The 121,896-nt window shown below is 37.1% G+C and overlaps 12 protein-coding genes, 6 long non-coding RNA genes, 1 other non-coding gene and 3 pseudogenes across 34 annotated transcripts in view; 8 read left to right on the top strand and 14 right to left on the bottom strand.

Moving 5' to 3' along the window:
• Positions 1 to 1,154: 1,154 nt before the first annotated feature.
• LOC103446651 (G-type lectin S-receptor-like serine/threonine-protein kinase At1g11410) lies at positions 1,155 to 4,522 on the bottom strand. The gene is made up of 7 exons (XM_008385782.3): positions 3,193 to 4,522; positions 2,962 to 3,099; positions 2,633 to 2,838; positions 2,220 to 2,430; positions 1,897 to 2,134; positions 1,672 to 1,819; positions 1,155 to 1,586 (listed from the first exon to the last, which is right to left on the bottom strand). Exons 1-7 carry the CDS (start codon positions 4,481 to 4,483, stop codon positions 1,290 to 1,292), a joined length of 2,529 nt encoding a protein of 842 aa, XP_008384004.3. The 5' UTR covers positions 4,484 to 4,522; the 3' UTR covers positions 1,155 to 1,289.
• A 1,397-nt stretch (positions 4,523 to 5,919) lies between these two features.
• Positions 5,920 to 6,428, top strand: LOC114827790 (uncharacterized). Its single transcript, XR_003777072.2, has 2 exons — positions 5,920 to 6,044; positions 6,201 to 6,428. It is a non-coding gene; the product is annotated as an uncharacterized lncRNA (long non-coding RNA).
• Positions 6,429 to 20,588: 14,160 nt separating this feature from the next.
• On the top strand, positions 20,589 to 23,961 carry LOC139187500 (G-type lectin S-receptor-like serine/threonine-protein kinase RKS1). 2 transcript variants are annotated; one of them, XM_070807343.1, is made up of 7 exons: positions 20,589 to 22,060; positions 22,147 to 22,284; positions 22,382 to 22,524; positions 22,643 to 22,853; positions 22,943 to 23,180; positions 23,302 to 23,452; positions 23,526 to 23,961. In XM_070807343.1, the coding sequence occupies exons 1-7, from the start codon at positions 20,806 to 20,808 to the stop codon at positions 23,826 to 23,828; spliced, it is 2,439 nt and encodes an 812-aa protein (XP_070663444.1). In that variant the 5' UTR covers positions 20,589 to 20,805; the 3' UTR covers positions 23,829 to 23,961. The 2 variants fall into 2 exon arrangements, with proteins under 2 accessions (XP_070663444.1, XP_070663443.1); XM_070807342.1 differs by having other exon boundaries at positions 20,665 to 22,060; positions 22,649 to 22,853.
• On the bottom strand, positions 22,805 to 23,371 carry LOC114827791 (uncharacterized). Its single transcript, XR_003777073.2, has 2 exons — positions 23,235 to 23,371; positions 22,805 to 23,145 (listed from the first exon to the last, which is right to left on the bottom strand). It is a non-coding gene; the product is annotated as an uncharacterized lncRNA (long non-coding RNA).
• Positions 23,962 to 27,273: 3,312 nt separating the features above from the next.
• Positions 27,274 to 33,037, bottom strand: LOC139189080 (uncharacterized). Its single transcript, XR_011572583.1, has 2 exons — positions 32,699 to 33,037; positions 27,274 to 27,667 (listed from the first exon to the last, which is right to left on the bottom strand). It is a non-coding gene; the product is annotated as an uncharacterized lncRNA (long non-coding RNA).
• A 2,946-nt stretch (positions 33,038 to 35,983) lies between these two features.
• Positions 35,984 to 39,650, top strand: LOC103446652 (G-type lectin S-receptor-like serine/threonine-protein kinase At1g11410). Its single transcript, XM_008360509.4, has 7 exons — positions 35,984 to 37,290; positions 37,402 to 37,539; positions 37,788 to 37,915; positions 38,086 to 38,299; positions 38,435 to 38,672; positions 38,780 to 38,930; positions 39,022 to 39,650. The coding sequence occupies exons 1-7, from the start codon at positions 36,057 to 36,059 to the stop codon at positions 39,322 to 39,324; spliced, it is 2,406 nt and encodes an 801-aa protein (XP_008358731.2). The 5' UTR covers positions 35,984 to 36,056; the 3' UTR covers positions 39,325 to 39,650.
• Positions 39,651 to 40,092: 442 nt separating this feature from the next.
• Positions 40,093 to 43,616, bottom strand: LOC103422443 (G-type lectin S-receptor-like serine/threonine-protein kinase At1g61490). Its single transcript, XM_017328714.3, has 7 exons — positions 42,165 to 43,616; positions 41,963 to 42,070; positions 41,644 to 41,855; positions 41,335 to 41,545; positions 40,964 to 41,201; positions 40,694 to 40,844; positions 40,093 to 40,615 (listed from the first exon to the last, which is right to left on the bottom strand). The coding sequence occupies exons 1-7, from the start codon at positions 43,486 to 43,488 to the stop codon at positions 40,316 to 40,318; spliced, it is 2,544 nt and encodes an 847-aa protein (XP_017184203.2). The 5' UTR covers positions 43,489 to 43,616; the 3' UTR covers positions 40,093 to 40,315.
• Positions 43,617 to 45,293: 1,677 nt separating this feature from the next.
• LOC108171926 (G-type lectin S-receptor-like serine/threonine-protein kinase SD1-13) lies at positions 45,294 to 46,671 on the bottom strand (annotated as a pseudogene).
• Positions 46,672 to 46,774: 103 nt separating this feature from the next.
• On the bottom strand, positions 46,775 to 48,014 carry LOC103412508 (G-type lectin S-receptor-like serine/threonine-protein kinase At1g61480; annotated as a pseudogene).
• A 159-nt stretch (positions 48,015 to 48,173) lies between these two features.
• On the bottom strand, positions 48,174 to 54,207 carry LOC139188365 (uncharacterized). The gene is made up of 3 exons (XR_011571762.1): positions 54,069 to 54,207; positions 53,603 to 53,706; positions 48,174 to 48,309 (listed from the first exon to the last, which is right to left on the bottom strand). It is a non-coding gene; the product is annotated as an uncharacterized lncRNA (long non-coding RNA).
• A 379-nt stretch (positions 54,208 to 54,586) lies between these two features.
• LOC103427741 (glutamate dehydrogenase 1-like) lies at positions 54,587 to 64,773 on the bottom strand (annotated as a pseudogene).
• An 821-nt stretch (positions 64,774 to 65,594) lies between these two features.
• LOC103422445 (G-type lectin S-receptor-like serine/threonine-protein kinase At1g61480) lies at positions 65,595 to 74,027 on the bottom strand. The gene is made up of 8 exons (XM_029110422.2): positions 72,638 to 74,027; positions 72,439 to 72,546; positions 72,070 to 72,272; positions 71,764 to 71,974; positions 71,399 to 71,636; positions 71,168 to 71,318; positions 70,942 to 71,056; positions 65,595 to 65,950 (listed from the first exon to the last, which is right to left on the bottom strand). Exons 1-8 carry the CDS (start codon positions 73,953 to 73,955, stop codon positions 65,775 to 65,777), a joined length of 2,520 nt encoding a protein of 839 aa, XP_028966255.1. The 5' UTR covers positions 73,956 to 74,027; the 3' UTR covers positions 65,595 to 65,774.
• Positions 74,028 to 76,616: 2,589 nt separating this feature from the next.
• On the bottom strand, positions 76,617 to 80,106 carry LOC103446654 (G-type lectin S-receptor-like serine/threonine-protein kinase At1g61550). Of its 2 annotated transcripts, none has more exons than XR_003777063.2 (7): positions 78,672 to 80,064; positions 78,479 to 78,586; positions 78,183 to 78,358; positions 77,840 to 78,050; positions 77,463 to 77,686; positions 77,193 to 77,343; positions 76,617 to 77,108 (listed from the first exon to the last, which is right to left on the bottom strand). XR_003777063.2 is itself a non-coding variant. In XM_029110419.2 (7 exons), the coding sequence occupies exons 1-7, from the start codon at positions 80,062 to 80,064 to the stop codon at positions 76,818 to 76,820; spliced, it is 2,568 nt and encodes an 855-aa protein (XP_028966252.1). In that variant the 5' UTR covers positions 80,065 to 80,106; the 3' UTR covers positions 76,617 to 76,817. The 2 variants fall into 2 exon arrangements, 1 of the variants encoding a protein (XP_028966252.1); XM_029110419.2 differs by having other exon boundaries at positions 77,449 to 77,686; positions 78,672 to 80,106.
• Positions 80,099 to 83,839, bottom strand: LOC103426937 (G-type lectin S-receptor-like serine/threonine-protein kinase At1g61550). 2 transcript variants are annotated; one of them, XM_029110421.2, is made up of 7 exons: positions 82,221 to 83,839; positions 82,028 to 82,135; positions 81,752 to 81,927; positions 81,415 to 81,625; positions 81,072 to 81,309; positions 80,818 to 80,968; positions 80,099 to 80,722 (listed from the first exon to the last, which is right to left on the bottom strand). In XM_029110421.2, the coding sequence occupies exons 1-7, from the start codon at positions 83,554 to 83,556 to the stop codon at positions 80,426 to 80,428; spliced, it is 2,517 nt and encodes an 838-aa protein (XP_028966254.1). In that variant the 5' UTR covers positions 83,557 to 83,839; the 3' UTR covers positions 80,099 to 80,425. The 2 variants fall into 2 exon arrangements, with proteins under 2 accessions (XP_028966254.1, XP_028966253.1); XM_029110420.2 differs by having other exon boundaries at positions 80,099 to 80,731; positions 82,221 to 83,762.
• Positions 83,840 to 84,141: 302 nt separating this feature from the next.
• On the top strand, positions 84,142 to 86,241 carry LOC139188366 (uncharacterized). Its single transcript, XR_011571763.1, has 4 exons — positions 84,142 to 84,272; positions 84,374 to 84,442; positions 85,206 to 85,750; positions 86,031 to 86,241. It is a non-coding gene; the product is annotated as an uncharacterized lncRNA (long non-coding RNA).
• Positions 86,242 to 87,300: 1,059 nt separating this feature from the next.
• LOC103408069 (G-type lectin S-receptor-like serine/threonine-protein kinase B120) lies at positions 87,301 to 91,594 on the bottom strand. Its single transcript, XM_008346936.4, has 6 exons — positions 89,959 to 91,594; positions 89,189 to 89,299; positions 88,601 to 89,050; positions 88,266 to 88,503; positions 88,031 to 88,178; positions 87,301 to 87,928 (listed from the first exon to the last, which is right to left on the bottom strand). The coding sequence occupies exons 1-6, from the start codon at positions 91,301 to 91,303 to the stop codon at positions 87,614 to 87,616; spliced, it is 2,607 nt and encodes an 868-aa protein (XP_008345158.3). The 5' UTR covers positions 91,304 to 91,594; the 3' UTR covers positions 87,301 to 87,613.
• A 3,635-nt stretch (positions 91,595 to 95,229) lies between these two features.
• Positions 95,230 to 96,184, bottom strand: LOC139188364 (uncharacterized). Its single transcript, XR_011571761.1, has 3 exons — positions 96,142 to 96,184; positions 95,827 to 95,873; positions 95,230 to 95,476 (listed from the first exon to the last, which is right to left on the bottom strand). It is a non-coding gene; the product is annotated as an uncharacterized lncRNA (long non-coding RNA).
• Positions 96,185 to 96,283: 99 nt separating this feature from the next.
• Positions 96,284 to 99,061, bottom strand: LOC139188727 (uncharacterized). Its single transcript, XM_070806415.1, has 6 exons — positions 99,012 to 99,061; positions 98,175 to 98,393; positions 97,784 to 97,847; positions 97,403 to 97,434; positions 97,250 to 97,312; positions 96,284 to 96,610 (listed from the first exon to the last, which is right to left on the bottom strand). The coding sequence occupies exons 1-6, from the start codon at positions 99,059 to 99,061 to the stop codon at positions 96,595 to 96,597; spliced, it is 444 nt and encodes a 147-aa protein (XP_070662516.1). The 3' UTR covers positions 96,284 to 96,594.
• A 4,894-nt stretch (positions 99,062 to 103,955) lies between these two features.
• On the top strand, positions 103,956 to 113,745 carry LOC103446608 (MADS-box protein AGL24-like). 13 transcript variants are annotated; one of them, XR_011572045.1, is made up of 12 exons: positions 103,956 to 104,211; positions 104,521 to 104,611; positions 104,804 to 104,874; positions 105,133 to 105,231; positions 105,371 to 105,447; positions 105,638 to 105,924; positions 106,002 to 106,064; positions 106,536 to 106,739; positions 106,947 to 107,048; positions 107,413 to 107,505; positions 107,593 to 107,660; positions 107,753 to 107,863. XR_011572045.1 is itself a non-coding variant. In XM_070806529.1 (11 exons), exons 8-10 carry the CDS (start codon positions 106,558 to 106,560, stop codon positions 107,654 to 107,656), a joined length of 348 nt encoding a protein of 115 aa, XP_070662630.1. In that variant the 5' UTR covers positions 103,956 to 104,211; positions 104,521 to 104,611; positions 104,804 to 104,874; positions 105,133 to 105,231; positions 105,371 to 105,447; positions 105,801 to 105,924; positions 106,002 to 106,064; positions 106,536 to 106,557; the 3' UTR covers positions 107,657 to 107,660; positions 107,741 to 108,097. The 13 variants fall into 13 exon arrangements, 9 of the variants coding, with proteins under 9 accessions (XP_070662630.1, XP_070662629.1, XP_070662628.1 ...); XR_011572044.1 differs by having other exon boundaries at positions 107,741 to 107,863; XM_070806529.1 differs by lacking the exon at positions 107,413 to 107,505 and having other exon boundaries at positions 105,801 to 105,924; positions 107,741 to 108,097.
• Positions 108,480 to 108,782, top strand: MIR11019 (microRNA MIR11019). Its single transcript, NR_161639.1, has one exon. It is a non-coding gene; the product is annotated as a microRNA MIR11019 (primary transcript).
• A 1,447-nt stretch (positions 113,746 to 115,192) lies between the features above and the next one.
• Positions 115,193 to 115,777, top strand: LOC103446610 (calcium-binding protein PBP1-like). Its single transcript, XM_017335076.3, has one exon. The coding sequence runs from the start codon at positions 115,329 to 115,331 to the stop codon at positions 115,665 to 115,667; it is 339 nt and encodes a 112-aa protein (XP_017190565.1). The 5' UTR covers positions 115,193 to 115,328; the 3' UTR covers positions 115,668 to 115,777.
• A 5,345-nt stretch (positions 115,778 to 121,122) lies between these two features.
• Positions 121,123 to 121,896, top strand: part of LOC103412509 (zinc finger protein CONSTANS-like) — a 944-nt gene continuing 170 nt past the window's right edge. Inside the window, exon 1 of the mRNA XM_008351056.4 lies at positions 121,123 to 121,896. This exon is cut by the window's right edge and continues 170 nt beyond it. Coding sequence (XP_008349278.2) covers positions 121,344 to 121,880 — 537 coding nt within the window. The 5' untranslated portion in view covers positions 121,123 to 121,343 and the 3' untranslated portion in view covers positions 121,881 to 121,896.

Genomic DNA, 121,896 nt, shown 5'->3' with positions numbered 1-121,896 from the left:
TTAATCAATTTGGTAACCACCAATTTATTCCTTTAGGGTTAATTAGCCAATAAATTGGCTAATTAAACCAAAATTTCAACCTAAAAATCCCCATTAAGGCCGGCCATTTCTTCTCAAAAAATGGACAAGCCTAACCCTATAAATAGGTTCCTATTTTCACCAAAAACTCATTCCAACACTTCAGCAAAAATCCCAAAATTCTCTAAACACTCTTTCTCTCTAAATTCTAACTTTGGCATCAGAGGTTCTTCGGCCAAAGCCCCCCCCCCTTCATCGTGGGCGCGTGAGAATCTTGGCCTTAACCTAAGGTGTTAATTGTTTTGTAGGTGCAAAATTGTCCAAGATCAAGGAGGAAGAAATTTGCATCCACAATATTCACATATGCAGCTCTACCATCTCGGGCATATCATTACGGTTGATGATTTTGAGGTTGGATTGCAATGTATGTTTTGTGACATAGAATTGATGGATACGAAAGGAGAGCAAAAATAAATGAATCCGAAAACTGAAAAATGAAATTGAGTTAGAGTGATTTCAAAATGGCTCGATTTTAGATTTTTTTTTAATAAGAATTAAAATTGGTTACCAAAAATTTTTAGTTTCAGTTTTTGAAAAAAGTTAAAATTAAACTAAAACTTGTTACTAGCTTAGCAAGTCTTCATGTTTACAAGTAAGAATTTCAATCTTTCTAATGGATCTTATCAGGTGCCTTAGCGTTTATCGGTTGATTGGGCAAATTGTTGTACCATCCTATCTTCCATGCATATTCGGTTTTCTTACATTTATCGCGAAGGAAATAAGGGGCAGATTGTTTGGCAAACTATGATGTTGATCATGCCGGGGTTCATTTGTGGGATTCTTGTCCGCTGTGTGCAGTTGCGGCTTTTGTTCATAATCCTTCGGAGCTTCTAATTTTTCGTTTCTATTACAAGTTCTTTTAATTGATTTTTTGTTTCTAATAATTTTCTACTTCTTGTTAGGGTTTGGCTTTATGTCCCTCTATATTTTTATATCTTTACTTTTGTTCTTCAATATATATTCACAATAATGTCTTTTTCCATGCAATGTTGGAGGATATGACATTATTGTTTTAATTAAAAAAAAACTGAGAATTTCAATTTGTTACTTTGCTTACCACGTCTTCATGGTTGATCTAAAATTTAAACATTTAGGCCCGTTTAGATTCTAGGATTTGAATTTGAATCTTCATGTACAAAGAAATCTCGATTTGAGTAGAAAGACTTAAGAACGTAATGCAAAATCTCTACAAGGACCTGAAAAATGCAAACTCAACGAGCTTCAATAACTGTGACTGTTACATCATTTACAGAAGAAGCTCCCCTAGAAGTTGAACAATCCGGACAGCTGTTTTTGAAGCTAAACGCTGCCTTTTTGGGATGTGGAAGAGTCGTTTCGTTCCCTAGCATGAACACAACATCTAACATGGTCGGTCGGTCTGTTGCGTATTCTTGCACGCACAAGAGCCCAATCTGAATGCATCTCATAACTTCATGAGTCGAATATGACTCGTTCAGTGATAAATCAACTATGTCCAAGACTTTTCCTTCTGTCCACAAGTCCCATATCTGAAACCATTTGGGCTTAAATGTTTAGATGGATGGACTATTGAAAAGTTAAATTCATCATCCAAGATATTATCTATTTACTTACTTGTCCAACCAAATTCAGAGAGGGGTTTTCAAATTGGAAATTGTTCTTCCTGCCGCTAATGATCTCTAGTGCCAAGACTCCGAAGCTAAACACATCAGATTTTGTGGAATATAGCCCATCCATAGCATACTCCGGTGACATGTAACCACTGCAATGACACAATATGAGTACAAAAAAAATATCGGCTCTACTTGAGTTTTATTTCAAGGGAGAGAAGAGAATTACTAGGTGCCAACAACTCTATTCGTGTTGGCTTCAATCTGGTCATCCCCGAACATTCTTGCCATGCCAAAATCTGATATTTTTGGGTTCATTGAACCATCCAGTAAAACATTGCTTGCTTTCAAATCCCTGTGAATTATTTTTAGTCTCGAATCTTGATGAAGATATAGGACGCCTCGAGCAATCCCAATGATAATTTGAAATCGCTTTCTCCAGTCTAACGACGACTTTCTGTTTTTATCTGAACACAACACATAAAAGCGCCTATTAGTTAGATACAAGTTAAGTGACGAAAGTATTTATTAGCGTATGTAGAGATCGCATACCAAAAATGAATAAGTCCAAGCTGCGATTCGGCATGTATTCGTAGATTAACATCCTCTCTTCTTTATCTATGCAGCAACCCAAAAGCCTCACAAGGTTTCTATGCTGGAGTTTTGCTATAAGCATGACTTCATTCTTGAATTCGTCTACACCTTGTCCTGAATTTCTCGATAATCTTTTGACAGCTATTTCCTGTCCATCAGCTAGATTTCCCTGAAATGGTGATGCAGACTCAAAAATCTTAACGACAAACTTCAGATCAATATAAAGTTTACATACAATTCTATCTTATCCGCCTCAACGTCACAGAGCTTATGTATTGGTATGTTCGTAAACAAAGTACAAGATGCGTACTTCACATTTTATTTTTAAGTCACACAATGCTGAGTTACACAGAATGGTTCTGGGAAAGTACCTTATATACCATGCCGAAGCCACCATGTCCAAGCATATTAGCAAAAGAGAAATTTTCTGTGGCTGCAACCACGGTGGTTAAATCGAAAAAAGGTAAATCTGTTTTTCCTCTGTGTTCATCAACCTCTTTTCTTATTGGCAAATCTTCATAGCTTCGTGAACCAAAAGCAGCGGGATCATTCAGCAGTTCAGGTTGTCCTCCTCTTTCTGTTTCCATTCCATTGAAATTTCAGGTTATAAAAATTTCAAGACGAACAAAATGAAACTTAAGCTGAAATAAAGCTGTAAAACAAAATTACGAAACGAAAGAAGGGGAAATTTTTCGCATACCTTTCCTGCTTCTTTTCCTGAACCAACATAAAACTGCGAGGATGAGCAATGAGGCGACAGAAATTGACGCTCCTAATATAATAGCCAGTCGCCTTTTTCCGGAAGAAAACCCTGCTCCTGACTTCTTTTTATACTGAGCTGGAAAAAAGAAGAAAAAATATATTCACTAGTGCCATCAATGGTATGAAGTTGAGACATGTAGCTGACGCAATTTCTTGAAAGATAAGGTACCAAAAACTACTGCATCTGCGCGAATGTACAAATCTTGCCCGCCTTCTGTGAACTGCTTAGTATCCATCAAATCTTTATACCATGTCATGCATCCAGTACCTCCATTCCTCACATCTGCACTCGCATACGCTAAGCACGAGCAGTTCCTCAAGCACTCCACCTCGCACGCTTCCAAGCTCAAATTCGTCTCCAATTTTATGGAGGACGTGTCTGGAACCTTTACATTTTTCATCTTCACAAATCCCTCGCCGTTCCTGCACATGGACGGCGACCCCTTCTGCCTCTTGCACCCACCTGTTCCGTCTCTCAAATCCCAATCCTGCGGTGAGGTTGGTTCATACCCGGGGTAGCATGTGCAGTTGAACCCACTGTTAGTGTAGGGATTGCAATTGCCAAACTGACCACACTTGCCATAGCTGTCACAGGCATCCAATGGCGCTGACCAAAGCGAAACCCACTGGTGCTGTTGCCCCTGCCATGCTAGCTGGTTGAGTGTTCCCATCCCATCTATTGTGATCACCGAGTAAATTGAAGGGTCGAGAACAGTCCACTGCACAGCAATTTCATCTTTGTTGTTCACAAAATTGATCTTAAACACAACGTTCCGCTGCACGGCAGGTATGCCGCCCCATTGAATCCCGTTCCAATGTCCTGACCTCCACCACTTAGCCTCATTCTTGTACAAGATCAACTGAGGCGATCCATTCAGGTCCATTCTCAACGAAACATTCCCTGTCCCTGGATCATTGTCCGATTTCCAACACATGAGGAACCGGTTGATGCCACTTCTCCTGTCCAACCCGATTTTCATATTTGAAAGAAGAATATGTGTAGGGTGATCAGTGCTCTGCCAAAAAACATCCTGGCTGCCTTGTTGAGCCAAAACAAGGCTTCCCGAATCAAGGATTTGGGCAAAAATATTATCGTTGCGTGCTGATGATATCAAAACATTCGTTGACCACAGACGAACAAGGCCTTGGCTAGTATTGGCTAGCAGCACTAGGTTTCCATCAGAACCCATTGAGAGAACTCCTGAGCTGCCATTGATGGGATTATCTCTGTTGGCCACCCACACAACCCTGTCTTCTGAAAACTTGTACCAAATTCCAACATAGCGGTTGGTAGATGTCCCGGGACTAAAGAACCCCAAGACAAAGGTCTCATTCTTGGACACCAAGAAATCACCGTCTCCAACAGGTTGATCAAATTTTATGGTGTCCAAGGAAGAGCAGAGCCGGACAAGGAGGAGATGAAGAACTAAAACATTTAGCAGACGTTTCACCAACTGCATTATTGCAGAACAAAGGTTTGCCAAAAGCACGACTGAATGCTTGCTCAAGTAGTCTTTGAATTATTATTAATATTTTGTTTTATCCACAAATTTATGTAAAGAATAATTTTTTGCCCCACCACGAAACGTACTCATGGAAGAAATTTTTGATACAGACGGACTCTACATGGATTGCAACACCTTTTGGACTTTGAACAACTTGGTGGGATTTGAAGGGTGAAGGGAGGATGGTGAAAAAAAAGTTTGTTTAACTCTTATCATTCACCATCCTCCCTTCACCTTTCGTTTACAAGTCTTATTTTTTTATATTTATTATAAATAAAAAAGAAAATGTATGTGAAAGAAATGAGAAATGAAGAGTGAAGGGGAGGATAGTGAATGATTAACTAAATAAAATTAAAACAAAAAATGAAGAGCAATTTTTTTCTCACATTCAAGTTTTTATTTTCATGTAATCTCTTTTATTCATTCCTCTTCCTTCCTACCACCTCTCTTTCTCTCTTATATATATATATATATATTTTTATTTTTATTTTTATTTTTATTTTTTTCTATCTCACACAAAAAAAAAACAAAAAAAAGAAATGAAGTAGTTATCATGACAAATCCTAATTAGATTATTTTCTAATTGTCATAAAATTTTCAATCTCACACATAAAAAAACAAAATAATTATCAGATGAATCTGAAATAGATTATTTTCTAGAAGCCATAAAATTTTGTGTTGGATAAAATTTCGGTTTTAATTACTACCATTTGGTACGAATTTTCTGTTGAAGAGACAAAATGTCACTTTCAGGAAAGAAAAATGACTGCGTTTCTAGAAATGTTGGACAATGAGAAGGGCATGAGTATTGACCATTTCATAAAGTTCAAGACAAAATTTTTGAAGAAATTGATACCATGGCCCCATCACTCACTAGGTCACAGCCACAAAAATCCACTTTGGAACTTTCCCAAAAGAAATTTAAAATGTTCCAACCACTCTCGCACTAATTACTAATTAGACAATTGCTAAATGCATGTTGTCACTCAATAAGCTAAAATACTTAATTAAAAAAATATACATTTTATTGCTAGTGGCTGGTGGTCGGCGTGGATCTTATAAAATATTTCATGTAGGACACTTAGGGTGTGTTTGTTTCCCTTCACTAGCCCTCACTGGACTGGACTAGACTAACAGTTAGTCCAATCTCGTGTTTGATAGCAACCAGGACTACGTTTAATGGAATTAACCGGGACTCGCGTCGACTAAAACCTTCGCTAGAAGGTCTTGGCAAAGAACCCCCAGAACGAGCGGACTGCTAGTCCCGCCCTCTCCCTTCTCCTTCGCACCTTTCGCCCTTTCACCCTTTCATCTTCTTCCTCGTCGCACCATCGCCCTTTCATCTTCTTCCTCGTCGCACCATCGCCCTCTCTTCTTCTGCTCCTTTGTCAGTTTCCAACCGCGTACTCTGCGTTCGCCACCAAAGGCCTCCTCAAGTGGGTGGATAAGCACTGCGTTCGCATCCAAAGGCCCCCCGCACCGACCGATTCTCCAACCCCAACAGCCTATTAATTAGGTTTGTGTTAATGGGGTTTGATGAATTTATGTTAATTTGGGTTAAATTTTGTTAATTTGGATAAATCTCGTTAATGGGTTTGATAAATTTATGTTAGTTTGGATAAATCTTATTGGATATTAAAATTCAATTATTGTTCTTTTTTTTTGTCTGCAGATTCTTGAAGCAGCAGAGAAAAAAATGGGAGTTTCAATTGTTTTGGAATCATTGGTTTTGGCATTGGAAGTCTGAAGGGATTCTTGGTGGGTTTCCATGTTTTCGTCAATTCAAAGCATGAGGAAGTGAATGTAAATTTTTATTATCTGAAGCTTTTGATTTCTAGGTTTTTGAGATGGTGCAAGAATCTTTCAGTGGAAATTATTATCCCTGTGTTTTTTGTTGTTATTCATGGTGTTTGCTCAATCGATTGGGTATTTTGTGTTTAGAGATTTTGGATTAAGCAAATTGGTTGAACTTGTCAGTCTTGCATGTATTTGATTGCATTTAGTATCACTTGCATCTCATGAATCACTGAATTTTGCAGGGACATTGTTCTATAGCTCTATGAGAGGTACAATTGCTCGTGTATGATTTCTTAGAATTGATTTAAATTCCAATGATGTAGTTAGATGTACGTAGTTGAAGGGCATTGAAGAATATGTGAAGGAACTCAAGTTTAAGCACAAGTAGTCGCAACTTGTAAATGTATTGATAGCTGATGGTGAAAAATATTTGTAGACTTTCATGTAAAGCAAAATCCTTTCCCCATTTTGTTTATGAGATGAATAATACTTTCAATAAAGCATCTTTTATATCTTAAAAAAAAAATTAGACAAGAAAGTGGAAGTTTTCATAATTAAATATAAAAAAATAAAAAATAAAAATTTAGTCCTAGCTAGTCCGGCACTGCACCAAACACTTCACAATTCTAGTACTGCTTAATCCAGGCCAAGCCAATCCAGCTTAGTCCCTGAAGCTAGTCCAGCCTAAGACAGTCCGGTGCAACAAACGCACCCTTACTGTATTCTAAACTCGGGAAGAGTTGGCGCTGTAGCTTTGGTTATAGTGCAATTGAGGGGGAATTTAGTTTTAATTACGAAATAGACATTTTTAATTTTTTTAATGTAAATATGGGCTATTGTGTGGGTTTATGGATTTGGGCCTTACATGAGTTGTGGTGGGAATTTGTGAGTTTGACCTTGCAGTGTTATTTGGCTAGATTGATTTCTTTGCTCATTTATGCTCGTATTAGGCCTAACATAATTAGTTATGGTTCATTTAAACGTATCTGGTTTTGTTTTAGAATTAACGGTTTCATTAGTGATGTAAGTTCATTTTCATCAATAGATAGTGGGTTGAATGCCATAATACGCACACTTAGTTGTCTTTTGGTCTTGGTTGGCTCCAGTTTGCGACTTGTGATGGCTCGTGATTTTGGAATTTTAGCGCAATAGGTCTGCAACAATTTTTGGTTGCTCAGCTGCAACAAGGCAACTTGGAACGGTGCTTTTTTAGGTTTTGCAACCAAGGTTCTAAAAGACATTAGGCGCTAGTCAGGCGATGGGTTGGGGCCTAGCGGCTAGATGGGGCCTAGGCGGACTAGGCGGATTTAAATAAATCTGTTATATTTCATATAAACAAGTGTATGTTTATACTTAAATATATATAATTATATTATAAATTACAAAATAGAATGACATAAAAATTATGAAGTACTGAAACATAATGAAAACATGGGGAACAAGTATATAATTTGTGTTCATTTTAGTATTCAACAAGTTTCTTATAATTTATTTTAAAAAATAATACAAAATAAAAGTTATCTATTTTTTGTCTAAGTGAGTCGCAACTTAGATGGGTGTCTAAGGATATCTGGGCTGGTTAGGCGGTCCAGGCAGATGCCTTAGCAGGTCTAAATGCCCGTTCTAAATTTTTAAACATCTAGGCATTAATTGAGATAATGGCCAACCGCCTAGCGCCTAGGCAACGCTAAGCGGAGATTTTTAGAACAATGTCAGTGTCTGCAACTATGATAAGTCTGCACCTACAGATTTGCTACGCCTACACTGTACCAACCACTTTTGGCTTGGAGAGGACTTTCAAATTTCTGCACCTACAGGTCCCACACACTTTCAACAGGGAAAGGGATCATCTCTAGATCCTTTCCTCTTAATCCAACAAATCAGGGAATCCGTGCCATTGAAAATTGATCCAACGGCTGAAGTTATTATAACTTTTAAAGTTGACCCTTGTTTGTAGCCGTTGGATCAAATTTCAACGGCACAGATACCCTGATTTGATGGATTAGGAGGAAGGGATCCGAAAAGGATCCATTTCCTTTGAACAAGTTAAATTTCAATTTTAAATTACTTAATTTTTTATGTATAATTTTGGAATGAGTTTTGTTTTAGGTTGATTGATTTTGGCTTTATTGGACTAGTCACCCATTGCCCTATGCCTATGGGGCTTCCTTGACTTCTCTGTTACTACGTTCAAATTGAATATTGTCACTGGTCAACAATCTCCAAAAGCACGGATCTTTGCTTCCATTGTCACAAAGGGTGCAGAAAGTTCAATTTATATAAGCCAACTTCCTACTCCTACTATTCAGGAAGATGTGACTTATGCCAAGATTAGTAAGGACCTTAATCAAGACTCATTACGCTCATGCCGAACGAACCTCATGGGTAGACTTTTGTTAAAAAAGGGAATGATGCCGATGAAGATTGAGTTTCTCAAGAGTGCTTTGGCATCTTTATGGAAGCTTCACAATTATTGGAAATTGGTACCTCCAAGTAGGGAATACATTTTGATCTTCACTTTTCCACCGAAAAAGATATGAGAAGAGTGGGGTGGTGGAACCTGTACACTTCAATTTGGTCTTTCTAGGTTGTCTCACTGACAACGAGATTTCAAGCCTGGTGTGAAATCACATCTTCGTATTTTACTATTTAATTCTATGTATTTTGTATTTTTGTATTTCAATGGCAACCATATTTCTTTTGTATTTTATATTTTTTTGATGAACCACGTTCATTTTATTTTGGTGTTTGAATTGAATATAGCAAAAGATAGTTTACGAAAAGTTTTAAGTAGGGATGTGCAGAATGAAAGGTAATGAAACAAAAATTCTTGTATAAATAAATACTCTTAACCATTTGAATTACAAGTCTTGTAGCCTAACACTTATCACCTAATATTCAAGGTTTATTAATCTCAAATACCTAAAATTGATCGAACGGGGATTAACTAGAGATTAGCCCATTTTGGTAGTCGAGGAGTGGGGAAATTGCTTGGCGACCGATTGCAGAGGAGTGGGGGTGGGGGTTGAGAACTCTTGAAGATGGAGAGGATTCGCCAGGGAGCAGATGCATGAAACCGAAGAGTAGAAGTGACCGTGTTTTTTGTTAGCACCCCCGACTAATAATACCGAGCATTTGGGTTGTATTAATATCCGGTGTCAACCGTATTGAATTTGATGGATTGTATAATTAAGCAGGCATTTAGTACGATAGTGCACCAACCAACTGCTACCATATTATTAATCCTATCCGGTGCAAACGAGGCCTTAGTACCACTGTCTATTGAGCCAAACTATTTTTCTTGTATAGTTATCAAAGTCCTATTCTTTTATTTCCCTTATAATTGAGTCTGTTGTTATACTCTTGGCATGTTACGATTTAGGTAATTGTCAACAATACCAACAATATCAATTTATAGGTGCCAAAGTCGCATGGAAAATAATTAAAATCCATTTCAGACACTGAGATGCCCCGAAAATCTTTATGAAAGTGTGGCTTGTGGTTTTCCTCTTCCTATTTTGCACATCCAGGGACACCCTCAACATCTGAATTATGTTGATTGTTGACCTTTTCTTCTCCAAAAAACAGAATCATACTTGGATTCACACATTCATGAATAAATCACCATATCGTCACCTTTCGCATTCTTTTTACTATTCTTTAGCCAGTAATTTGGTTCTATTTTGTTCATATGCAATGGATACATGTCACCAAATTATGCAGTGTTTAGGAGGCCGTTCAACGGCATCGGATGTCTTTAGTTAGGGGGGATCATGTTGTTGGAGATTGTGAGTGGCAAGAAACATGATGGCTTTTATCAGGAGGGCCATTCCATGAACTTGATAACACATGAAATTTATACAAACTTTGCGAACAATATACCTTTGCTACTTGCTACTTACGTTTATCCCTTTTTATAAATGTACTTTCAACTGCTGGTTTGGCAGCCGTGGAGAGAAGACAGAGCCTTAGAATCATGGATCCGTCTCTGGAGTTGTATCAGTCCAGTGAATTCATGTGACTCGTTCAAGTCTGATTCTAGTAACGACTTGACAATAACTGAATTCGAAGAGCGATAATGGTGCAGATTCTTGCTTGAACAGTTGTCAAAGTTCCATAATATCTTTGGCAGCTGACAAGTTTTGAATATCATCAGTAGTCATTTTGGAAGTAAAAATAGGCAACTATAAGTCAATTCAACCTTTAGATACGTCGTTGTTGAGTAGCTCAGACCAATTGACCAAAATTGCCAAAATTCAAAGAAGCCGCCAATTAGTCAAACCAAAAGTGTCAATTTATCCCCACATTCGTTGTATTTTGTCAACAAATTGTGATGCTTGTTCTGGCGTGCCACAATGGGACTCGGAGCCTTAGTATTCTATCTAAGGGATTCAACATAAATAAGTAAATGTTAAGAGCAGCGATTCTTTTACCTGCGCTCCTTATACTGGCTCCTTGCTTTTACCGTGAATTCAATACGACTTCTAGAATGATTTTCAACTTGTGCTTCCACCCAGATAAGAGGCTTCACCTGAGATCATTGAAGGACAAGTGGTTTTTTTCCGCTTTATATTTTGAGCAAATGTAAACGTACATATTAAATAGGGGTTGGAGCTCCGCCAATTGATTAATTTACGCTCCCTTTAGTTACCAAAAAGTTAACAAGGCTTTATAAACATGGCGGAAATAAGTAAATTATTAGCCGTGAAAAAAAATGTACCTGAGTACTGAGCCTGTATGTCATCAGATCAAATAACTCAACATATTTACACATTACGAGTTCATTCTTGAGTGCCATTATCCGAATTCTCACTGTAAGCTATGGTTAGCATGTCAAGACAAGTCATGACTTGTCACGACATGTAACATGTTATTGCATACCGTGCCACGATGCGAGGGTTAACGTGTCAAAATGTTTGAAAAATGCATTGCATGACACGCTAACCCTCGCATCGTGGCATGCCAAAACATTGTTGTTGACCTTGACATGACAAGCGTCGCGAATTGTCGATAGAATGCATGTCATGCCACACCATGCATTCTGGCAACAATTTGCGACACTTGTTATGGCGTGCCACGATAGGAGGGTTAGCATGTCAGGACAAGTCATGGCTTGTCAAGACATGTCATGCCCTGTATTCTGCCGACAACTCACGAGGCTTGTTATGACATGCCTTTTTCTAACAATTTGCCTACTATTTAGGAATAATTATAAAAAAAAAAACAAAAAGGATATAGGAAAGAGTAGACCTTGAGGCCTAATGTTATTTTTTTAGAAATTAGTACAAAACATGATGGTAATCATATATGAACGTGTTTTTACCGGCAAGTAAGAACACGTTCATTAGTAGCTAGAACTGAAAATTTACACGTGTTCTTACCAGTAAGAAATGTTCATTATGTGAGTTGAATATTTACAAGTGTTCGTACTGTTGGATTTATCCAATATAAATCAACCTTAAGTGGTCTACTACATGTAATAGGAATGTAATATTGGAGAATAATGTTAATTGTGATTTAATCTCTTAAAGATATTAATTCTATATAAGGTGTCTTATATTGGAAATAGGATTGATGGAATTCTTAATAATATATGATTATGATATTTTACTTGAGAGCCAAGAAAGAAGAGTTTTAGTTTTCCCTTATGGACGGAATCTAAGACTTTTTGGCTAGTATATAAACACCGGTCCCTGCTAACCCTAGAGACGACAACTAAGGCTTTCCATAGAGCATTGTCATAAAGCTAGGAGTTTACAGAAGAGTTGGTGTTTCTGTTTGTCACGGCAAACATAAAGATTGGAGTTTTATCGATCACGTCTTGCTTGCATGGCTACTGCATCTTCGGTAACTACCATTGGAATCAGGTCAGTCACTCTTCGTTTGTGTTTTAATTGTATAACCTTATAAGGCTAACAATTGGTATCAGAGCCATTGGTTATATGATTAAAACCTATTAGGTTTTAGGTTGGACTATATAATATTTTTATGAGTTGCGTTTTTAATCCAAGTTATGATTGCATATACTTGGCAACACCACCATGTTTCAATCGGTACAATTGATGATTGTTTATATGTTATATAACCATTCGGTTTTAGTCAAGAATTTTACTAATTTTATGGCACGAATGCAAATCGTGGTATCAATTCTTATATATAAATCATGGTATCATAACTATTTTACAATGGAAACCATGGGAGATTTTTCTATTTCAAATATAGTTTAAAGTGATTCCCTTTGACCAGCCATATTAAGCCATTGAAAATAGCTTGCGTTAGAAACACATGAAGTCACAAGTATAAAACCACGAACCAGGCACTGAGAAGAATAACAGTTTCGTTCTATTTCAATTTTCATGCTAATGTTTTGGTTGGAATGATTTACCATGTGCCACTGATGATCTCAATTTTTGTAAGCATGCTATATTTGTTCTGACCTTACTGAAGAGGCCCCTCCAATTAGCAAGAACGAAGTCATCCACCATAGCAAAACGGTTTGTATCATTGACTTTGATTTCCATGATGGTTTATGATATTTTGGCTGATATATATTTGGGTTGATCCCTGAAAGCTTAAATTGGTAATAAGATAATATGTACTTGCATGAGTGATGTGCTAAGTATTGTAGAGCATGTACATACATTGAATACCATGTTTCAGTTAAGTATGTCATGAATATGGATCCAATTATTTTATGTTTGGCAACGGTATAAAAATAGGCACATGATTTATGTGTTTGACTAAGAATTGACATTATCAATTTTTAATCTGGTATATGTTAATATACTTCTTTTCGATCAGGAAGAGCAATGATAAATTTAAGGTTTTGCAATTTATTTGAATTATTACTCCAGTAAATTAAGGTACCGTTATGATATATTTTGGTTGCCATAAATTTCTATTACACATTCACTGATTTGTTCTCTACAAAATGGCTTGAGGTGATACTCCAATTTAACAAGAAATAATTGCATAAGTGTCGGCAAATGGGATATGCAAACATGCCAAGAAGTATGTAAAAGTCAAATCTATCTTGTTTGTTCGCGGCTAATTTTTGTTAGTGCCACATAAGAGCGAGCTTGCTGGAATCAAAAGCTCCAGCCGCAAGTTTAAGGGGGTTTTACTGCCACATGCGAGAACACCTGTGTGAGGTGCGTCCTGGGTGGACAGGCGACAAGGGGACACTAACGACCCTTCGAATGCCTCACGGATTATTGCAGGTTCTGTTTTCCTTTTGCATTACATGATTATGTGTAGGAAATATATATAGACTGAATTAAATAGCCATGTCATTGGTTGCTGTCGGAAATATCTAATATGGATTCAATTTTAAGTATGCAAGCATGGAGCAAAATTGACATAAGCCGTGTTTTATTAAAGGGATTGGGTTGTCCTATATTGCTTTAAGCTTGAGATGATCTTATGTAAAGACACAAATGTGTTGATTAGTAATGCAGTATGCTAGTACTTAAGTATGATTGGAGATTTAATTCAAGTACGGTTTATAATGATATTAACTCCATAAGAAATTTGCTTGACTAATCAAATTAGTTTTGTCTACAATTTTGCTTTCCTATCTCAGTATAGTCATTCAATTATACGTGACTAGTTAACTATGAAATTGATGCATAACTTGTGGATTGACTGAGAGTGACAGAAAGCATTCGGTGGCAAGAACAAGTACAATATACAGATGAATGAGGTTTGTAGTAATTATGTGACACTTCTCATTTGTATTCTATTTATTCTTATATGAGAATTATGGTGGTCATGTGATTATATATGTTTATAAAGAAGTACTGAACATATGAAGGCATGAGGTATGTATTTCATTCAAAGTATGTGGCTTAACTAATAAGCATGAATTTTCAAACATGTATTATTGTTTGTGGTTATTCCTATGCTTGAAGAATTTTAAACAGTATTTTGATTAGTCAATTTTTATGTGCCATAAGGGGAGAAGAAAAGAAACTTATACAAGGATAATGTATGACATGTATTGGAGATGTTTCTTTTGAAAGAAAAGAATTTTGGTAATTCCTTTATTTAATTTGGTATTTACAAGGCTAATGCACAATTTTGATGCTAATGTTTTAGGAGCCTTGTACTACGGAAAGAAATGTACAAAAGAAAAGGAACCTGTTTGACTTAAGAAAACATTTGAGCAATTTAGTTTTTAAATTAAAGGAATGTATTGTTCTTTTGCATTACATAAAGTATTTCTATTTCAAGCAATTGACTCTGTAATGATAAGTATTGACATTCTTGTGGTGGAATAAAACTTGTTCTATATGTGATTAATCTCTTTCAAGTATGTTGTCAAGTTTCTTGAGATTAATTTATTGTCAAAGGGAGTCATGAAGGAATTAGTGCCATTTGTTGGCAGGACTCGACGCTTGAATCAGGTTATCATAATTTTGTCACTTACAGTTAATTAATCCATGTGACTTTTGCATTGTTTCAGGACGGAGTTGATAAATGTCTTTTCAACTAAAGGAAGCCGCAACGGCTCAGTTGATGATGAGACTGTATTTTTGAGTTACTTCGGTCAACTTTGCATCTTAATTAGAATAAAAGGGATAATCTTCTTGCCTACAGGTGTGGATTACTTCTTTTAGTTTAATTAAGATGGCATAGTATGAGTTTTATTTCACAGAAGTTGTGAAAACCTTCATCTTGCCTACAGGTGTTGAAGTTTTTCCTGAAGGAACTTTTGTGATATAAAATCTAGTACTAGAAACTAGTTAATTTTCTTGCCTACATGTGTAAATTAATTTAGTTTCATGAAGTTTATTGGGATAAAGTTCCATGCCATTAGTGACAAATATTTCCACAATGAGCCCCATAAAAGGTTGTGGTTTGAAGGCATGGAAATCGGTTGCATCATGACGAATTTTGTGTCTCTTCATGAGACTTGTTGATGCAAAGTATTGGACCCATGAAGGTTAATCAAGGATTGCTAAGGTACGCATTGTTTAAGTCTTTATGCTTGAAAATCTTTTCAATTTGAACTATGATGTCGGTTTAGAGGATGAAATTTGACTATTAAAGTTTCCTTTGGACATCGAAATTGAAATGATATGAAATTGAATTTGTTATGGATGCATAAATTCATGATAGAAGCACATAATTGTTTCTGGCAGATTACGTGTCTTGATTTAAATCGGGTGAATGACGTGTCTAATGGTCACCAAATGACCTGAATTTTGGATATGTTTAACATATAGATGTCTAATATGTGTCTGCAAATTTTCGTAATTTTCTGCCATGTATGTTAATTATGGTGAATTTACTAGTAACCCATGCTCGTATAGACAGTTTTTACTGGCAGATTGTGATGTTTTTTGAGATGTGACTTTAGACTACTATTTTGACCCAAAATGGCTCTGTATTTCTATTTTATGAAGATCAGTATGTCTATTTTGATCAGTATAAATTTGGTAGCAATCAAGCTTGTAAATTAATTATGATAAATTCTAAAGTAAGTGTAACTCGTTACTGAAATTCTGTTTGACAACTTTGTGTTGGTTGTAATGTCTATTTTATTATGTCTAAAATATAAAGCAATTTTCTTTAGGAACATCTTTGAAAGAATATATTAACGAGTGTTTGCCCTAGTGGGAGAATTAGTGAACGAAAATTGGGCTTCACACTCATTAACTTATTTGCAAGTATAAACTCTGAAAACTTAGTGGGAGTTATTCTAAAATTGTGAGCATTAAGTGGACTTGCATGAATCTATTAAAGCGTTATTCTATCTTCCATGAATTTGCGCTACTCGAATGTCTATAATATGTTTAAGTTGCACGAATGTATACTTGGTATATGCGTGCCTTTTTCTGTTACTGCCAATCATTTGGATTTCTCGATTGATCATTTGTTTTGGGGCTCATAAGGACTTAGCATAAATGTGGACTTATTAATACATATACAATGGTTGTTGGATGCACGGTTTTTGTGTAAACAACAGTGAATGCTTTCATGCTTAGTTGTACCTTTCATTGAGGTAATATGCAGTCATTGACTAAGTAAGGCTATTCCCAAAGGCATATTTTCAAAAGTATGATTTAAGCATTGATTTGCAAATTAAGTAATGATGTTGCAGATCAGTGGAAGTTTGAGTTTCGGGTTAGTAATGCCTTACATTTGCAGATGACCTATAAAGTATGTATAGAATCCATGTATTCATATTAATCTCCAGTTGGATTCAATAAGTCACATTTTTCGTATGCTAGTCAATTATTTGATGAAATATATATATATATATATATATATCAGATATCAAGTTGTTATCAAATTGCATATTAAATGGCATGACATGGTTTGTGCACTACCTCAGTTGTGAGGATTTCCATCTTGCCCGCAGGTGTTGGAAATCACTATGAAAGTAACTGGTATGGTGCATAGATTAGTGTCAAAAACATATTAATTCATCTTGCTCACAAGTGTTGAATTAATTTGTTTTATGAAGTTTTGGGATATTTTACTTGGACATGTGCCTATTTGGTATTTTCAGTTGTGTCTGTTGGCTACAAACATTGTTTGTATTATTGTTGATCTAATGAAAGTGATGCATGATTGTTTTGGAGATGTATTCACACCTTCAGGTTATGGTGGTTTCATTAGATGAAGGATATCTGCATTGGTAGATTTAAGGCTTCGAAAAAGCATAAAGTGTAACTTGTGAGTTACAATAAGGTGGACCTGAGATGATATAAAGTAAGACATTTTAGTTAATTTAAAGTTTATTTAAAGTTTCATCTCTTGATCATAATTTGTGTTTCATGTGAATGAGGATCTTAGCATGTGTGATTATGAAGGTTCTGGATTGTGTCAATCCTACAACCTTGTTAGTTCCATGTTAAGAAATGCATTTGACAGAAGCTGTATTAAGGACGAGATGTAATCACTGTTACATGGCCACTAAAGTGATATTAGTCTCCAATCTCAAGTATAAACGTGAATATTACATTTTGTAGACCAAGTGGGAGAATGTTGGATTTATCCAATATAAATCAACCTTAAGTGGTCTACTACATGTAATAGGAATGTAATATTGGAGAATAATGTTAATTGTGATTTAATCTCTTAAAGATATTAATTCTATATAAGGTGTCTTATATTGGAAATAGGATTGATGGAATTCTTAATAATATATGATTATGATATTTTACTTGAGAGCCAAGAAAGAAGAGTTTTAGTTTTCCCTTATGGACGGAATCTAAGACTTTTTGGCTAGTATATAAACACCGGTCCCTGCTAACCCTAGAGACGACAACTAAGGCTTTCCATAGAGCATTGTCATAAAGCTAGGAGTTTACAGAAGAGTTGGTGTTTCTGTTTGTCACGGCAAACATAAAGATTGGAGTTTTATCGATCACGTCTTGCTTGCATGGCTACTGCATCTTCGGTAACTACCATTGGAATCAGGTCAGTCACTCTTCGTTTGTGTTTTAATTGTATAACCTTATAAGGCTAACACGTACTAGTAATAACCTTTGTAAATAAGTGAAAAGGCCCAAAAAATGTTGAATGAAAGCTTTGCTTCTTGTGTTCTTCCTCCTCTTCCCATTTTGCACATCCGTTGACACCATAGCAACGGAAATATCTTCGAACTAGGGTTCTTCAGCCCCGGGAACTCCAGGTCCAGATATGTCGGAATTTGGTAATGCTCAAAAAGATAAAAAAAAAGCAGTGGTTTGGGTTGCAAACAGAGATAACCCCATCAAGGATACCTCTGAAATCCTTACTATAGACAGGCATGGAAGACTGCTTCTTTATGCTTACGATATGTATATTAGCCATAATCTTGCGGCTAATATGCATTATCTGGTATTCAAACCATGAAAGTAGCCAAATCGTCAATTGAGAAGTTGTTGAGGATCGAACTAGTTACAATTGCATGATTATGTTACACCTTTAGTAGAAAACAAATCATGCATGAAAGACGCCTGCATGACATAGCCAAACCATGAAATACACTAAATACATATTCTTTCAACAGCTTTGGCTAGAAGAAAATATGTTAAAAATATTTTATGATTTACAATATTCTATTTTACAGTTGATTGAGTGGTTCCAAAAATTCCCTTTGGAATAAAAGTACTCACAACATATAAATTAGAATTATGATTTCCAAAATAGTCATTTAGAACAATATCAAGTAATTCATTTTGGTGGAATATTAATTTAATGATTCTTAGAGACAGATATAAGAACATGTTGCTTGTGATATGGAACAACAAAGCTCTCAAGAGATAGAAACACGGTTATTCAGTTGTTCAATAATGATAATAAAAAGATCACTTACTATACTAATGCTACTTTCCAATTTTGTCTTGAAAAAAATGATCCTCATAATCAAAATTGATAACCAAACAAAACCATTGGTTTGAACAAAATAAACCAATAGTTATTTTCAAAAAAAAATTTGCTAATTCTGTAAATTATGTGACATGTACTATGGTGGAAGCTTGATCCTTAACAGCCTTGGATTTGAAATGTAATCCCTCCACTACGTTCACATAAATTAGAGTTTAAGAATGAGAGGTTTGTGGTTTGTGGTAATCCAACTTCAGCATACCATAGGAAGCAGGTAAGGCTTTTTAACTAGGTTTTGGCTGCTGGGGATTCATGTACAGGAGAGAAGATGTTGATCTGTGATGCTTCGCTTGCCATATAAACAAATCCTATGACTTTTCAAATTGATTACCTTTTATTCCATCTTATCATGGATCGCTTTTATCATAATGTCCACTACTAATCATACTTGGTGTGAGATTTTTTGGTTCGCTAAATTCGTACGTACTTGGCCCCATTCAAGCCAATTTAGCTCTGCCATTCTTTCGCATATGCACAGAAACGTTAATAAGAATTGTCTTTATCAACCCACTGGATGCAACTGGGCTGTGGTCAGAATTAAAGAAGTGGAACTTTGTAGCTATATCAGTTTGAGGGGATTGTTTTGTCTTGTCGACATATACGACTGGAAGTCGCGGGTAAGCTCACGATGAATCAACGACTGGAAGTGGTGGTTAACTTAACGTTGCACCAACGGCTAGAAGTCGTGGGTGAGTTTACCGTTGCATTAACGACTGGAAGTCGAGTCGCCCATGCCCTTTAGCATTATTCAATCCCAAGAAGATTAGGAGATGTATTTAATTGAGAATTTGAAAGACTTTAATGGATTTATAAATCCATGAATTTTTGTGGACTTTAATTGATTTATAGAGATTTCATATAAAATTTTGATTCAATTTCCGCAAAATCTCATAGGAAGAGGTGAGATCTGTAAATGTTTAAAATACACTACGAAATCTCTCTAATTCCCTCTAATTTCTCAATTTTCTCAGATTCTTTAAAATCAATTTCTAATTGAATACACCTGGAATGTTATAAACTTCTTTAAAATCCTAATTGAATACACTTGGATTTCTAAAGATTTTAATAAACTATCTTAAAATTCTAATTGAATACACCTTGAATTTCAGAGAATCACTTAAAATCTTGATTGAATGCCCCTAGATTCATTAAAGGAATTAAAATCTATCAAAATCCCAATTGAATACACCTCCAGTGTAATTTATCAAATGTGAGAGGTTTTTCTAAATAAATGAAAAACACAATAAACCTCAAGGAATAAGTGTAATTAACCCTCTTAAATAAAATTATTACCTAATGAAATACAAGTTTGACTAAAAGCAAATGTCCATTTTGGAAGTCTTGGCTTTGAATTTTAACCCCATTAATTAACAGAGAAATTGACTCTGTTAATGAAAATTCAATCTCAATTGCTAAGTAAATTAGCAAGTGGTGTGGATTGTCTCTGTGAATATGGCGTCCCATGTTCAAATCGTTTATCTTCCCGTTAATGTAATTTAGAGTAATAATATCACTTATTAAACAATGATATTATCTATACTAAAGAGGAGGGGACGAACTTAGCCTCACAATGAACTAGCAATAATGTGGTTTAAATTCATATTTGACGATAATTAAACTTAAAACCTTTCACTTATAAGAAAATAGGAATATCACTAACTCGTAGTATTATCTGACAATATATAATATCACTTCTGGACTTGTAAAAAAAGTTTTCCTAGACCGGTCAAAATCAAATACGAACCACGTATTGAAAAACTGAATTATTTCTGTAAGTGGGGATTCCGCTAAGTTTGAAAAATTGTACTTTCGGCCAAGTCAATGATTCGATATTGTTCACCGCCTTTTCTTTTTTTTTGGTAAACTATTCACAACCTTTTTTGGTTGAGTTGTAATTTGCTTTCCCCTCGTGGAGTTTCGGTGTTCCTCTTGGCTTTTGCTCTTGTTATGAAAATTCCCAGTTCACCAAAAAAAAAAAAAAAAAATCGATATTATTGAGTTGAGCCCAGAATGGCGCCCTTAGAACTTGCCACGCAAAAACTTCAACGAAAACATCTAACATTGTCAATGATCCGACAGAAAAATAAGTAAAACACCAAATGCCCAGAAAAATGGTTTTCAAACTACTTTTGCATGTTGTCTTCCTTCTCCTCATCGTCCTCTTCCCATTCTGCACATCCATAGACACCATAGCATTCAACCAACAGGTCAAAGATGGTGACTTCATAGTGTCGAAAGAAGGCAACGTTGAACTGGGATTCTTCAGCCCCGGCAACTCCAGCTCCCGCTACGTCGGAATTTGGTTTGCTCAAAAATATGAAAAGGGGCAGAAGGTAGTGGTTTGGGTTGCAAACAGAAACAACCCCATCAATGATACCTCTGGTGTGCTCACAATTGACAGGCATGGAAATTTAGTTCTTTATGCTCTTGAGAATATTTCTATTTGGTCTGCTTACGTGTCGGTTCAAACCAGAAGCACTTCTGTGGCTCAGCTTTTGGATTCGGGAAACTTAGTGCTTTTCCAGGACAATAGAAGTGATAGCTTTATATGGCAGAGTTTTGATTATCCAACTGACACTTTACTTCCAGGAATGAAAGTTGGGTTGAATTGGAAAAAAGGGTTGGAATGGATCTTAACATCTTGGAAATCAGAAGATGACCCTTCAACCGGGGACTATAGTTATCGGCTTTTTTCGAATCAGACTGCCATTCCACATTATTTTGTGTACAAGGGTTTAGCTAAGTATTGGAGATCTAATCCCGGGCCATGGCCTAATTATGTGAGCAATAGCGAAGAGAAGTATTATTTCCTTGTAAATGATAACACATCTGTAATTAGAACTGTGTTGAGGCACTATGGTTCATATCAACAACTGAGATGGAATGATGGTGATGATGAATGGGAGGAACTCTGGGAGGTGCCAAAATATCGGTGTGACAAGTATGGACAGTGTGGTCCTAACAGCAGATGTAGCCCTGAAAATATTTTGTTTGAGTGTGAGTGTCTTCCAGGGTATGAACCAAAATCTGTGAATAATTGGAACCGGAGAGATGGGTCGGATGGGTGCGTGAGTAAGCGAATTGGGGTGTCAAAGTGTGGGAATGGAGATGAGTTTGTAAAGGTGGTGCGTGTTAAAGATCCAGACACGTCGAGAGCAGCACAGTTGTTAACAAATATCAGTGCAAATGAGTGTGAGCAAGTGTGCTTGAGCAATTGTTCCTGCACAGCATATCTGAGAGCAGAATGGGAAGGGCGGAGTGATTGCTTGTTTTGGTATGGTGATTTGATGGACATCTTAGTGCGGACAGAGTTGGGACGAGATATATATGTTCGTGTGGACAAAGTCGAATTAGGTACTCATTTTTCTTGTCTGGTTTTGGTGTCTAAATATGTTCTCCTTTCATGATTTTTTAATCCTTTATGGCACTCTTATTTGTAGATCAGAATACTAGAAAATCGAAAGGTTTTCTGAGACGGAGGGGTTTGCTTGCTATTCCAATTGTTTTTGTTCTTATGGCATTTGTACTAATCATTGTGTTTGCCTGCTGGAAGCTTAAGAAAAAGAGGAAGACAGAAGGTATGAGAAGTGCTAATCCATTCTGAATTGTTGAACGTAAATAAAAGCAATTTGATTTCATCTAACTGAATTTCTATTGGTTTTTGTGATAGCACAGACTTCGTGGGGGCAGATGAACTTGAAGCAACTAGGAGACACCCCGAGTTGCAACTTTTCGATCTGAGCACTATAATAGCAGCCACAGACAACTTTTCGCCCACCAGTGAACTTGGCCGAGGTGGTTTTGGGACTGTTTATAAGGTAAGTCCTAATCTTTTTATGATGGAATGATTTCTTCTACGCAGTTTTGTTTGGGTCTCTGACTGTTTTTTCTTTTATCATGTGAAAGGCTAATAGTAAAACTGATTCTTTAATTTAGGGTCAGTTACCAAATGATCAGATTATTGCTATAAAAAGATTGTCAAGAACGTCAGGACAAGGGGTTGAAGAATTCAAAAATGAAGTTGCGCTGATAGCGAGACTTCAGCACAGGAATCTCGTGAAACTTTTAGGCTGTTGTATAAAGGGAGAAGAAAGGATGTTAGTCCTCGAACACTTGCCAAACAAAAGCTTGGACTCCTTTCTTTTTGGTATGTCTAACTCAAACTATGGAGTATATATTTGCAAGTTTCATGCTAAAACGTGCTACATATAATTACACAAATACCGATCAATGCAGATCACAGAAAAAGGTCCTTGTTGGATTGGAAAAAACGCTTTGAAATCATCAACGGGGTTGCTCGTGGAATTTTGTATCTTCATCAGGACTCAAGACTTAGAATTATCCATAGGGATCTAAAAACCAGCAACATTCTTCTAGATTCTGAGATGAACCCAAAAATTTCAGATTTCGGTATGGCAAGAATCTTCCATGGAGACCAACTGCAAGACAAAACCAACAGAGTTGTTGGAACATAGTAAGAAACATACTAGCTCTCACACATTGATGGAATAAATCACAATAAAGTCACCTTTCATTAGCTTTCCTTCTCATTTTACTATTCTTCGGCTGTAACATATTGTTCTATTCATATGCAGTGGCTATATGTCACCCGAGTACGTAGTGTTTGGGAGATTTTCAACCAAATCCGATGTTTTTAGTTTTGGGATCATATTATTGGAGATTATAAGCAGCAAGAAAAACAACGGTGTTTATCAGGATGATCATTCCATAAACTTGATAGGAAATGTAAGTAACAGAATTTCTGCTAAAAATCTACCCTTTTTTACTTCCCCTGTTTAAAATGATACTGTTACTACAGGTTTGGCAGCTGTGGAGAGAAGGCAGACCCTTAGAAATTGTGGATTCGTCACTAGAGTCATTTCCGTCGGATGAAGTAATGCGATGCATTCAAGTTGGGCTCTTGTGCGTGGAAGAAGATTCGAAGGACCGACCATCAATGTCAACCGTTGTTTTCATGTTGAGTGGTGAAACATCTCCACCATCTCCTAAACAGCCTGCATTTGTCTTCAGAAAAAGTTCTTGTGATGATGCTGATCCATTAATTCCGAAAGGATCAGATTCTATGAACGGCTTGACAATAACTGCATTTGAAGCTCGTTAGTTGTTAATGATGCAGGCTCTTGATTCTGTAATTACCAAAATTGTTTGATCATTTCGTTTCCCTTCCTTATTACTTGTATTAACCAAGAACTCATTTTCTAGCCTTTTAACTTCAATCCAATAATTTCACAACATAGACATATAGTTAAGATTACTTAATTCCATGTTTAGTTAAGATCAATGCACAGTTACCTGACGATTAACAAGGTCCATTTGGCAGTTGAGAAGTTTGAATGAAACTTAATCAGTAAGGGTAGTGATTTTCACACTCCCAGTTTCTCCTTCTGATACCTCCCTTTACTTTTATTCTCTGTTCTATAAAACGAGGGTGGTGAAAATCACTTCGCAATCGGTAATCAAGGTGAAAGTAAAAATAGGCAACTGAATTACTGTCACTGAGTCAGTCAAATACCAGTTGAACAAAAATACCACATCCAAATAAATACCAAATCAACAAGATCCAATGACACGCCTGATCCTAATATTCCCCAGACATCAGGGTAGGCACGTGCTGGCCGACACTCGAAGGTGACGAAGCTATACTAGAATGCATGAGAACAAGAAATAAATAAGACTTGTAAATTTAAATATAATTAATATGCAAATGAGGAACGTGTTCAGAGCATACAACTAACTAAAATACTAAAAAAATATATAAAATTGAATGAGTAAATGTAAAGAATAGAGCAAAAATATGATTTGCGGAAGTATTTTTCTTCTATTGAAACAAGGAGATTTATACAAAGAAGAATACTTGACTTGGAAGTAAATTACCCTACTTTCTAGGTATACAACAGGAAACTAAACTTTATACAAATCAATTACAAAAATGTTTCCTAAACTAAGCCAAGATATCAGGAATGATATCATTGACTTCTCTACACTCCCCCTCAAGTTGGAGAGTGGATGTCAAGAACTCCCAACTTGTGTATAATGGACAAGAAAGATTCCTTTCCCAATGCCTTCGTGAACACATCTGCAAGTTGTTGTGAAGAAGGAACAAATCGCGTAACAATAGAACCATCTTGTATTTTATCTCGAACAAAATGGCAATCCATCTCTATATGTCTAGTCCGCTCATGGAAAACTGGATTGGCAGCAATATGAAGAGCTGCTTTGTTGTCACAATGTAATAAGGCCGGTTTTGGATGCAACAATCCCAAGTCCTTTAGAAGATATCGAAGCCATGATAGTTCACAACAAGTTCCAGTCATGGCTCTATACTCGGCCTCAGCTGATGATAAAGATACGGTTTTTTGTCTCTTTGATCTCCAAGAAACCAATGAAGAACCCAAAAACACGCAATACCCTGTGGTTGATCTTTGTGTCATAGAACATCCTGCCCAATCTGAATCACAGTATGCATTCAAGGTCAAGTCATTTTTAGAAGAGAAAAATAAACCTTGTCCAGGAGTAATCTTTATGTATTTCAAAACTCGGAGAGCTACTTCCATGTGTGGACGGCGAGGTTCATGCATAAACCTACTTAGCACATGCACCGAATATGTGATATCCGGCCTAGTAATTGTTAAATAGATCAATCGACCCACCAACCTCCTATACTGTGCCGGATCTTTAAGTAACTCACCATTGTCAGAAAGTTTAAGATTCAGCTCCATAGGAAACTCGATTGGACGAGTTCCCAAAAGACCACCATCCTTCAGAATCTCTAAAGCATACTTACGTTGAGAAATGAAAATCCCATTCTTTGATCGTGACACTTCGATGCCTAGAAAGTATTTCAAGTCACCAAGGTCCTTGATTTTGAAACGACTATTGAGAAAATTTTTGAGATCCCTAATGGCATTAGGATAATTTCCAGTGATCAGAATATCATCAACATAAATTAAAAGAGCTATAAAAGACTTGCCTTGCTGCCTTGTGAACAAAGAGTAATCAGCCTTTGATTGAACATAACCAGCACAGTGAATAGACTCAGAAAACTTGGCAAACCATTACCGGGATGCTTGCTTCAGTCCATATAAGGATTTGTTAAGGCGACATACCAAATTCTCCCCTATCGCCGAAGACCGGGAGGAGGAAGCATATAGATTTCTTCATGAAGATCACCATGAAGAAACGTATTGTTGACATCAAGTTGATGAAGAGACCAGGAACAGGAAGCAGCAAGAGCTAAGAGGCAGCGAACAGTTGTCATCTTAGCAGTGGGAGAGAAAGTATCATGAAAGTCAATCCCTTCAAGTTGTGTGTAACCCTTGGCAACCAAACGAGCTTTATAATGCTCAATGGATCCATCAGAATGAAGCTTGATTTTATAGACTCATTGACAACCAATGGGAGATTTACCAGTCGGAAGAGAAGTGAGAGTCCATGTGTGATTAGCTTCGAGAGCCTGTAGTTCAGAAGTCATGGCAACCTGCCAATGAGAGGAAGCAGCAGCCTCGGCATAAGTCTGGGGCTTAACCTGTTGAGTGATAGTTGCAAGAAAAGATTGTTGTGCAAGTGAGAAACGATGATAAGTGAGATAATTAGCAAGTGGATAACGCGTACTATTAGCATGACCAGACAATGAAGACGATGGAGGATCAGGTTGGGTAAGCTTAAGAGTGGGGCAGTCATAATCTCGCAACCTTGGAGGCGGTGAGGAGTGGCGGCTAGATCGGCGAAGCATCGGTGCAGGTGGTGCAGGAGGCAGGGAGGCAGCAGGCTCGAGAGAAGATGCATCAGGGTGTAGGTCAGAATCAGTTGAAATCTCGGGCGAAAAAAAAGTGGTAGGAGTATCAGTAGACACGGGTGAGGTAGAAGGTGTAGTAGCTTGAGGCTCAGGTAAAGAGGGTGTAGGGTGAGGAAAGACGATAGGTAGTGGCGTAGGGTTAGGTGAAGTAGAGGATGGAGAAGAATGGTAAGGAAAAATATGTTCATGAAAAACAACATCCCTGCTAGTAAAAAAAGTATGAGTGGTAAAGTTGTAAAGTTTGTACGCTTTTTAACCAACGTGTAGCCAAGGAAGACAAATTTGTGGGCTCGGGGAGCAAACTTGTGAGAGATATGGGTGTTGGTGGCATAAGCAAGACAACCGAAGACTTTAAGGTGGGAAAATGAAGGTGGTTTTAAGTACAATTGTTCAAAAGGAGTATTTTTGGAAAGAATGAGGGTAGGAAGACGATTAATAATATGGACAGCCGTAAGGACACATTCCCCCCAAAAAGTAATAGGAAGGTTAGCTTGGAAACGCAAAGCACGAGCAATTTCAAGTATGTGACGATGCTTGCGCTCGACGACCCCATTTTGTTGGGGTGTATAGACACAAGAGCGTTGATAAAGGACCCCATGATCTTGGAAGAAACCATGAAGAGAAAAAAATTATCTACCATTGTCCACTCGTATTTGGCGAATGGATGTATTAAACTGAGTTTGAACAAAAGAGAAAAAACCCTTGAGGATGTGCTGTGTTTCTGATTTGTGTTGCATAAAAAATATCCATGTGAAACGAGAATAATCATCCACAATAGTTAAGAAATACTTGGCTCCAGAAGTTGATGCAACTGCGTAAGGACCCCAAATATCACAATGGATCAAATCAAAAGGTTTTGTGGTTGTAATGGAACTGATACTAAAAGGTAAACGACTTTGCTTGGCTAAAGGACAAACATTACAAGCATTATTGGATTGAAAAGGAAAATGCAACAGGTGTTTTGACATGAAATCGAGCCTAGAAGGAGATAAATGACCCAAACGCCGATGCCACAACTCTGTAGGTGAGAGAACAAGGTTGCAAACTTGGCGAGAGCTACCAGAGACGGTGGGAATCAACGTTACCAAGTAGTAAAGTCCTCCACGTTGCTTACCTAAACCAATCACCTTCTTCGTCGTCAAGTCCTGCATAAGACACCATGAAGGGAAAAAAGGTTACAGAACAATGCAATCCACTTGTAATTCGACTCACAGACATCAAATATACTTGAAAAGAGGGCACACACAACACATCTCGTAACAAAAAAGTGGAACTCAAAAGAATTGTCCCAGTGGAGACTATGCGAGCTTGCTCTCCACTTGGTAATAAAACTGGTGACAAATTGGTGTTTTTGACACCATCAGTAAGCAAATCAGGTGAGGAGGTTATATGATCTGTTGCACCATTGTCAATTATCCATCGACGTAAATGCAAAAAAGATTTCGACAAACCTGTCTTTATGGCAGTGGCATTAGCTTTTGGAGGAACGGAGACATCAACTCCTTTATTATTCATGATGTCAAGGATTTGCTGGAATTGAGTGTCAGATAACCTGGACATCACCGACCTCATCTCTTCCAAAGTTGCACCTGTTGAAACTTGATTTGCAGACGAAGAAGAATTGCCTTCCTTTTTAGAAGACTTGCTTCTTTTTTGAGGCTTGACTTTGTGAAGACGATGCCCCAGTGGATACCCGTGAAGTTGGTAACAAGTATCAATGGTGTGATAGTCATGATCACAATGAGTACAATGCAAGGGCTTACGACTTGAAGATCCAGATCACCGTGAACCACCTTATCGAACAGCCATAGCTGCTGTCTTGGTGACTCCACGTGAAGCAGTAAGAGATCTTTGCTTCTTTTCCTAGGAAATTGAAGCATGGGCCTGACGAACAGTTGGTAAAGGGTTCATCAACAAGACTTGCCCTCGAATGGCACTATAGGACTCGTTGAGACCCATAAGGAACTGTATTAATTTATTTCTTTCATTTTGCGCTCCACATGTGCAGGAAGTGGAGTCATTGTATGACGCCAGTTCATCCCATAATTTCTTCAGCTTAGTGTAGTACGCAGCAACTGAAAGTTGGTCTTAAGTAAGAGAAGCAATGTCCCGTTGTAATTGGAAAATCCGAGGAACATTGCTTTGAGAATAACGCTCACGCAACTCCTCCCAGATTGCATGAGCATCAGTCATGTAAAGAATATTGTCTGAAATTTCTGAATCAATGGAGTTGATAATCCATACAACGATCATGTCATTGCATCTCTGCCATGTAGCATGATCAGCAGGTTTGGTTTTCTCGGAAGGCTGTGTAACAGTACCATCAATAAAACCTAGCTTGTTTTTGGCACTAAGGGAGATTCTCATTGCACGAGACCAGGTAGAGTAGTTGTCCCCATTAAGGGGCTTCGAAACCAGCATCATAGATGAGTGATCTGAATGATGAATAAACAAAGGATTTGAAACATCAGTTTTGACGTCAGCCGCAAAACCTTTGGGAATTTCGTCAGTGGCCATGATGGTTGACGGAAGATGGCTATTGAAAAATAGAAAGAAAGGGTAGCGGCAAAAACTAGGGTTTCGACCCAGCTCTTGATACCATGTAAAGAATAGAGCAAAAATATGATTTGCGGAAGTATTTTTCTTCTTTTGAAACAAGGAGATTTATACAAAGAAGAATACTTGACTTAGAAGTAAATTACCCTACTTTCTAGGTATACAACAGGAAACTAAACTTTATACAAATCAATTACAAAAATGTTACCTAAACTAAGCCAAGATATCAGGAATGATATCATTGACTTCTCTACAGTAAAGAAATGGGTTGTACACCGAGAGGACTCGAAAATGGCGATGTGGAAGTGCTTCGACGCCGGGATTGTACACCTCAATTCTAAGTCCTAAAGGGGGCGCAAAACAAAACATGAGTGGACCAAGTTGATATATATATATATATATACTACTGAAACAGCTATTCAACGTACTAACCCCCAAAGTTTTATGAAAACTAATAACATAATATGTGATAGGTTTTCCGAAAACCCTAGCATGCCATAAAATCTTTCCAAGTCACATATCTCGTATATAGTGTGCTAAATAATGGTATCAAATATCAATAACTCTCGGTCTCATGCCAGCTTCCTTGTCTCTACGCCCGAAGCCAGAGATTATTTCTCCAGGCCCTATGCTTGCTCCATGTCTCTCAGCCCGAAGCTAAAGATTATTTCTTCCGAGCCGCAGCCAACAACCATAATCCTTGCCCGTGGAGGTATAGTGACCACTAGATACACACAAAACATTGAACATAATCTTTCCAAACGTAGGTATATATATAAATCTCAAAACATCTTCATAGTATAAAGTCATCCATTATCTATACTATAAAGAAGTGTGTAAAAGCATGTTCTAAATAGTATATAGTCATCCATCATATATACTACAAAGAACATCAGTTCGATAAAATATGATAATTCAAACTATTCTCAGTAAGCATAATATATCATAAAACACAGTCATTAAATCATGCTTTTCATGTATGCAATTCTACTATTAAAACATGCATTTTAGAAGGGGTCCACTCACAGATACTTCACCAACGAAGAGCCATATGAAGTAGGAAGAACGGAATCGCCGCTAATAAACGCACCTAAGCACATAAAGTGTCAAGCCCTGATCCCGACATACGTCCAAGATAGACACGTGACGTCCCTAAATGCCCGTAACTCAACATACATCGCCTTTTTGATATGTACAAAATATAATTCAAGATCCAGATGCATAATAATTTTGCATATACTTTATGGCTCCATCTAATCTCTTCGTTAAACTGCCTACGTACCCTCAATAAGGATCAACCCATTCATAGTTCAACTTTTCATTACATTGGGACGTTTATCACAGTACATTCAAATCGAAAAGTATAGTATTCCTCAATCAATTATTAGAACTTAACAAGCATGAATTACTAGATTCTTGGCTACAAAACAAACCCACATGACATTCAAGGTTTCTATTTCATCCATCATATAAATCATTATGCTTCAACATAAAATCGCTATTCATATCATGTAATATATCAAAGAATCAACATAGCACAATAGTATCCTCTAGTCGCATTAATCACTAATCTAATCATGTTAATAACTTCAACATCCTTCCATAATCATCTCAAGTAACCCATTCCATGATATCAAGGAGGCACGATATTAACATTTAATTATGCTAATCAGTCAATCAGATCACACCTCAATGCACAAAAATTAATAAAGAACTTCTACATAATTCCCTGCCTGAATTTCAAGTAATAACTTGATAATTCTAATTTATATTCATAAGATCTATTGTGGGTAAATCTCATTCACTCGAATCCAGGGAACAAATCTAACTTATGGAAATGAGCAAGAGTAGGGATTCCGGACTACTCAACGGACTCCAAATCAAGATATGATTACAGACCATCACTCAACGGAATCACGGAGTATGAGGGATTTCGGATCATCTCTCAACGGAATCCGAGTGGATACGATTCCGGACCATCACTCAACGGAATCGCTGAGCACAATGCACAACCACCACTAAGTGAAACCCAAGTTAGATACGATTCCGGAACATCACTCAACGAAATCGTAGAGTAGAAGGGATTCCAGACCATCTCTCAACGAAATCCGGAGTAAAAGGAATTCTAGACCATCACTCAACGGAATCCAAGCAAGCATATGGTACCTACTAAATGTACCAGGTATATCTAAACCTCATCATCTCCATAAAGGTATGTCGTATTTCACTTACATGGATTCCTAAGCATTGCTCTTAGTTACTAACACAAGGATCCACCATCGTGGCCAAATTCTGTTTCACAAATGCAAGATACTACTATATGCATGACTTGAATTTTAATCCTAATGACAGTACTTTGGATTACTAATGTAACAGTATCCAAATTCAATGCCCTATTTGGTTCATCCAAAATAAATCTTTGTAAATACACATGAAGGAATAATTCTGGACCATTAGTAATGATGTGTTTCAATAGGTATAAAAATGCACCAACACAATAAAGTAATTGAGCTTACAATCATATCACAGCTTTACTCAGATTTATCTTATAAGCCAAGGGATGGAATCATATAATACACACCTATATAATATTCATTGTTTCTGACTTTAAAGAAATGCTTTGATCGGTAAAGTTGGAACTACCCAACAGCCATAGCAACATATGAAAAAGAATTGCGAACGTAAAGGTTATTTTGGTGTAGTTCAAGAACTTGCATGCTTATGCATGAATATACAAATATGTGTATACGCAACCTGAATAGGTAAAGAATACATAAATACGTTGGCACATAATTATATAAGAAAGTGGTTCTTTTGGAACCCAATACGTAACCTTATCAAGTGGTTTTAGCACAAACTCAAAATAGATAAGTAAATTAGAATTAAGTTGTAAGAAGAAATGATATTGCAAAAGCAACAGCCTCATCTCCACAAAAGTTGCAAAAAAACAGTCTTAGTCAATCAAGATTAAGCTCGATTTGAACACCCATAACTACACCAAATGATGTAAACTTACATGAGATTCGAAGCTTGTTTTGAGTACATTAAAAACATCTAAGATTTGTAAGAAATGGGGTTCCGATTTGAAAGTTATGCAAGATACATAATAGAACCACGAAACTGGAAATCCAGTATTTGCTGCTGTCTGGCAGCTTTGTGACTCAAATTTGTACATGGTTTTGACATATCAAAACTCAACAGAATTATGTGAAATCAGATGGGCTTTGATCATTGACATGTCTAGTTTCAAAACACATAATAATGGATCAAAAGGAATCCATTAGGACATAGAAATCAAGAGCCAAAGTAAGCTACTGAAACATAGCTTTTCTCTGCAGACACATAAGTTCCTGCAACTTAGAACCAAATTCTTCTAATCCAAAACGTAACTTCAAAATACTTTTATACAATTCAATCATATTTATAACTTTAATTTCAATTATGTCAACAATAAACAAGAATTGACCATTTTTCCCAAACCCTTAAACATGATAATTTGATCAACACACCCAATGTATAAAATTGAAAGTAATAAGAAGATTGATACAAAGCAATTATGGAAAGAACAAAGAGAGCTAGGAGTTTTTACCAATGTTGCGGGTCGACAAAAGGAATCATACCTTTGTTATGATTCTCTTTGCTTCTTCAGACATCGTCTTCTACACTTCCTTCTATACTTCCTTCGACCTCTCTCAAAAGACGGGGTACAGTTTCTCTCTTTGTTCCCCCCTTCTTTCCCGTTCTTCTTTCCTCCTTATCCCGGTTCATAGTTTCGGGGCAGTGGGATTCCTTGTAATCGCCCTCTTGGCCAACGCCATCTCCCCTTTTCTTTTTCTTTCTTTTGACCCGTCTCTCCCCCTTGTAATTTTCTGATTTGTCCTCATTTCCCCCCAATTTCCTCTTCTTTCCCACATCTCTTCTTTTCTTCCTCTCCCCTGCTGCCATCCTCCCGCTTCTAGAGTTCTCCCCCTCTAATTGGTCCATTCCCCTTTTTAAACTAACTTCCTTTAACCCACATGTGAGAATTAAATAATTCCCACAATCTATAGTTCACAACTTCAAACGTCTGTAACTTTACCGTTATAATTCGGACTCGCAAACGGCTTTCGCCTAGGCATTTGTGGGTTCGAGATCTATTTAAAACCACTAGTTAAAACTTCAAAAAAATCAACGAAAGATAAAGATTGATTTCGAAAATTCAAACCCGATAACTATTCGATTTAATTCCCAAAATTTACAGAATTAAAATTAAGTAATCAAAATAATGTAAACGTGAAATACGAACTTAAATTTTAAGATACATAATGAATAGTGAAATCCGGGGACGAGATTTCACATAAAGGGTCCAATTAATAAAACTACACTCAAATGATTGAATTTGGAAAAACAGATGTCAGAAACGGATTCAGGATGTCGAAATTAGCCTAGAAGGGGTCTTGGGCAAACCCGATAAAGTCAACAAAAAGTCAATGTTGACCGATTAAAGTTAACGATCAGCGTTGATCGGGTCAACAGTCAGACCGAGTCAAAGTTAGCCGGGTCAGGTCAATGGGTCTGGATCAACCAGGTTTGGGCTTGGGTTGGATCCGGTTAGAGTTTTGGGCCAAAAGGTTTGGGGTTAATAGATTTGGGCTTGGATAATGGACTGGGCCTTAGGTTTATAGAAATGGGGCTTGGGTTAGTAGGTTAGTGTATTGGGCTTTGGGTTTGAGCCGGTTACAAAGATGGGTTTGGGCTAGTTACATGGGTTGCGGGTCGGGTTGACCCAATCACCTAAAACCCACCGAAAACTGGGTTTTTGGTCAGATTTTAGGGTAACATTCAAAGCTCCATAACTTCTTCAATACACAATCAAGTGATTCAAAAACCAAAGTTGTAGTACTCAACGAGATGAAGAGAATGGTACTTTGTACGATGGCTAACTCGTCATGGTTTGGCCGGAAAACTGGGTAAACTTCAAACGTTCATAACTTCTTCAATACTCAACAAAATCAAGTGATTCAAAAATAAAAATCATACTTCTCGATAAGACGAAGAGAATGGTACCTTTTCAATGGCTAGCTCGTTGTGGTTTGGCTGAAAAAATGGCCTGAAAGGTCGCGACCCAACTTGTGTTTTGATCCCGACGATCTGGAAGGAAGTTCGAGGTGAGTTTGGGTGTTCTAGGCTCATGAGGACGATGGTGGTTGTGCCATCGTTGTTCGTTGTGTGTGTGTGTGTGTTGCCCTCAGGGAGGGTGAGGAGAGATAGAGGGAATATGAGAGAAAGAAAGAAAGTGAGGGAGAGAAGAGAGAGGGAACCGAGGACCAAAAGTGAGGGTAGGCCCCCTTGGGCACACCATTTAACACCAAAAACAATATTTTAAACAAATATACCACAACCCAAATGAAATTACCAAAAATACCCTTCTGTTCCGTAAAATTTGGGACGGGTTGTCACATCCAAGGATCGACCAACCATGTCAGCCATTGTTTCATGTTGAGCCGCGAAGCATCTCCACCATCTCCTTAGCAGCCTACATTTGTCTTGTGAAAAAATTCATGTAGCGATGCAGATCCATCAGTTTTAAAAAAATCATGTTCTGCCGCTTAGCACTACTGTCTAGTGGTATTCCTCTTCACTTGTAAGTGAGAGGTGTTAGGTTCAAATCTCGTCAAAGATAAATTTGAACCACATTATTGCTAACTCATTGTGAGGCTAAGTCCACCCCTCTTTTTAGTGTAGATAATATTGTTTGTTAAAAAAAAAAAAATCATGTTCTAAATGACTTGACAATAACTAAATTCAAAGCTCGTGTGCACTTGATTTGTTGTATGATTATGAGCCCTTGTGATATCTTTAACCCGCATTAATTCTTGCTGCCATTTTGGCAAATTATACAGAATCAAAAGATGTATGGTTGGGAGCTGTCACGCATCTCACATCTATAAATTACAGGACTAACTCCTTGGTGTGGTGTGACTTACACCGGCACATGTTACATAAGCAAAAATAAAAGGAAAACTCGATGGATACAACTGAACTGATGGCTAAAATTAAAACCAAAACGAAATGACCACAATACTGACAATAGTATAGTTCATGTGAGAAATGCAAATTACTGTACAACAATTTTTTTTAACAAATGATATTAGTTACACCAAGTGAGTGAGGGAGTGGGCTAAGCCTTATCATGGACTATCAATAATATGGTTCAAATTCGTTTTTAACAAAAATCAAACTTAAAACCTCTTACTTCCAAGTGATTAGTATCATTATACGTTGTACATTTTTACCTTTTATTGCGGTTTTTTTTTAATGGAGGCCTGCAGCCCAAATACTTATAAACTTACACATTCGAAAAGTCGGCCCATAGTTAACATGGCTGTCAGCTGCTCAAGTTTCGGCCCAATAACTCGAAGACCTTATATTCAGATTTTTTCGGAAAGGAAAATGAAAATTCCTTAAGAAAAGTCTCAATCTCTAATTTATTTATTTTTTTTTTATTTTATGAACCATGTTCGGTTTATTTTGGAGTTTGAATTGAATATAGCAAACGAGAGTTCAAGAAAAAATTTAAGTAGGGGTATGCAGAATGAAAGGTAATGAAACAGAAATTTTCGTGTAAATAAATGCTCTTAACCACTTGAGTTACAAGTCTTGCATCTTAACAATTATCACCTATATCCAAGGTTTATTAATCTAAAATGGTGCAGGTCCTTGCTTGAACAGTTGTCAAAGTTCCATAATATCTTCGGCAGTTGACAAGTTTTGAATATCATCAGTAGCCATGGTGGAAGCAAAAATAGGCAACTATAAGTCAATTCAAACTTTAGAGACGTCGTTGTTGAGTAGGTCATACCAACTGACCAAAATTGCCAAAATTGCCAAAATTCAAAGAAGCCGCCAACTTGTCAAACCAAAAGTGTCAATTTATGGCCACAACTCAGAAAAATAAGTGAAGGGCCACTGGTTGATGGATGGAAATGCCCAAGAAAAATGTTAATGAAAGCTTTGCTTCTTGTGTTCTTCCTCCTCTTCCCATTTGGCACGTCCGTTGACACCATAGCAACGGACCAACATGTCAAGGACGGTGATTTGCTGGTGTCTAAAGATAATATCTTCGAACTAGGGTTCTTCAGCCCCGGGAACTCCAGGTACAGATATGTCGGAATTTGGTTTGCTCGAAAAGATCAAAAAGCAGTGGTTTGGGTTGCAAACAGAAACAACCCCATCAATGACACCTCTGGAATCCTTACTATAGACAGGTACGGAAGACTGCTTCTTTATGCTTACAATATGCAGGGTATTCCTATATGGTCTACAAATGTGACGGTCCAAACCGCAAACACTAGTTGCAGGGCTCAGCTGTTAGATTCTGGAAATCTAGTTCTTTTCCAAGATAACAAAAGTGAAAGTTTTATGTGGCAGAGTTTTGATCATCCTACAGATACTCTCCTTCAGGGTATGAAACTCGGCATCAATTGGAAAACAGGGATACAGTGGGTCTTAACATCTTGGAAGTCACAAGATGACCCTGGAACTGGGGACTACACTGTTAGGCTCCGTTCCAATCAACGTTTCAAACCCCAATATTTTGTTACTTATAAAGGTTTGACTCCATATTGGCGAAGTGATACACTGGAAGACCCTAGTTTTGTCATTAATCAGGACGAAATGTATTACTTAATTCAAAGCGATAGCACTCCAATAAGGGTGGTCTTGAATGATTCTGGGTTACTGCAACACCTGAGGTGGAACAATGCAGATAGCAAATGGAAGGAACTCTGGTCTGCGCCAAAATATCGGTGTGACCAGTATGGACAGTGTGGCGCCAACAGCAAATGTAGCCCTGACAATATCAATTTATTCGAGTGTGAGTGCCTGCCAGGGTATGAACCAAAGTCTGTCAATGATTGGAATAGGAGAGATGGGTCAGGTGGCTGTGTGAGTAAACGAGTTGCGGTGTCAAAGTGTGGGAACGGAGAGGGGTTCGTCAAAGTGGCACGAGTTAAAGATCCAGACACAATGAAAGTAGCACGGTTTGAAAACAGTACGAGTCACAAAGAGTGCGAGCAGGTGTGCTTAAGAAATTGTTCTTGCTCTGCATATATGATCATAGAAGCTGAAGGGCGCATTGATTGCTTGACATGGTATGGTGAGTTGCTGGACATTTTAGTGCACACACAGGTAGGGCGAGATCTGCATGTTCGTGTGGACAAAATCGAATTAGGTACCATTTCTTGCCATGGAAAAGTTGAGTTTCAGATTTTCAGAATATATGATACTTACTGTACTACTGGTTTTGATGTTTTCTAATCCTTTGTCCCACTCTTATGTGTAGCTGAAAATTCAAGAAACTCTAAAGGTTTTCTTAAAAGGAGGGGTATGCTGGCTGTTCTGATGTTGTCTGTTCTTCTGGCATTGATACTAATCCTTGCGTTGTCCTGTTGGTGGCTTAAGAAAAAGAGGAAGACAAAAGGTAAGAAGTAGTCAGTTCTTTAACCGTGTCATCTAAATTCTTTAACCGTGTCAACTAAACAGAAAGCATTCTACTCATTGAAGTACGGCGTTGGTCATAACACTTCTGCAGTTTGTAAACCACATCAAAGCTCTCTACTTCCGATGTCATTTTTTCAAGGAAAATTATTTTCTTTTGCAAAGCTCTCTCCTCACTGCAGTAGTGAGGAGAAAATGACATCGACAATGATTTTCTTTTATTAATTGCAGATGAACTTGAAGAAACCAGAAGACACCCTGAATTGCAATTTTTCAATCTGAGCACGATAATAGCAGCTACAGACAACTTCTCTTGCGTCAATAAACTTGGCCAAGGTGGTTTTGGTACGGTTTATAAGGTTGGTCGAAATTTAGAAGCCATAGATATCTTATAATAGAATGATTTCTTCTCAGCATTAGAGAGTACTCTGTTTCTTTACTATTCTTCTTTAGCTTATCACAAGTAAATATATCGTTAAAAGTGGCAATTACGTCAAAGCTTAATGATAATACCCAATAAAAACTTCAGGGTCAGTTACCAAATGATGATCGGATTATTGCTGTAAAAAGATTGTCCAGAACTTCAGGACAAGGGGTTGAAGAATTCAAAAACGAAGTTGCGTTGATAGCAAAACTTCAACACAGGAACCTCGTGAAACTTTTAGGCTGTTGTATTAGGGGAGAAGAAAGGATGTTGATCCTGGAACACTTGCCGAACAAGAGCTTGGACTACTTTCTTTTTGGTATGTCTGGAGGAAAGATTCATTTGTTCATAATGTTTCTAAAACTATGTACAATATATGTGTGTATGTGTGTGTGTGTTAAGCTTATTACAAAGAAAAATATGACATTTACATAGAAACCATATCATTTTGTAGATCATACAAGAAGGTCCTTGCTGGATTGGAAAAAACGTTTTGAAATCGTCAACGGGGTTGCTCGTGGGATTTTGTATCTCCATCAGGACTCAAGACTTAGGATTATCCACAGGGATCTAAAAACCAGTAATGTTCTTCTAGATGCTGAGTTGAACCCAAAAATCTCAGATTTCGGCATGGCAAGGATATTCCATGGGGACCAACTGCAGGATAAGACCAACAGAGTTGTCGGAACATAGTAAGAATCATACCACATTCACGCATGCATGAAATAAATCACACCATACTGTCATATTTATATTCAACAGAGTTGTCTGTAATATGGTGTTATCTGTTCATATGTAGTGGATATATGTCACCAGAATATGCAGTGTTTGGAAGGTATTCAACGAAATCAGATGTATTTAGTTTTGGGATCATCTTATTGGAGATTGTAAGCGGAAGTAAAAACAATGGTTCGTACCAGGAGGATCATTCCGTGAACTTGATAGGACATGTAAGTCACACAAAATCCGATAACAATCCATCCTTACTACTAATTACTACTTACATTCATCCCTTTCTCAAAATGTTACTTTCAACTGCAGGTTTGGCAGCTGTGGAGAGAAGACAGAGCCTTAGAAATCGTGGATTCTTCATTGGACTCGTATCAGTCAGATGAAGTCATGCGATGCATTCAAGTCGGGCTCTTGTGCGTTCAAGAAGATTCAAAGGATCGACCGACTATGTCAGCAGTTGTATTCATGTTGAGTGGCGAAGCATCTCTACCATCTCCTCAGCAGCCTGCATTTGTCTTCAGAAAGAGTTCATGCAGTGTTGCTGGTCCATCAATTCCGAACGGATTATATTCTGGTGACGATTTCACAATAACTAGAGTTGAAGCTCGATAATGATTCAGCCTCTTGCTTGACTATAATTCCTAGATGATCTGTACAGTATACTGTGAAATGTAATCGTATAGTGTATTCTAGATAAGTTCACGAGCGCCATTCGGACTCGGTAGCACGGTGCCAAAAATATCGAGAAATTTCAGTTCCTTCCTGCCGAATGATGAACAAATCCGGTAGCTAGGTCTCTGACGAAATTTGGTCAACGCTTCGGTTGGTTTGGCCTAACGGCTTTGACTAGAAGCTCCCTATGGAAATGACCAACCCAACATCTCTCTTGTATTCTTATTGAGTTAGAAATTCAAAAATCATAATTTTCTGTATCAAAATGTGTTTTTCATATTTTCCTCATGAGGAAAATGTTAAAATAATTAAAAGTAAATAAAAAGAAATTATCCCACCACTTCTTGGCGCACCGAGAAACTATGAAAAACTTATACAAGCACAAGGAAAAGTCACACTGCAACTCTACGATGTATGAAGACGGTTTAAGAAAGGACGATGATGCTTGCATCCACTCTATGGGAAGCGCTGACTTATCTTGTGAAATTACTGGGATTGCTTTTTGCATGAAACCTGTGACTATAACTCAGTATTCACGTTTGCTAGCTATGCCTTAAAGAGTATACATGTACATTGTAGCTTCAAAGCTAGATGAACACTTCACGGAATATTGAATGGATGAATAATCATGTCTTCGTTTTCATACGGACCGTTCGATCCTTGATTCGGTAGCTTTTAATTCGTGTGAGAAACTACCATGAAAAGTAAGGAAATGTTGCAGAAAAGGCATGGCTGCTTTGAATGTTATATGGATTTGTTTCAATCTCTGATAGGAAGAATAATGATCTTTCACAATAACAGTAACAATGTAAATAAAGTATATTCGGTCCAATCTAATCTCTACTTCTTGGGAAAATCTTCATGTATCCCAAAAACTCCAATAGGTGTAGGAACACTTCAGAATGACAAAATCCTTCATGTACAGTGAAGATTACCGTCCTTCAATGGTTGTTATGGTATCAACATTGGCGGAGTATATACTGTCCTTTTGCGATTGAGGATTCGATACAGACTTTTGGAAAGTAAATATTGGTCGCTGAGGTTGTGGACGATCTGTCTCGCTACTTAACATCAAAACTACATCTGGCATGGTTGGCCTGTCTGTAGCATTGTCCTGTATGCAAAGAAGCCCAATATGCACGCACCTCATAGCTTGGGACGAGGGATATGAATCCCCCAAGACTTCATCTACTAAGTCCAATCCCCTGCCTTCGTTCCATAAGTGCCATGACTGAAAATTTTATAGAGATTGTTTAAGCTATGAGAAACAGAATTTCCTCACGTTAGTATTTTTAGGATGTGAACTTACATATGCTAGGAAGCCGAGCTGTTTTTCATGGTAATAAAAGCTGGTATTCTTTGTCCCGCTAACAATCTCCAACAGCAAGACGCCAAAGCTATAGACATCAGATTTTTCAGAAAGTATACCGCCCATGGCATACTCCGGAGCCATATAGCCACTGCACATGCAACTCATTAGTATTTAACAGACAAAAATTCAGCTTGTGTATAGAATGATAATATGCTAATGTGAGTCTTGTGAGAGCAATTCGGAGAAATGGAAAAGAATGGTGCTTACAGTGTTCCCACAACCTTCTGAGTATTCTCTAGCTTCTGTGTCCCTTGAACAATACGGGCCAATCCAAAATCTGATATTTTCGGGTTCATATTCTCATCCAAGAGAATGTTACTGACCTTCAAATCTCTATGTATTACCTTCAAACGCGAATCGTGGTGGAGATAAAGAAGCCCTCTAGCAACACCCTGAATAACATTGAAGCGGCGGGCCCAATCAAGCTCTGCTCGGCGATTTGGATCTAATCAATGCACCCATTCAATGTGTAAGCTCTAGTGTCACTCAGACATCATTACGCAAATTCAGTTAACAAAAGAACAAGACTAGTAACAGAGAGAAATCGGAGCCATGAATAAAGTACAAGTGAAACTAACTGAATAGAATAGTGTCCAAGCTTCCGTTTGGCATGAACTCGTAAACTAGTAACTTCTCATCATCTTTCACACAGCATCCCATGATCCTAACAAGATTTTTATGTTGGAGTTTGGAGATCAACAGCACCTCATTCTTGAACTCTTCTACGCCTTGCCCTGAGTTACTTGATAGTCTCTTTACTGCTATTTCCTTCCCTTCTTTTAGCTTACCCTGCAACGAGTCCACAAATTAATCGTTCAATTCATGTCTGTATTGTGCAGCTAATTCTGTAACTTTCTTTAGAAGAAAGAGAATGAATACACACTCACCTTGTAAACAGGGCCAAATCCTCCTTCCCCGAGTTTGTTTGTGATGCTGAAATTGTTCGTAGCAATTGATACGCTGTCAAACCTATAAATGAATAGATCCGACTGCTCATGTTCTCGTATATATTCTTGAAGAGTGCTGTCACTTGAATTCTCATTTGGATCAGTCAGTTCAACGAACTTTTTTGTTACTTTGATGTTTCCTGATTTGGTAACTAGAACAATCAAATAAACAAATATTCAGAGGTTAAGAGCTAATATTGGCTTGCAACTAGTAAATATGCTTAACTGCTATTCCTCTGTATCTTTATCTCTCTCTTACCCCTTCGGTTAGCTTGCAATCTGCAAAAAGCGAACACTATGGCAACCAAGACACCGATAAAACATATAGCCGAGAGGCTGGCAATTAACCTTGTTCGCTTTCCTTCACCTGAAGTAAATGAATTTTGTAGTACAAAAAGCATGAGACAGAAGCTGAAGATAGTGCATATTTAAGTTGTTGTGTAAGCAATATTATGACTTACCAGATTTTGTGTGTCGGAGGCGAATAAAAAGATCTTCTCCACCAGACGAAAACTCCTGAATATCAATTAGGTCTTTGGGCCAGACCAAACACCCGATGTTGTTAACATATGCATAAGCCAGGCAAGAACAATTATTTAGGCACTGTATCTTGCACTTTTCTGCATCCAAAGACGAAATAAATTCATGGAAATCTGGTAGTTTTACACTTGACATCTTCGTAAACCCGTCTCCATTTCCTCTTGAAGCAACTGACTGACTTGTGTTACTCTCACAAAATAGTTTGGTTTGCCTCACACACCCTCCTGCCCTGTTTCCTCTGCTCCATTCCTCACGTGACTTCGGTACAAATCCTTTCAAACACTTGCAGATTGGAGATCCAGAAGCTTTGCAAACCCCGAAAGGTCCACATGCTCCATAATTGTCACATGGATTCTTTGCTGCTGGTGCTTCCCAGAATGTATTCCAGTTCTCACCATGTTTCGAATAGATGAGCCTTAATACACCTTCCGAAGAGATGTCCATAAATGCTGCAATAGTTTTAGCAAACAAATCAAAAGAGAAGTACTTTGTTCCCTGCTGCTTATTATCCTCGAGATTAAATCCACTTCGATACTGATCATCCATTTCTGGCACGCCGATGAACTTTGATTTATCCCATGGCCCGCTTCTCCAGTAGGGAGTCGACCCATTGATCCAAACTACCAACTGTGATGGCTCCTCGTGTGACAGTCCAGCCAAGAACATCCCAGTTGACGGATCATTCTCACTTTTCCAAGAAGTCAACGAATTCCTCGTTCCAGATACACTATCGAATCCCATAAGCATTTGCGGTTGAAGCGTGTCACTAGGATAATCAAAGCTCTCCCACAAGTACTGATCAGCTGCAACTCCTACATTAAATTTGACAACAAAGTTTCCATCGTCTAAAAGAACTGCAACTGCTGCTGAACCATTATTCAAACTAGATGCTGTCCCGGAAAAATTGGTTGACCAAACAGAATTCTGTTTGCCATCGACAATCTCCAAACTCCCATTGCTGCTGATTGTCAAACCAGCCGAGGTGTCTGTAGCTGCAATAGGCTTCTCTCTGTTGGCAACCCACACAACTTTTCGAGGAAGTATATCTTTGTGCCATATCCCCACGTACTTATTAGCGGAATTATTGAAGAATCCCAACTCGAAAACGTTGCCTGCCGAGATAAGAGTTTGTCCCTGCGCTAACGGTCGCGACGGAGTTATGTCGTAAATTTCTTCGGCGCAAGAAATCAGTGACAGAAGAAGCAAAGTGAAAAAAACACAAAAACTTTGAGCGTCAAGAACCATTTGTATCCAAATAACTTAGTGCTCAATGTTCATTAAAACAAAGAATGATGACACTTTAGTACTGAATTCTGAGCAAATACGGTGTTATCTACTTGTCGTCCGAAACCTTAATGACGATAATTATGTGGTGTTTAAATGTAATCAATCATTGTTAAGCCTTTTTTTGGATCAAGTTTATTTTCTCTGGTAGACTGGTAGAGATGGTCAACTTTGTCAACTTCCTAATTTCAGTAGTTTGATAGTCCATTATTATGCCCGCCGACTTGCGTATATTCTATTGGGGTTGGTACTTTTGGGTCCCTTTCTTTGACCACATTTTCTGGCATCCAGCCCTTTTATTCGAATCATAACTTTGAAAAGTATTTGGGCAACTTGGAGATGCTATGATAAAATATTAAATCAACAATACTATGAAATGAAAGTATTGCTGATATAAAAGGAGAAATTTGCCAGCATGCCAGAAACATGGTCGTACATCAATTTGTCATAATATAAATGGTTGAGATATATTTTTTAAGTATCTAACAATTTGTATTGTGAAGGTGTACTAGATCGTATTCCAGCATTGTGAAAAACTGCTCTTCTAAAATTAGTAGTGAGGAATGCAATGATATTTCTTCACCCATTGTAATAAAATGCCGTGAGCCAACGAGAAATTTTTTATGGTAACGTGAATACGAGTGGTACACCACGTGTTTTTATATAAGTGGTGAGAAATTTTATTTTTTTAAGGTATTAAATTTTTAACACACACATCCCACAATTTGTATAAGGGGAAACTTGATATAACTCCAATTTTTTGAACCAATAGTAGGAATGATCCAATTTATTAAAATAAGTCCAATTCTTTAAATTTAATTATTTTATTATCAATAATTATCTCTTAAAAGAAAAAACTTATTGTAAAAATCAAATTTCTTCCCAATTATCTCTTTGATTATTTCTTTTTATATTTATTTTTTTTTGTTATTTCTTGTTCTTCCTCCTACTTTAACCCATTTATAGATTTTTTTTTAATTTTTATAATCAACCTATATCACAGGTTAATTGTATTTATTTACCTATATGACAGATTCTTTTTCATAGTCAACCTGTCACAGATTAATGTGTCTTGCTTGTAGGTATATTATGTTTTTTTTCTACCTTTTAGTTAGGTTTCATATCTCACTTATAGGTATAATATACATTCATATATTTGCTACTTGAGTTAGGGTAGAATGTTTTGCAGATAGATTTATGTTATTATATTATTTTTTTTTTTGTTTATAAGATATTAATTAGATATTTTGGAGTTGAAAAATGCATAATATTAAAAGATTTTAATTGATTTTTAATATTTTTAGAAAATATAAAAGGAGTAGAAAAGAAATAAAAACATATAATTAGATAACTGGAGTCACTCCTAAAAACACTCTATGTTTTTGGACTTGGATCTAAAAGCCCCTTTGTATAATGATACGTGGTGTACCATCTTGTGTTCCAGTCACACTGAAAAATTTCTCATGAGCCGACATTGGTTTTGCGAATTTCTACAAAAATTATTATAGAATATTTTCTCAAAAACGTTAAAAGATATTTTCTCGTGTCATTCTCGCTGCACAGGAAGTTTCGTAAAGTTCATGTTTGACATTGAGAAGACTATCCAGATCCCAGAAATTATTCTGTGGCCTAGAATATCTTCATGTAGAACTTGAAGTTAAAACTCTTAATGCTATAAAATATATTTTATGGCCGTAAAAACTTTACAAAACCAATTAATTAAAAACTATGAGGTATAATTCCCTACTTTCAGTCAATTTTGGGAGTTAAAAAAAAACAATAAAAATTGCCACCAAAAACTTGTTAAGGTGCTCACATAAAAACATAGTTTACACTAAAACATTGGCCCTGACATAACTTTTTTTGTCCATCCAGATATGTACAGCTTTGGATCCATTTGTATGTATGGCGTAAAATGCAATTCATGTTTGGAAGGCAGTGGAGGATGGTGGTAACATTGCACTGTGATATAACATTTGGCTTCCGCCTATCGTCCGGTGGCTTCATTGGCGGAGCAAGTATTGTCATACCTCGACCGAGGATCAGAAACTGGGTTTTCGAAAGTGAATAAAGGCCGCTTAGGTTGTGGAAGATCTGTCTCGCTACTTGGCATGAAAACCACCTCGGGCATGGTTGGCCTATCTGCAGCATTGTCTTGCACGCAAAGAAGCCCAATATGCAAGCATCTCGTCACTTCTAATGCGAAACACATCCAATACTTCATCTACTAAGTACAATCCCTTGCCTTCACTCCAGATGTGCCATACCTGACAACATTCATAATGTTACATAAATGAAAGAGACTCATCATGAAATCACAATGTGACATTAAGATTGAGAGTTTGAACATACATAAGGTATGAAGGATGGCTCTTTTTCATGGTCATAGAAGCTGGTGTTCTTCCAGCCGCTAATAATCTCCAATACCACGACCCCGAAGCTATACACTTCAGATTTTTCAGAGATTATCCCACGCATGGCATATTCTGGAGACATATAGCCACTGCCCAAGAAAATTATTAGTACTTAACTAACAATTATCCACTAGAATTCTAAGAATAGAAAGAAGGGTGAAATGATCGATGCTTACAGAGTTCCCACAACCTTCTGAGTGTTTGCTAAATTCTGTGTCCATTCAAAGATACGTGCCGGCCCAAAATCGGAAATTTTGGGGTTCATGTTTTCGTCCAAGAGAATATTACTTGCCTTCAAATCCCGATGTATTACCTTCAAACAGGAATCATGGTGGAGATAAAGAAGCCCTCTAGCAACACCCTGAATAATATTGAAGCGTCTAGCCCAACCAAGCTCCTTTCTCCACATAGGATCTAATTATTGCACACATTACAGTGAAAACATTTTCCAGAAGATACAGAACAGTTGTATGAACAATAGTGAAAAAGAAGGGTAACAATGAGAAACCGGAGGCAAACATAAAAGGCCGGCGAAACAAACCAAATAAAAGAGTATCCAAGCTTTTGTTTGGCATGAATTCGTAAATTATTAACTTATCATCTTTTATGCAGCAGCCCATCAGCCTTACAAGGTTCCTGTGTTGAAGTTTGGAGACCAACAACATCTCATTCTTGAACTCTTCGAGGCCTGGCCCCGAGCTGCTAGATAGTCTTTTTACTGCTATTTCCTTACCCTATACGAGGTCGAAAAATTAACATTACATTCCTGTCTGTATACCTATATAGTTTCTTTGAAATTAAAGAAAACACAAATAAACTATGCCAAATCCTCCTCGTCCGAGCTTGTTTGTGATACTGAAATTGCTTGTAGCAATTACTATGCTATCGAAATCATATTCATAGACTAATAGCTCTGATGGATCATGTGTTCTAATATATTCTTGAAGACTTTCTCTTGATGTATCACGTGTATCAGTCAATCTAATTTCCTTTCTTGCCTTTGATGATTCCTGATTTTGCTTGCAACCTGTGCAAACCGAACACCAGGGCAGCTATACTGATAGAACAGATCGCCACAAGGCTGACAATTAACTTTATCTGATTTCCTTCTTCACCTGAGAAGAATTTTGCCTAAAATATGAGACAGAAAAGATTGCTAAGTGAAGTTGTTCAAGCAATATTATGACATACCGAATTCTGCGTTCACTAAGCGAATAAAAAGATCTGCTTCACCACTGGAAAACTCCTGAATATCAATAAGGTCTTTGGACCAGACCAAACACCCTATAGCGTTAACGTATGCATAAGCTAGGCACGAACAATTATCTAGGCAAAATATCCTGCAGTCTTCATAATCCAAAGGGGAATATTCATGATAATCCGGTACTTTTACACTTGACATCTTCCAAAACCCATCTTCTTTTCGTGCTTGAAGCGACTGACTGACTTGTGTTACGCTCACAAAACAATTTGGTTTGGCTCGCGCAACCTCTTGTCCTGTTTCCTCTGCCCCATTCATCAAGTGACTTGGGTATAAACCCTTTCAAGCACTTGCAGGTTGGAATTGTTGAAGATTCGGAAGGTTCGCAAACCCCAAAGGGTCCACATGTCCCATAGATGTCACATGGATTCTGTGGACCTTCCCAGTTTAAATTCCAGTTCTCTTCATGTTTTGAATACATAAGCTTTAGTATACCTTCTGAAGAGAGTTCCAGATACGCCACTAGATTAAATAAATTATAAGAGAAATACTTTGTTCCCTGTTGCACATTGTCATCCAGACGATATCTACTTTGGTATTGATCACCCATCTCTGGTATGCCGATGAACTTTGAATTATCCCATGGACCGGTTCTCCAAAAAGGAGTCCATCCATTAATCCAAACGAAACTCTGTGCCGGGTTCTGTGGTGCCAATCCAGACATGAATACCCCGGTTCATGGATCATTCTCACTTTTCCAGGCAGTCAAGAACTGACTCTTTCCAGATTTACTATCGAACCCCACCAACATGCTCGGTAGTAGTGATTCGCTAGGATAATCAAGGCTCTCCCACAATTGAACAGCTGCTCTTATATTGTCTTTGACAACAAAATTTCCGTTGTCTAAAAGAAGTGCAGCTGCTGAACCGTTAGATGACACCGAAATATTCGTTGACCATACTGAATTCCGCTTCCCATTGCTGGTGATTGTCAAACTAGCCAATGTGTCTGTGACTGCAAGATGGTTGTCTCTGTTCGCCACCCATAACACTTTCCGCGGAAATATACTCTTGTGTCATAATCCGACGTAATTGTTAGCAGAACTGTTAGGACTGAAGAATCCCAATTCAAAAATGTGGCCGGAGGAGACGAGAGTCTGTCCATGTGCTAATGGTTGCAAAGAAGTTATGTTATAAACTTGAAGAAGAACATGAAATTACAAAAACTTTGGGAGTTCATAATATTACCCGTATGTTTTGTTCAAGAAAAAAAAATCAAATTAATGATGAAACTTCAATGGCCTAAACTCAATTGCTAACTTTAAAATGACCATAATGAATGATAAAAGAAATCTCATTAAATTTATCAGAACTAACAGCGGATAAAAAATTAGACATTTACCTGAGCCGCTATCTAATTGTCATCCGAAACCTTGATGATGAGTATTTAGGTGCTGGTTTTGGCTAATTAATTATCATAAAGCTTACTTAATCAACTTTATTTGCCCTCTTCTCACTCTTTTTTTTATTGTAGTGACTGTTTTAGCTCAAACTAGACCAAGAAATAGAGACATAGATGATGATGGAGGTGGTGGCGGTGGATGAGAGAGCGCCACCTCACCACCAAAACGAAAACGAATGAGAGTAGCAATGGCGAGGGGGAGGAGCATGAATTGTGTGCGGCTATAAGCAGTAGAGCAGGAGATGCTCCAGGTGGTGCCGCCGGCCAAAGAAATGGGCGGAGACGTGGGCCAAGGAGAAGATCCGGAGCCTGATAGGGTTTAGGTGAGATGTGGACTTGGAGGAGGCCATTGATGGAGAGAGATGTGGGAAGGAGAGAGAGAGAGATAGAAAAATGGAGTGGGTCGAGTCAAAGAGGGAGGGGGAAGGGTTGGTGCAGAGGAGAGAAGGGAAGGGGGTCGGAAGAGGTGAGGGAGAAGATGCCCAAATTTTTTTTATTTAATTTTTTTAGTTTTTATTATTTTATTAATTACATTTTTTTATTTTTTAATATCCACGTGGCACCCAGTCATTGTCCATGTGGATGCCACGTCATCAATTAATGGTAAACTTAACAACAACCTTAATGGATGTATGAAAGTGTCCCAAAATTATAACTTTATGTACCATTCTAGGATGAAAAAAACTTCATGTACCAAATGTTGAAAACCAAGAAACTTTGGGGTAGTGAATTGAGATTAACCCATATATATGAAGATTTATATGTCTAGATTAATCATCAATATAAAGAAAGGGATCTCTATTTTACTTTTAAAATGAGGATTAGTAGTGGGATTCACACCACATCAAACTTCAAAGATTCTAATGGTCTATCTTTCAAGTTGCACCTCTTAGATCATCTTTGCAAAATATTAACAAAATTGATATTTAAGGCATTTAATTGAGTTCAAATAAATTGATGAACACTTTGTTCTATAAGAAGCAAGGAAATTTCTTTGTGATAATATAATAGGTAAATAGTTTTGGATTGAATTGAATTTTGTTAAGGATAATCTATGAATCAAGACTTACAGAGAATAAATTGTTTGGATCGTTGAAGTTCGATGTAGAGTGGATCCCACAACTAATTCCCATTTTTTGAAAAAAATGGAAATCTCTCTTCTTAAAGGGTATGTATATTTATATCATACACAATTATCAATAACATAGCGCTTATATATTAATATATAACTAATGTCTACGAATAATAAAATATAGTGGCTTGATGGATTTTTTTTTTTAACAAACGATATTATCTATACTAAGTGGTAGGGGTGGGTTTAGCCTCACAATGTGCTAGCAGTAATGTGGTTCAAATTCTTCTTTGGTGAGAATCGAACCTAAGACCTCTTACTTACAAGTGAATAGAAATACCACTAAATCATTGTATTATGTGGCAAGACCGTAGTACTAAGTAGCGGCTGCATGGAATTTTATTAAAAACATGAAAACCACCATACTTGTGGAGTTGGTCAATTAAAGCAATAAGAGTAATGGATGCAGTGCACAAGCTAGCAGGCATGACGAGCTTCCACCATATCAAATTATCAAAGTGAGGAACAAGGGTGAGACAGATACACAGTGGGACGATAACTGTGGATGCAAATTTTCGCCTTCTTCTTCTTGGACAAAATTGTACCTACAAAACAATTAACACCTTTGGTCAAGGCCAAGTGCCTCACGCGCCCATGATGAATTGGGGGGGAGCTTTGACCCAAGAACCTTCGATGCCAAAGTTAGAATTTGGAGATTTTTTGGGAGTTTTTGCAAGAGTTTTAGACTTAGCTTTTTAGAAGAAATAAGGTCATATATATAGGGAATGGGGTGTGTTTTGGGGTGTTATTTGGTGATTCAATTAGCAATTAATATATTAATTAGGTATAAATATATTAATTGGCTAATTATCATAATAAAAGAAATGTTTTGGGAAGTTTTTGGAGGTTATGGAATGAGGATGGATGAGACCAATTTGAACTTGTTACCTATTTTGGGTACTCCTGATTTGGTTGATGGATAATTCTCCACTGCTCGTGTGTAGGAGACCCGGTATGCCTCGAGGGTAAATTTGTCATCTTCACCTAAAAATCCACGTGTCGCTTTGTGATTATTTTTGGCTCCATAAATGCCTCCACACCTGCTGGGCTGTTCATAGGAAAGTGCAGCAGGTGTAGAGATCTTCTTGCTATAGGAAGCTTAGGACTGCTTCCTATTTTGATGTAGATTCCCTCTTTAATATGAAATCAGATTCTTCTAGGAAAGGGAAATAAATTTCTCTCAAAGCCTATTTAAGCCCACCTTAAGTGGGTTGTTAAATCAACTTTGGAGAGCGATTTATTCTACCCTACAAGATAGAGAAAGCTTAGAGGATATTTGTTCCCCCTCCCTTAGCAATCTTCTACACTTGCCCGTGCAAATGACCGTCTTTCGTTGCTTTCTTCGTCTTCTTCGCGCCGCACCGATGTAAGGAAAACTTAATTCTCATTGTCTTCTTCTTGGGAGGTGCTGCCACGGGGCAGCTGTCAGGGTGGTGCGGCACGTCAACTGGCAGGGGTAAAAAGTTGACTTGTCATGGGCCAATGAGGTGGTGTGGCAGGGGCCATTGCTTGTTCTGCTCGGCTTGATTGAAGCCAAGGATTAGCTCGGCATGGGCCGAGGAAGTGGTGTGGCATGGGCAACGGTTTGGGCTGCCATGTCTGGGCTGCTTACCAAAAATGAGGAAACTGCTTGAGCTTAATTTCTCAGCTGCCATAGATGGAGCAGTCAAGGATAAAGCTGCCAAGATCGGAGCTGCTGAAAATGAAGTGTCGGATGAGTGAACTGTTAAGTGCAAAAGTGGCTGCTGCCCCTTGACCATTTGCTACCTAGTTGATTTTCAAGCATTCGATCTTTTAAGCTAAGTGACCTTCTCGCACTGGAGAGCTTACCCATATGGGTGTCGAGGAATTAGTTTACCCTCTCGCACTAGAGAGCAATTAGTTTATCCTCTCACACTGGAGAGTAATTAGTTTATCTTCTCGCATTGGAGAGTCGACCCATATGGGTGTCGGGGAAATGGTTTACCCTCTCACACTGGAGAGCAATTAGTTTACCCTCTCGCACTAGAGAGCAATTAGTTTATCCTCTCGCATTGAAGAGTAGACCCATATGGGTGTCGGGGAATTAGTTTACTCTCTCGCATTGGAGAGCAATTAGTTTATCCTCTCGCACTGGAGAACATACCCATATGGGTGTCGGGGAATTGGTTTACCCTTTTGCACTGGAGAACCATTAGTTTATCCTCTCGTACTGGAGAGCAGACCCATACGGGTGTCGGGGAATTGGTTTACCCTCTCGCATTACAAAGCAATTAGTTTATCCTTTCACACTAGAGAGTAGACCCATACGGGTGTCGGGGAATTGGTTTACCCTTTCGCACTGGAGAGCAATTAGTTTATTCTCTCGCATTGGAGAGCATGAAAGTAGTTGTCGTGAGTGCAGCTGAGGAAAGCTGGACTGCTGGACAACTGAAATAATCATCATGCTGCAAGGTCTTGTTTGGCGAATTGCTTGAGACTTCGAACTAATTGTGGAACCCACGTAAGGGTGTAAGCACAGTGAGCTGCTCTCTGAATTATTGCGCCATCATTAGGTGTTTCATCTTATGCCCTTTTGAGGCTTGGTTGGCCCGAGAAATTGTGCAATTGCTTGGTCAGGAACCTTTCTACTTCTTCCTGAATTTTCTTTTGTTGGGGTGGCAGAGCTCTCGACTGCCCCCGATCGTGTTGTGCTGGTCTAAGCTGTTCTTCCATATTTTCGGCTCGTCTATGCCGCAACTGCGGTGGGTGTGGTATGTTCCTAGCAGGCAAGCATGTAACTCACAGGCTGCTGGTTGAACTTGAGCTGGATTAAGTGACTGCTTCTTTCCGTCTGTTGTGCTGCCTGCTCCGATGTGATGTGAATGATACTTCTTACGGGTCTAGCCGCGAATGAATACTTCACTTGGAAGGCTACTCATGTTAATTATCGGAGTGCGTCCTCAACCGTGAGTGTATGCTCGTTCGTGGGCCTAGTCGATAGTGCACGCTCCTCCGTGCGCTAAGACGAGAGTATACGTTATCTCGAGGGCCCAATCGGAAGTGTACGCTGCCCAAACGCTCAGTTCGTGGATGGTCGAGTGGTTGCTTGCCGGGATACTACTGGAAAGGTTTTTTATCTGCCCTTGTCCTACTTTGGGACACCTCGTTTGGGGCACATTGCATCTTGGTGCGCCGCAAAAGCTGGTTCACCAAGGTTATCTGTTGTGCAAGGACGCTCGTCAACTCTATGACTTGTCGAGACAAGTGTTGTTCGCCATTTAGATTGGAAGAGCTTTGAAGGAATGTGCCTCTTTAAGTAATGGAAGTGTGGTAGGCTCTGGGCGCGAGATTTAAGTTGGGAAATGTCAAATCCACGGAGAAATGTGGTGAAAATGCCCTCGACTTGATGGTAGGTCCAGAAGGTTGAGATAGTCATGAGCTGACTTAGGCTGTTTGGGAGGCCACGGGGGCAGGCTGGGCTGCGGGAGTAAGCTGGGCCACTGGAGTGGGCTGCCCGGTGAGAGCAGGCTAGGCCACGGGAGTAGGTTAGGCCACGGGAGTGGGTTGATCGGCAGGGACCAGGCTGGGTTGCGAGAGCAGGCTGCTCAATGCGTGGTGCATGCGAATGCGAGGCTTGGGCTTGGGCCCGTGCAAGCTTGGATGGCATGGCTTGGGCCATGGTGGAATCTTGTAGTGGTGGTGTCACTCTGCTTACGACCGCATTTTGCCTCATGGATCTTCGCGATCCCATTTCTTGAGTATTGGAATTTTCACTTATGAAATTTTCTAAATTTGTAGCCATTATATTTTTCTTATACGTTTTATCAAAGAACATTTGCAAATAAAAAATTCTAATAATAAGAACGTATGAAAAATATTCAAACTGACTAGAAAATAAAGAAAAACCTTTTTATGCGAGAGTCTTCTACGAGTATGGATTTCAACTCTCAATGAAATCACCATTTTGTGGATGTAAATTTCTGCCTTCTTCTTCTTAGACAAAATTGCACCTACAAAACAATTAACACCTTAGGTCAAGGCCAAGAGCCTCACGCGCCCACGATGAATTGGGGGGGGGGAGCTTTGGCTCAAGAACCTCCGATGCCAAAGTTAGAATTTAGAGAGAAAAATATTTGAAGAGTTTTTGGGAGTTTTTGCAAGAGTTTTAGACTTAGCTTTTTAGAAGAAATAGGGTCATATATATAGGGAATGGGGTGTGTTTTGGGGTGTTATTTGGTAATTCAATTAGCAATTAATATATTAATTAGGTATAAATATATTAATTGGCTAATTATCATAATAAAAGAAATGTTTTGGGAAGTTTTTGGAGGTTTTGGAATGAGGATGGATGAGACTAATTTGAACTTGTTACCTATTTTGAGTACTCCTGATTTGGTTGTGGATGATTCTCCACTGCTCTCATGTAGGAAACCCGGTATGCCTTGAGGGTAAATTTGTCATCTTCACTCAAAATCCACGTGTCACTTTGTGATTATTTTTTGCTCCACAATAACATATCCTTATATTTTGCCACCTTCTAAAATATTAAAGTGATCATCCAGGGACAAGGACACATGTGGTTGTCAATCAAGAAAAATCCACAAAAATGGTCTCAATTTTATTTAGCGATTATTATTAATAATATTATCCTTTTTAATTTCAGTTGGCGAAAAAGAAAATTTAGATAAGACTAGAAAATAAGCCCGCGCTATGCTGCGGGAAATCAGTGTACTAATCGTAATTGGATGAATAAGAAACATTTATCTAAATAAATTCAACATAATAATGAAGGACAAAAGGATATATAAAGTGAGTAGAGAGTGTGCACCACCAATTTGTTTCGGTTTGGGCCCTTACCATAAACACGCAAACTGAACCTTGTTTTTTCTATTTTCACTGATTTCTTTGTACTGGGTCCTGGGGCAGTATCGAAATATTTCACTATCGTTCCTTCATTCTTTTCATCGTTTCGAGCCTTAAATCAGTTCCCTTAAAAAAAATTTACCAAATCGCCTTCTAGAATTTGTTGTTCGCTTCGATCAATCTCTTTCACCATTTTATTAACCCTGAATAACAAATTAAATACAACGTTAATATTTATGTATTTAGAAAGAAAAATGTGTTTAGCTTGTAGATCTTAAAATAACTGTGTCAAAAAATTTTAAAACTCAAATATAGAAGCTGTGAGTTTTTTGGAAATAACTTAGGTTTGTTCGGAGAGCATAGTTATTAACAGCACTTATTAATGTACTTTGGGAAGGATGAGATTGTTGACTCTTAGGAAAACCTAACGAAAACACCAACCACACCAACCAAGCAAAGTAACTAACGTCTGAAGAATGGTTTGGAAATTGAAAATGCAACAAAGAAAGAAAGCAATTGACAAAAAAATAATATAAAATGACTAACAACATTCGACTAAGAATTAGGAACAGCTAGTTAAAGCAAAATCACAGATGACACCAATGCACCTATGAACAATAATAGAATGGTTGAGACCAAGTTAAAACCAACAAAAACAAAGAAACCAATGAACTTGTTAAGTATCAAAAGATTACAGAGATAATCAAGAATGAGAAACAAAGCAGGTAGCAAAAGAATGACATAAGCTGATAAAACCAAACAATCGACTGAAACATGATAAATTTGCATTAACTCCAAACGGAAAGCACAGGGAAACAATGTATATTAGTTTAGGTGACATACCAAAGCCTTGATTCAAATGCAATAGGTGCGGATTCCTAGATAAAGGCAGCAAGAAGAGCAGATCACAACGTTGCAATAAGATCTTGATCTAAACTACAACAAATCAGTGAGATTGAGAGTTAGAATTCGAAGCGCAAACAAATGGATACAAGAATAGTAACACAATTTGAAACAATGCAATGGGCTTTAACTGGGACAGTTCAATGGACTTAATGTACGACAAATTTATATTTAACGAAATAAAAGCTGCTAACAACGGGAATGCATCTTCTGTCACCATATTAATTTAAAGGCCTAAAGTAAGGATGAGGTATCGCAGGCGGTTCTTAATTAGTACATGGGTTAGAGTGTGAGAACGTTGGTTTTAGAAGGAATAGGCTAAATAGAGTAAATAATGGTTTACTGTGGAGTACGTTTAATGAAAATCAGTGAGATTGTTCATTTTTTGAAGAGGATGGTTTTGAGTTAGAATAGAACATTTGGACTGCATTTAACAACCAGCATTTATGGTTCTATGAAAATAAGTATAAACTAAGTTGGAATGACAACAGCAAACAGCAACAAAAATGAAGGAATGCAGAACTAAGGATTGTCAAATGGCTCAACATTTAACAACCACCATTCATGGTTCTATAAAAATGGGTATATACTAAGTTGGAATCACTACAGCAAATAGCAAAAGAAAAACAGAGAATGCAGCATTTTCTCATATTTTCGAATCAATTATAAACCCTGAAATCATTACGCCTAGACCTTTTATTCACACCTCAGTCGTTGTTGTATCCCTACATCTATGAATCCAATTTCATTCAAGAAACAATGCAGAGGAGAAAATCGAAAAAGAAGTATGTCCCCATGATTAGTTTTCTCGTCTATTCTTCACAAACTAATCACATATCTAAAGTCTAAGACTAATCACATATCTAAAATCTAAGTACAAAAGCTTTGCAAAGGTAATAAAAAAAAAGGAACTTTAACGAAAAGCACCCGGTACTGTTCACTTTAACGAAAAACCACATTTTTACACTAAAAAGTCAATCCTGGTACTATTCACTTTACCCTTTATTTTGTCCTTATCATTAAAACTCAAAGTTTTCAAGCCCTTTTCATTAGTTTTCCTATAAAAAAATGGTGTATAACTAATTAGGCTTTGAACATATAATCAATGTGCAGAATTGTATACCTAAAGAAGGCAATGAAGCGTATTGTTCCTCCCAGAATCAGGATTCCTGAAATTTCCAAAGAATGTAAATCTGTTAGGAAATCCGAGAAATTGGAGGACCAAATCTCATTAAATTTGAGTTAAATGAGTTAACGTACACGAATTAAATGAGAGAGTAAATAGATTTCAAATCTATGAAATGTAATGGTTGAAATCCAACCAAACCTAATCCTTAAACCTATTTTCTCGGATACCCCATACTAAAGAGAATGCATGTGAAGTTTAGTTTATAAAATTGCACGCTGTTTTCTCTCTTTGTGCCGTTTAACAATTCACCAGTAAGATCATGTAAAAAATACTTATATTAGGAAATCTAATGGCGAACAATGTGAAACCGAAGATGGTTACATCCTTGGTCTTCCCAAATTTTCCTTAGAACTATAATGTTGTTTCAAGTTTTAAAAATTGATCACTGCAAGCAACAGAGCAGATAGTATTAAGATCGAAAATGCATTCTGGAAACTGTAAAAGTAAAAAAAACTGTGATGGTGGAACGGATTAAATTTGCAAAAGTGTAACACACAAAGGGTAAATCTCATAAGGGTTTAACTGACGACCAGTCATTTATACTTGATAATGTTCTGAATTATCAGCCGGATAAAGCTGTTAAAATGTGTTTTGGAATCAGTCGTCTGACAGCATGTTTATCCACGCTGTTGGGATCAAAATCTTGGATGTTGGGGTCAAAATTTTGTGTCCGCCTAAGGATATTTGAGACTAAAAACTTAACTCTACTCAGTTTAGCTTCTAAGTTTTTTTATTTTTCAGTCTTTAGATTTCAACTAAATGTTTAAAATTCCATAGTGTAGCTTCAACTTAAACTTTACCGTGAGAGCTTGTATACTGGATTTACTTCTTTAGCCCTTTGTATGCAATTTAAATTACATGACTCAAAATACAACCCAAATAGAACACAAATGGCCCATAGAAAAAAATGCGAAATATTTATCAATTACTATTCACAGTTTCTTCTGTCACACTTTAGTTCAATCATACGTACCAGACCCCACCAAACCACATGCTAATTAAACTAATTAACAAAGTAAAACCATCTTTAGTCTTTAATATCCAAAGCCCGAAAAATGTTGCCCTCCCTTTGCAAACCAAATACAGAGAGAATATAACACATTTTCTATCAAAATATTATACAAATATGTACTAACTAAACCAAATTTCGAGAGGATTTAGCCGACGCTAGCCAAATGAATACACTTAGAACCATAATGTTGTTTGAATTTTAAAAAAGGAAAACTAATGAAAAGTCCAAAAAAACTTCTCTTTTAATGAAAAATCATTTTTAAAGGTATAGTGAATAGTGTCAGCTAAAGGTAAAAAAGTGTTTTTTCGTTAAAAATGAACAGTACCATGAGTGTTTTGTTAAAACTCCCGTTTTAAAAACTGTTAACTGATTGAAAAACCACACCATTTAAAGAACCAGTGGAGATCAGAATAAGTATGAAATACTACAGAGGTAAATGAACAGCCATTAATATAATTTTTTTTCTCAGCATGGCAACAACAATCATAAAAAGAAAAGGAGAAATTCTATGGGATAAATTTAAAGTCTATTTGAAATATTCAATATATATTTGTTTGTCAACCTCTAATAAAACTTCACACTCATGCTTTCCAAAAAGAAAAGAAAACAAAAAACTTAAATCATTGACAATTGCAAGCAATATAGCAGCTATTATTAAGATCCAAAATGAATTGTGGAAAGTATGGGGACCAAACACTATTAGAAGTTGGAAAGATATGCCGATGCAGCAGTTTGAGAACACAGTTTGGGAAACTTTAGGTAGGAAATATGCTCGCAAGGAAAACCGACAATGGGAGTATGACTCTCAAAGATGGTTTATGTTTAATTTACTAAATTACCATAATCGTTGTTGGTTCGTTTTCACTGATGGTCTACTTTGTATTCAAGTTTTTGTAAAGAAAATTGGTCTTTTAACATGCTCTTTTCTAAATTTTAAAAAGGATCGTAATTTTGTAAATAAATTCAATTCCCAAATTGAAATTGCAAAGAAAGTAGATCCGTTAGATGCTCATGTCTTTCTTGGTACATATACTCATATTGTGCTTAATTAGCATCACACATCATGATATTAAAGTTCTAATCATGTTAGACCTATGCCATGTAGCATATGCATTCAACTCAATACCCTAACATTACAGCCAAAATTAATTGATATTATCAAGAAGTTGAGACTTTACCAAAGCAGCAAAGTAGCGGTTGCAAAATTCAGTCAAAAGCTTTCACTTTGTTTTGATCTGCAAAATACCAAAAAGACATTTACGATCGAGGAAAGAAAACACATTTGATTAAAGAATGCACTTCAGCCATTATCAAATTGTCAACCGAGCGAAATGTATAAAACTACACACATTTACACAGCCAAACTCTATACTTTTTATCAGCGAAAAAAAAACAGCAATTTACCTAACAATTAACATAAAATTACATACTCAAATTGATTCAACAGTTTTTAAAGATTCAAAAAATGAACAGACATTTTTTCGAATATCTAACTCATTGTGTCATCTGAATTCACTTGTATACATAAGCTACTAACGCAATCACTCTGCTACCACATGTGGTAAGCTATTAATAGCAGACGAAAAAAAAATTACAGAACAAACTCGCAACCAAAATGAGTTAAGATCTGAAATAAGAGCATAACGATCAAACTATCCGATAAGAAACGATGAATCAAAGCGATTTTCTATCAAACAACTAAAGACCTAAATTGTAATGGCTATAGGGTAACCTGCACTTAAAAGAATAAACCATGCCAAAAGCACGGTATAAATGAACTAAATTACGAACTCGACAAATAAAAAGCGTAAACGTTAAACAATTTAAAAGAAAAGAAAACAGCCCTTACTTCGGCTCTTGTTTCCTTCCCCTTTTCTTTTCCCAGATACTTCCTAGTGGGAAATATAAACCTTTAATTACGTGAAATGTCAGCCAAAAAATTGACAGGATTAGAGCAAAATAAAGCAACTAAAAGGTCTAACTTATGTGGTTGAGCACTATGGGTTAACAAATACCCATCTAACCACAAACCTTTTTCCCCCATCCAAATTTTAATGTTAACCAAGAGATATAAGACAAAATCGCAATAGAGAAAATAGGTGAATTAGATCATCAAACGCTGTATCAATAACTGAGATTGAATAGAATGGGGTGTCATTGTTGTGCTCAACTTGGACACCGGTATATACATGCTTTGACAGTTGGTACATACATATTTCCAAAGATATAAGCAAGTTTATTGGAATACACATACACATACACATACACATACGCACACACATACGTATACATATACATATACATACATATGTACATATATATATATACACACACACGGTGGTTACTAAATAAGAAAACAATTCCATCGGTTTCAGAGCTTATATGTATACATAAGCATTCGTTAAACTTCAGACATATGCAGAAGTTTTGATAATGTTAAACCAATGAGACCTTAAATAGATATTCAAAAGATTGAACAATTTCCATATCTGCTTACAACATTAATGTCCATAAGCCAAATTATTCATATGTGAACATTTTTTTTTTTTTGAAAAGAATTCATATGTGAACATAGGCATCTGTAAAGTTTGAAAAACATTGGCTTGTTCATGACTTACAATCAAATACGGCACGAAAGTAATAAGAAATGTAAATCTACACTAACAACATGCCTAAGTCCTCTTCTACACGAACCTCAATTAAATGACAGAAATAATATTTAGCAAATAGTAATTGTACAGCTTCAGTCTTATGACAATGCAATCATGATGATCTCTAATTGAAGGTCTAATAGCCATGCATCTTTGCAAATATACAATTATAAACCATCAGAAAAGAACATGAAAGGTTGTTCAAACTTGAAACAACAAAAAAAAATCAAGGAATGCAGAACTAAGGATTGTCAAATGGCTCAACATTTAACAACCACCATTCATGGTTCTATAAAATTCGGTATATACTAAGTTGGAATCACTACAGCAAACAGCAAAAAAGAACAGAGAATGCAGCATTTTCTCGTATTTTCGAATCAATTCTAAACCCTGAAATCGTTACGCCTAGACCTTTTATTCACACCTCAGTCGTTGCTGTATCCCTACATCCATGAATCCAATTTCATTCAAGAAACAATGCAGAGGAGAAAATCGAAAAAGAAGTATGTCCCCATGATTAGTTTTCTCGTTTATTCTTCACAAACTAATCACATATTTAAATCCAAGTACAAAAGCTTTACAAAAGTAATAAAAAATTGGTGTACAATTAATTAGGCTTTGAACATGTAATCAGTGTGCAGAATTGTATACCTAAAGATGGCAATGAAGCGTATTCTTCCTCCCATAATCAGGGTTCCTGAAATTTCCAAAGAAAGTAAATCTGTTAGGAAATCAGAGAAATTGGAGTACCAAATCTCATTAAATTTGAGTTAAATGAGCTAACGTACACCAATTAATGAGATAGTAAACAGATTTCAAATGTATGAAATGTAATGGTTGAAACAGAGCCACAGTGAAAAGGGGAGCAACCAAAATTGTTTAACCATCTTTCTAATAAAACAAACTCCAATTGTTTAACCATCTTCAATGAAAGGCCAACTTTAATTTTTCATTCCCCCAATTAAACCGCTAAACTCACAGAACCTGGGTTTTAAACCAACCTAAGCACATATTGAAACCATTATGCAAAAACAGCAAGCAATGCAAACCATTAAGCGTATATGCAATACCTACTTGCACATTATTATGAATGTCCATTGCGTGGTTTAGTTCAAATCCTCTAGCCTCATACACAACCCATAAGAGGCATTCGGAAACCAAACCCCCCCCTTTTGAAATTTAGCTCACTAACCCAATTGAATCAAAACAAATTCAATCAGGAAACAGAAAGTTAAGAACAGCCTTAACTCACTAACCCATTGAATCAAAACAAATTAAGTTAGAGAAAAACTACAGTCCAAAATCATATATATACATATATATATTATCTAAATGTAAACCACTACTTAGCTAATTAACTGAGTATACCAAAGAATCAAATTAAACACAAATTCTTAAAGTTTGGCATCCCAATAATCAAATAAGGAAAAACAACAATGTGTGTACTGTGTGTGTGAGTGCTTGTGCTGCATAAGTGTGTGAATGTATATTGTATTGCTGAGGAAAAACAACAAAATCTTCCAAGTGATAAAAAAAGGCATAAGCGTGTGAGTATATATTGTATGTGTTGTGTGTGTATAAGTACATGACAGTGTTTGTGTGACATTGCATGTGTGTGTACTGTGTATGCATATAAAATGTGTGTGTACTCTGTGTGGATAAGTGTGTGATGTGTGTGTGTATATTGTATGTGTATGCAGTCTGTGTGTGCATATAAAAAAAGGTAAGTGTATTCAGTGTGTATAAAAAGTTACAGTAGGGCTGCATATACCAAAATCCAAACATCATCATCTCTCTCTCTCTCTCAAACAGTTCCACTCAGTTTCCAACTCATTGAAATGCAAAGGAAAACTGAATCTAAATGCAGTAGCTAAAGGTTCATCCATATTCATTTTTTACACCTTAATTCACACAACCTGAGTTTCAAACTAACCTAAGCACAGATTCAAACCATTATGCAACAACAGCAACCAATGCAAACCATTAAGCACATTTCCATGATTTACTTACAATAGGTTTTCCAGTCACTACTGCAGGTGAGTAGCCATGAAACTTTGAGTATTCGTCTAGTATCCATGCCATGGTCTGTTTAAACATCAAAAAAACTGAAAAGATCGAGAAGAGAAAACTGTTAAAATACAGTTCAAAGTTTTTCGGACATTCAAGCTGATCTACTTGATAACCAAATTCTGTTGTAATCAAATCTCTTGAACAAAATTAATGGAAAATGTGGCGTGCTCAACCTGTGGACTTATCCCCATATCTGGTGCTGGAACATCGGTGTGGATTCCGATAAGATCGTGCATCTTTTGTGTGAAAACTCTGGTGAGTTGCTCTAGTTTGGAAAGACTCAACTCCCCTGGATTACATCCTATACCCCCTTTGGCACCCCCGTATGGGATGTTGACTACCGCCGTCTTCCATGTCATCAGCTATGCCAAAGCATTCACCTCATCTGGATCAACCTACATTTTCCATAAAATGATCAATAACAATTAAAGACAATTTCACGGCAGCGAGTCTTGATATATGACAACCATTCACATTTGTCGTAGAAGTGGAACTTAACAAAGTATGCATATACCCCTGGGTGATATCTGATTCCTCCCTTCATGGGGCCTCTAGCATTGTCATGTTGAACCCTGAAGCCAACAAATGAAGCCAAACTGCCATCGTCTTTTGGCATAGTACACTCAACCTGCACCAAAGTATATAGTTCAAAAGCAACAAAAGGAGAAAACTCAATAACCACATTAGTTTTAGGGTCTGAAATCTACCTATAATTAAGAGTAAGGGATATACAAAAGGGAGATTATATGCAAAATTACCTTGATTTCCCTAAATGGTATAAGTAAACTTTTCTCAAGCTTGAAGTCCAATCCCAAAAGCCAAGCAGCAAACTTAAAGTTTATGTTCGTTGCCACTAATGCATTCATCTTTGCTCCTTCAAGTGTCTGCCTCAGAAGCTAAAACCAGCTACTTATCACCTCCAATATCGGATTCTGCAAAAGAACCACATGCATGAGGATTTATACAGTTCTTTGCTTTACCTAAGGTTACTGGACCAGAAATAAAAAACGAAATCAGAGTGCTTTACTTTGTGAGGTTTGATTTGTAGAGGACTGGAGGTTGGAGCTGGGTTTGGTTTTGGCTTGAGGCAGTGGGAGAGGAGTCGAAGGGGCAATAATCTGAAATTACAGTTCTAGAAATCAAAATATATTACGGAAAAATACAAATAATTTGTGAAGCAGAGCAGAAGTGGGATTTACCTCGATGCTATGTAGAGGGTTTGGAAGATGTCTTCCTTGTAGTGGTCCGTGCGACCAATTTGATAAGAAGTACTCTGAATCTCGTCAAACCCAGACGGACTTATATCAAACGTGTGCAGCAAAGCGAGAATAGTTTGAATTGATAAAAGATTTGTTTGTGTGAAAAAAATGAAATAACACATGAGAAGCATTAGCTTGAAAACGGAAAAAAGGGACATATATGTATATACCTGTTCCTCAACTTCATCTGATGGGCAAAGCTCATAAAGCAAACCTTCTAAAGCCTGACCGAGTCTTTCATGAACCGCATGAAATCTAACCATGATTGCCTCGCTTTCATGAAGTGCAACAACAAATAAATTAATAATTCACGGTTCCGAATTTGAACATCTATTAATTTTCAAGGGGAAAAAGCCTAACCAGATCAATTTTGCTCCCTCGACAAAACACCCACAACCCACGTTTAAAAGGATTAAAAACCCTCCACAAATCAGATACCAGAAATAAGATTTCTTAAAATATGAAAAAATTTGGGATCGAAACACAACAATATCGAAGAAAAACAAACAATTCGAGAAAAACAGTGAGAATAAGGCACGAATCAGAGAAAGAAGTGAGATTTAATTACCTCTTGAAGGCTAGAGAAATTAGGTGCAGGATGAGGGGGCGAGAAGATCGTGAAGCAGAGATCGAAAAGATGAGGAAGCAGGGATCGAAGGGATCACGAAGCAGAGATGGAAGAGATCGATGCAGACTGTAGGACGCATGATCGAAGTCGCCAACCCGTTGCAGAGCAGCTGAGAATGTTTTAGGTTTCTAGCGTTTTCGGAAGACCCAAAGAATACACACACCCATGCTTTCCGCTCTGTATCTCTCATGTCCAGCTCTCTCTCTAAAATGGGAGAAAATCTCATAGATCCTGGCAGAGCACCTACCTAAATATCTCTCACACTCAGTCCAAACCCGTAGCTCCCATCTCTCTCCAATCTGTCAGGCCTTGTGTCTCCCTCCTCTGTAGTCGCTCTGTCCCCCTCTCTCCGCTCGCCACAGGCACACCCAGCTGTCTCCGAGTCAAAAATAGGAGCGATCTTCTCTCTCTAATTTGTCAGCCGTGATTTCCCCCCTCTCTCGCCGAGTCAAAAGCTGAAATGCAGCGAACGGCTGAAGATAGGTCCTCAAGCCTGAGTGGCAATTGTGTAAATTAAGAGAAAGCTGGTTAAAAGCATCTGAGTGGCAATCTTGTAAATAAACTGAAATCAGGCACAATGAACAGTAAAGAACAGTGCCAATGGCAATGCTTTCTTTAGACTAAAGTAATAATATTTTAAACTATTCTAATTCTTTTAAAAGAAGATTCGAACCGCATGAGGATGAGCATAATAACTGTTTCACATTGAAAAGAATAAAATGAAGTTTTCTCACCTATGCTTTCCAGATCACTATATATATATATATATATCATGTATGTGCATAAAACTTTGAAAGAATCTTGGAACTAGCTAGCTACTTGCAGATGTTATAATATTAATACTATAAAAATATTGCTTTTGCATGATTATTTGAGAATATAACTACAGCAGAGAAAGCAAAAGAAAAAAGGTTTCTGTATAATACTAACAATTGGCGTGGGAACTGGGAGTTGACCTCAAAGATTTTACCAGCACCCAAACAAGACCTTTGAATACAACTTTGACTAATGACCTGATCAGCTAATGAGCAAACTATAATGATAGACTAATCAACCTTAACCAAAACTAACAAATCCCACTAATTACATAGCTCGTTTGCAAGTGCTTTTAAAATGATTGAAAACGTTTTTAGAGAAAATATTTTTGGGTTCCAAAAATACTTAAAGTGTTTCCTTCAAGAAACACTATATATGTGTTTATTACCGGAAGCACTTTAAGTGCTTTTCCAAGATTCAAAGAAATTTCTTGTATATTTACCAATGATTGGTTTTAAAAATATTTTCACCAAAAGCGTTTTCATCCATTTTAAATGCCTTTTCAAATGAGTCTGTAATTAGTGTGCGATTGATTTGAATCATGTGGTCGCTGACATAAAATATATTTACACACAAGCATTTGTGGTTTTCACAATCGGAGTATGGTGGTAACATGTGCGCAGTACACATTTTGTAAGGCGGAGTGTAGTGGTAACATTGTATTGTGATGTAAAAATCTGCTCCCGCCTATCGTCCTTGGAGCAGTGTTATGGTGGCTTCATTGGCGGAGCAACCACTGTCATACCGTGGTCTAGGATCAGAAACAAACGAGAATATAGGCTGCTTAGGTTGTGGACTATCTGTCTCGCTACTTAGCATGAAAACCACTTCTGGCATGGTTGGCCTATCTGCAGCATTGTCTTTATTGGATGTCATCAGTCATCATTGAAAGTAGGGTTAAAATATTAGAAAGTTTTTGTCTAGTGGTGTTGTTACTTTCGGTTCCCCCTCACTTACTGTTTTTTATTCTTTGCTTTCGGCTCTTCATGCTGTAAAGCAAAAGCAGGATATTAGATTAAGTTTTAGAGGGATTGCATGTCATCATGATGTTGGCTTAGCTGCCATCTTCCCTGCTCTCTTCTTCACGTTTCTTCTTCCATATATGCTGCAACTTGTAACAATTTTAGTCATGAAATAAATATATAAAACTTCAATATGGTATCAGAGCAGGAAAAATAACCTGCTTCTGCATTTCTTCTAGCTGATCGTATTCCATCTCCGACATGGCGGAAGAACATTCTTATTCGTTTGGAGATGAAAATCCCCAGCCTTCCTCCTCAACCGTGTCTGAGGTGGATGTAAATCCAAATCAAAGATTAAGCTCGGTCTTGTTAAATGAGTTTAATTACTTACCTTGGTCGAGAGCAGTGAGTCTTGCCCTAGGTGGAAGATCCAAGCTAGGGTTCATAAATGGAAGCATCGAAGTCCCAGATGTTTCCTCACCAACTTATGAAATCTGGCTTTGCAAGGATCAGCTAGTTATGTCATGGCTCCTAAATTCCATGGAACGTAAACTAGCTGAAATATTCAGTTATTCTGAATCATCATTCAAGCTATGGGAGACAGTCAAGGAGATGTATGGCAGCCAGAACAATGCTGCACGTGTGTTTCAATTGAAGAAGGACATTTCCAACCTACAACAAGAAGGAAAGCCCTTTGTTCAACTTCTGGGCAGCATGAAGAGCATGTGGAATGAGCTGGAAATGTATCGGCCTCATACAACTGAGGCGTCTTTGCTACTAAAAAGGGCAGAAGAAGACAAGATATTCCAACTCTTGTCAAGCCTCGATTCAGGATACGAAGACCTACGAAGCCACATACTCATGAACCCCGATCTACCTTCCTTCACCAGCGTATGTGCAACAATCCAACGTGAAGAAGTACGAAGGAAAGTCATGAACATTGGCACAAAGACCGGTGTAACTGAAGCAAGGGCTTATCTAGCCAACGAAAGAAAATACAAAGTGAAGAATCCATACTTAAAGTGTCAACACTGCAACTATACTGGTCACGTTAAGGAGACATGCTGGACTTTACATCCAGAATTAAAGCCAGAGTTCATGAAGGATAACAAGGGCTCACAAAGACTGAACCGTGCACCACACAGAGCCAACAATGCAACTGCCTCAACATCTCATGGTTCTGATGCACTCAAGAATTTCACTGCAAATCCAGCTGCACTCATAAATGAGTTTGCAGTGTATCTTCAAAGCAAGAAAGAGGTTGGCTTTGAAGATGGAAATTCAATAGCTTTGCTAGGCAAGTTCGCTGGATTTCTGACAGACACACAACACATGACCCGAGATGACATGCAAGGTATCATGACTGCTTTCAAAACTGCTCTTAATGTAAATATGATGCATGATTTGTGGATTGTTGATTCGGGTGCCACAGATCATATGACCAACCATGTTTCTAAGTTTCACAAGTTTGAAAATTTTTCAAAACCTTCTCAAGTCTCAACTGCCAATGGTGAGAGTTCTAAGGTTTTAGGGAAGGGAAATATCAACTTAATGTCGGACAAAATTGAGTCAGTAGCCTTATTTGTTCCTTCTTTTCCATTTCAACTTCTATCTGTGGGAAAAATCACTAATACCTTAAATTGTTTAGCCATTTTCTCCCCTCACAATGTCATTTTTCAGGATTGCCTCACCAAGAAGACGATTGGTGAAGGGTTTTACCTTGATGGCCTCTATTACATATCAAAAAGCAGTCCCAGAGGATTTCAAGCCAAGTCCAGTCCATCCCAAGATAGTCAATTGTGGCATCAACGTTTAGCTCATCCTGCCCAACCTGTTTTGTCATCCTTGTTTCCAAACTTAGGAAATGATTTAATTTTGTGTGAAACATGTCATTTGTCTAAAGCCACCAGATTACCTTTTACCTCATCCTTATCTAGGACTAGTAAAGTTTTCGAACTAGTTCACTCAGATGTATGGGGACCAACGTTTGAATCTTTTGATGGTTATAAGTATTATGTAACGTTTGTTGATGATTTCTCTAGAGCCACCTGGTTATACCTTTTAAAGTCTAAGAGTGAAGTGATTGAAGTTTTTAAGGATTTTCACAATCTTGTTAAGAATCATTTTTCCTCTCAAATTCAAACCTTAAGATCTGACAATGGCACCGAATATATGTCCCATATCATGTCATTATATTTGAGCAAGCACGGTATCATGCATCAAACAAGTTGTGTCGGCACACCTCAACAAAATGGTGTAGCTGAAAGAAAAAATCGTGACATACTGGAAAAAACGAGAGCATTAATGTTACAAATGAACGTACCAAAAAGATTTTGGTCACATGGAGTCATGGCGGCTGTGTACATCATCAATAGACTTCCTAGCCGAGTCTTGGGGTTTAAATCTCCACTTGAAGTCATGAAAGGAAGAAAAATCGACCTTTCACATCTTAGAGTCTTTGGTTGTGTCTGTTTTGTTCATATACAGTCACACCATCGAGATAAATTGGACCCTAGAGCTCTCAAATGTATTTTTCTTGGTTATTCATCAACACAAAAAGGATATAAGTGCTATGATCCTCAACTAAGAAAAATAATTGTATCTAAAGATGTTCGATTTCATGAAGCTAACCCTTTTTTCAGCAAATCACATGAAGCCACAAGTCAGGGGGAGTGCATCTTAGACCTAATTCCTTTACCAAGAATCTGTACTCAAGATGTTTTAAATGACAGAGGTGCTAACCATGACCACATTGATGAATCTTCTACACCTCTCATTGAAGTCAATAATGAAGGTACTCATCCTGATAGTTCTGTGCATGATGATGACAACGGCAACCAAGAAAATCCTCAAGGTGTGGATGAAAATTTGAACGAGGATGAGATAAACCTCCCAGAACCTCGACACAATCCTCGGCGTGATAGACAACCTCCCACAAGGTTTCAAGATTTTGTCACATATAAACCGAGGCATCCAATTTCAAATTGCGTGTCGTATCAAAAGGTAACTCCATCTCATGCTGCCTTTCTTAACAATATTTCAAGTCACAGTGAGCCTCAAAACTTTTATGAGGCTAAAAACCAAGTTGTGTGGAAAGAAGCAATGAGAGATGAACTCAAAGCACTAGACCAACACAAAACCTGGAGCATCACCAAACTTCCACAAGGAAAAAAGGCAGTGGGCTGCAAGTGGATCTATAAGATCAAGTTTAATTCTGATGGGTCGATTGAGAGGCATAAAGCCAGGCTGGTGGCTCGAGGATTCACTCAAACATTTGAGGTGGATTACAAGGAAACATTTGCTCCTGTTGCAAAAATGAACTCAGTAAGGGTTCTATTGTCTGTTGCGGTCAATAAAGGTTGGTCTATGTACCAAATGGACGTGAAGAACGCCTTTCTACATGGTGATCTTGAAGAAGAAGTCTATATGAGATTGCCACCTGGACACCCTCAAAGCCAAGAGCCTAATTTGGTGTGTAAGTTACATAAGTCAATTTATGGATTGAAGCAATCGCCACGTGCTTGGTATGCAAAACTAAGTACCGTTCTTCATAGCATTGGTTTCAAAAGGAGTAATGCAGATTCATCATTATTTGTTCGCACAAGAGCTGCGAGCAAATTAGTTGTGTTAATATATGTGGATGACTTAATAATTACAGGTGATAATGCTGCTGAAATCACCACACTCAAACAGTCACTTCAACAAAAATTTGCAGTCAAAGATCTTGGGGTGTTGAAGTATTTCCTTGGAATCGAAATGGCATCTTCTTACAAGGGACTATTTCTTAATCAACGAAAATACGTCATGGACCTACTTAAAGATGCTAATATGAGTGATGCTAAGCCTGCACTTACCCCTCTTGATAGCAAGCTCAAGCTTGACTTGGGAGGCACGTCACTCTCGGATATCAGCTTATATCAGAGGCTTGTCGGCAAGCTGATCTACCTAACGATCACCAGACCAAACATCTCACATTCAGTAAGTATCGCCAGTCAGTTCATGCACTCTCCCACCATCGAGCATCTGAACCTTGTCAAAAGGATCTTACGTTACTTAAAAGGGTCTGTTGGTCGTGGCATCCTCATGGCAAAGAATGACAACACTCAAATCATGGGGTACTGTGATGCTGATTGGGCAGGAAACGCAATCGATCGCAAGTCCACCACGGGTTACTGTACCTTTATTGGTGGAAACTTGGTCACGTGGAAGAGCAAGAAACAAACTGTCATCGCAAGATCAAGTGCTGAAGCTGAATATCGTGCAATGGCCTCAACCGCGTGTGAGCTGATATGGCTAAAAGGACTTTTATGTGACTTAGGAGTGTTCACAGCTCAACCAATGACATTATTTTGTGACAACCAGGCTGCCATGCACATAGCATCAAACCCCGTCTTTCACGAGAGGACGAAGCATATTGAAGTCGACTGTCACTATATCCGTGAACAAGTACAGTCGCAGGTGATTCAGACGCATTACGTAAAAAGCTTCGATCAGCTGGCTGATATATTCACTAAACCTCTGGCTTCCCATCAGTTTCAAAGACTCCTCTCCAAGCTTGGATCCATCAACCTACTGGATCCAGCTTGAGGGGGAGTATTGGATGTCATCAGTCATCATTGAAAGTAGGGTTAAAATATTAGAAAGTTTTTGTCTAGTGGTGTTGTTACTTTCGGTTCCCCCTCACTTACTGTTTTTTATTCTTTGCTTTCGGCTCTTCATGCTGTAAAGCAAAAGCAGGATATTAGATTAAGTTTTAGAGGGATTGCATGTCATCATGATGTTGGCTTAGCTGCCATCTTCCCTGCTCTCTTCTTCACGTTTCTTCTTCCATATATGCTGCAACTTGTAACAATTTTAGTCATGAAATAAATATATAAAACTTCAATAGTCTTGTACACAAAGAAGCCCAACATGCAAGCATCTCATTGCTTCTGATGCAGAATATGAATCCGCCAATACTTCGTCTAATAAGTACAATCCCTTGCCTTCACTCCAGATGTGCCATACCTGGCAACAGTCATATATGTCGGCTAAAATTGTTAGATTATGCTGTATTAAGCTTCGTATAGATTGTTGAAGCTTCACAGTTTCACATTAAGATTGAGAGTTTGAACTTACATAAGGTAGGAAGCATTGCTCTGTTTCGTGGTCATAGAAGCTGGTATTCTTCCAGCCGCCAATAATCTCCAATACCAAGACCCCGAAGCTATACACGTCAGATTTTTCAGAAAATATCCCGCGCATGGCATACTCTGGAGACATATAGCCACTGCACAAGAAATTCATTAGTACTCAACTAACAATTATCCGCTAGAATTCTAAGAATATATAGGAAGAAATGAAGCTTACAGAGTTCCTGCAACCTTCTGAGTGTTTGCTAAGTTTTGTGTCCCTTGAAAGATACGCGCCAGTCCAAAATCTGAAATTTTTGGGTTCATGTTCTCATCCAAGAGTATATTACTTGCCTTCAAATCTCTATGTATTACCTTCAAACAGGAATCACGATGGAGGTAAAGAAGTCCTCTGGCTACACCTTGAATAATATTGAAGCGTTTAGCCCAATCAAGCACTCCCCTTTTCATTGGATCTAATCAATTCACACATTAAAAATGTAACGCATTTTTGCATTCATATATCCGATGCATATAGTACAATGAAACATAAATATTAATCGCTAAAAATGAAGGCAAACATCAAGGTCGAGGGTAACTGACCGAATAAAAGAGTGTCCAAGCTTTTGTTTTGCATGAACTCGTAAATTATTAACTTCTCATCGTCTTTGATGCCGCAGCCCATCAGCCTTACAAGGTTCTTGTGTTGGAGTTTGGAGATCAACAACATCTCATTCTTGAACTCTTCTATGCCTTGCCCCGAGCAGCTGGATAGTCTTTTTACTGCTATTTCCTTCCCTTCTTCTAGCTTACCCTACGCGCACGAGGTCCACATATTGCACATTACATTTATGTCTATATAATTACATATTTTCCTTTGAACTGAAGAAAGCGCAAACGAATAATTACCCAATAAACTGCTCCAAATCCTCCTTCTCCAAGCTTGTTTGTGATGCTGAAATTGCTCGTAGCAATTAATATGCTATTGAAATCATATTCGTAGACTAATAGCTCTGATGGATCATGTGTTCTGATATATTCTCGAAGACTCTCTCTTGATGTCTCATTTGTATCAGTCAATCTAATCTCATTTCTCGTCACTTTGATGATTCCTGATTTTGCAGGTATAAAACAACCAAAATTGGAGTTAGAGAAACAACAAAGAAGTTGGATCAATTTACTCACCTAAGTAATTTATTATGTCAAAGGTTGCAGAGATATAAAGTTATGCATTGTTAATGTATTGACTGACTGCATCCCTCTACCTCATGCTCTTACCCTTTGGGTTAACTCGCAACTTGTACAAACCGAACACAATGGCAGCCATGATAATAAAACAAATTGATACGAGGCTGGCAACTAACTTTATTCGCTTTCCTTCTTCACCTGAAAAATTGAATTTGTATTACATAAAGTACTAAGACAGAAAACAACAGATATTTGTAAGCAAAGTTGTGCAAGCAATATAGTCACCTACCGAGTTCCGCGTTTGCTAAGCGGATAAAAAGATCTGCTCCACCAGAGGAAAACTCCGAAATATCAATAAGGTCTTTGGACCAGACCAAACAACCTATAGTGTTAACGTAAGCATAAGCCAAGCACGAACAATTATCTCGGCAAAGTATCCTGCAGTCTTCTTCATATAAAGGCGAATATTCATGATAATCTGGTAGTTTTACATTTGACATTTTCCAAAACCCATCTTCTTTTCTGCTCAAAGAAACTGACTGACTTGTGTTACTCCCACAAAACAATTGGGTTTGCCTCACACAACCTCTTGTCCTGTTTCCCCTGCTCCATTCATCAACTGACTTGGGTGCAAACCCTTTCAAACACTTGCAGATCGGAGTAGTTGAAGATTCTGAAGCTTCGCAAACCCCAAAAGGTCCGCACGTTCCATAGATGTCACATGGAATTTTTGGGGTCTCCCAGTGAAGATTCCAGTTTTCTCCATTTTTTGAATCCATACACTTATGTATTCCTTTCGAAGAGATGTACATATATTCCACAGTCTTGTCGAACAAATTGTACCAGAAATACTTTGTTCCCTGCTGCACATTAGCATCCAGATGAAATCCACTTAGATATTGATCATCCCTGCCTGGTATGCCGATGAACATTGATTTTTCCCACGGACCGCTTCTCCAAAATGGAGTTGATCCATTAATCCAAATGAAAATCTGTGCCGGGTTCTGTGGTGTCAATCCAAGCACGAATTCTCCGGTTGATGGATCATTCTCACTTTTCCAAGAAGTCAAGAAACTCCGCTTACCAGATTTACTATCGAATCCCAGCAGCATACTCGGCAGAATTGTGTCGCCAGGATAATCAAAGCTCTCCCATAGGTACTCATCTCCTGTATTGAATTTGACAACAAAGTTTCCGTTGTCTAAAAGAAGTGCAGCTGCTGAACCGTCAGATAACACCGAAATATTCGTTGACCAAACTGAATTCCGCTTCCCATCTACAAGCTGCAGATTTCCATTGCTCGTGATTGTCAAAGTAGCTAATGCGTCTGTAACTGCAAGAGGGCTGTCTCTGTTGGCCACCCATACAACTTTCCGCGGAAATACACTCTTGTGCCATATCCCAACGTACTTGTTAGCAGAACTGTTAGGACTAAAGAACCCCAATTCGAAAATGCCACCAGAGGAGACGAGAGTTTGTCCCTGTGCTAATGGTTGCAAAGAAGTTATGTTATAAACTTTTGCAGCAGAAGAAATCTGCGACAGAAGAAGCGAGATGATAGAGAAGAATAGGAAATCACAAAAACTTTGCGAGTTAATAATACCCATATGTTCTGTTGGTGAAAAAAATCAATTAATGATACACCTGAATAATGGATGTACATTTGAAGCTTGTTAGTTTTCTTACCAACTCACATGGGGTCACCAAATTGTCCTCCAAAACCTTAATGATGAGGATACTCCACGTGTACTGTTTTTAGCTAATTAATCATCGTAAAGCTTTTTTAGATAACTTTATTCCTATCTTAGAAATTCATCCTTCCTAGTTCGGAGAAATTTTTAATTGTAATGGAAACACAAGTGGTACACTACGTGTTTTAATAAGAATTATGAGAAATTTCACTAAAAAATCCCTCCCACTTCAGAGTGTCCACTATGCTCTTTTTGAATATTTTTTTTTCTATTACTGGGTATTACTCCACATGCTATAAAATTAGTAGAGAAAGAATAATTTGATATCGAACTCACATACTAAATTCGAATAAAAAAAGTTTCTTACTTAAAAGTAAAAATAACTGTAGTATATTATTTTTGAAAAAAAAAAAATCCAAACTTCGGTAGAAAAAGGTGAGATTCATATGCCTGACTAACCGACGTTATCCGCATTTGTCTCTCTTTTAACCTTTTGGCCATTCACTTTTTTATTCAGACTACAAAAGCAGACTCTTGAAACTTCAATATAAAAAGAATAAAATAAAGTCCCTCACCAAAAGAATAAAATAAAGTCCCTCACCAACCACAGGGTTAGTTTTTCTATTTGAATATACCGTCGTGAAAAGCACGGGTGTAGTGTAGGTGTTTGACCACGCATTATGTTTTTTTCTTATTGTTTTAATAAAAAATTAATATAAAATATTAACGTTATTTAACTGTAATCATTTAAGTAAAAAGGAAGATAATCTTCTTCTATCTTGGACCAGCTCTACTTGTAAGCTGTAGCTGTTATAAAACCATAAAAACTGAGTAAAAATATTGCTTGCATGACCAGTTATGAAAATAATCACAAAAGAAAAGCAAAAACCAAAAGTATTTGCATGCGATGCCGACCAACTCTGACAAACAACCTAACTAGCTAGTGAGGAAGCTTAATGCTAATGATAGACTAATCAATTTTAACCAAAACTAAAAATCCCACTAACTAAAATAAGCTAGTGCGGTGGTTGATTTGAATCCTGTGGATGCGATTGTCTTGGCTTTTCTTCACAGAAAATTAGCATCTGCCTCGATCAAACATTTCTGCAAGTACCTCTGCATATTTTTCCGTGCCGTTACTTGTCGTGATTGCTTTAGATGGATCCGTTTAATCGTGATGTTGCTATGCATTTTTCTGAAACTAAAACATGGATAATTTTTTTTAGAGACCTCAATGATACAAGAAGAATTTTATTGATAAAGTCAAAAAAAAATTACACCTAATCAGTAGGATATAAATTTAACCCCTTATAATACAAAAGAAAATGATGATAAAATGCATGAAGAAGAAGGAGGATATAAAACATTACCCCTCTAGTAACAAAAACAAAAAACATACAATGAAAACAATAAACATGCAAGAATTTCTTAATGTCCTAAGATTGTTGTTGTATGGTAGTTTCATTTGCGGAGAAAACATTTGCATGATGTGGTTGAGGGTCAACTACTGAGTTTTAGAAAGCAAACTAGAAATTAGCACCCGCACGTTGCTGCGGGTTTAAAAATTATATGATAGGTTATGTCTAAAAAATATAAAAGATTAATATTATTTATATTGACAACATTAAGAAGATTTTTACATGGAAAAAATTTGATTGATTTGGACCACATACAAAAGATCACATATTTGTTTTGTGAATGCCAAAAAGATTAGATGTGAGTTTATTTAAGTAGTTTATGTGGCTTTTGATCAATAGTAGTACTTACATATAAAAGATTGTGAAATACATGGAAAGAAGTATTAGGGAGTATTGTTTGATTTATATTGATAAAAGATAACAAAAGTTGTTCACTAGAATATCTAAAGTTTCCTTGTATTCTTGATTGCCAAGAAAGTAGCCTAGTCAAAAGAAAAAATAAAATAAAATAAAAGGTGCAATGAAATTAGATATCAACAAATTTATATTGTAAAGGATGTAAACGCAGAGATGAAATAATAACTCTATTGGTAGAATGAAAGTGAAATATATTTAGAATGGGCAATTTTATTTTTTTCCTAAAAGTTCATATAATGGCACTGCCAACACATGAATATATGATTAATGGCCAACATAAAATATAATGAATGGCATAATAACAATTTTTTTTTATTAAAATTAGCAGTCACTAAAAAAGTGCATCAACTTGCATCGTGGTAATTTTGCCGTTCATGCCACATATTTGCATTTGTAATAACGAATGCAGTGTGGCATGTCCAGACAACAATTTTCCCATGACAAATAGTCCAACAAGATAAATGTACTCTAATGTTTATGAATCAAATAAATTGAATAGGCAACAATAATTGGAAAAGGATGCCTGCACTCTAAACCACATCCTTTCATCAATAACATCTTAGTTTTTTAAATGTTTATGAATCAAATAAATTGAATATTCCACATCAGCTGCTGAAAGAAAGAAAGAAGAGTTTAAATATTTCAACTGCATTCCATCTAACACCGAGGTCTTTTGTGGTAAAACGCCACATCTATCAGACTATACAGGTGATAATTAACAAGTTGTGGATGATATCGGTACTGTTGGAAATGAGCTTTGGCCCATCTCTCTAATAATTTGACATTTTATACAATGTAAGATGCTTCAACACGAACTCCGAGTAGGTACAACCAATTTTGACAAGCAATCTGACTATTCAACATATAAACTAGACGAAGACTATGACTAGTCTATAACCAAACCTAGCAACTGATGTGGCTGAGATTAACTCGACTCGTAGGTCTAAGAACATGACCGAAATTCATTGCATTGTGATGCATCGGTATGTGGGTGAGGATCGTAGACTGATAAGTTTTCGAAATTAGTAAATATAGGCTGCTTTGGTGGTGGAAGATCCTTTTCACTACTTAGCATGAAAACTACATCTGGCATGGTAGGCCTGTCTGCGGCCTTGTCCTGCACGCAAAGAAGCCCAATACGCATACATCTCGTTACTTCTGATAAGGAATAAGAATCCGCCAACACTTCATCTACAAATTTCAATCCCCTGCCTTCATTCCACAAGTGCCATACCTGACAAAGTTCATTTATGTTGTTAATTATTAAACTGATCTGCTCATAATTTCATAATTCATTAGATTTAGGATGTGAGCTTACATAAGCTAGGAAGCCTTGCTGTTCTTCTTTGTAATAGAAGCTGGTACTTTTCCTGCCGCTAATGATTTCCAATAGCAAGACGCCGAAGCTATAGACATCAGATTTTTCAGAAAATATTCCTCCCATGGCATACTCTGGAGACATATAACCACTGGACAAGCAATTCATTAATTAGTATTTAGCTAAAATATTGCTTCTTTGTGTACGGTCTTGGGAAAAATGTTCTTCCAACAAGAGGAAAAGAAATTATGCTTACAGTGTTCCCACAACCTTGTGAGTAGTTGATAGACTTTGTGCTGCTTCAACGATTCGTGACAATCCAAAATCTGAAATTTTTGGGTTCATTTTCTCATTCAAGAGAATGTTACTGACTTTCAAATCTCTATGTATTACTTTCAAATAGGAATCACGATGAAGATAAAGAAGCCCTCTAGCGACACCCTGAATAATATTGAAGCATCTACCCCAATCAAGCACTGCTCTCCGCATTGGATCTAAACACAATACCCATCGAAATGTACAATTTAAAAATAAAAATAAAATAAAATAAATAGAACAGAGGTTACCAATATATTAATTAAGGAACTTGATAGGTAACAAAAAGAAATTCTAGCAAGACATAAAGAGTGCCGGTGAAAAAAACTAACTGAATAGAAGAGTATCCAAGCTTCTGTTTGGCATGAACTCATAAATCAGTAACTTCTCGTCGTCTTTAACGCAGCAACCCATGATCCTAACAAGATTTTTATGCTGGAGTTTGGAGATCAACAGCATTTCATTCTCGAATTCTTCCATGCCCTGCCCTGAGCTACTAGATAATCTTTTTACTGCTATTTCCTTCCCTTCTTCCAGCTTACCCTACACAAGGCCGGCGACAAATTAATCATTACACTATGCAGTTGTAGACTTGTAGGCTTGTAGCTGTTGTGAAATTAAATTTCCTACAGATAGAGAGACAGAAAAAAAAAAAAAAGAAGAATGTATAATCACCTTGTAAACAGGGCCAAATCCTCCTTCCCCAAGTTTGTTTGTGATACTGAAATTGTTCGTTGCGATTAATATGCTATCAAAATTATAGATGAATAGCTCCGATGGATCATATTTTCTAATATATTCTTGAAGAGTGTCTCTTGCGTTCTCAATTGTATCAGTTAATCTGCCATTTCCTGATATGGAAAACGTAAGAATAAAAGACTGAGTCAGATCGGCAGAATAACATATTCAGGTCAAACTAAGCATTTTTTGTTAGTTTGCTCATATCAATCACATCCATCTAATTCTCTTACCCTTTTTGTTAGCTCGCAACGTCTGGAAACCAAAAGCTATGGCGCCCAAGATACAAATCAAACAAATCGCTGTGAGGCTGGCAATTAACTTTATTGGCTTTCCTTCACCTGAAAATTTTGAATTAGTAATACAAAATTTGTGTGAAACATGTAGCTAGCTAATTGGAGCTGTACAAGCAATATTATCAGTTACCTAGTTCTGAGCGGTCCAGACGAACAAAAAGATCTTGTCCACCATAGGCAAATTCCTGTATATCAATTAAGTCATTGGACCAGGCCAAACACCCTATATTATTGACATATGCATAAGCCAGGCAAGAACAATTATTTAAGCATCTCGTTTTGCACTCTTCTGCATCCGAAGACCAGATATATTCATGAAAATCTGGTACTTTTAACCGCACCACCTTCAAAAACCCGTCTTCATTTCTTCTCGAAGCAACTGACTGGTTTGTATTAGTCTCACAAACCAATTTGGTTTGCCTCACACACCCTCCTGTCCTGTTTCCCTTGCTCCATTCCTCGTGTGACTTCGGTACAAACCCTTTCAAACACTTGCATATTGGAGTCGTTGGAGATTCAGAACTTTTGCAAATCCCGAAAGGTCCACATGCTGCATACTTATCACATGAACTGTTCTGTGCCACAAAGTTAAGAATCCAGTTCTCTCCACGCTCTGAACACTTAAGCTTAACTATACCGTCTGAAGAGATGTCAAAGTATGCCAAAGTGTCCCCGAAATTATAAGAATAATACTTTGGTCCTTGCCTCACATTATCATCCAAAATGAATCCACCTAGATACCCATCATTCGTACATGGTAGCCCGATGAACTTTGATTTATCCCACGGCCCGCTTCTCCAGTAGGGAGTTGATCCATTAATCCAGATTACAATCTGTGATGGCACCTCTGGTGTCAGTACAACCAAGAACATCCCCATCGATGGATCACTCTCACTTTTCCAGGAAGTCAGGAATTTTGTATCTCCTGATTTGTTATCGAACCCCAGCAGCATACTTGGCAAAAGTGTGTCGCTAGGATAATCAAAACTCTGCCACAATGGATCAGCTCCTACATCATAATCTTTTACGACAAAGTTTCCACTGTCTAAAAGAGCTGCAGCTGAACCATTAGATGGCACCGAAATATTCGTTGACCAAAGAGAATTCAGTTTTCCATCTACAAGCTCCAGATTCCCCTTGTTGCTTATTCTCAAATTCGCCAAGGTGTCTGAAGCTGCAATCGGCTTTTCTCTGTTGGCCACCCATACAACTTTTCGAGGAAATATACTCTTGTGCCACATCCCCACGTACTTATTATTACCGGAATTATTATTAGGACTGAAGAATCCCAATTCGAAAACATGGCCAGGGGAGACAATAGATTGTCCCTCTGATAATGGTTGCGAAGGATTTATCTCATAAATTTCGACACAACGGTGCCGTGACAGAAGAAGCAAGCTGAAGAAGAATATGAAAAACATGAAGAAATTCAAAGCATTAACTGTCGCAATACTAACAATTGAATACCATTTTGGGCTAAAATTCAGATAAAATAATTTTATGAATGGCAGATGGATTCGCATTTTAAGCGTATTAAACTATTAGTAAACTTCACTCTCAAAGTCAATATTTTTGCTTCATCTTTCAGCAGTTTCGCATTTTATTTCAACAGCTGAGATTATAAAATTCAGTAATCTCATGCGGTGCTTACGTCTGCGTTTTATACATTGAAAGAAGCTTCTACACGAACTTTGACCAACTACAACCAATTTCAACAAGCAGTCTGACTATTTAACATATAATACTGATAGACTAAGACTGACTAGTCTATTAAACAAACGTAACAATTGATGTGACTGAGATTAAATTGAGTTGTAGGTCTAAGAACATTCCAGAATAATGATCGAAATTTCATTGCATTGTGATTCAATGGTATGGGATTGCTTATCGTCCTTCGATCATTGTTATGGTACCTTCATCCACAGAGAAAATGTTGTCGTAATGTGGGTGAGGATCGAAGACTGATGAGTTTTCGAAATTAGAAAATATAGGCTGCTTAGGTGGTGGAGGATCCTTTTCACTACTTAGCATGAAAACTACATCCGGCATGGTAGGCCTGTCCGCGGCCTTGTCCTGCACACAAAGAAGCCCGATATGCATGCATCTCGTTACTTCTGATGAGGAATAAGAATCTGCCAACACTTCATCTACAAATTTCAATCCCCTCCCTTCATTCCATAACTGCCATGCCTGACAAAGTTAATTTATGTTGGCTACAATTGTTAAACTGATCTGCTCATAATTTCATAATTCATTAGATTAGAATGTGAGCTTACATAAGCTAGGAAGCCTAGTTGTTCTTCGCTGTAATAGAAGCTGGTATTTTTACTGCCACTAATGATCTCCAATAGCAAGATGCCAAAGCTATAGACATCAGATTTTTCAGAAAATACTCCAACCATGGCATACTCTGGAGACATATAACCACTAGACAAGCAATTCGTTAATTAGTATTAGCTAAATATTGCTTCTTTGTGTAAGGTCTTGGGAAAAATGTTCTTCCAAGAAGAGGAAAAGAAATTATGCTTACAGTGTTCCCACAACCTTGTGAGTAGTTGATAGACTCTGTGCTGCTTCAACGATTCGTGACAATCCAAAATCTGAAATTTTTGGGTTCATTTTCTCATCCAAGAGAATGTTACTAACCTTCAAATCTCTATGTATTACTTTCAAATAGGAATCACGATGAAGATAAAGAAACCCTCTAGCGACACCCTGAATAATATTGAAGCGTCTACTCCAATCAAGCACTGCTCTCAGCGTTGGATCTAATCACAATAATACCCATTACAAATGTACAATTTAAAACAATAGAACAGAGATTACCAATATATTAATTAAGGAACGCGATAGGTAACGAAAAGAAAACTAACTGAATAGAAGAGTATCCAAGCTTCTGTATGGCATGAACTCATAAATCAGTAACTTCTCATCGTCTTTAACGCAGCAACCCATGATCCTAACAAGATTTTTATGCTGGAGTTTGGAGATCAACAGCATTTCATTCTTGAACTCTTCCATGCCCTGCCCTGAGCTACTAGATAGTCTTTTTACTGCTATTTCCTTCCCTTCTTCCAGCTTACCCTACACGAGGCCGGCGACAAATTAATCATTACACTGGTATCTGTATCTTGCAGTTGTAGACTTGTAGGCTTGTAGCTGTGCGATATTAAATTTTCCTATAGATAGAGAAAAAAAATGCATAATCACCTTGTATACAGGGCCAAATCCTCCTTCCCCGAGCTTGTTTGTGATACTGAAATTGTTCGTTGCAATTAATATGCTATAAAAATTATAGATGAATAGCTCTGATGGATCATGTTTTCTAATATATTCTTGAAGAGTGTCTCTTGTGTTCTTGAATGTATCAGTTAATCTGGCATTTCCTGATATGGATATTGTAAGAATAAAAAACCAAGTCAGGTCAGCGTCCAAGCATTTTTGGTTAGTTTGCTCATGTCAATCACATCCATCTCATTCTCTTACCCTTTTTGTTAGCTCGCAACCTCTGGAAACCAAACGCTGTGGCACCCAAGATACTAATCAAACAAATTGCTGTGAGGCTGGAAATTAACTTTATTGGCTTTCCTTCACCTGAAAAATTTGAATTAGTAATACAAAAGTTGTGTAAAACATATAGCTAGCTAATTGGAGCTGTACAAGCAATATTATCATTTACCTAGTTCTGAACGGTCGAGGCGAACAAAAAGATCTTCTCCACCATAGGCAAATTCCTGCATGTCAATAAGGTCTTTGGACCAGACCAAACATCCTATGTTATTAACATGTGCATAAGCCAGGCAAGAACAATTTTTCAGGCAATGTGTCCTGCACTCTTGTGCATCCAAAGACGTGATATATTCATGAAAATCTGGTACTTTTAACCGCACCATCTTCAGAAACCCATCTTCAGTTTTTCTCGAAGCAACTGACTGGTTTGTATTAGTCTCACAAACCAGTTTGGTTTGCCTCACACACCCTCCTGTCCTGTTTCCCTTGCTCCATTCCTCGTGTGACTTCGGTGCAAACCCTTTCAAACACTTGCATATTGGAGTCGTTGGAGATTCAGAACGTTTGCAAATCCCGAAAGGTCCACATGCTGCATACTTATCACATGAACTGTTCTGTGCTACAAAGTCAAGAATCCAGTTCTCTCCATGTTCCGAATACATAAGTTTAAGTATACCGTCTGAAGAGATGTCTGAGTATGCCAAAGTGTCCCCGAAATTAAAAAAATTATACTTTGTTTCTTGCCTCACATTATCATCTAATTTGAGTCCATTTATATACCCATTATTCGTACCTGGTAGCCCAATGTACCTTGATTTATCCCACGGCCCGCTTCTCCAGTAGGGAGTTGATCCATTAATCCAGACTACAATCTGTGATGGCACCTCTGTTGTCAGTCCAACCAAGAACATCCCCGTCGATGGATCACTCTCACTTTTCCAGGAAGTCAGGAAATTCGTATCTCCAGATTTGCTATCGAACCCCAGCAGCATACCTGGCAGATGCGTGTCACTAGGATAATCAAAACTCTGCCACAATGGATCAGCTCCTACATCATCATCTTTTACGACAAAGTTTCCGCTGTCTAAAAGAGCTGCAGCTGAGCCATTAGATGGCACTGAAATATTCGTTGACCAAAGAGAGTTCTTTTTTCCATCTACAAGCTCCAGATTCCCCTTGCTGCTTATTCTCAAACTTGCCAAGGTGTCTGAAGCTGCAACCGGCTTTTCTCTGTTGGCCACCCATACAACTTTTCGAGGAAAAATACTCTTGTGCCATATCCCCACGTACTTATTCTTACCAGAATCGTTATTAGGGCTGAAGAATCCCAATTCGAAAACCAGGCTGGGGGAGACAAGAGTTTGTCCCTCTGATAATGGTTGTGCAGGACTTATCTCGTAAACTTCGGCACAATGGTGCCGTGACAGAAGAAGCAAGCTAAAGAAGAACAGGAAGAACATGGAGGAATTCAAAGGATTAACACTAGTTTTGGTTCCAATTTGCATCTGAATGGTTAAAATTTGCTGGGAGTACAATGCGATGGAACATTGAAATACTGTTTTGGGCTAGAATTGAGATGAAAGAATTTTACGAATAGCAGGTGAATTCGCATTTGAAGCGTACTGGACTGCTCTTAAACTTCAGTCAGTGAAATGACTTCCATTTCTTTGAGCAGAAAACTTCTGCGAATGCTCTCTAAGTCAATATATTTGCTTCGTCTTTCAGCAGTTTCAAGTTTTATTCCAACAGCTGAGATTTACTGACTTTGCTTCATTTTTCAGCAGTGTCACGTTTTATTCCAACAGCTGAGATTTATTGACTTTGCTTCATCTCTTTCACGTTTTATTCCAACAGCTGAGATTTACTCACTTGACTTCATCTTTCGGCAGTTTCACGTTTTATTTCAGCAGCTGAGGTTTATTGACTTTGCTCAATCTTTTTGCACTTTCACGTTTTGTAACAACCCGTTCCGCAATTTACTCTACAGAAAAAGTATTTTTGTGTTTTCACCAAGTTTGGGAATTTATTTTCCTTTTAAAATTTGTTGTTGGGTCTTAAATGGTGAGCCTGGGGACCCACCCCTGATTTCTGACCCCAGCGTCCCATCTCTCTCTTCTCTCTCTGTTTTCTCTTTCCCGTATCTCCATTTCTCTGCAACTCTCTCCCTCTCACCCGTGTCTCAATTTCCGGCCAAACCACGGCGATTTGGCCGACGTGCAAGGTATCAATCTCTTCGTCTCGCTGAGAACTACAACTTTCCTTTTTGTTTCACTCAATTTCGTTGCCTATGGAAGAAGTTATACGCATTTGAATCTTACCCAGTTTCCGGCGACCTCTGAGGCTTTCGAGGAATTTTACGGCCAAACCACGGCGAGTTAGACGTCGTGTGAGGTACTATTCTCTTCGTCTCTTCGAAGGCTACAACTTTCGTTCTTATTTCACTTGATTTCGTTAAGTATTGACAAAGTTATGAGCGTATAAAGTTAGAGAACTTTTCGGCCGAATTTCCGGCTTTCTTTTCCATTGGGTCCTGCGACCCACCAAACCCAAGGCCTTTGGGCCTTCCTGCCGAGCCCAACCCTTTTGGTTGTGAGGCCTTTGGGCCGTGTGTGTGTTGTGTGTGTAAGTGTGTGTGGTGTGTGTGATGTGCAGCCCGTGTGTGTGTATTTAGTGTGTGTGTGTGCGTGTGTGTGTATTTAGTGTGTGTGTGCGTGTGTGTATATGCATGTCATGCATGCCGTGCATGTGTCGTGCTTGTGTTGTGTGGTGTGTGTGTGTGTGTTTGGGCTTAGGCCCAAACCACATTGCTTCACCTTAAACCCATGCATGCCGTGCATGTGTCGTGCTTGTGTTGTGTGGTGTGTGTGTGTTTGGGCTTAGGCCCAAACCACATTTCTTCACCCTAAACCCTTTTAATCCAAAAGCCTTAGGATTCTAAAACTCATTAGACCCTAAACCCAATAGATCCTAATCCTATTTAACTTAAACCCTAACCTGGATTCAAGCCTAAAACCCGTTTGACCTAGTTTGACCGTTGACCCCCGGTCAACGTTGACTTTAGAGTTGACTTTCTGAATCCGTTTCCAATATTCGTTTTTTCCAAATTCAATTGTCCTAATATAGTTTTATTAATTGTACCATTTAATGTGCTTAGGGGCAATTATATCTACGTTTTCATCTTCGCTAGTGGCGCAGCTTTTGGCAACTAAGTACTGTGAGTGGACCCCTTCTAAAATTACATGATTTTATAATTTAATTGCATAAATGATTAGCATGCCTACAAGTTTATGATTTGATTTATGTGAAGCCTGTTTATTAAATATATTGATTTTCGTCTCGTGTTTTTGGTGAGGAATCAATTGTTGGCCTATTTTGAGGTATATTTTAATATATCGTATTTTCTATAAAAACCATGATCTGGTAGACTATCTGATGGATGACGATAGGATGCTAGAACATGTTTTAGAAACCCTTCTTTATAGTATAGACGATGGATGACCTTATACTATAAAATGGTTATTTATGAAAGACGTAACTATTTGTGCGTACCTAGAGGACACTATGCTGCCTAGGGCGAGGATCTGGTGTTGGCATTTTGGCCGGGAGAAATAATCCCTAGCTATGGGCTGAGGGACATGGAGCAGGCATTGGGCCGGGAGTTGGTAATCTCTGGTTACGGGCGCAGAGACCACGGAGCAGGTATTGGGCCGGGAGTTATATTTATTTAGTGATCTTTCTAGCAACACACCACACTTACGAGACGATATACGATACGTTTACTGTTTTGATTTCCGCAATGTTGTTCCGCGATATGACTTTTGAGATATTTTTGGCATGCTAGGATTTTTATTAAATCCTTCACTTACTATGCTAATAGTTTTCACTATTAAACTTTGGGGGTTAGTATGTTGATAACTGTTTTATTATTATTATATATATGAACTTGGTCCACTCACCTTTGTTTTACGCCTCCATTCAGGACTTAGGATTAAGGCACCTAATCCCAGCGTCAAGACACTTTCGCAGCAGCATCTTTGAATCTTGTTGATGTAGGACCCACTTCTTTATTCATTCAATTTTATCTTAATTCTTTTTAGTGATTAGGTTTAGTTGTAACTATACTCTGAGCACGTTCCTAAATTATTATTTCATTGTATTTTAAATTCATAACCCTTATTTATTTCTTATTTTTAGCTTTTGTATCAATTAATGGATTTCGTCACCCTCGTATGTCGGTCAGCACGCGTCTATCCTGGTATTCAGGAAATATCAGGGTCGGGGCATGTCACGTTTTATTTCGGCAGCTGAGATTATAAAAATCTGTACTCTCATTCGGTAAATGATATTTCTTGCATCTGTCTTTTGTACAATGAAAGAAAATTCTACACGAACAGAGAGATTAAGGGCTAGTGCGGGGTAGCAGTACCATTTTTTTAAACTGTTTTTGCTGTGTTGTGTTATGATAATAAATAGCTGTGAAATAAATCAATTATGTGATTGATAAAGTATAATTATAAAAAGTACTTTTAGCTAAAAAACCAATGTCGGAATGTTTTGTAAACTTTTATTATAAGTATATTTGATTATGTAAAATGACTGAAAATGACATGACGTTATTTATGCTTTTAGTTTTATCATTCGACAAAATAAGATATAACTCAAACTCTAAATAATTATTCGAGAAATATGCATAAACACCACCTAACTATACATTAGGGCCCCATCACCTTACATCCATCATTCCTATTTAAATTAAAAAGATGACTGAAATCAATCTCATCTGGTACAAAAGGTATTGGAGATTTGAAGTCTACATATACGTAATAGTCTTAGTCGAGAAAATCGGATTCGACCCTTGCAGCCATTGTTACAATACAGGACTAGCTAGAGACGAGAGAGCGAGCTGTGAACAGTGCAAAATTAGGCCTGATTAGTTTCACGTGGAATAAGAACGGAGACAATAGGGAGTCAAGGGAGGCTAGAGTTGTCATTTAGAAAGTTTCATTAATGCGCACTATTCACTCATCTCATTAAAAAACACACTCTTTTTAGAAGCATGGTCTCACCTACTTCTGCTTTCCGAGGTTTTTGACTCATGATTTAGGGTAAAAAGTTTTTTTTTTCCCTCAAGTTTAGGGTTAATTGAAACTTATACAATATTTTTAAAACATTTCAATTTCATACATTTACTTATTTTATTTCAATAACATACAACCGTTAATCAATCCATTAACTTAACCATTAAGTGATGATATGACAAATTAAAAACCTTTATTTATGCTGACAGGAATGTCACAAATATGCCACATAAGCAAAAAGAAAACAAATTGGAAAAAAAAAATTCCTTTAAAAGAATAGAAAAATTTAAACTTTTTAATAAAAACAATGTGGACCCCCCACCCAGTCCATATTCCTCCCAACTTCACCGTCTCTTAGAATTCCGTTGCGAGTATTTACCTTTCCCCTGACGATTGTTTAACGAAAAATTACAGGCTATACAAATTTTGCTAATAACCCCCATAGGAGATGGAATAGCATATAAACATGGAGGAAGATTAACTATCATCTCCCTTCCAACACTGTAATCGTTACATTGTTCGAGGATGCTACATCCTGGCCTTCTGTACCAAATTTTGTATCCACGGGTCTCCTAATTGAAGTAAATATAGGTTGTACTGGTAACTGAAGATTTGCAGCTTCACTTTCCAGCATCAACACCACGGCCGGCATGGTTGGTCTACTAGCTGCGTAGTCTTGCACACACAGCAACCCTACATGTATGCATCTCAATAATTCAGTTTCATTCTGGGAACATGTTTCTGCGATGGAAGGATCAATGAGGTCCACTGCTCGATTCTCGTTCCAAAGATGCCATGCCTGAAAACGTTCCAAAAATTTCATATTCCATTGTTGTAGTTACTGATTGGAGAAGTAATAGCTAGGATTTAGCATTTAAAACATCATGCAAGAATAACTTACATATCCAATAAGGCTTAAGTGTTCCGTTGATCGCAAACTTGTGTTCCTTCGGCCACTCACAATCTCTAGCAGCAATACACCAAAGCTATAGACATCTGACTTCACTGAAAACAGACCTTCCATTGCATATTCAGGTGACATATAACCGCTGCATTACGCATATTGTGATCAGGTTGATAATTTTAACATGAGGTAAATAAGTTATAATGCATTAGTGTCGACAGGTTGTTCTTACTATGTGCCAACAACTCGGGCTGTATTTTCTTCATTTTCATTACCCCCGAATATTCTTGCCATACCAAAGTCTGAAATTTTGGGAATCATATCTTCATCCAGCAAAATGTTGCTAGCTTTTAGGTCTCGATGAATAATTCTAAGTCTTGAATCACGATGGAGATAAAGTAGCCCTCGTGCAATCCCTTCAATAATTGTGAAGCGTTTTCTCCAATCTAGTAGTGATTGGTTGGCTGGATCTGTCATTTTACCAAAAAGGCAACTGCTAAGTGAAACAAACTTCAGATATGTAATTATCAGAAAAAAGAACCCTTGATCAGCTGAAAGAGAACATACCGAAGAGAAAGAAATCCAAGCTTTTGTTTGGCATGTATTCATAAACCAGCATCTTTTCTTCTCCTTCAATGCAGCAGCCCAATAGTCTCACGAGATTCCTGTGTTGTAACTTAGCAATCAGACTAATCTCATTCTTGAACTCCTCCAATCCTTGAGTAGACCTTCTCGAAAGTCTTTTTACAGCTATTTGTGGTAGCCCTGGAAGGCTACCCTTGTAGACAGTACCAAATCCCCCCTTCCCAAGCTTATTTTCTTCACAAAAGTTGTTCGTTGCAGCTGCTACACAACTCAAATTTAACAGCCGTAATTCGGATCTATTTACTTGATTCCCTTCTGCATAAACATCTACCGATCCTGAAGCATCTGTTGAAAATTCTGTACTTTTTCCAGCATTGAGCGTTGATGTATCACCTCCCCTTAACCATGAAATTGAAGAAGTGGTGGGCAACACTAGATAACAAAAGGAAGAAAAATAAGTTAGAAACTAAATGGACAGGAGAATAAATCATGGAACAGTTACCAGCTTTCTTAAGTTAACTAAAAAATTTGCCCTCTCATTCACCAGAAGGATGGAAATGTGCGTCCTACCTTTCAGTTTTGCTTTGAACTTCCACAAAAGCAATAGGATGATGACAGCGAACAATGCTCCCGCTACGGAAATTACTGCTATCACAGCAGTGGACAATTTGTTCTTGCTACCTATATATAAAAGGAGATCAATTAAAAGATTAGTGCAGTATAATGCATTGTAAGTTGTAACATTTCAAACAGTTAATAGTTATTTGAGCAGTTTCCTGGCCCTTTCCGTGCTATGTTTTGTATTTTCAATGATTTGAATATACAGCACAGAAAGCATGTCTGGCCTTTGATATTATTAAAGGACATGGAATCAAAAGACAATAACTTATTTTTCATTTTTGGATGGATGACAAAAAAAACAGATCAAGGTCTACTAAAGTTACGAGTGCAATATGACTAAAAGAAAAATTGCTGCAGAAGAACTGGCCAGATAAAAAGACGATTCAAATGGAATGGGAGAACAAGCAAAGGCGTTTTAGATTATCTTTTATGGACTCGCTGCTGCAGCTTGCCTCGAGGCGAATTTAGAATTCAATGATCCGCAAAAGGCAGAAGGTTTGATTTCCTGTGAAATGCATCAGTTTAAATTTTCCTCACAGCAATTGAATGGAACAGAACTTAAGGAAAATGAAGTGACCAAAATTCACCATTTGCTTTTTCTTGTATAGAAAGTAAAAGCCAAAACCAGAAACCTCAATAATGAACACAAATGAATTTTAGGAAAAGAACTGAATCGAATAGCACCAACAACAAGAAGGACAAATGGATTTGAACTTTACCTAAATCTGAATGCGCAACACGAATATGCAATGTGTTTCCTCCCTTTGTAAATTGTTCGACATCAATCAAGTCTTCGGTCCACATCATACAACCTATCCCTTGAACATTTGCATATGCAGTACAAGCACAATTCTCGAGACATTTCTCCTCGCAGCTCTCCCCTGGAACTGCAACAACGAAGTCTGCAAAATCCGGCAACTTGGCACACCTTATCGCTACAAATCCATCTTTTTCATCACTTGCCACCGTTCCATTAGTACTATTTCCCTGACACTGCAAAGGGGTTTTCCTATAACACCCTTCCGACCAATTTCCCCCAGTCCATTGATCCAAATTCCTCGGTTGAAATCCACGCATACAACGGCAAATTGAACTCGATTCATCAGATGCACTACACACCCCAAACCTTCCACATTTGTTGTAAAACTCACATTGGTTGGTCTTGTTAGGCTGAGATTGTATCACATCCCACTGGCTCTTCTCTTCCGCCCACTTCAGCTGCTCTTCGTACCCGTCCCACCTTATCCGAAACCTCAACTTATCCGAAGGATTCCACGGCTTGTAAGTAAAGTATGATTTCCCATTCTCATCACTAAGCTTAAAACCATATGCATAAGTAGTTGGCATATTCGGAAGTCCAATGAATATCTGCTTGTTCCAATGCCCGCTTCTCCACCGCCGTTTTGATCCTTCCCATATCACAATCTGCGGCGATCCTCGAGGATCAACGCCCATTGAGTACCCTCCGGCCGAAGGGTCACTTTCCGACTTCCACGAACTCAGAAACCGATTCTCTCCGATCTCATCACTCACCTCAACTTTCATTCCCGGCAAAAATGTGTCCGCTGCATCGTCAAAGCTCTGCCAATAGACCATGCTGGCATCGCCGCGGCGGGAAAGAATAAGACTTCCTTCGTCATTGAGCCTCGCCGTCGAGTTAGTGGCGGCTGAAGCGTTAGTAGACCAAACAGTGGCGCCATTTCCATCCAAAACAACCAGATTTCCATCGCTTCTAAATTCCAAAACTCCAGATTTATCAGAAATTGGGTTTTCTCTGTTTGCAACCCAGATCACTGACGGGTCCGAAATTTTGTAATATCGAATTCCGACGTACCGGGACGATGAATTCCCCAGACTGAAGAAACCCAGTTCGAATATTTGGCCATCCGAGATCAGAGTCTCTCCATCTTTTATAGATTGCCCCCGCGAAATCGAACTCGACGCAGAGCAAAACAGAGGGAGAGCCCAGCAGAAAACAATAAGGAATGAGAAGTTACAAATTCTGGTACCTGGGTTTTTTCTATCGACTCCCATTGATGAACTCACAGAAGTGCAGGCATTCATTAGCAGTAAACAAAAAGTCTACTAATAAAAAGGGAAGAATGATGTGGGTGCGCGTAAAGGTAGTTTAGTCAGCATATGGGCTTCAATGGCGGCGTTCTGCTGCTCTTGGCTGACTCTGACTCGCTTTTTCTGAGAGTTGCGGAATTAAGCGAAAATCTTGTATTGTATTGGAAAAGTGTGTATATTTTATGGGGCTGGGAGTCTTTTGGGTGGTGATTGTTTGTGTTTTGGCCTCTAGCCCTTTAGAATCTGGATGTTCGCAGGAAGATTACAATCGTTTGGTAGAATGGCAAAAGATTTGACTTCCCATTAATCGAGGAATATTGGTTAGTTGAAGTCCCTGTGGAGACGAGTCAATGTCACATTGGATGACACGCTTCAAAAGACAACTTTTTCCATATGTTACTAGTATTAAGGTTAAGAACATAATGGTACCGAGCCAACTACCAATTTCTTAACATTAGGTAATCCAACACATCAACTAGTCTTTTTCTATTTGTGTTAATGGTATTATATTTACATTTGTTGCAGATGTTTCAAGTTTGACTCGCATAGATGTGGAAAACTAAATATATTGATAATGAGTTTTTTTTTTTAAATGAGATCAGTTGATGGATTCATGACAGTTCACTATTCTAGAGGCCGAAAAAACTCAAAGGCATTTCAATCGAGCACAGGACGTGACATGGGGATACAAGCCTAGAATTCATTCCCATTTACTAGCCACCCCGTGGTGGTTGATAATGAGTTAAGTTACTTAGTTATAACTAGCTCTATTGCTACGTTGTAGTCTAGTGATATTTTTTCACTTTTGAATTGTAAGTGAGAGGTCCTTATTTCCTATGTGCATATAAATCAAATCACTTTGCAATCAAAAAGAAAAATCAAATTGCTCTAATATTTATTTTGTAGTAGAATCGCTTGGTATACAAGGAGTGTGATTCTCTCCCCTCTCATTCTCTTGCCCTCTGGTCCCGTCCTATCTCTAATTCTTCTTTTTCTTTCTCTTTCCAAAGAAAGCAACAAAAAATATTGATGTGGCTTAATTGTGAATGTTCAAATAAGATGGTACTGGAAGTTAGAGATTTTAGGTTAGGGCATTAAGATATAGGTCCAAAAAATTGACGTACTATTGGCTTTAGTCCAATTTTTTGAAATTTCTAATTTAGGTCCACTTAACTATTTTTAAACCTATTTACCCTTTGTTTTCAAATTTTGAATATTTAAACATATGCAATCTACTAAACATTTAAAAAACCGTTTCAATTCTTTACCTTTTAATAAAATAAAATATTTTATCATAGATTAAGTTGCAAAAATATACAACCTAATTAAAAGATACTAATACATAAATGTACATATACCTATAAGTAAGATATCAAACGAAGAAAATATATCTAATCAATAGGTAGATAAACGAACTGAAATGTACAAATACACAATTTACCTACCTATAAGCAAGATAAATTACTATGTAATATAGGAAAACATATAGAAGCAATTTGTGATAGAGATAGATAATAAAAAATAGAAAAATATAATCTGCCTATAATAGAGGTAGGTTATATAACAAAATCTTGTGATACAGGTAGATAAATATCGGCCATGAAATCAATTAATTTGAGTAAAAATACAACTCAAATGAAGATTCAACTTTGACCACCAAATTAACTAATTTGAACACAACAAGCAATTTGATGAAAGAAGCCAACCAACCTCCATTCTTTGATCAAATAGAATCAAATTTCATATATAGTGGAAGCCTAAGAAGAGAAGAGGAAAACTGAACAATGATAAAGAAGAAGAAATGAAGAGGCGTATCCTCACTTGGAGATATATAGGTAGTAATTTTATTCCAACAATTATCCTATCATTAAGGGAATTTTATTCTTTAAACCTCAAATAGGTCAAACTTATCACAAATACTAATCCTAAAATCAAGGGATAATATTGATTACTTATAAGTAATTTTAGGGGTAAATTGGTATGAAAATGAAAAAAAAAACTGATATGAAATATAATTGGACTCATCTAAAAAATGACTCATAAAATTAGATTCATATCAAGTTTCTCCTTTAATAAATGTCTTTGATAAGCATATTGACCCATTATGGTTATATATCCAGTTTCCCAAAAAAAAAAAAAAAAAAAAAAAAAAAAAAAAAAAGAAGAAAGCATATTGACCCATTTGAACCCACAGAAAAAGGATGGGATTGGGACCCAATTGATTCCACAGTCTTTAATCACGGTTTCCATGTTGTTAATTTACTTTTAATGACGTTTTTAATTATTAGAAGGCACCTTGTCTTTTCTTGTGGTTTAATTGATTAGTTCGACTGGTGACCAACTGTTAAACTACATATGTGTTTTTGAAAATGGATCTTATCCGGAACTCTTCCATCAAATCCACTCAATCACCTAATTCAGATTTTTAAAATTTAATCTAAAAGCTAAAGTTGTTATATCTTTTAGAGGAGCTCCTTGTTTGTCGCTATTGGATCAAATTTTAAGGGCCCAAATTGATTGATTCGATGGATTTGGTGGAAGGGATACAAAGAGATTCCATTTCCTGTGTTTCTATGTTGCCCTTGGGATAAGGGACAATCATAAAACCTTCCCATAATTAATATAAGTTTAAGTGTTGACCATCCGTTGATCAGACGGTGCTAGGAAGGTACAATTTTTAAAATTTTAAACAGGCAAGATATGTGGTCTTCTTAGAGAGATGATCCTCCCCAGATCATCTTTTTGAGGGTTCTGGGAATCCTCCAATCACATTCGTTCATCATACATCGTGCAGTCAATTTTCGTCAAGTATTGTTTAGGTTGATGCACAAAACCAGAGGTCTTGGAACAACATGAATCTACAAAAAATGTAAATAACACAAGATGTATCGTGGTTCACCTCAATGTTTGGGTTACGTCCACACTAATATTGTATTCCTCTGAGAGGTGAAGGGATTGAGAGGGGGAGAGCAGAGGGAGCTTCTCTTTGTAAAAATACAGTTTCCAAAAAAAAAAAAAAAAAAAAAAAAAAAAGCATATTGACCCATTTGAACCCACAGAGAAAGGATGGAATTGGGACCCAATTGATTCCACCATCTTTAATCACGGTTTCCATGTTGTTAATTTACTTTTAATGACGTTTTTAATTATTAGAAGGCACCTTGTCTTTTCTTGTGGTTTAATTGATTAGTTCGACTAGTGACCAACTGTTAAACTACATATGTGTTTTTGAAAATGGATCTTCTCAGTAGCTCTTCCATCAAATCCACTCAATCACCTAATTCAGACTTTTAAAATTTAATCTAAAAGCTAAAGTTGTTATATTTATTGGACAATGATTGTCTGCCCTCCCACTTCCGGTGCCCTCCTATTTGTTTGGTCACGGTTAATCCACATCAACATTTTTTATTACTATTCATTTTTGTCTTATTATCTCTATAAAAAAAAAAAATGTTGACGTGGCTTAACCGTGACCACACAAAACAGGAAGGCATCGGAAGTGGGAGGGCAAACAATCCTTGTCCATATCTTTTAGATAAATCCCTTGTTTATAGCTATTGGATCAAATTTTAAGGGTTTAAATTGATTGATTTAGTGAATTTGATGGAAATGATACAGAGAGATTCCATTTCCTGTGTTTTTATGTTGCCCTTGGGATTAGGGACAATCATAAAACCATCCCATAATTAATATAAGTTTAAGTGTTGACCATCCGTTGATCAGACAGTGCTAGGAAGGTACAATTTTTAAAATTTTAAACGGGCAAGACATGTGGTCTTCTTAGAGAGAGGATTCTCGCCAGATCATCTTTGTGAGAATCCTGAGAATCCTCCAATCACATCTATTCATCTTACATCGTGCAGTCAGTTTTCGTCAAGTACTGTTTATATTCAATTTTAAATAAAAAAAATTTACAATGATTTATAACCGCATAATGTACGTTGAATGGATATGATTGGAGGATCCTTACAAAGAGAATCCAGAGGATCCTCATGGGTCTTTTTAGTCATATAACTAGTCATGGTGCCTGCGTGTTGCTGCAGGTGTTATAAGTGTATAAAACATGTAAAAAGTTGGACATTAAAGTACAAAATAAGGAGCAAAATTAGTGTCTTCAATATCAAAGTCTGCCAAAATGATCTTGGATCTTCAGCTCATGCTGTAAACCTGGGTACTAAAACAATGTAAATTATTGAAATAATGACAATAAATCTTGTCACTTGAATTTCATCTAGGTTTGATCTAGATTTGAATTGTATGCTGATGATCTGAATGAAAGAAGGTAATGGTAACAGTAGAAATTGGATTGAATTTCTGATGTCATGTGTCGGTGGGTTTTAATTTTTTAGACCACTATGCCTATTATATTTGTAGTAAGGAATCAACATTCACATATACAAAAGGTTCAGGTTTTATCAAGACATTTCCACACAGTTAACTATCCATGTAGAGCTTTTAAATTAGTTTCCGAAAAGAAAAGTAACGCCTCGTTTCGAATTTTATTATCTAAATCTTACCCTCAAGCAATTTAAAACTCAAAAAGATGCCCAAACTATTGTGATCCCTTGCAAAAGAAACCGGCAAACAAAGAAAAAAGAACAAACGATGAGCAATAAAACTCACAGACCATAATACATAAAATTCCCTATAGTGTAAATTGATAAAGCATTTTACCCAATCCAATTGAATTCCTGATCATAACACATAAGAAAAACTAATAAACCATTTTATCAAAATAACCATTTAATTTTAAACATTTAAAACCGAAGAGAACCAAACGTGCATGTTTGGAAAAAAAAAAAAATGGAGTGTTTTGAGTATCTAAACCTCACCCGCATCACTTATAAAATGTAGCGGTCCCAATGGAAAGAAAACTTGCAAAACGGCGTCCCAGGACAAACACAACATATTAAACAAACAAATGAAGACAAAAAAAAATTTAAAAAACCGACAATGAACGATAAAATTCAGAAATCCCAGGACACAAAATCGCAAACAACATAAAAATTAGTAATAAAAGTTATGAAAAAACAGACACCACTTAACACCACCAAATGGCTTGACGCCAACAACGACCCCAAAGGCAAGCAAAATCCCAAACCAGTTAAGAAAAAAAATTAAGAGTCCATTCCTCTGTCATATTCTTTTCCCCTGTTTTGCTACCCCTAATCCCAAATGTGTCTTCGATGCTCTTTGTCCCGTTATTCTCTCACCCTAATATCTCACCTGCAAAATCTTAACGCTGCTACTTTCCCCCGCCAGCAAACCCTCAACACCCTGTAATGCTATGTTCTTCCAAATCTATAACAAAAAAAAGCATGCATAAACACGATAGAAATTTGCGAAAACCCACACCACAACCTAACTAAAAATCTCACGGATCAAAAGTTTCACCCAAAAGAACCCCCCCCCCCCCCATCTCTCTTATCAAATGAATACTCCAAAAGAAATTCAATGGTTGATAACAACCCATTTAAAATTGAACCCAAAAAAATTAAGAGCTTCTGACATTTAAAAATTGAACAAAACACAATCCATAAATTATAACAAAAACTGCATGCATAAACATGCTAGAAATTCACCAATACCCACAGCACTGACCAAGACCCACAAAATTAGCCAAAAGATACAATATAGGGGAAAAAAGCTAAATCTGGAAAAGGAAAAAAAAGAAGGGGGCTGCAAATCAAAGAAGCTGAAAAGAAAAGGAAAAAGGGCGTTAAGGGAGTAGCCAAATAGCTTCGAAAACAATTCAATAGTTGATAACAACCCATTTAAATTGAACCCAAGAAGCTTCTACCATTTAAAATTCAACAAAACACAATCTATACAGTCGGAAAAAAAAACAGTACCAGATGCGAGATTAGAAGAACTCACCAAAAACAAAAAAAACGATTCCATCCAACAAAAGATTCAGGAAAAAGAATAAAAATTATATACCTTGTTGATAAAGAGCTTGCAAAGCTGCAGATAAAAACTGGAAAATTCGAGCAACAACTTTTGCTGCAACTAAAAATCAAAGCAGTTCAGAAAAGTACACCCAAAGCTTGAAAAAAATTAAATCACACACAATCAGAAAAATAGAAAATTCACCAGTAAACGTTTGATCGTATCGTTAACTTTTCCTGAAATAAAAAATCAAAACATATCAGAGAACCACGCATAAACCACGAAAAAAAAATATGTTAAAATCCCATGTGGCAAGAAAACCAAATAACTCACCAAAGAACTTTAGATCGCATATCACACAATAATGTTATTGTTAACATCCTCTTCGGTTCTATAAAATCAGAAAAAGAAAATTTGCACAGAAAACCCATTTTGATATTCTTATTTAATTATAAACTCACATTATGTGGCATTTTTGAGATGCAGGAAAAAAGAAGAACAAAAGAATTCCCACGAATGTAACTCTTAAAAAAAATTAATTAATTCTACAACAAAACCCAAAAGCAAGCAACCAAAGTTTCTCACCTTAAGCACAAATGTCTTCCAAAGCTGCAGACAAAAGTTCCAGAAAAATAAAAACCTGAATCCCCTGAAATTCAAAAGAAAACCTGATTATACACCCATATGCAAAACCCGATGGCACAAAAAAAAAATGAGAAGAGAAACAATTTCAATAGAAAATCCATTTACAAATCCATTTCTCAAGACCCACAACACAACCTAACTAAAAAACTCACGGATTAAAAGTTTCTCCCCAAAAACCCCATCTCTGTCATCAAACGAAAACTCTGAAAGCAACAACCCATTTAAAATTGAACCCAAAAAAAATTAAAAGCTTCTAACATCTAAAATTTAACAGAACACAATCCATACAGTTGCATAAAAAACTTGTAGATGCAAGATTAGAAGAACTCACCACAAAACTATCCACTTTGAGACCAGTAGAGGCGAAGAGAGGGGAGAGCAAACGGCTACGGAAGAAGCGAAGCAAAAGAAGTGGGAAAAAAATTGGACCAAAAGCAGTGAAAAGGAATCACTGCAGAAAGCAGGAAAGAAAAGGAACCGGACAAAAATGTTGAAGGGCAAAGTTGAAATAACAAAAAAAAAGCAAGGGCATTTTGGTCCGCACACTGCCCTAGAACAATGGCACCGGAGTTTGGGTTTTAATATATACAGAATATCATTGAAACGGAAAAAGAATACAAATTTATTCACAAAATGAAAAGAAAATTGTAGAAATGGTGTCTCAATTTTAACTCTATTGGAGTAATGGTCTTTCAATTAAAAATTCATGACCATTAATCCCTTAATTGATCAAAATATACAGATATGGTCCCTTTCATCAACTCCATTAGAATTTTGTCAAAATAAGTCATGTTGAAAGGACAATTACTACAATTAGGTTAAAGTTGAGGAATCATTTCTCCAATTGGGTTCAAACTGAGAGATCATTTCTGAATTGGATTAAAGTTGAAAGATTTTTGCTACAATTTTTTTCATTTGATTTTCCATATTTGCTCCTTAATTCAGTCTTACGTGTGCGTGTACATGATTCATTTTGACGGAAGTTTCAATGGAATTGATGAAAATAATCATAGATGCACATTTTGATGAGTTAAAGAATTAATAATCATAAATTTTTAGTTAATAGACCATGTAAAATGAGGCCTGTTACAATTTGTCTTGATTTCATCGGCAAAGGTAAACGAAGGATACTTAGCTAGCATTATGGTTGGGTAATTTATCCTGTTACTCAATAGGACTTTCTGTTCTGGGCTTCTGGAGGCTTCTGGCCTTCTCCATAGTCGAATTCAACGAGGAAAAAAAAAAGCATTTTATGATGTGGGTTGTCTCACATATTTAAAGAGTGACTTTGACAAAATGTTAGGAATATTAAATTTGTAATCTAAATGATGTGCCACTTATGAGAATGAACACATTTATTAACGTTTAAATAATAAAACAATCATCAACTTCCATGTTATTTAGTTCAAAAATTTAGTCCACAATTTAATCTCTTTAGCATGAGATTCAAACCAAGTATAGCCATGGTGATGGCAGGTGGGAGGGCGGCTAATGTGGCAGTCTTGAATTACTTGAGCTAGCTTGCTCCCGTTGTTTGTGTCCATGAACTGAAATCGGCCACTTTGGGAGCACGAGTGGGAAGACAGAATCTCCTTCGGCCCGATTATGATAAGAAACCTTAGTTTTCCAAGCTTCGTTTAGCGTTCCTGCAGCACCGTCGAACATGACAATGTGTTGACACAATTCTAGATACAAGATATCCCCATCGTTTGGGTCGAAAGCAAGCACACGTACGCCGTTATAAAAGCGGTGGTCCAGAGTCCATTTCATGGAGAGCGGATTAAGCGTAACCATTGTTTTAAGGTTCACTCTGCCAATTAAGCTCCAAAAGTATTTGCCTGCTGCAGCCGGATTATCTTGCTCGTAATCCCAAACACACAGATCACGAAAGGAATCTGAACTATCTTTAGCGAGCTGGCACGTTCGCATACAAGGTCCTGATGACCATCTACACACACCTAGCAAGTCAGATGTTGCTGCATCTTCACCTTCAGGCTTATAAATGAAATGACAATTAATATAGTTCTTACCATCATCTTCGCATCCACCAGTAGCAGTAGTAGTAAGACTCGCGGGAGGAGTGATACAGTTGTCGTCGTTGGAGTAGGGATCCAAACCAATAACAAAGCCGTCGGTGCTCAAGAAGTACAACATTCCATTGAAAACAACTGCCACTTGCCTTGAAACCAAATTACCAACACAAAATTTTGTGTTTTTTTGGGTATAACACTACTCTTTCTGTCCATTTATGAGTCTCGGCAGCAAAAATCTCCGCTTTGAATTGGCCGAGGAATGAATTATACCTTTCATCTCTATCATCATCTGGAATAATTATTCGCACAACCCTGTACCCATATTGATCCTCACAAACACGGCGATCACCAAGGTTGTTGTAGGGATTGCACATGAGTCCAACGATTACTTTGTTGGTGCATTGAGGAGGGCGAGGAAGGGCATGCCATTGCTTGGTGTATGGATAACATATGTAATAATCCTGTTGAACCCATCTCGTCCCGGGGCATAAAAGAAAGCCATTGTGAGCTGCTACCACAATGGGTTCACCCCCTTCGGCTATTGTCTTGACAGGCCCCTGAAAACAAGGGAGGAAACTCAAAGAGAAGTTGCGCTGCAGCCGGTCGCCACGGAGTACTCTTTTGGGCGCCCAAGGGTGCTCGGACGTGGTAAGGAAATCCCTCGGGTTTCCTGGATTCGTGAAGATCAGACTAGTACGACTAACGGAACTCTGCTTATCAATTTGGACACGCAAAAAGCGGTCAGCAAAACAAGGATTGTTAGAAACAAGTCTGCACCAACGCTCACACGCACATGCATTGAACTGCGGATTTCCAGGGAAGCCGACGAAGGATTTCAACCAATATGGAATCATGGAGATCATCGAGATTGAAGCCGATGGTGTTGGTGGTGAGTTTTGATCTTTTGAATCTTTTGGTGCGTCTCATGGGGAAAAATTAAGACCTATGATCGATATCGATGCGTTATCGCAATTGATGTGCAGATCAATTGCAGTTTACACTCCATGCACGTACACGTATATATAAATAGTGAGTGTTGTAAGAATTGGTCGTTGGTCGCTTCTAGTTTTCAGGCAACGGCAGGTCATCCCTCGCTTTTGCTTTTAGGGTTTTCTCTACTAGATATTTTTTGGGCTCTATTAGTTGGACAGAGTATTTAAGTGTGTTGAAACCTTTTATGTATTTTTTTAAGTTTTTTTTAGCCAAAATGATCTCAAAGATTTGCATAACTCCTCATTTTGGTATTTAATATTTGAAATCGATAGAATTTGTCTCTGAATTTGTCCGCAATCAATTATTTTGGTCATTCCATAAAAAATCTCCATTAAATAAGAATAAAATAACAAAAATACCCTCAATTTTTGTCTAATCATTTTGACGTGTTGATTATTAAATTAAGGGTATTTTGTCATTTTGATCCTTATTTAACATAATTTTTCACATAATAACCAAAATGATTAATGATGGGCAATCTTATGGACCACTTTTATTGATTCTAAATCTCAGGGACCAAAGTGAATATTTATGCAAATATCAAATATCATTTTGGCTAAAAAATCTTTCTTTTATTCATTGTTCTACAAATGTCGTAGATAGATACTAAAACTATTATTCATACTTTGTTTGCATAAATGACAGTTTTTTTTTTGTAATGCTAGTCCGTTTTAAGGCTCAATATAAATTGTTATGTCCATTTGGAATTCATTTAATGAAGTACTGTACCATTGACTTAGATTTAGGTAATTTTTATTTTGATACTCCTCATATTCTTATTTAGTTAGTTTTATCCGTGAGAATCGACTTGAGATGTTACGATCTAGATTTAATTTTAAAGAAAACCAATGAAAATGGCTTAAAAACTTTGAGTTTTAACGATACGGACAAAATAAAGGGTAAAATAAATAGTATCATGATTGACTTTTTAGTGTAAAAATATGATTTTTCGTTAAAGTGAACATTATCGAAATTTTTTTTGTTAAAGTTCCCTTAATTTTAAGCAAATTTATTTGGACTCTTACTTTTAGCCCTGTTTTTCAACAAAAAAAAAAAGTACTCTACCATTGACAAAATCAATTAAGGCAGATTAGATTCCATCCTCACAAAATCTGCATGCTAAATGCACAAAGCTGCCTATTTGGATTACCATAGATATCAAATCAAACACGATCATCTCGACCTGCTCCTCCACTGGAATTTAAAATTCCAGTTCATCACGAGAGAGTAGTGTTCACCAATAGTAATGAAATGGCGGGTTTGCCCTGCTTGGTCTGTTTAATTTCAATTGCACCATGTTTTACACGTGTTTGTCATCGATGAGCAGAGGATCCGAATTCTGCTGACCAAGCAACACGAATCGTTAGATCAAAATTCAACAATTACAAACAGAAACACTCTTTAAAAATTATAATAATTGTAACTTTTAGATTTTGATCCAACAGTTCATGTTTCTTGGTAAGCAGGATTCGGACCCTTTGCTCAGGAAACAGGCCCGGCCCAGGCCCAGTGCAACCGGGACTGGTGTCCGGGGCCCAAAATTGAAGGGGGCACCAAAAAAGAAAAACCCACATAATTAGAATAAAAAAAAATAAAAAATTATCCAGCCCAAGTTTGACAAAAGAGTTGAACGACCCATCCCCCAATTAACCCTACCCATTTGCCATTGCAATCTCTCTCTCATTGAAACTGGGCCGCGGACCTCATCACAGTCATTGAAGTCGGCACGACTTCTGCGACGATGACCTCCATCACCTCCGTGGAGTTGAATTTCGTAGTCTTTCGTTACTTTCAAGGAAGAAAATATCGGTAATATCGGAAATATCGGTAGTCCGAAAACACGGAAATATCGATGGAAATATCGGTAAAATATCGATATCGATAAAAATTACATGGAAACCACGGAAATTGTAAGAAAAACTTGGAAATTTTTAATGAAACTTTGTAGGATGTTTATTTAGTCAATTATCTATTAGTTTATCACAAAAAATTGGAAGGAAATGCATTGCATGATGGATTTAACTGATTTAAGTTGATTATATAGCGAGCTGACAAACATTGTGAGTATAGAAAATATGTAGTAATTAATGAAAGAAGTTTAAACACACCATAATCATTTATATATAATTAATTAGTACAATATTTGGAGGTTTTATTTAGGATATTAAAAAAAAAAGGGAAGTGAATAAAATGATGAAGAATAATGTGCCAAATTTGATACTTTAAATTTCTTACACATAAGAATAAGACTAAACTTTAATTTGGATGCCGATTATGTTTTTTCAAGTTTATATAAAGTAAAAGAATTGAATTTTGGAAGCCAGGAGTGTGTCAATTGAATTTTGGCCGGCGTGCAAGGTATCAATCTCTTCGTCTCGTCGAGTAGTACAACTTTCCTTTTTGTTTCACTCAATTTCGTTGAGTATTGAAAAAGTTATACTCATTTGAATCTTACCCAGATTCCGGCGACCTCAGTGGCTTTCGAGGCAATTTCCGGCCAAACCACAACGAGTCAGACGTCGTGTAAGGTACCATTCTCTTCGTCTATTCGAGGGCTACAACTTTCCTTTTTGTTTCACTCAATGTCGTTGCGTATTGAAAAAGTTATACTCATTTGAATCTTACCCAATTTCCGGCGACCTCAGTGGCTTTCGAGGCAATTTCCGGCCAAACCACGGCGAGTTGGCCGGCGTGCAAGGTATCAATCTCTTCGTCTCGTCGAGTAGTACAACTTTCCTTTTTGTTTCACTCAATTTCGTTGAGTATTAAAAAAGTTATACTCATTTGAATCTTACCCAGTTTCTGCCGATCTCAGTGACGTTCGAGGCATTTTCCGGCCAAACCACGACGATTTAGACGTCGTGTGAGGTACCATTCTCTTCGTCTCTTCGAGGGCTACAACTTTCGTTTTTGTCTTGCTTGATTTCGTTGAGTTTTGACAAAGTTATGGCCGTTTAAAGTGGGTGTAAAATTTCGGCCAAAATTCTGATTTTCTCTCCCATTGGGGGAGTCCCACATCGCCCATGTGAGGGCAGTGAGCAAGCAATTTTTCCTATAAAATCCACATTCCCCCAGCTGAGAAAATCCTAGCTTGATTGGCCTTTGGGTTATGATCAAGTGAAGTATATGTTGAGTTTCTCAACATATTTAAGTATTTTTTAATATTATGTTGTGATATTTATTGAAAATATTGAAAATATCGTGATATTATCGATAATATTGCGATATTTTGACGAAAATTATTTGGATAGTTAAAAAAATTTTAGATCTTCAAAAAAACGATAATATCGGTGATATTTCGCCGCTAGTATCGATATTTAAATCCTTACCTTCAGTAATCAGGTATGCTTCACTTTGCAAACCCTCAAATCGACTTTTCGAATTTAATTCCCTAATTTTCTGTTCCCGTTTTTAATTGTATTGTCATTTTAGGGTTTCTGGGAATTTGGGTGTGCTGTACAGAGTATAGGGGTGTATTTATCAATTGCTGTTACATGTTTGCTATTATAACTTAATTAGGGTTGAGAACTATAATTTTGGGAATAAGTTTACAAATTGGCTTCCTGTTGCGTCGAGAGGGCATGAGATTATGGTGTATTTATCAAAGAAACTTTATATTAAGTTATTAACTAGAGCTTACTTCAATTTTAGGCGGATTATGTTCAAGAATACAGCAGCTATGTGGGATTTATGAGGGATGGAGCACAGTGGTTTGTGGAGAACACAGACATTAAACTTGTTGGTGAGATATATATATTCGCACTTATGTTATTTTTTATGACATGTAGTTTCTAACAGTCTGCGTGTATGATTAGGGTAATATAATCTTATACTGAGCTCTTCTCAGTGAGATATAACTGATTATTTTGCTGTTTATGGTATCATTTCTGTTCTTTCTTTTGAAGCTGACGTGTTCGTCTTTTGTTAAATATAGGAATTGATTACTTATCCGCTGCTGCATATGATGATTTGATTCCATCCCACCTTGTTTTTCTAGAAGGCAGGGTAAGAAAATCTTTATTTGACAAGACATGAAAGGGTTTTTTCTTTAGTTTATGATTATTTTAACTGGATGAGTTCCAGTTGGTAGATTGTTGAACAGTGGTAAATGCAGAACCAAAAATAGAGGCAACCAAATTTTCGTGTTTTTTCAAGACTCAACCTAACACTGCTTTGCAAGTGGTTTCACCTTTCCCTTTGCCACATGCTTTGGTTTTGAAGCGACCATACATCAACTCATGATTAATCCCCTATTTGTTGCAGGAAATGATGACCCCCTCCAAGGAGAAATAGCATGGAATAGGACGCCACGAGAGCTTGGTCTTTCAGCTTATGCTCTTCAACAACTTGGTGGTTCACATGGTATGCAGTTGAGATTAATTTAGTGGGATATGTTATTTTACATGATTGGATGAATATCTGGTTGGATTTGGGATGTATTGGATGTGTATTTAATGCGTTATGTGATTGGTTTTTTTTTTTTTCTTTTTCTTTCTTGCAGCTGCTACACCAAACCAAATTAGAGAATTAATGAAGGTTGATGGGCTTACTAATGATGAAGTCAAAAGCCATTTGCAGGTTTGTATATTTGATTATCCATCTGTTTTTAATCGTAATTTGGCTGATGTGAATAAAATTTTATACAATCATGACGGAAATTGCAAGCCATTTTGCATGCTAATATTAGTGGTGAATCTTTTTACACATACATGTGATTATCCTCGTTAAATATATTTTTTTTAAACATGTATTTTCGTATTAAAAAAAGGGCACATTTTGAGCTTTCGCACTGGGCACCAAAAAACTCAGGACCGGCCCTGTCAGGAAAGGATCCAAATCCGGCTGAAAAAGCTGGGGTGTTCCACCAGCTTCCTTGCTCTTCTTTTCCTCTTCTGGACTCTTCATTTCCTTATTTTCCATCGACTTCTCAGTTTCTATCTCGCAACCAGCTACAACACCGATTCACCCTCCATTTCTCCCGCTTAGCAAAAGAAAATCAAAGGGGTTCACTAGCATGGGTTCCGTCGGATTCCATAGACAAGGACGTGGTGACCGGTATGATTTTGAGGATTTTGTGTATAGCTTTGGATTCCCCATCATAGTGTTTAATTTTGTTTTATTTTTGACTTTAGGAAATCATGGTTCTTCGGATTTGGGGCTTTTGTTTGCAGCCTTCAAATCCCTATCTAGTTAAGGTGAGTGATTTCAAGATTTTAGAGTTTTGTTTGGTCCTCTCCGCTCAATCTCTATGGTCATATGCTGTTTCAGAAATTTGGACTGTTTGCATTTATTTCTGGGTTTATATGGTGCTGCCTCTGATTGAATTTGTTTTTTGCTTCATGAAATCATCTGAGTTTTATTGATTTGATTGTATTTTGTAAAATTAGGGAGTTCTCTTTTCTTTTTTTTTGGGTGTTGGTCAAGTTTGGTAAATACGAAATATTGGACAGTTGATTGTGGTTGGTGGGTTGATCTGGGTTTTGTTTTACTTATTTAGATTTGAAATGCTAGGGTTTGTGGTCAATAATCCTTAAAATTATCAGAAACCCAGAAAATATCAGGTAGTTTTTGAGTTTGTGGACATATATATATATATATATATATATATATGTAGAAATTCGAAGTGGTTGGTTTATTTTATTTTACTTGAATTATTGCTTCTGAAGGGGGTAGGAAGAATTGGAGAAAATGATGAGGGAGAAGATCAAGATCAGGAAGATCGACTACTTGCGAGCAAGGCAGGTGACCTTCTCAAAGAGGAGAAGAGGGGATTTGAAGAAAGCTGGAGAGCTATGGATTCTGTGTGAATCTGAAGCTGTTGTTATCATCTTTTCCCAAACTGGCAAGCTCTTTAATTTCTCAAGCTCCAGGTACCAACCCTGTACAACATCCCACCGCCTTATTAATTCTTTCGAATTTTCCAATTTGTTTTTGCAATTTTTCAATTCTGCGTAAAGCGGGAGCCTTGTGCACTGCGTAAAGCGAGAGCCTTGTGCATTGGGTACGACCTTTTTTTTTTTGCAATTTTTCAATCCAGTGTTGGACTTTGAGAAATAAGTTTTGGTATTGCTTTTCAGGTACGGATTTTATGGGAGGCGTCTAGAAAGTTCAACTTTGATGAGTCGAAAGCACGGGATGCTAAGGATCGACTTGAAACAGTTGCCTCGCAGGCTCAAAAGGTCGTGTACTTTATGCTGATATGCTTCCTACAATCTTCGGTCTATGATACTTACGAGTGTGGATGTGGACTGCATATAACCTATCAATTTCAAAGCACTAACCTGGGATTCAACATCAACAAAATAATCCAATATAAACATGATATCAACAAAACAATGCAATATAAACAAGAAAAGCACTTTGATTTTAGATCACAAGTTAGCAAATAATCCACCTGGTTAGTGATCTCCTTCAGCATCTTCATCCTCCACCTCTTCCTTGGCCTTTGGTTCTTTCTGTATACAAAAATACGCTGCATGTTTACAGAAGTGTTCGTTCAAAAATTAACTTATAAAAATAAATAAAGAATTACCTTAAATACAGATTGCCCAGTTCTGATGGTACTAGCCAAGTGTTTAATGGAGGATGAAAACAGAGAATGGGAGGAGGATGAAAAGTTTCATACCGCCAAGAAAGGTACGAAGCTTTTCATCCTTCTGCCATTCTTTGTTTTCCTTTCTTTTCTGGCTCTGAATTCACTTCGACATTTCTTCTTATTTGTAGTTTCCGAAATAGAAGAGGGTTCTTGACGGCAAAGAAGCTGATGAAGAAGGAAGAATTGGGTTGAATTTGTAAGTAGAATTCTTGAAGTTTTGTTCTTTAAAGTTTTTATCCATGTTTCCTTTTCCATTGAACCGCTTTCTGCTTATAGTTGTATTTTCAGGCAAGAAAAATGTCAAAGTTTCCGAGGATGAAGTTGTTTCGTAAATTTGGGTATGTGGAAAACAAATGGTTGATCATCCGAATGATCATAATCTCGTGAAAGTGCTCGATTTAGAAAGGATGAAGGCAAAATGGGATGGTGTTGGCCCGACTACGATTTCGTCAGGAGTCGAAAGCAGAAAACGTTTTGATTTAGTTTAAAACGGTTTAATTTAGTTTAATTAGTTTATCTGTTTTAATTAGTGAACTTGGGTTTGGGGGAATAAAACGGTCTCCACGGTCCTCCTTCGTTCCACTTTCATCACCAATTACTTTGAGAGAAATTCAACTAAGAATTTTCCAGTAAGGTTTTGTGACTCAAAGATTCTCTGTGCATGGTAACACCGCACCATTCTCATTGTGCACGTTAACACTACAACATTCTCCAATGGCACCGCCAAGAAAGGTATTAAGCTTGTCATCCTCCTCCCATTCTCTGTTCTCCTTTCTTTTCGACATTCCTTCTTATTTGTAGTTTCCGGAAGAGAGGGTTCTTGACAGTGAAGAAGCTGATGAACTTGAGTCAAGAAGGAAGAACTGGGTTGAATTGGTAAGTAGAATTCTTGAAGTTTTATTATTTAAACTTTTTATCCATGTTTCATTTTCCATTGAATTGCTTTTTGCTTATATTTGTATTTTCAGACAAGAAAAATGCCAAAGAATCCGAGGATGAAGTTGTTTCGTAAATATGGGTATGTGGAAAACCAGATGGTTGATCATCCAGATGATCATAATCTCCTGAAAGTGCTTGATTCAGAAAGGATGAAATGGGATGGTATTGTCCCGACTACAGTTTCGTCATATGAGGGTGGAAGAAAATGGTCGAAGTTGTACTGTTTGTCAGTAAAAGTACAGTTTCGGCCATTTTCTTCCACTGTCCTGTGACTAAACCGTAGTCGGGCCAACACCATCCCATTTTGCCTTCATCTTTTCTGAATCAAGCACTTTCAGGAGATTATGATCATCCGGATGATCAACCATCTAGTTTTCCACAGACCCAGATTTACGAAACAACTTCATCCTCAGGTTCTTTGACATTTTTCTTGTCTGAAAATACAAATATAAGCAGAAAGCGATTCAATGGAAAAGGAAACATGGATAAAAAGTTTAAATAACAAAACTTCAAGAATTCTACTTACAAATTCAACCCAATTCTTCCTTCTTAACTCAAGTTCATCAGCTTCTTCACTGTCAAGAACCCTCTCTCTTCTGCAAACTACAAATAAGAAGGAATGTCGAAAGGAAAACAGAGAATGTGAGGAGGATGAAAAGCTTAATACCTTTCTTGGAGAATGTTGTAGTGTTAACGTGCACAATGAGAATGGTGCAGTGTTACCATGCACAGAGAATCCTTTGAGTCACAAAACCTTACTGGAAAATTCTTAGCTGAATTTCTCTCAAAGTAATTGGTGATGAAAGTGGAACGAAGAAGGACTGTGGAGACCGTTTTATTCCCCCAAAACCCAAGTTCACTAATTAAAACAGATAAACTAAAGCGTTTTAAACTAAATCAAAACGTTTTCTGCTTTCGACTCTTGCTGACCCTGAGGAGCCAAACCAGAGCCCGAATTGCATACGGGTATGGCCCGATTGTGGCCTTGTTGACCTCTACCACGGCTAAGCTTGTCAGCATCGTCACCGCCACGGTGCGGCTATTGGGGGACCCACCTTAGAGAACTACCACGATTCGAGTGATTGCACATTCGGCAACAAGACCCATTTTGTTGTCATCGTCCAAGCTGACATCTCTTACAACCTACTTGAGGACGGCGTTGGACTCGGTGAGCTTGGCGTGGAAGAGCACTTGGAGAGGCGAGTCGAGCTTGGACTCGATAGTGGAAGCTGGGTAGGTAAGCATCGAGATTGGGGTTTGGGGCTAGGAGGGGGAGTGACATTACTGGTGGTGGTGATGGTACGTATTGGTGGTGGTACTGGTGTTGTAAGTTGACAGGGGACATAAGGGTATAAGTGGAAATCAAGCTGCAGAGGGTGTGGTTGTGGATGAGGGAATGGTGGTCAAAAAGAGGCAGTTTGGAAATTAGGCAAGTACTGTGGCTGGCGTCGAGCCAGTTGGATGGAAACCCGATCAAAGGTATGACTCGATGACACGCTCCAACCAGATATCCAATGACAATTGGATGGCATATGCTGACCACCACTCGATAGTGACGAAAGCCATGAATATATGAATTTGTGAGGACATGAAGGAACAAGTAATCCAAAAATCATGCAACAACAATAACCATAAGGAATATACAAACGCTAAGAGGCAATAATAATAATCCAAATTAAACATGAACGAAACATAATGTCTAACCGCTACAAATCCGAAATAAAAGATCTACGAATATGTTCATAGCATACCACTAAATGGAAGTACTAGTCAAAGATAAGACATCAAGTTACATTTATTCATAAAGAAATCATACACAAGTGGAAGAACGCAAGATCACTGGTAGGAAAATGCCTCGATACTCGGATTGTATTCCTTGTCACTATGTCCTAAAAGGGGCGCAAAAACAAAAGATGGGTGGACCAAAGTTTATAATAATTATACCAATAATAAGAAAACCATTTTCTTTCTGAAGATACTAATCCCCTATTTGAAAGCTCATATAGTACTACATAATAGGTTTTCTGAAAACTCTAGCATGCCATGAAAAACATTCGTAAAACATGTACGTGTAAACCAGTGGTCAGTAATAACAATATATTCGTCCGAAGGCAAATCCGTAAAACATCTTGTTGACCCTAAAAACTACCAAGCCTACGTGGCGCGCATGCCGAGTAATTAATAAGCTAACTACGTCATTTGGTTGTGTGCAGGGTGTGCCAACTCATCAGCCGAGCTCGGGCGAGGAGTAAAATGTGTTGATGTCGCGTTGGGCACGATGCTGACTTCTCGATCTTGCGACTGTGGCCGAGGAAGAAACACATCTCGACCTTCGGGTTCTAGAGCCTGAAGACAAGGTTGCTAGTTCTGCAAAGTTCAATTCCAAATCCGGCTTTCAATGTGCCAAATGTAGTAACCTAGTAACACCTCACTTCACCGAGAAGGCTAATGAGATAACCTCTACCAACAAGGACTCGGAAATCCTTGTTGACCAAGACTTGGATAAATAACCAGTCGATCTCAAAGCAGTGTTGTCTATCCAAACTAAAAGTGCTTCTCGATCGGCTGATTCTACAGCTCCAGTGCTGTTTATCCAAACTGAAAATGTCACCGGTTGCCTTCACAGTGCTATTTATTCAAATTGAAGATGTGTTAGTGAGAAGAAATGGGAAAAGGATAAAATTCTCAGAGTTGTTAAGAAGCTTTGCACAGAGCAATTTGTGTGTTGAATTGGATGGCTTTTTTATGTTGCCACTACCTCTGTATTTATAATTCAGTAGTGACCCTGAGATTGCCGTCGTAAGTTACAAAATAATAGGAATATTATCTCTCAAATATGCATGATCTCGCTTGTCGTGGCCTTGATGATTTCATAGAAACCAACCGAAATTCAAACTCCCAAAAGCCTAAGCCTACTTAGACTTCTTATTGCTAATTATCCCAAATATCCATGTTGAGTGAATCTGGCTCCATGAACAACCACATTATGGCCCATGATACAAAAGCATATACTAATATGCTAAATCATTTAGCATAATCAGTAAGATAATTGTTGCCATCTTATCACCACCATGTGTAGAATCATTTTTCCAAGCACATCACCATTTTTACTTCACCCTTATCGTATGCATGCATATCTATCAACCAAAACTGATCCAAACCACACATCCACACGCCAAACATCCAAATCAATTTGAATTGTGCCTACTGTTTCCAGCTTGGAGATATATTTTTCATCTTTCATAAGAAAATGTCAAGATAAATCATTATTAAAAGATAATTATGATAAAAACCATAATATTATCCTTTAATAACAAAATTATCTTTACCTTTTCATCCGACGGTTGGGAGTTATGCACATTCAATGGCCTTGATTGCACGGGCCGATAATGTAATTTTGGGTCCAAACACATCGATGATGTACTCAACTAGGGGTATCATATTCGTCAGAAGGCATAACCATTAGTCAAAGGTGAAGATGTACGACACTGAGTTACTCCAATGAAGAAATATGGTAGGTCCCATCACCCGAAGGTGAAGCTGTACGACCCTAAGTTATACCAGAGAAGAAATAAACATAACACATCGACACTAGCCTTGGTTAGTGAAGCTGTCCGACATCGGTTTCGCCAGTGAAGCTGAGAGTATGTCATAAATATCCTCAATTGTGTCCTATAACCATAGACATCTACATACTCGTGTTGTGTGTATGTATTGTATGATAACCCACTAATGAGTCTCCAACTTAGTTTTAGGAACAACATCTCCCCAACTTTAGCAAGACTGACAAAAGTATGCTTCTTCTTAGTAAGATTTCGTTCTTTCTGAAATTAAAATTTAAACAAAATACAGAAACAAAAAAACAAAACAAAAAAAATTAATACACAAGTTCAAGAAAACAGGAAAATTCATGGATAACGTATTCTGAAACTAAAACTAAAATAAAATAATAAAGAAGCAAACTTACAAAATGGTTCCAATCCTTCATTCTTTCTTCTAATCGTTTCCTTTCTTCCTCGTCATTGTTGTTAAGATACTACAAAATTGAGAATTAAAAAAAAATGATAATTGACAGGGATGGAAGGAATGAAAATTGAAAGAGAAAGAGTGGAATCGTTTGCTTTCTTCCTCGCCAATTGAGAATTTAAAAAAAAATATTGATAATTGAAAGAGAGGGAAGAAATGAAAATTGAAAGAGAAAGAGTGGGGTAGAGAAATTGAAAGAGACCCTTTTTTCTGTTTGAGTGTGAGTATGGGCGCCATGGCTGAACAATTGAAGAGAGCTCGTAAGAAAGAGCACATAGGAATGAAGTGAGAAGCAGATAGAGACAAAAATCAAACTAGATATTTAAAAGATCGGATCCTTTAACAAGTGGGATCCTCATTTTTCAAAAAAAAAAATATAGGGACACCTTCTTGACCGTTGGATTGACTTTAATGAAATTGTGTAGTTGAGATTAAATCACATGCCACACAATTTCATTAAAATCAAATCTAACGGTTAGTGCAATGGTGAGACTGGAACCGCGGGTCGGGGGAATTGGGGAGGGTCATAAAAATATTTGAAGCAATAATGGGGCAGTGGCGAGGGGCGGGCTGGGGCTGGGCCAAACCACAAACAAATAGGATCCCGACCCGATCTGACTCTATGTATTCTCAATTAGCATTTGTAAAAAATCTTCCTTGGCAGATAAATCCTAAAACAAATTAATAATCTAAAGCATTCGTACCTTCGTTGCGGCATATTTTTGGTTCCAGACATGCCAATGACATGCCAAGCCTCACAAAATGTCGGTCATGACATGTCTTCCTTGCAAAACGTCGATCACGACATGCCAAGCCTTGCAAAATGTCTCTTATGCATTAAAATGTTTCAAACCCATCAGATTGGGAGCAGAAGGGTCCATGAAGGAGCTGTCCAACGGGTTGCGGTTTTTAACGGACGGAGATAAGGGCCTGATCACATTTGACAGCTTGAAGAGACACTCTGCATTATTGGGGTTTCATGGGATGAGTGACGAGGAGTTATGGTGCATGCTGAGAGAAGGTGATTTGGATGGTGATGGGAATTTGAATGAGATGGAGTTTTGCACTCTCATGTTTAGATTGAGTCCTGCTTTGATGGAAACTTCTAAAGACTTTTTGGAGGAAGCTCTTGCCTGTGACTTCTAGTTAGGATCTCTTTCTTTGTTATTGTTGTATTAGGGCGTGTATATTTTTTTCATGGCTATTATCTGCATTTTCTGTAGTTTTTGAGCATATCTTTGAAATTATTCTTCTTTAATTACTACGTATATATTCTTAAATTCCATATTATAATACGCCAAATTGTTTCATGTAAATTTGAATGGACTCTTAGTTGTAGGGATGTACTCAATTTTGCAGCTGTATGCTGCCTCTTTCCCCCTTGGAAGGTACGAAACGTAGCGTATCATTCAAAGCAAAATTGATAGGCAATTTCCTTTCATGTTCATTTTGGGGAGGTACTACGTGGAATTTTGCATAGACATCACTTTCTTTTCGGCGGGCAAAACTTCGCAGATGTTGATTAGGTAAACTAACGGCTAATACACATTAGGGATTGTCTTGTTATTTACTTTGATTAGGTAAATGCACAGGGATACTCTTCTACCGTTTGAATTTGGTGGTGGGAAAGAATTACTAGAAGTATTACTTGCAAAGATAGTAAAGGCACTTTTGTGGAATTCCAAATTTTAGTATTAGAGAGTTCTTATTTTCTCAATAAAGAAAAAGAAAAATGAATTCAACTCCATGCAATTCTTACATGATCACACTTTATAAAAGTCATCCTACACAATTCAAGAATTATAATTATTTGGCAACACCATCAAACTAACACATTATGTTACAAGTTACTTGTGTCATAACGTATGTATTTTATCCATGATACCATAAGTAAAAAATATTAGTTCTATCCTCAATTCATATTATAATACTTGACATCGAAGGATTGTCACACGCAAAAAAGTTCCCCCAATTTAAGTGCATCATCAATAAGTTACTGTCATCAACACTTTAAAATAAGTGTTATATTATAAGTGAATTTTGTTGATATGATATTACTAAAAGTGGGAACATCATCAACTTTGTGATCTCATCCATACATACTAACACATAATATGATTATAACATATCATGCTATTCTATATAACCCATAATAACAAGGATTTACATGAATGAATTCACTGCTATATGACATTTTTTATCCAATAATTTATTGTCATGTGCAAGTATTTTCTTCACATAACAATATTTTTTAATCAAAATGCTACGTGACAGTAAATCTGTTTAAGGTAAGGTTCTTTCCACAACAACACATTTTCCAAAATAACAACATAATCATATATATGACTTTATCAAACAAATAATAAATAAATAAATAAACTAATCATATTAATTGTCACAAAATTCTGTATCTGCTAGCTGTCAGAACCATTAGATGCTGATTTGGAAAGTGCCCGTGAATGCCAAAAATGGCCAAGTTTCATTTTTTCACAGGAAAATGCTAATTAATTGCTTACCATGACTACCTGACCCTCTTTATTTTCTGGACCTTCCCATGTAATTTCCGGGAAAGAGAAGCCTCTCAAACATCTCACCCAACTATAACATACAGAGCAAACTTCGATCATGCCGGTAAGCAACAACATAAATTTTCTCTTATCTGTACACCTTAATTTGTTGCCATCCACAGCCACCCCTCTTTCCTCGAAATCTTCCTCATTTTCTCTATTAATTCACTCAATTTCCCTTCTAATATATAAACCACCCACCCTAGGTCACTTTTTCACATATAAAATATTCGAAATTCCAATCAGAGTCACCCTCGACAAACTATAGGATAATAAACCCTAGCCGTAGTTTCATTTCCATCAAATTTTCACTTTGGAATCTATTAAATCAAATGGCTTGTCGAAATGGGGTTATTGTGTTTGAAGATTTCTTTCCAGCAATGGTTGAGAAACTGGGAGCAGAAGGGTTTATGGAGGAGCTGTCGAAAGGGTTTCGGTTGCTGACGGACGGAGAGAAGGGCGTGATCACGTTTGAGAGCTTGAAGAAGAACTCGGTGTTGCTTGGATTGCAAGGCATGAGCGATGAGGAGATCATGTGCATGCTCAAGGAAGGTGATTTGGACGGTGATGGCACCTTGGATGAGATGGAATTTTGCACCCTCATGTTCAGATTGAGCCCTGCCATAATGCAAAGTTCTGAAGAATTATTGGTGGAAGCTTTAGATATGTAATGAAATGTAGGATCTCGAGAATTTCATGTTCTTTAATTTCTTTGGTGTTCATCTAGTTTTGTAATTTCGGGTAGCTTAAATAATAGAAGAGACTACTCTTCTTTGCATTATTTGCTTTTTTTTATTCGAAAAACAATTTTGACACTCTTTTAAAGCTGCAAACGCTTCAAACAAAATAAATTTTCTCACGTGAATTTATTGTTTTAATCCTTTTCCCCTGAATTCAGTTATGCAAAACTACCAACTCTGAAATTTTTTCCATCAACTAGAGGTTGAATTATAGATTTACCAAAACAGAGATCAATATGGGAGGTCGATTGGGGTTCGAGGAAGATCAGTTTCTCCCATTGTGCCATGACAAGAGCCGTGGGAGAGCAATGACAGTTACTATTCACTCTAAAAAGTAATTATCCGATTATAAATTTATCCGATTAAAGACTGTCATCGTGGTTATCCAATGACAATGCCAATGCCATGACAATTAGGCAATAGGGGGGGGGGGGTGCCTTATAATTTAAATTGGGTGTCCTAGTCATAGGATCACAATATTGGACTCTTATGAAATCTGAATCAGGTTATGGCCTAGATGGAACTAGCCCAGCCCACTAAATTTAAAATAAATTAGGGTTTATTTGGAACTGCTTCTAAGATGCAAATGTTTTATGTAAAATGTTTTTGGAATGGGTAATGTAAGGGAGACTAAATTTAGAGACAAAGTTTTAAAAACTAAAGGACATGGAAGTTGATGATTGATTTATTACCTTAACATTGATAAATATGCTTATTCTTATTGGCGACTCATCATTTAGTTTGCAAATTTAATCTTCCTAGCATTCAATTTTTTTTTAAAATGCAAGTGAATCTTGAAAAAACACTTGAAGTGCTTTTGAAACCTGTAAACAGTTTCTCTAAAAGTATTTTAAGTCATTTTAAACCCTTCTAAACAAGCCCTTATTAATTTGTTCGGTCTTGTTTGAAAATTTAAATAGAAACTTCTAACACATGAAGGTAGCTACCAATTAGTTAATAGTCAAGTTATTTCAAAGGCGTAAGACCGGCATGAGAATGAGATCAAACCCCGTTCCCATTGAATTTTGAGTTTGGGAAATAGTGGAAATCATCTCATCTGCAAATCTCTTATCGAAAGATGAGACCGAACATAAGACTCACAGTCATGCATGATAATGCTCGTAGCATAATTACTTAAATTACAATTATGTCATTATCCATCCACCAACAAATTTGGTAAGTTGGGTCCTATACACAATAGACCGAACATAGGACTCACAGTCATGCATGATAATGCTCGTAGCATAATTACTTAAATTACAATTCTGTCATTATCCATCCACCAACAAATTTGGTAAGTTGGGTCCTATACAGGACACAGTACATGAAGCTATTAGGTTTACAAAGCCTGCCCACAGAGTCAAGGAACTACTTGGTCCACTGGGTTGGAAAAAGAAAAACAGTGTGTCACAACCACCCTTTGAATTCTGCTGCTAAAAACCTCGACCACAAATATACATGTCCATGTAGGCAAGGCTAATGAGCTATAGTTATCCAATTTTCAAGTTGAATGGAAATGGACATTGAACACCAGGCCACTTCCTACTCCCTATTCCCTATCCACACGTTTTGTCTTCCTATCTTTCCGCTACGCAATATTGCAACAGCGTCAACCACGAATTTTGGCCGAGCTCACAAAGGTTGATGGGTTTTTAGTACCATATGTATGACATACACCATCCGAAAGAGATTTACCTACTTTGGAAGATCTTATCATCATGATACTTGTCTTAAACTAATCATGTAACATTAGAGTTTTTTATTGTTTGGGAATTTTATTTCTAATTAATTTTGTATCTGATAATGTATAATTGACTTAACTTGTAATAGTGTCATATTGTCATGAATTTGGATCCTTTCAGATTTCACTGTTCAGAGCTTACAATTTGGAACATTTAAAATGAATCCAACGGTCTCCATTAACTCATTCGATAGTCCATCTCGCACAAATTGAGGATCCGAATTATTTTTAAGCTACCAACTACCAAAGTGACTTCCTCTAATTAACCCAAATTTTAGAAGCCACGTGACAGCGTTTGTTCTAATGAAAACCAAATTTCAACCTCTAAATTAATCATCACAACTACCCAGAGGAAATATTTTTAAAGCTTACAAACGCGTGAGTCCACAAGATTTTGTAGTTCACTGCAAATTAGACACCTGTGTAGTCTCTATAAATAAAACTGACACTTTGTGGTGTTGAGCTTATATGTCTTTGACAATTTCACCCATTTCGGTGTCTAAATTCAAAGAGCAGTGAGTGCATGCACGACCAACCACAGATTTCTTGAATTGGGCCCAAAGGGTGTACCTCTACTCTCTACTCTTTAATAGTAGCGCTACGAGATTCACTCCAAATTTTTGTGTCAGGAGTTCATGGATTGAGAGAATCAGATCATTCAATTTTAATTTTGCGGTCTTCATTAATTTACTTTACTGACTCACTTCACAAACCTAAAAACTTAAATGATCCAGATCTCTCTTTGTCTCTCTTGAAACATCTGAATCTCTTAATTCACAAACTCTGGACCGCGGATTTCATTCCTACCCCACACCAATACATCCACTGCAAGGTTGGTGCCATTTGATGTGGCAAATGACTTAAACATAACCAAAAAAAAATTGAACTCATTTGTTAAAAAAATACATTACAAGATGTGTAAAAATTAACTACTTTATAAGGTACTACTACAAGACCTTAAAAACGCAAAAATGATATTCTTATCATATATATTTCATATCACATTTGTATTATCTTTCTAATAGAGCAGGAACTCATATGAGTCTAAACACTCAGTACTACATAACATTAAATGCTACGAGCATTGAATGATTTAGATTCAATGAACAATATAATCCAAACCAATACATATCATCCAATGCTCATAATATATAATGCCTACATCAATGTTCTCACTTTTTACAGGTTCCACTTAGGTGCTATATATATATATATATATATATATATATATATATTAAATGCTACGAGCATTGGATATTTTAGATTCACTAGACAACATAATCCAAATTAATCCACACCATTCGATACTCATAGCATTTAATGTTCCGTAACATGGAAGCATTTTTTGGTTGTTATTGTTAAAATTCGTCGGATGCTTTTATAATTGAAAATATGACTTTAGCCCCTAAAACTTAATTTTCTCCACATAAAACCCGACATGTGTTTTACTTGAATAAAACCTATTGACTATATTCTACATCAGCAAATTCATTAAGTATGTTTGACTTCACAAATGTAAATTTTTTCAGATGCCTAAAATACCCCTATTTGAATGTTTGATGTACATAATTAATGCCATGCGGATTGTAAGGGAGAATTAGTGATTTTACAAAAAAAAAAAACATTAATGTTGTTAATTCATTGCCTAATATATAATAACATAAAACATGTCTAATATATGTTATTATACATGCTCATTTAAGTCAATAAAATCATATTTTACATATTATTAGGTAAATTATTTTACACACACACACACACACACATATATATATATATGCCTGATATATGTAAAATTCATGTAAAATAATTTACCTATATAAAAAAAAATATTTGATTCAAATAGTGCACCTACTATTAAAATTTTAAAATGTTAAATTGCTTTAAAAAAAAAGAAAAATAATTTACCCAATATATGTAAAATACATTAAAATAATTTACCTACATAATAACAAAACCTAATATATGCAAAATTTACCTACATAATAAACAATATTATTTTATTTGATACTAATTTACCTATTATTTGTACATATAATAAGAAAATGTGCATATAATAATAAATGTGCCAAATATATATATATATATATATATGTATATGATATTGATATATACAAAATTAAATACCTACATAACAAAAGAATGCTATTTGATTCAGAATTAATTTACTTACAAAATAAAGTAATGTTGTTTGATTAGAAGTTAATTTACCTATTATTTGTACATATATCTTATAATAACAAAATGTGACATATAATATATGAAAAATAAGTTACCTACAAAATAAAGGAATGTTATTTGATTCAATATTGATTTACCACATAATATATATTATTGGCTAATCATAAATTATAGGTAAATTAATTACATATAATAATTTTTAACATATATGTTAGTACTATGCATATATATATATTTATTTATTTTAACCTAAAGTAGTACTATATACTTTTGAACGTGTATATATATGTTAGGGGTAGTATGTGCAATAATTATTTGTGGTGAATAATAATATTTATTGATTTGATTTGAATATTGTGGCACAAGTTGTAAATATTTTGTAAAAATAGGTCAATTACCTTTTTACTTGACAGTCTTTTTCAAATTTGAATTTTATTTGGATATTTAGAATTAGGTGGGTATTTATCTAAGAAATAAAAGTTGTAAGGGTTTATATATAAAAAACTCTTTTTTTAATCTGTTATTCTTTGGCAGTTTAGCCAATAAACTTGCCTCATAAACTTAGAGCAATTCCACCGGAGGGCTTTTTGCCCAGCACCCAGCCAAATAAATAGGCCAGCACACAGGGAATCCCATCCAGCCGACCCAATTGCCCAGCACCCAGCCCAAGCCGGTCTCTAGCCCAGTCCAAAATTGACTGAGGCGTGGCCCGGTCCATCTAGCCGACAGGTGGGGTCCGCGGCGCAGGCCCACTCAGTTCTCAAAGGAGAGGCGACGTGTCACGCTATATGCCATTAGATTTCCAACGGCTAGTTTTTCTAGACCGTTGGATTTCTAATGGTAAAAAAATTTTAAATTTGACTTTTAAACTGGACCGTCTGATCACAGATCAACGGTCCACGTTAATTAACTAAATTAATATTTATTAAAAAATACAAAAAAATTATTAAAAAATACATAAAATTAAAAAAAAAATTATTTTTTTATTTATAAATACCTAACCCTCATCTTCCACCTTACACCACATTTCAATATTTTCTACACTTTCTACCAAAGCTTTCATATACTTTTTGTGTGAAAAAAAATACCAAAAAGCTTGTGGTTGAAGAATAAAGTGTATTTGATGAGTTTATGTAATTTCATTTTAGTGTGTTTTTTTTTATAGTTTATTTGATGAGTTTATGTAATTTTATTTTAGTGTGTTTTTTTTAAGTTTATTTGAAATTTTATCTGAAATTGGTTAAAAATTCTTATTCGAAATAAACTTAAAAAAAAAAAACACACCAAATAAATGCGCTGGGTGCCAGCGCATTTTTTTAGGGGTGGAGATGCCTTGGCCTATTACTGTTCACTCCAGTCTATTACTGTTCACTTGAGTGGATAAATGCGCTAGGTACTGGCACAAAGTCCTTAGGGGTGGACTTGCTCTTAAGGAGAGAGAGTGATTCGTGCACTTTCCCTGCTCAGAAGAAGAAAAGAATTCTTCATTTTTTTTATAAAAAAGAAAAAAGAAAAAAGAAAAAACCAGGGCCGGTTTTTAATACAAAGAGCTGCAACTTGGCCTGCATCATTTGTTTTCAGCTTCTTCCTATATATATATATATAAACATACATATACACACACAGAGCCACGGATATAATATACACACACACCCAGGGGCTTAACAACATAGAGAGAGAGAGAGATGAAGAAGTGCGAGCTGTGTGACTCTGCAGCAAAAATGTACTGCGAATCCGATCAAGCTAGCCTCTGCTGGGACTGCGATGTCAAAGTTCACGGCGCAAACTTTCTGGTGGCTAAGCATTCAAGAACTCTGCTCTGCCAAGTCTGCCAATCTCCGACCCCCTGGGTTGGCTCCGGTCTCAAGCTCTGTCCAACTGTTTCCGTTTGCGAGAATTGTGTCAATAATAATGAAGGAAATCATCATCAAGACGAAGAAGAAGAAGAAGAAGAAGAAGAAGAAGAAGAAGAAGAAGAAGAAGAAGAAGACGACGAGGAAGAAGACGAGGACGAGGACGAGGAGCAGGATGATGGGGATAAAGATGATGATGATGACAACCAAGTTGTTCCATGGTCTTGTAAGCCTCCTCCGCCTGTGTCTTCAAGTTCTTCAAGCAGTAGGGAAGAAGAATGTTCCAGTGGAAGCATGAGCATATCCAGATCAACAACCAGAAGGGAACCCAGGTTGACCAGATCAAATAACCAACTTAATTTCAAGTGAATCTTTTCTACGAGTG

This window comes from Malus domestica, chromosome 10 (genome assembly GCF_042453785.1).
Source record: "Malus domestica chromosome 10, GDT2T_hap1".
Taxonomy (NCBI): domain Eukaryota; kingdom Viridiplantae; phylum Streptophyta; class Magnoliopsida; order Rosales; family Rosaceae; genus Malus; species Malus domestica.
The sequence above is the reverse complement of the archived record's forward strand: the minus strand, read 5'-3'. Positions and strand labels throughout refer to the sequence as shown.

Coding starts and splice junctions, on each gene's coding strand:
- LOC103446651 (XM_008385782.3), bottom strand. CDS start 4,483: ATGCAGTTGGTGAAACGTCTGCTAAATGTTTTAGTTCTTCATCTCCTC. Junction 2,431..2,632: donor GCTTCGGCATGGTATATAAG/GTACTTTCCCAG, acceptor TCACCATTTCAG/GGAAATCTAGCTGATGGACA. Junction 1,587..1,671: donor CTCTGAATTTGGTTGGACAA/GTAAGTAAATAG, acceptor AAATGGTTTCAG/ATATGGGACTTGTGGACAGA.
- LOC139187500 (XM_070807343.1), top strand. CDS start 20,806: ATGCCCAGAAAAATGGTTTTCAAACTACTTTTGCATGTTGTCTTCCTT. Junction 22,525..22,642: donor GTTTTGGGACTGTTTATAAG/GTAAGTCCTAAT, acceptor TCTTTAATTTAG/GGTCAGTTACCAAATGATCA. Junction 23,181..23,301: donor AACAGAGTTGTTGGAACATA/GTAAGAAACATA, acceptor ATTCATATGCAG/TGGCTATATGTCACCCGAGT.
- LOC103446652 (XM_008360509.4), top strand. CDS start 36,057: ATGTTAATGAAAGCTTTGCTTCTTGTGTTCTTCCTCCTCTTCCCATTT. Junction 37,291..37,401: donor TGTGGACAAAATCGAATTAG/GTACCATTTCTT, acceptor TCTTATGTGTAG/CTGAAAATTCAAGAAACTCT. Junction 38,673..38,779: donor AACAGAGTTGTCGGAACATA/GTAAGAATCATA, acceptor GTTCATATGTAG/TGGATATATGTCACCAGAAT.
- LOC103422443 (XM_017328714.3), bottom strand. CDS start 43,488: ATGGTTCTTGACGCTCAAAGTTTTTGTGTTTTTTTCACTTTGCTTCTT. Junction 41,856..41,962: donor ATTGCAAGCTAACCGAAGGG/GTAAGAGAGAGA, acceptor TGATTGTTCTAG/TTACCAAATCAGGAAACATC. Junction 40,845..40,963: donor CAGAAGGTTGTGGGAACACT/GTAAGCACCATT, acceptor TTGCATGTGCAG/TGGCTATATGGCTCCGGAGT.
- LOC103422445 (XM_029110422.2), bottom strand. CDS start 73,955: ATGGGTATTATTAACTCGCAAAGTTTTTGTGATTTCCTATTCTTCTCT. Junction 72,547..72,637: donor CTTAGCAAACGCGGAACTCG/GTAGGTGACTAT, acceptor TCAATTTTTCAG/GTGAAGAAGGAAAGCGAATA. Junction 71,057..71,167: donor AGCAATGCTTCCTACCTTAT/GTAAGTTCAAAC, acceptor GACTGTTGCCAG/GTATGGCACATCTGGAGTGA.
- LOC103446654 (XM_029110419.2), bottom strand. CDS start 80,064: ATGCGAATCCATCTGCCATTCATAAAATTATTTTATCTGAATTTTAGC. Junction 77,687..77,839: donor CTTGGATACTCTTCTATTCA/GTTAGTTTTTTT, acceptor TATTGTGTTTAG/ATCCAATGCGGAGAGCAGTG. Junction 77,109..77,192: donor AGCAAGGCTTCCTAGCTTAT/GTAAGCTCACAT, acceptor GAACTTTGTCAG/GTATGGCACTTGTGGAATGA.
- LOC103426937 (XM_029110420.2), bottom strand. CDS start 83,556: ATGCAAATTGGAACCAAAACTAGTGTTAATCCTTTGAATTCCTCCATG. Junction 81,928..82,027: donor GTTGCGAGCTAACAAAAAGG/GTAAGAGAATGA, acceptor TATCCATATCAG/GAAATGCCAGATTAACTGAT. Junction 80,969..81,071: donor CACAAGGTTGTGGGAACACT/GTAAGCATAATT, acceptor TTGCTTGTCTAG/TGGTTATATGTCTCCAGAGT.
- LOC103408069 (XM_008346936.4), bottom strand. CDS start 91,303: ATGAATGCCTGCACTTCTGTGAGTTCATCAATGGGAGTCGATAGAAAA. Junction 89,051..89,188: donor GTTCAAAGCAAAACTGAAAG/GTAGGACGCACA, acceptor TTTGTTATCTAG/TGTTGCCCACCACTTCTTCA. Junction 88,504..88,600: donor CTTGGATTTCTTTCTCTTCG/GTATGTTCTCTT, acceptor GTAAAATGACAG/ATCCAGCCAACCAATCACTA.
- LOC139188727 (XM_070806415.1), bottom strand. CDS start 99,061: ATGGAGAAGGCCAGAAGCCTCCAGAAGCCCAGAACAGAAAGTCCTATT. Junction 98,394..99,011: donor AGAACAGAAAGTCCTATTGA/GTAACAGGATAA, acceptor CCATTGTTCTAG/GGCAGTGTGCGGACCAAAAT. Junction 97,313..97,402: donor ATACGATCAAACGTTTACTG/GTGAATTTTCTA, acceptor TTTTAGTTGCAG/CAAAAGTTGTTGCTCGAATT.
- LOC103446608 (XM_029110417.2), top strand. CDS start 104,560: ATGAGGGATGGAGCACAGTGGTTTGTGGAGAACACAGACATTAAACTT. Junction 105,232..105,370: donor ACAACTTGGTGGTTCACATG/GTATGCAGTTGA, acceptor TCTTTCTTGCAG/CTGCTACACCAAACCAAATT. Junction 105,925..106,001: donor AGACAAGGACGTGGTGACCG/GTATGATTTTGA, acceptor TTTTGACTTTAG/GAAATCATGGTTCTTCGGAT.
- LOC103446610 (XM_017335076.3), top strand. CDS start 115,329: ATGGCTTGTCGAAATGGGGTTATTGTGTTTGAAGATTTCTTTCCAGCA.